General features: G+C 45.5%; 3 protein-coding genes, 1 long non-coding RNA gene and 1 other non-coding gene across 9 annotated transcripts; 3 read left to right on the forward strand and 2 right to left on the reverse strand.

Annotated features, from left to right (window-relative positions):
- Positions 1–40420: 40420 nt before the first annotated feature.
- Positions 40421–86753, reverse strand: LOC129381368 (uncharacterized). The gene is made up of 2 exons (XR_011890920.1): positions 86667–86753; positions 40421–40684 (listed from the first exon to the last, which is right to left on the reverse strand). It is a non-coding gene; the product is annotated as an uncharacterized lncRNA (long non-coding RNA).
- Positions 64648–92096, forward strand: LOC140214021 (uncharacterized). Of its 5 annotated transcripts, XM_072285257.1 has the most exons (5): positions 64648–64757; positions 71797–72001; positions 82206–82299; positions 86705–86909; positions 91301–92096. In XM_072285257.1, the coding sequence occupies exons 2-4, from the start codon at positions 71800–71802 to the stop codon at positions 86814–86816; spliced, it is 408 nt and encodes a 135-aa protein (XP_072141358.1). In that variant the 5' UTR covers positions 64648–64757; positions 71797–71799; the 3' UTR covers positions 86817–86909; positions 91301–92096. The 5 variants fall into 5 exon arrangements, 1 of the variants encoding a protein (XP_072141358.1); XR_011890918.1 differs by lacking the exon at positions 82206–82299; XR_011890919.1 differs by lacking the exon at positions 71797–72001 and having other exon boundaries at positions 64650–64757.
- A 6225-nt stretch (positions 92097–98321) lies between these two features.
- LOC140214295 (U2 spliceosomal RNA) lies at positions 98322–98505 on the reverse strand. Its single transcript, XR_011891283.1, has one exon. It is a non-coding gene; the product is annotated as a U2 spliceosomal RNA (small nuclear RNA).
- A 1952-nt stretch (positions 98506–100457) lies between these two features.
- On the forward strand, positions 100458–110044 carry LOC129381367 (uncharacterized). Its single transcript, XM_055064153.2, has 3 exons — positions 100458–100568; positions 104456–104660; positions 109843–110044. The coding sequence occupies exons 1-3, from the start codon at positions 100557–100559 to the stop codon at positions 110019–110021; spliced, it is 396 nt and encodes a 131-aa protein (XP_054920128.2). The 5' UTR covers positions 100458–100556; the 3' UTR covers positions 110022–110044.
- Positions 110045–125822: 15778 nt separating this feature from the next.
- LOC140213987 (uncharacterized) lies at positions 125823–127271 on the forward strand. The gene has a single exon (XM_072285193.1). The coding sequence runs from the start codon at positions 126030–126032 to the stop codon at positions 127269–127271; it is 1242 nt and encodes a 413-aa protein (XP_072141294.1). The 5' UTR covers positions 125823–126029.
- The last annotated feature ends 16908 nt before the right edge of the window (positions 127272–144179 follow it).

Consider the following 144179-nt stretch of genomic DNA (forward strand, 5'->3'; position numbering starts at 1 on the left):
TTTCGAGAAAATTATTCTGCGCCTATTCGTTAGGTTATGGCGTAAATAGGGTGCTGCACATGCGTGGGGAGAGATATATGCGAAGAACCAGCGCTATTGTGAAAATGTATTTATAGGGGCTGAAAGGATAATTTCATGCGCTATAGGCTTACCATTTTGTCACTTTTTCGAGAAAATTATTCTGCGCCTATTCGTTAGGTTATGGCGTAAATAGGGTGCTGCACATGCGTGGGGAGAGATATATGCGAAGAACCAGCGCTATTGTGAAAATGTATTTATAGGGGCTGAAACGATAATTTCATGCGCTATAGGCTTACCATTTTGTCACTTTTTCGAGAAAATTATTCTGCGCCTATTCGTTAGGTTATGGCGTAAACCGGGTGCTGCGCATGCGTGGGGAGAGGTATAGGTGAAGAACCAGCGCTTTTGTGAAAATGTATTTATAGGGGCTGAAACGATAATTTCATGGGCTATAGGCTTACCATTTCTTCAGATTTTCGAGAAAATTATTCTGCGCCTATTCGTTAGGTTATGGCGTAAATCGGGTGCTGCGCATGCGTGGGGAGAGATATATGCGAAGAACCAGCGCTTTTGTGAAAATGTATTTATAGGGGCTGAAACGATAATTTCATGGGCTATAGGCTTACCATTTTTTCACTTTGTCGAGAAAATTATTCTGCGCCTATTCGTTAGGTTATGGCGTAAATCGGGTGCTGCGCATGCGTGGGGAGAGATATATGCAAAGAACCAGCGCTTTTGTGAAAATGTATTTATAGGGGCTGAAACGATAATTTCATGGGCTATAGGCATACCATTTTTTCACTTTTTCGAGAAAATTATTCTACGCCTATTCGTTAGGTTATGGCGTAAATCGGGGGCTGCGCATGCGTGGGGAGAGGTATATAGGAAGAACCAGTGCTTTTGTGAAAATGTACTTATAGGGGCTGAAACGATAATTTCATGGGCTATAGGCTTACCATTTTTTCACTTTTTCGAGAAAATTATTCTGCGCCTATTCGTTAGGTTATGGCGTAAATAGGGTGCTGCACATGCGTGGGGAGAGATATATGCGAAGAACCAGCGCTATTGTGAAAATGTATTTATAGGGGCTGAAGCGATAATTTCATGCGCTATAGGCTTACCATTTTGTCACTTTTTCGAGAAAATTATTCTGCGCCTATTCGTTAGGTTATGGCGTAAATAGGGTGCTGCACATGCGTGGGGAGAGATATATGCGAAGAACCAGCGCTATTGTGAAAATGTATTTACAGGGGCCTAAACGATATTTTCATGGGCTATAGGCTTACCATTTTTTCACTTTTTCGTGAAAATTATTCTGTGCGTATTCGTTACGTTATCGCGGAAATCGGGTGCTGCACATGCGTGGGGAGAGATTATGCGAAGAACCAGCGCTATTGTGAAAATGTATTTATAGGGGCTGAAACGATAATTTCATGCGCTATAGGCTTACCATTTCTTCAGATTTTCGAGAAAATTATTCTGCGCCTATTCGTTAGGTTATGGCGTAAATAGGGTGCTGCACATGCGTGGGGAGAGATATATGCGAAGAACCAGCGCTATTGTGAAAATGTATTTATAGGGGCTGAAAGGATAATTTCATGCGCTATAGGCTTACCATTTTGTCACTTTTTCGAGAAAATTATTCTGCGCCTATTCGTTAGGTTATGGCGTAAATAGGGTGCTGCACATGCGTGGGGAGAGATATATGCGAAGAACCAGCGCTATTGTGAAAATGTATTTATAGGGGCTGAAACGATAATTTCATGCGCTATAGGCTTACCATTTTGTCACTTTTTCGAGAAAATTATTCTGCGCCTATTCGTTAGGTTATGGCGTAAACCGGGTGCTGCGCATGCGTGGGGAGAGGTATAGGTGAAGAACCAGCGCTTTTGTGAAAATGTATTTATAGGGGCTGAAACGATAATTTCATGGGCTATAGGCTTACCATTTCTTCAGATTTTCGAGAAAATTATTCTGCGCCTATTCGTTAGGTTATGGCGTAAATCGGGTGCTGCGCATGCGTGGGGAGAGATATATGCGAAGAACCAGCGCTTTTGTGAAAATGTATTTATAGGGGCTGAAACGATAATTTCATGGGCTATAGGCTTACCATTTTTTCACTTTGTCGAGAAAATTATTCTGCGCCTATTCGTTAGGTTATGGCGTAAATCGGGTGCTGCGCATGCGTGGGGAGAGATATATGCAAAGAACCAGCGCTTTTGTGAAAATGTATTTATAGGGGCTGAAACGATAATTTCAAGGGCTATAGGCTTACCATTTTTTCACTTTTTCGAGAAAATTATTCTGCGCCTATTCGTTAGGTTATGGCGTAAATAGGGTGCTGCGCATGCATGGGGAGAGATATATGCGAAGAACCAGCGCTTTTGTGAAAATGTATTTATAGGGGCTGAAACGATAATTTCATGGGCTATAGGCTAACCATTTTTTCATTTTTTCGAGAAAATTATTCTGTGCCTATTCGTTAGGTTATGGCGTAAATCGGGGGCTGCGCATGCGTGGGGAGAGATATATGCGAAAAACCGGCGCTTTTGTGAAAATGTATTTATAGGGGCTGAAACGATATTTTCATGGGCTATAGGCTAACCATTTTTTCACTTTTTCGAGAAAATTATTCTACGCCTATTCGTTAGGTTATGGCGTAAATCGGGGGCTGCGCATGCGTGGGGAGAGGTATATAGGAAGAACCAGCGCTTTTGTGAAAATGTACTTATAGGGGCTGAAACGATAATTTGATGGGCTATAGGCTAACCATTTTTTCACTTTTTCGAGAAAATTATTCTACGCCTATTCGTTAGGTTATGGCGTAAATCGGGGGCTGCGCATGCGTGGGGAGAGGTATATAGGAAGAACCAGTGCTTTTGTGAAAATGTACTTATAGGGGCTGAAACGATAATTTCATGGGCTATAGGCTAACCATTTTTTCACTTTTTCGAGAAAATTATTCTACGCCTATTCGTTAGGTTATGGCGTAAATCGGGGGCTGCGCATGCGTGGGGAGAGGTATATAGGAAGAACCAGCGCTTTTGTGAAAATGTACTTATAGGGGCTGAAACGATATTTTCATGGGCTATAGGCTAACCATTTTTTCACTTTTTCGAGAAAATTATTCTACGCCTATTCGTTAGGTTATGGCGTAAATCGGGGGCTGCGCATGCGTGGGGAGAGATATATGCGAAGAACCAGCGCTTTTGTGAAAATGTATTTATAGGGGCTGAAACGATATTTTCATGGGCTATAGGCTAAACATTTTTTCACTTTTTCGAGAAAATTATTCTACGCCTATTCGTTAGGTTATGGCGTAAATCGGGGGCTGCGCATGCGTGGGGAGAGGTATATAGGAAGAACCAGCGCTTTTGTGAAAATGTACTTATAGGGGCTGAAACGATAATTTCATGGGCTATAGGCTAACCATTTTTTCACTTTTTCGAGAAAATTATTCTACGCCTATTCGTTAGGTTATGGCGTAAATCGGGGGCTGCGCATGCGTGGGGAGAGGTATATAGGAAGAACCAGCGCTTTTGTGAAAATGTACTTATAGGGGCTGAAACGATATTTTCATTGGCTATAGGCTAACCATTTTTTCACTTTTTCGAGAAAATTATTCTGTGCCTATTCGTTAGGTTATGGCGTAAATCGGGGGCTGCGCATGCGTGGGGAGAGATATATGCGAAGAACCAGCGCTTTTGTGAAAATGTATTTATAGGGGCTGAAACGATATTTTCATGGGCTATAGGCTAACCATTTTTTCACTTTTTCGAGAAAATTATTCTACGCCTATTCGTTAGGTTATGGCGTAAATCGGGGGCTGCGCATGCGTGGGGAGAGGTATATAGTAAGAACCAGCGCTTTTGTGAAAATGTACTTATAGGGGCTGAAACGATATTTTCATGGGCTAGGCTAACCATTTTTTCACTTTTTCGAAAAAATTATTCTACGCCTATTCGTTAGGTTATGGCGTAAATCGGGGGCTGCGCATGCGTGGGGAGAGGTATATAGGAAGAACCAGCGCTTTTGTGAAAATGTACTTATAGGGGCTGAAAGGATAATTTCATGGGCTATAGGCTAACCATTTTTTCACTTTTTCGAGAAAATTATTCTGTGCCTATTCGTTAGGTTATGGCGTAAATCGGGGGCTGTGCATGCGTGGGGAGAGATATATGCGAAGAACCAGCGCTTTTGTGAAAATGTATTTGTAGGGGCTGAAACGATATTTTCATGGGCTATAGGCTTACCATTTTTTCACTTTTTCGAGAAAATTATTCTACGCCTATTCGTTAGGTTATGGCGTAAATCGGGGGCTGCGCATGCGTGGACAGAGGTATATAGGAAGAACCAGCGCTTTTGTGAAAATGTATTTATAGGGGCTGAAACGATAATTTCATGGGCTATAGGCTAACCATTTTTTCACTTTTTCGAGCAAATTATTCTGTGCCTATTCGTTAGGTTATGGCGTAAATCGGGGGCTGCGCATGCGTGGGGAGAGATATATGCGAAGAACCAGCGCTTTTGTGAAAATGTATTTATAGGGGCTGAAACGATATTTTCATGGGCTATAGGCTAACCATTTTTTCACTTTTTCGAGAAAATTATTCTACGCCTATTCGTTAGGTTATGGCGTAAATCGGGGGCTGCGCATGCGTGGGGAGAGGTATATAGGAAGAACCAGCGCTTTTGTGAAAATGTACTTATAGGGGCTGAAACGATAATTTCATGGGCTATAGGCTAACCATTTTTTCACTTTTTCGAGAAAATTATTCTGTGCCTATTCGTTAGGTTATGGCGTAAATCGGGGGCTGCGCATGCGTGGGGAGAGATATATGCGAAAAACCAGCGCTTTTGTGAAAATGTATTTATAGGGGCTGAAACGATATTTTCATGGGCTATAGGCTAACCATTTTTTCACTTTTTCGAGAAAATTATTCTACGCCTATTCGTTAGGTTATGGCGTAAATCGGGTGCTGCGCATGATTGGGGAGAGGTATATAGGAAGAACCAGCGCTTTTGTGAAAATGTATTTATAGGGGCTGAAACGATATTTTCATGGGCTATAGGCTTACCATTTTTTCACTTTTTCGAGAAAATTATTCTGCGCCTATTCGTTAGGTTATGGCGTAAATCGGGTGCGGCGCATGCGTGGGGAGAGGTATATGCGAAAAACCAGCGCTTTTGTGAAAATGTACTTATAGGGGCTGAAACGATTTTTTCATGGGCTATAGGCTTACCATTTTTTCACTTTTTCGAGAAAATTATTCTGTGCCTATTCGTTAGGTTATGGCGTAAATCGGGGGCTGCGCATGCGTGGGGAGAGATATATGCGAAAAACCAGCGCTTTTGTGAAAATGTATTTATAGGGGCTGAAACGATATTTTCATGGGCTATAGGCTAACCATTTTTTCACTTTTTCGAGAAAATTATTCTACGCCTATTCGTTAGGTTATGGCGTAAATCGGGTGCTGCGCATGATTGGGGAGAGGTATATAGGAAGAACCAGCGCTTGTGTGAAAATGCATTTATAGGGGCTGAAACGATATTTTCATGGGCTATAGGCTTACCATTTTTTCACTTTTTCGAGAAAATTATTCTACGCCTATTCGTTAGGTTATGGCGTAAATCGGGTGCGGCGCATGCGTGGGGAGAGGTATATGCGAAAATCCTGCGCTTTTGTGAAAATGTATTTATAGGGGCTGAAACGATATTTTCATGGGCTATAGGCTTACCATTTTTGCACTTTTTCGAGAAAATTATTCTACGCCTATTCGTTAGGTTATGGCGTAAATCGGTTGCGGCGCATGCGTGGGGAGAGATATATGCGAAGAACCAGCGCTTTTGTGAAAATGTATTTGTAGGGGCTGAAACGATATTTTCATGGGCTATAGGCTTACCATTTTTTCACTTTTTCGAGAAAATTATTCTACGCCTATTCGTTAGGTTATGGCGTAAATCGGGGGCTGCGCATGCGTGGACAGAGGTATATAGGAAGAACCAGCGCTTTTGTGAAAATGTATTTATAGGGGCTGAAACGATAATTTCATGGGCTATAGGCTAACCATTTTTTCACTTTTTCGAGCAAATTATTCTGTGCCTATTCGTTAGGTTATGGCGTAAATCGGGGGCTGCGCATGCGTGGGGAGAGATATATGCGAAGAACCAGCGCTTTTGTGAAAATGTATTTATAGGGGCTGAAACGATATTTTCATGGGCTATAGGCTAACCATTTTTTCACTTTTTCGAGAAAATTATTCTACGCCTATTCGTTAGGTTATGGCGTAAATCGGGGGCTGCGCATGCGTGGGGAGAGGTATATAGGAAGAACCAGCGCTTTTGTGAAAATGTACTTATAGGGGCTGAAACGATAATTTCATGGGCTATAGGCTAACCATTTTTTCACTTTTTCGAGAAAATTATTCTGTGCCTATTCGTTAGGTTATGGCGTAAATCGGGGGCTGCGCATGCGTGGGGAGAGATATATGCGAAAAACCAGCGCTTTTGTGAAAATGTATTTATAGGGGCTGAAACGATATTTTCATGGGCTATAGGCTTACCATTTTTTCACTTTTTCGAGAAAATTATTCTACGCCTATTCGTTAGGTTATGGCGTAAATCGGGTGCTGCGCATGATTGGGGAGAGGTATATAGGAAGAACCAGCGCTTTTGTGAAAATGTATTTATAGGGGCTGAAACGATATTTTCATGGGCTATAGGCTTACCATTTTTTCACCTTTTCGAGAAAATTATTCTACGCCTATTCGTTAGGTTATGGCGTAAATCGGGTGCGGCGCATGCGTGGGGAGAGGTATATGCGAAAAACCAGCGCTTTTGTGAAAATGTACTTATAGGGGCTGAAACGATTTTTTCATGGGCTATAGGCTTACCATTTTTTCACTTTTTCGAGAAAATTATTCTGTGCCTATTCGTTAGGTTATGGCGTAAATCGGGGGCTGCGCATGCGTGGGGAGAGATATATGCGAAAAACCAGCGCTTTTGTGAAAATGTATTTATAGGGGCTGAAACGATATTTTCATGGGCTATAGGCTAACCATTTTTTCACTTTTTCGAGAAAATTATTCTACGCCTATTCGTTAGGTTATGGCGTAAATCGGGTGCTGCGCATGATTGGGGAGAGGTATATAGGAAGAACCAGCGCTTGTGTGAAAATGCATTTATAGGGGCTGAAACGATATTTTCATGGGCTATAGGCTTACCATTTTTTCACTTTTTCGAGAAAATTATTCTACGCCTATTCGTTAGGTTATGGCGTAAATCGGGTGCGGCGCATGCGTGGGGAGAGGTATATGCGAAAATCCTGCGCTTTTGTGAAAATGTATTTATAGGGGCTGAAACGATATTTTCATGGGCTATAGGCTTACCATTTTTGCACTTTTTCGAGAAACTTATTCTACGCCTATTCGTTAGGTTATGGCGTAAATCGGTTGCGGCGCATGCGTGGGGAGAGATATATGCGAAGAACCAGCGCTTTTGTGAAAATGTATTTATAGGGGCTGAAACGATATTTTCATGGGCTATAGGCTTACCATTTTTTCACTTTTTCGAGAAAATTATTCTACGCCTATTCGTTAGGTTATGGCGTAAATCGGGGGCTGCGCATGCGTGGGGAGAGGTATATGCGAAAAACCAGCGCTTTTGTGAAAATGTATTTATAGGGGCTGAAACGATATTTTCATGGGCTATAGGCTTACCATTTTTTCACTTTTTCGAGAAAATTATTCTACGCCTATTCGTTAGGTTATGGCGTAAATCGGGTGCGGCGCATGCGTGGGGAGAGATATATGCGAAAAACCAGCGCTTTTGTGAAAATGTATTTATAGGGGCTGAAACGATATTTTCATGGGCTATAGGCTTACCATTTTTTCACTTTTTCGAGAAAATTATTCTACGCCTATTCGTTAGGTTATGGCGCAAATCGGGTGCGGCGCATGCGTGGGGAGAGATATATGCGAAAAACCAGCGCTTTTGTGAAAATGTATTTATAGGGGCTGAAACGATATTTTCATGGGCTATAGGCTTACCATTTTTTCACTTTTTCGAGAAAATTATTCTACGCCTATTCGTTAGGTTATGGCGTAAATCGGGTGCGGCGCATGCGTGGGGAGAGATATATGCGAAAAACCAGCGCTTTTGTGAAAATGTATTTATAGGGGCTGAAACGATATTTTCATGGGCTATAGGCTTACCATTTTTTCACTTTTTCGAGAAAATTATTCTACGCCTATTCGTTAGGTTATGGCGTAAATCGGGTGCTGCGCATGATTGGGGAGAGGTATATAGGAAGAACCAGCGCTTTTGTGAAAATGTATTTATAGGGGCTGAAACGATAATTTCATGGGCTATAGGCTAACCATTTTTTCACTTTTTCGAGAAAATTATTCTACGCCTATTCGTTAGGTTATGGCGTAAATCGGGTGCGGCGCATGCGTGGGGAGAGATATATGCGAAAAACCAGCGCTTTTGTGAAAATGTATTTATAGGGGCTGAAACGATATTTTCATGGGCTATAGGCTTACCATTTTTTCACTTTTTCGAGAAAATTATTCTACGCCTATTCGTTAGGTTATGGCGTAAATCGGGTGCGGCGCATGCGTGGGGAGAGATATATGCGAAAAACCAGCGCTTTTGTGAAAATGTATTTATAGGGGCTGAAACGATATTTTCATGGGCTATAGGCTTACCATTTTTTCACTTTTTCGAGAAAATTATTCTACGCCTATTCGTTAGGTTATGGCGTAAATCGGGTGCGGCGCATGCGTGGGGAGAGATATATGCGAAAAACCAGCGCTTTTGTGAAAATGTATTTATAGGGGCTGAAACGATATTTTCATGGGCTATAGGCTTACCATTTTTTCACTTTTTCGAGAAAATTATTCTACGCCTATTCGTTAGGTTATGGCGTAAATCGGGTGCTGCGCATGATTGGGGAGAGGTATATAGGAAGAACCAGCGCTTTTGTGAAAATGTATTTATAGGGGCTGAAACGATAATTTCATGGGCTATAGGCTAACCATTTTTTCACTTTTTCGAGAAAATTATTCTACGCCTATTCGTTAGGTTATGGCGTAAATCGGGGGCTGCGCATGCGTGGGGAGAGGTATATGCGAAGAACCAGCGCTTTTGTGAAAATGTATTTATAGGGGCTGAAACGATATTTTCATTGGCTATAGGCTAACCATTTTTTCACTTTTTCGAGAAAATTATTCTACGCCTATTCGTTAGGTTATGGCGTAAATCGGGGGCTGCGCATGCGTGGGGAGAGGTATATAGGAAGAACCAGCGCTTTTGTGAAAATGTACTTATAGGGGCTGAAACGATATTTTCATGGGCTATAGGCTAACCATTTTTTCACTTTTTCGAGAAAATTATTCTGTGCCTATTCGTTAGGTTATGGCGTAAATCGGGGGCTGCGCATGCGTGGGGAGAGATATATGCGAAGAACCAGCGCTTTTGTGAAAATGTATTTATAGGGGCTGAAACGATATTTTCATTGGCTATAGGCTAACCATTTTTTCACTTTTTCGAGAAAATTATTCTACGCCTATTCGTTAGGTTATGGCGTAAATCGGGGGCTGCGCATGCGTGGGGAGAGGTATATAGGAAGAACCAGCGCTTTTGTGAAAATGTACTTATAGGGGCTGAAACGATATTTTCATGGGCTATAGGCTAACCATTTTTTCACTTTTTCGAAAAAATTATTCTACGCCTATTCGTTAGGTTATGGCGTAAATCGGGGGCTGCGCATGCGTGGGGAGAGGTATATAGGAAGAACCAGCGCTTTTGTGAAAATGTACTTATAGGGGCGGAAACGATATTTTCATGGGCTATAGGCTAACCATTTTTTCACTTTTTCGAGAAAATTATTCTGTGCCTATTCGTTAGGTTATGGCGTAAATCGGGGGCTGCGCATGCGTGGGGAGAGATATATGCGAAGAACCAGCGCTTTTGTGAAAATGTATTTATAGGGGCTGAAACGATATTTTCATTGGCTATAGGCTAACCATTTTTTCACTTTTTCGAGAAAATTATTCTACGCCTATTCGTTAGGTTATGGCGTAAATCGGGGGCTGCGCATGCGTGGGGAGAGGTATATAGGAAGAACCAGCGCTTTTGTGAAAATGTACTTATAGGGGCGGAAACGATATTTTCATGGGCTATAGGCTAACCATTTTTTCACTTTTTCGAGAAAATTATTCTGTGCCTATTCGTTAGGTTATGGCGTAAATCGGGGGCTGCGCATGCGTGGGGAGAGGTATATAGGAAGAACCAGCGCTTTTGTGAAAATGTACTTATAGGGGCGGAAACGATATTTTCATGGGCTATAGGCTAACCATTTTTTCACTTTTTCGAGAAAATTATTCTGTGCCTATTCGTTAGGTTATGGCGTAAATCGGGGGCTGCGCATGCGTGGGGAGAGATATATGCGAAGAACCAGCGCTTTTGTGAAAATGTATTTATAGGGGCTGAAACGATATTTTCATTGGCTATAGGCTAACCATTTTTTCACTTTTTCGAGAAAATTATTCTACGCCTATTCGTTAGGTTATGGCGTAAATCGGGGGCTGCGCATGCGTGGGGAGAGGTATATAGGAAGAACCAGCGCTTTTGTGAAAATGTACTTATAGGGGCTGAAACGATATTTTCATGGGCTATAGGCTAACCATTTTTTCACTTTTTCGAAAAAATTATTCTACGCCTATTCGTTAGGTTATGGCGTAAATCGGGGGCTGCGCATGCGTGGCGAGAGGTATATAGGAAGAACCAGCGCTTTTGTGAAAATGTACTTATAGGGGCTGAAACGATAATTTCATGGGCTATAGGCTAACCATTTTTTCACTTTTTCGAGAAAATTATTCTGTGCCTATTCGTTAGGTTATGGCGTAAATCGGGGGCTGCGCAGCGTGGGGAGAGATATATGCGAAGAACCAGCGCTTTTGTGAAAATGTATTTGTAGGGGCTGAAACGATATTTTCATGGGCTATAGGCTAACCATTTTTTCACTTTTTCGAGAAAATTATTCTGTGCCTATTCGTTAGGTTATGGCGTAAATCGGGGGCTGCGCATGCGTGGGGAGAGATATATGCGAAGAACCAGCGCTTTTGTGAAAATGTATTTATAGGGGCTGAAACGATATTTTCATGGGCTATAGGCTAACCATTTTTTCACTTTTTCGAGAAAATTATTCTACGCCTATTCGTTAGGTTATGGCGTAAATCGGGGGCTGCGCATGCGTGGGGAGAGGTATATAGGAAGAACCAGCGCTTTTGTGAAAATGTACTTATAGGGGCTGAAACGATATTTTCATGGGCTATAGGCTAACCATTTTTTCACTTTTTCGAAAAAATTATTCTACGCCTATTCGTTAGGTTATGGCGTAAATCGGGGGCTGCGCATGCGTGGGGAGAGGTATATAGGAAGAACCAGCGCTTTTGTGAAAATGTACTTATAGGGGCTGAAACGATAATTTCATGGGCTATAGGCTAACCATTTTTTCACTTTTTCGAGAAAATTATTCTGTGCCTATTCGTTAGGTTATGGCGTAAATCGGGGGCTGCGCATGCGTGGGGAGAGATATATGCGAAAAACCAGCGCTTTTGTGAAAATGTATTTATAGGGGCTGAAACGATATTTTCATGGGCTATAGGCTTACCATTTTTTCACTTTTTCGAGAAAATTATTCTACGCCTATTCGTTAGGTTATGGCGTAAATCGGGTGCGGCGCATGCGTGGGGAGAGGTATATGCGAAAAACCAGCGCTTTTGTGAAAATGTACTTATAGGGGCTGAAACGATTTTTTCATGGGCTATAGGCTTACCATTTTTTCACTTTTTCGAGAAAATTATTCTGTGCCTATTCGTTAGGTTATGGCGTAAATCGGGGGCTGCGCATGCGTGGGGAGAGATATATGCGAAAAACCAGCGCTTTTGTGAAAATGTATTTATAGGGGCTGAAACGATATTTTCATGGGCTATAGGCTAACCATTTTTTCACTTTTTCGAGAAAATTATTCTACGCCTATTCGTTAGGTTATGGCGTAAATCGGGTGCTGCGCATGATTGGGGAGAGGTATATAGGAAGAACCAGCGCTTGTGTGAAAATGCATTTATAGGGGCTGAAACGATATTTTCATGGGCTATAGGCTTACCATTTTTTCACTTTTTCGAGAAAATTATTCTACGCCTATTCGTTAGGTTATGGCGTAAATCGGGTGCGGCGCATGCGTGGGGAGAGGTATATGCGAAAATCCTGCGCTTTTGTGAAAATGTATTTATAGGGGCTGAAACGATATTTTCATGGGCTATAGGCTTACCATTTTTTCACTTTTTCGAGAAAATTATTCTACGCCTATTAGTTAGGTTATGGCGTAAATCGGGTGCTGCGCATGCGTGGGGAGAGGTATATAGGAAGAACCAGCGCTTTTGTGAAAATGTACTTATAGGGGCTGAAACGATATTTTCATGGGCTATAGGCTTACCATTTTTGCACTTTTTCGAGAAACTTATTCTACGCCTATTCGTTAGGTTATGGCGTAAATCGGTTGCGGCGCATGCGTGGGGAGAGATATATGCGAAGAACCAGCGCTTTTGTGAAAATGTATTTATAGGGGCTGAAACGATATTTTCATGGGCTATAGGCTTACCATTTTTTCACTTTTTCGAGAAAATTATTCTACGCCTATTCGTTAGGTTATGGCGTAAATCGGGGGCTGCGCATGCGTGGGGAGAGGTATATGCGAAAAACCAGCGCTTTTGTGAAAATGTATTTATAGGGGCTGAAACGATATTTTCATGGGCTATAGGCTTACCATTTTTGCACTTTTTCGAGAAACTTATTCTACGCCTATTCGTTAGGTTATGGCGTAAATCGGTTGCGGCGCATGCGTGGGGAGAGATATATGCGAAGAACCAGCGCTTTTGTGAAAATGTATTTATAGGGGCTGAAACGATATTTTCATGGGCTATAGGCTTACCATTTTTTCACTTTTTCGAGAAAATTATTCTACGCCTATTCGTTAGGTTATGGCGTAAATCGGGTGCGGCGCATGCGTGGGGAGAGATATATGCGAAAAACCAGCACTTTTGTGAAAATGTATTTATAGGGGCTGAAACGATATTTTCATGGGCTATAGGCTTACCATTTTTTCACTTTTTCGAGAAAATTATTCTACGCCTATTCGTTAGGTTATGGCGCAAATCGGGTGCGGCGCATGCGTGGGGAGAGGTATATAGGAAGAACCAGCGCTTTTGTGAAAATGTATTTATAGGGGCTGAAACGATATTTTCATGGGCTATAGGCTTACCATTTTTTCACTTTTTCGAGAAAATTATTCTACGCCTATTCGTTAGGTTATGGCGTAAATCGGGTGCTGCGCATGATTGGGGAGAGGTATATAGGAAGAACCAGCGCTTTTGTGAAAATGTATTTATAGGGGCTGAAACGATATTTTCATGGGCTATAGGCTTACCATTTTTTCACTTTTTCGAGAAAATTATTCTACGCCTATTCGTTAGGTTATGGCGTAAATCGGGGCTGCGCATGCGTGGGGAGAGGTATATGCGAAAAACCAGCACTTTTGTGAAAATGTATTTATAGGGGCTGAAACGATATTTTCATGCGCTATAGGCTTACAATTTCTTCAGATTTTCGAGAAAATTATTCTGTGCCTAATCGTTAGGTTATGGCGTAAATCGGGGGCTGCGCATGCATGGGGCGCATTATATACGAAGAGCCAGCGCTTTAGCGAGAACTTACTTTAAGTGGCTGAAACTATACTTTCAGGGCTATAGGATAATTCTTTTTTTTAGAGAAAAATATTTTCCGCCTTTTTGTTCAGGTTATCGCCTCAATCGGGGGCTGCACATGCATGCGGAGTGATATATACGAAGAACCAGAATATTAGCTGTAAGAGGTAAAAGTGGCACCTTGCTTTTTGAATAATGGTACAACTTTTGCATTCTGTGGGAATCCACGAATTTTTAATAGAATTGTTTACCATGCTATGGAATGCGGGTAATCATATCCTAAATTATGTTTTGCAAATAAATTTTTGACTTTTACGTGCCAAGAGCACTTTCTGATTATGAGGCACGCCGCAGTGAAGGACTGCGGAAATTTCTACCACCTGGGGTTCTTTAACGTACACCTAAGTAAACGTGTGTTTTCGTCCAATCTAAATGCGGCCGCCGTGGCTGGGATTCCATCCCACGACCTCGTACTCAGCAGCCCAACACCGTAGCCACTGAGCAACCACGGGTGGTTGCTGCCGTGGAAATGTCATTGGGGTCTGGCGGTGAACTACCGCAGTGCAAGGATATGCGCGTGATATGAAGAAGCCGTTATGTGCTGGCGTGGGAATCGTTGAAGCCCATTACACAAAAGAAGTTCGGCAGAACCTATCTTGCGATGACTGGCAACTGCAATGCGCTACCGTTGACTCAATTATCATCACTATGGGCAGCTTATTTTGACGTCCACTGCAGGACGAAGGGCTCTCAGAGCGATGTTGAATTACCGCATGTTTTGCAGTAGGTGATTCCTGCTTGCGCTTGCAAATTTTCTGATTTGATCACCCCACCTGATTTTCTGCGTTCCTTGACCGCTCTTCCTTTCCCATTTGCTATAGCACCGGTTCGAGGCAATAATTGTACACGTTTATTTTAAACGGCACAAGTAAGCTCGGAGTAAATATTTGGTAATGCCTGCAATACGCACGTCAACCTATCTTTTTGTGTAAATTAGTTTTTTATCATCAGGCTCCCCTGTGAGTAATTAACTGATTTAAACTCACTTCTGCACAGACTGTAGAGACTGACTGCCAATCACTAATTATTGTTCAGTTGGCGGGCTGCTGAACATCATTTTTGTCTTCCGTATAATAATCTCACGCCTACTCTTACACTGTCTCGGTCAAGGTGCTGAATCATTTGTAGCAATCCATGCCCAGTGTTGGTGAACAGGGCAATGACATCTGCAAACCGAAGGTCGTTGCGATATTCGTCGTTGGTCCTCACTCTCAAGGCTTCGAAGTCTAATACCGTAAATACTCCGTCTAAGTATGCTGTGAATAGCATCGGAAAGATTGTGCTTCCTTGCAATGCCCCTTTCTTTATAGTTAATGTGAGTTGAATATGTAGAATAAATATAGGGACACAACGTATTGCAGCCGTCGAAACGAGTTACGAGGCCTGCACTGCCGCGGGGCTCCTCTTTATCTCTTCTCTAAACACACTCGGCGTCATCCGCTATCACGAAGCGCGCGCATGGCCTCCGAGATGCATGGCACACCGGTGCGCGCGAATGCTGATAAACGCGCCATGCCCGACAGCTGCCTCCTCTCTCATACTTATTTCTGGACGCGCTGCGCCATCTAGTGGCAGCGACGAGAAGTCCGCGCGTGACCTCCGAGACAAGAAGCGTGGCGCGCCGGTTCCCGCGATCATGAAGAATCACTTGCGCTCGCTTGCCACACACTCAGTGGCACATACTCAGTGAAACAAGTCAGCAAGTGGTTTCCCCAAGAGCGCGAGAAAGTGCATTAATGGCGCAGCTTGCGAATGCGTTCGTATGAAAGGCGTTCATTCATAAGGGACACATACCCAGTGCATTTGTGGTGCAGCCTGCTAAAGGGTCGGGCTTCTGTCCTTGAGGAACGCTTGCGGCTTAGGTTCCAGTCCTCTCAGCAGCGCAGAAGTCTGAGCGATTTTTTTCGTCATTGTAGAGCGGCACACACTCACTGGTTCATACTCAGTAACCTAAGTTGGCATCAAACGAGTTCGTTGAAGACCGGTACGGAACGAGTGGCGCCTATCTTGTACTCCTAGTCGGCGTCAAAGTGTTTCATTGGTCCAGCCTATGTCGGTGTGAAAGAGGCTCACTGAAGAGTGGAACGCATGCACATATTGCCAGACACTCAGCCACCCAAGTTAATCCGATGGTTGGCTTCAAAGCCTGTTTCCTCAGCACAGCAGCCGTATGCACTATCCATTCGAACATGGATTACACAGGTAGGCGCAAAAACAGTTATATACAAGCACACATAGATAGACCGACAGACCCCGGAAACTGTACGATGTATCACAAGAATGCTAACAGATAAAAAAAAATTCGATTCTTAGATTAGTTTTTTCCGTGTCTACAGCTATGTTATGCCTATCTGCGTGTGCCCTGCTTGTACTGTTATTTATTGCGCAGCCTAGGTTACTGAGCATATATGCTTAGTATTTGCCTCCTCAAATAAATTTAGTTGCGCGTTGGCGCTCTATCTCTGCCTTTCTCACTTTTCGTCGGGTTTGAATGTGCAAACATACTTTGGCGAGGAGCGCATCAAAACCTGTCTGCCGCGTGACGCCTAATATCTGCAAAAGAAATGCAGAATTGGTCAAGGTAACAGATGTGATCATTACAATAGTCTAATAGTAGATGATTGATGTAGCGTTAGAAAAAAAAAAACGCCGCAGTTTCGCCCGAAACGCAAAGTATCGATTGTTGTAGCAAAGTAGTGGACAGCTATAGAAAGTAAGGATAGTAGTTTTATCGGCCATATAAATTGGTAAACATAGGCATAATAACTAAATTAACAAGCATGGTGTTATATATAAAAGAACGAGGCGACATACAAACACGTAGTTTGTCTAAGTTTTTTTTGGGCGCTTCGAACGTTTGATGTAACAGTTCTGCGGAAACCCGCAAGGTGGAGAAGAGGAATTGATAAGGGAAAATCAGACAACCGTCCATTCGTAGCAATTGCGACAAAGGAAACCCGTACGGTTTCCTCGAAAGAAAAGCCTCACAGTTGAAGAAAATTTGTCCTGGTCCTGGATTCGAACCCGGGACCAACGCCTTTCGGGGGCAGCCACTCTACCACCTGAGCTAACCAGGCGGCTAGCAGATGGCAGTGCGAAGTGGAATTTGCCGACAACACGAAGCAAAGACAAGGGTTTGACGTAATAGTTCTGCGGAAACCCGCAAGGTGGAGAGTAGATGCAACGAACAATTTATACGTTTCGGCACTCGTGCCATGATTCTTGCAAGATCAAACATCATCGCTGAGGCAATTTGGAATAGGTCTTCTGCTCAGGTTATGCACAGAAACCGTGAATTTTCTGTCTTCCTCATGAACATTTTTCTGCCGGATGGCCACGTGAACTTTCAACTATTTTCGCGCTTCGTACCGTGAATTTTCTGTCTTTCTCATGAACATTGTTCTGCCAGATGGCCACGTGAACTTTCAACTATTTTCGCGATTCATACCGTGAATTTTCTGTCTTTCTCATGAACATTGTTCTGCTGGATGGCCACGTGAACTTTCAACTATTTTCGCGCTTCGTACCGTGAATTTTCTGTCTTTCTCATGAACTTTGTTCTGCCGGATGGCCACGTGAACTTTCAACTATTTTCGCGCTTCGTACCGTGAATTTTCTGTCTTTCTCATGAACTTTGTTCTGCCGGATGGCCACGTAAACTTTCAACTATTTTCGCGCTTCGCACGCCGCGCCTTACCCAGCAGTATTTTGTTGGCCGGGCTTAGGTGATATATTATAGATTGGAGTAGAACTTTCAAAGCCTAGGATTGATGTGCGCAGTCTTTTGTTTCTTCGTTGCATTCATACACTTATCTGTGGGGATGCGGAAGATAAACTTAGCGATGATCTTGGATTGTGCATTTTTCCTGGTTGGAAATCGGTGTACGATCTACAGATCAGATTCGTTATTGTCAACCTAAATATGATAATATGACAGCTGATCGCATAGTAACAGGGCCGAAGCGGTGATAGTTTAGTATTCGTGCTCTTTAACTAAAGCAGCGTGCGGCGCGACACCGAAAGTGCCATGTCGTTCCTCTGGAGCAAACTGTTCAGCGAAAAGTACCGTCCTAATTACCTCTTCCCAAAACAGGCTCAATCGACAGCCTTTCGAAAAAATCTATTTATTCGTTCATAGAAGCTTTCTGCATTTGTATCTTCTATCATCCACTGGTCATACTTCACTGCCGCATGCATCGTAGGTTGAGGACAACTGCGTATAGAAAATTCGCCATCTCACTTGTCGCTGCCAGGAAACGAGACAACAGACTAAAGAACATGTAAACTGAATGAAATACTTGCCAAACGGTTCTTAGTAAAATTGCTTTCAATGTTTTAGAGATTTGTTCACACAAAAATGACTAAGCTCACCAGTGCAGTATGTGGGGAGGGCGATGCTTAATGTGTCAGCGCCGAAATAGCCCGTGCGGCTACCTGGCACCCCCGTGGGTGAAGTATCTTCCATTCTGCATGCTGTTTCTGGTACCCCCGTGTTCAGAAGGGAAAGTGACCTTGGAGACCTTGTTTGATTTTATGTAAAGGAGGCCTGCTGTGAACGCGGCGAAAGAAACACAGAGAGCGTTTTGGACACATTCACGCCAGGCGTCATTTAAATCAAGCATAGGCTTGAAGTTAAGCTCCATTTCTTGATACGGGGGTTACAGAACTTGAATTATCATGAGCATTACTATTGATTGCCATTATGTCATACCCGGCGCGGTGACTTAGCGGCTGTGGTGTTGCGGTGCTGAGCATGAGGTCGCGGGATCAAACCCTGGCCGCGACGGCCGCATTTCGATGAGGGCGAAATACTAAAACGACAGTGTACCGTGTGCTGGGGGCAACTTAAGGATCCCCTGGTGGTCAAAATCAATCCGCAGTCTCCATCGAAGGCGTGCCTCATAATCAAATTGTGGTTTTGGCACGTAAAATTGCAGACTTCTTTCCTTATGTCGTAACAGCAATGCTTATCGCAATGCAAGGTGAAAACAGTGAGTAGAAATAATTAAATACCCTCACCCTAGAGTACTCTTCAAGATACGCAGATGCCATGTAATGCTGACATCTATGTCAATGAGAATTACATGCCCGCACAAGGTATGTGAAAATTCTTTATTAATCCGAAAGAATTGTAGGTCCCATGAGGCAGAGGATCCAACGTGATCAAGCGATGGTACCAAAATGATATTGATCAGTCATGTTATCAGCGTCTTGTACGACGTCAGTAGTAATACACAAGATACTAAATGGTAAAAGAACGTTAATTAGTAGTGATTATGGGTCATCATCATCATCATCAGCCTGGTTACACCCATGCAGCGCAAAGGCATCTCGCATACTTCTCCAACTACCCCGGTAATGCACTAATTGCGGCCATGTTGTCCCTGCAAACTTCTTAATCTCATCCGCCCACATAACTTTCTGCCGTCCCTGCTACGCTTCCCTTCCCTTGGAATCCAGTTCGTAACCCTTAATGAACATCGGTTATCTTCCTTCCTCATTGCATGTCCTGCCCACGCCCATTTCTTTTTCTTGATTTCAACTAAGATGTCATTAACTCGCGTTTGTTCCCTCACCCAATCTGCTCTTTTCTTATCCCTTAACGTTACAGCTATCATTATTCTTTCGATAGCTCGTTGCGTCGTCCTCAATTTAAGTAGAACCCTTTTAGTAAGCCTCCAGGTTTCTGCCCCTTACGTGAGTACTGGTGAGACAGCTGTTATACACTTTTCTCTTGATGGATAATGGCAACCTGCTGTTCATGATCTGAGAACGCCTGCCAAACGCACCCCAGTTCATTCTTATTCTTCTGATTATTTCTGTCTCATGATCCGGATCCGCGGTCACTACCTGTCCTAAGTAGATGTATTCTCTTACCACTTCCGGTGCCTCGCTACCTATCGTAAACTGATGTTCTCTTCCGAGACTGTTAAACATTACTTTAGTTTTCTGCAGATTAATTTTTAGACCCACCCTTCTGCTTTGCCTCTCCAGGTCAGTGAGCATGCATTGCAGTTGGTCCCCTGAGTTACTAAGCAAGGCAATATGATCAGCGAATCGCAAGGTACTAAGGTATTCTCCATTAACTCTTATCCCCAATTCTCCCCCACTCCAGGTCTCTGAATACCTCCTGTAAACACGCTGTGAATAGCATTGGAGAGATCGTATCTCCCTGCCTGACGCCTTTCTTTATTGGGATTTTGTTACTTTCTTTATGGAGGACTACGGTGGCTGTGGAGCTGCTATAGATATCTTTAGGTATTTTTACATACGGCTCGTCTACACCCTGGTTCTGTAAAGCCTCCATGACTGCTGCGCTTTCGACTGAATCGAATGCTTTCTCGTAATCAATGAAATCTATATATATAAGGGTTGGTTATATTCCACACATTTCTCTATCACCTGATGGATAGTGTGAATATGGCCTATTGTTGAGTAGCATTTACGGAATCCTGCCTGGTCCTTTGGTTGACGGAAGTCTAAGGTGTTCCTGATTCTCTTTGCAATTATCTTAGTAAATACTTTGTAGGCAACGGACAGTAAGCTGATCGGTCTATAATTTTTCAGGTCTTTCGCGTCCCCTTTCTTATGGATTAGGATTATGTAAGCGTTCTTCGAAGATTCCGGTACGCTCGAAGTCATGAGGCATTGCGTATACAGGGTGGCCAGTTTTTCTATAACAATCTGCCCACCATCCTTCAGCAAGTCTGCTGTTACCTGATCCTCCCCAGCTGCCTTCACCTTTTGCATAGCTCCCAAGGCTTTCTTTACTTCATCCGGCGTTACTTGTGGGATTTCAATTTCCTCTAGACTATTCTCTCTTCCATTATTGTCGTGGGTACCACTGGTACTGTATAAATCTCTATAGAACTCCTCAGCCACTTGAACGATCTCATCCATATTAGTAATGATATTGCCAGCTTTACTTCTTCCCGCGTTACTTGTGGGATGTCAAATTCCTCTAGACTATTCTCTCTTCCATTATTAAAGTGGGTGCCACTGGTACTGTATAAATCTCTATAGAGCTCCTCAGCCACTCGAATGATCTCATCCATATTAGTAATGATATTGCCGGCTTTGTCTCTCAATACATACATCTGATTCTTGCCTATTCCTAGTTTCTGCTTCACTGCTTTTAGGCTTCCTCCGTACTTGAGAGCCTGTTCAATTCTGTCCATATTATACTTTCTTATGTCAGCTGTCTTACGCTTGTTGATTAATTTAGAAAGCTCTGCCAGTTCAATTCTAGCTGTAGGGTTAGAGGCTTTCATACATTGGCGTTTCTTGATCAGATCTTTCGTCTCCTGCGATAGCTTACTGGCATCCTGTCTAACGGAGTTACTACCGACTTCTATTGCCCATTCCTTAATGATGCCCATAAGATTGTCGTTCATATCTTCAACACTAAGGTCCTCTTCCCGAGTTAAGGCCGAATACCTGTTCTGTAGCTTGATCCGGAATTCCTCTATTTTCCCTCTTACCGCTAACTCATTGATCGGCTTCTTATGTACCAGTTTCTTCCGTTCCCTCCTCAAGTCTAGGCTAATTCGAGTTCTTACCATCCTATGGTCACTGCAGCGCACCTTGCCGAGCACGTCCACATCTTGTATGATGCCAGGGTTAGCGCAGAGTATAAAGCCTATTTCATTTCTAATCTCGCCATTCGGGCTCCTCCTTGGCCACTTTCGGCTATCCCTCTTGCGGAAGAAGGTATTCATTATACGCATATTATTCCGTTCTGCAAACTCTACTAATACCTCTCCCCTGCTATTCCTAGAGCCTATGCCATATTCTCCCACTGACTTGTCTCCAGCCTGCTTCTTGCCTACCCTGGCATTGAAGTCGCCCATCAGTATACTGTATTTTGTTTTGACTTTACCCATCGCCGATTCCACGTCTTCATAGAAGCTTTTGACTTCCTGGTCATCATGACTGGATGTAGGGGCGTAGACCTGTACGACCTTCAATTTGTACCTCTTATTAAGTTTCACAACAAGACCTGCCACGCTCTCGTTAATGCTATAGAATTTCTGTATGTTACCAGCTATATCCTTATTAATCAGTAATCCGACTCCTAGTTCTCGTCTCTCCGCTAAGCTCCGGTAGCACAGGACGTGCCCGCTTTTTAGCACTGCATATGCTTCTTTTGTCCTCCTAACTTCACTGAGCCCTATTATATCCCATTTACTGCCCTCTAATCCCTCCAATAGCACTGCTAGACTCGCCTCACTTGATAACGTTCTAGGGTTAAATGTTGCCAGGTTCAGATTCCAATGGCGGCCTGTCCGGAACCAGGGATTATTAGCACCCTCTGCTGCGTCGCAGGTCTGACCGCCGCCGTGGTCAGTTGCTTCGCAGCTGCTGGGAACTGAAGGCCGGGGTTTGACTGTTGTATTCATATAAGAGGTATATAGGATTATGGGTAATTTTTCTGAATTAAAGTGAATGACAGTGAAATAGTGAACTAAGAAGCATTAGAGTGAATTAAAGTGAATGATGATGGAATAAAGTGGATTACGGTTTGCAGAAATTAGAGCAAGATGGATTAATCTAGAGTTGTGCAGGGCACGTGCCAATATATGAGGTCGCGTAACGCTGATGTAACCAAATAATGAGAAAAATCATAATGTTTTCGCATTCAAATCATGTGAGGAGACTTAAGTGACTGTCAATTTTGAATGTTTAATTTGGAGATACCTAGTAATATGAGTTTTCCATAAGATATGGGAGGACATCAAGGGTTGAGGCAGTCAACGCGCGCTTGTTTAAATGACAGCACTTCCAGTGCCAGACGTTTAGTGCATTGGGACGTCATTTATCAATGTTTTGATTTGTTTTTCTACGAGTTTGGCACCTTGATTTTAACATACACCAGTTCGTGGCACAATGCTGGGCGCCGCAGTGAGAAGGGGGGTAGAGGCGTCTAAACGTTGAAGTAAAGGTTGAATAAAGGAGATATAGTCGTGGATCTTCAAATTGTGCACTATCCTTACAATGACAGATTAATAATGACACCCCCTGTCCATTATGATTGTATTGATCCCATTGAAAGTTCCCGAAGAAATTCACCCGGTGGCTTCTACAAAAACAGTTTCGCAGAAACTCCTCCGGGAGTTGTCTATTATAATTATGTGTAATCATTTTGCCACTTCATCTCCACACAGACCGGTGCTATTATCAATGTTATGGAACTTGATGCGACCTATTATACCCTTATCAACCCTTATCGGTGGTTATCAACTTTCGCACTAGATACAGCCCTTATCAGTCCTTATCGGTTATCAACCTTACAGAACTCGATTGGAGCCTTAGCAACCCTTATCTGTCCTTATCGACCTTATTGGACATGATCCAACCCCTAACTCTTATCGGTCATTATCAATATTATCGGACTTAACCGTACTTATAAGCCTTATCAAAATTGTTCCGACCATTAAAGGCCCTTATCGCTCTTTAGCACCTTATCCATCCGCGTCGAACCATTATTAAGCGTGATGGAACTCGTATAACCCCTCAGCACTCCTTATCAACTCATTGACTGCTTATCTGTCTGTAGCTGACAAGGAAATTTATTGACCCGTAGGCACGCTTACAACTGTGGTATGAAGGAAAAGTACAATATAAAGTACATCACATGTAATACATCATACTTGATGTAAACAAAACAGATTAACAAATGAAATACTAAATGGTGTCTACTTGACACTGGCTTTGCCACACAACAACAACAACAACAACAACAACAACAACAACAACAACAACAACAACAACAACAACAACAACAACAACAACAACAGCAGCAGCAGCAACAACAACAACAACAAAAGTCATTACCGCATCCACGCAAAAGCATTATTGTCAGCCTCTAATTTATGAAAAGTACCCGGGGCACATACAGATACAGTCTGAACTCAGGCAACAGAATTGAGCATTATTCTGGCTGTAGAAAGACTGCCTCGGGAGACGGTTATGTACCGCGTAGACCAGCGGCGAAGAAACTCGGCTTCACCGAGTTTGAACAACTTCTTCAAGATGACCCCATATTATAACCCGTAGTTTCCGCATGCTGGGGTACATTGCTCTATTTGACTGCCGAGATCGTTCTGCGATGTTACGGAAGCACCACAAAATGTAGGTAGCGCTGTAGTAGACGAGACTCGCAAACCGATCTCGGCGCTGTGGTGGCCGCACGATGGATATTCCGAGCATTCTTGCAACTAGCTTCCAGAAGGTGCGTAATACAACGCAGTCCTTTACTACATGCGCGTTGGTCTCTGTTTGTGCGCAATATATGCATTTATCATTCGCTATCATATGCCAGCGTTCAAGCCTGTCTCTTGTAGGTAGAATGTCCCACTGATATTGCCAATGAAAATCCTTCACTTGAGAGGGCAAATCAGGTGAAAGCACAGCTGTCCGTGTTTGTGTAGTAGCTGTCCGTGGAGGTACAGCTGTCTCACACAACATTTCACAAAGCCTGGAAACTGGTGTCGCACGCCACTTTGTAATTCTTAGTTGTACAAGCTGGCATTGCAAGCACGCAGCCGCCGCATACTGCAGTGCTGGCGTTACCGCCGTCGGAAGCAAGTTGCCTGTACTTTGCGGCATAAGCGTTCAACGGTAATGGCCCAGCCAATAAAGGAGCAGTGGCCTACCAGGGTACTCATCATAATCAAGTAGATCACATGTACTCTTAGTGCACAACAGCCTACCGAATGTAACAATGCACGGCAAGCTCGATCCCCCGCTGGATTTTGGCAGACGCAAGAATTGCTGCGCTACGTATTGCGACTTGTTTAGCCAGAACCATGAGAAAATAACTGAGTTTACTACTCGTACTGTTGGTGACGGCGGGAGAGCTACCCTTGCAGCAAACCACAGTTTACTGCACAATACATTCTTAATGAAGAAAGCCCTTTCTGCCAGCGGCAGTGGCGACGCAGTCACTGCTTCTGACTGTTCTTTAATGGAGCTGACAATGTCTCGCCACGTGTAAGGTGGAACACCACTTGTACAAAATTGGACACCTAGTATTTGCATATGCTCGGTCTGTTTAATGTCCCCTGGTAGCGTTATTTCGCCGCGGCCTAAATTTAATGCTTCACATTTTCTCATATTTATTTTGCCCCCTGACATTGAAGCATATTGATTATAAATACGAAATACCTCTACAAGACTGTCCCCATCCCGTAAAAACAAAGTGATGTCATCCGCATACGCCGATACTTTTATGCACCCGGATCCCGGCATAGGAAGAATATGAGCGGGCTCTCGCTAAACCGCCTTAACAACGGGTCAATCGCAAGCACAAACAATATGGGTGACAAAGGACAACCCTGCCACACTCCCCTTGTCACATCAAATCTAGGTGTTAAAATGCTGTGCAGTAGCTCAGCTGTTGTTCGCGAATACAACATCCGCAGGATGTCTACAAACTCTTCAGGGAAGTTATAGCATCGTAAAACCTCAAATAAGTACCGGTGTTCTAAGCGGTCGAACGCTTTGGCTTGGTCCAAGCTTACTAATACTCCTGAAGCTTCACGCGCTGTTGTGTATTGTATGATATCACGTGTTAAGTTGAGAGACGAAAATATACTCCGACCCGGCACGGAACTTGTTTCATGTACACTGACTATTTTCGGCAATAATATCTTCATGCGATTTACAAGAAGAGTTGTCAATATTTTATAGTCTGTGTGGAGCATAAGCGCTCAGAGAGCGGTGGAGTTTCGGTCGATGAAGGAACGCACCAACGGAAGGCACATCTCGCGACCACCGACCCGCATCGGAGATGTGGCGAGGTGTTTGGTGTCAAATTTTCGCAAAATCTGAATTTTCTGATGTCTACACTGCTCCAAGCCGCCTCTACATGTTGTCTTGCAGAAGGCCTTTATTCCACTACCACTGAATTAAAAAAAAAAAAACTTTCAAGAAACTGTTCTCCTTTGACATTTCTTTTGTATCTCCACTACAACACATCTATATGTTTCAGATATATTCCCTGCCGGCAAGCGTGACTGTTTAGTAAAATGGGCAAGACTCTCGGCTTCTGAGCGTAGCGTCGTAGGTTTGAAACTCACTAGCAACATTTTTATTGTGTTAGGAACTATATGGACACTCCAGGCGCATTTCTGCCGTCGCCATCGCCCTGAGGTTCCGTATGAGTGAAAGTGTGTGAGAGTCAACCGGCGAACGCAGTTCAATATCGTGTGCGCGAGCGAGGAACGCGGCCCGGATGCGTATTTCCAACTGCTCGTAGGTACAACGGGGCGTGGAACTTGCGGAGACGACGGACGTTTGCGCGCATGCGCGAGTGAGAGCGGGTGTGAGAGAGGAAATGTGGGGAGTTTTGATTCTTGAAAATACGACTCTGCCTAGGTACTACGGAGGAGTCCCTTGGGGCGTGGTGTATGCGCTTGTCCCTAGGCGCGCCGTGCCGGCAGAAGTCGCGGGGTGCGGTTGTGCTGAACTTAGCATCGCAAGTTGGCGGCTCGACGCAATCATATTTAATCGATCATGTTTTTACTAATGAAAACAACGTGTCATTATTTCGCATTATTGGCGGCGCCTCCAGGACACCAAAGCGGCAACGGGGATATCAAAGCTAGAAGCCGGACTGGTCCGTGGGTTGGGGCTCGCAGAGGCCTGCGCGTGCCAGGGGAGTATAAGATCGGCTGTCCGCTATCGCGGACAGCCAATGTTTTATGCGAACACCCCCAGGCACGCTTCGGCCTCTGCGGCCCCAACCCACGGGCCGCCCGGCTTCCAGCTTTGATCCCCCCGCTACCGCTTGGGTGCCCCGGAGATCCTGCGCCGCCTGCTTTAATATAACCTCAGGTGCTCTCCTGAGGCCTCCGTTTGCCGGTTACATGCCCTCCTGGAGCAGTGCTTGTAAAAAATCCGATCTATCGTCGCGACGAAAAATTCGACCCGCGACTAATAAAACACCAGTCAGAACATTGTCCCTTCAGACACAGCGATCACCAAGCGGCGTCCGCGCCCACTGCCTCACCGCGCGGGCAGCCAGCGGCGGAGCGTATAAACCAACTCGACCGAACTCCGCAATGCCGGCATGTCAGGGGACCAACGAATACAACGCAATCTAAGAAACCTCCTCCGTAGTGCCTAGGCTGAGTCATATATTCAAGGAGCAAAAGCCCCCAGATTTTCTCTCTCGCGCCCGCTCTTACTCGCGCCTGCGCAGAAACGTCGAGCTCCGTCAAAAGTGGCACGCCCCGTTGTACCTACGAGCAATTCTAAATACGCGGCCCGGATGCGTGCCCTCTGCCGTGGTGCGCGAGGCAATGGGGGGTCAGGCGAGGGAGGAGGAGGGGCGTTCTTCTCCCGCGGCTGCTATGGTACAGTGTACTAGAAGTAGCAATGGTGGGTCTCGATGTCCTCCTCGCCCGCCCATCTGTACACAGTGAAGACAACTGCGCCGTCTACTAAGGCGTTGGCCATGCGAATTGCGGACGCCGGAGTAGATGCCTTTGGTGGACACCCTATAGGCACGCGTTGCCGGCGCTCGTGTGTCTTAAAAGCCACCTGCGACGTGGCCAAAGTGCGCGCCCGGGCGAGCCTTATCTTTAAAGCGATCTGCGATGTTTGCAGAGGGCGCTTAGTGCCGATAGCTTCGTATGCGCTGTGCCTTCGGCGTTTCGTTCGCGTTGAAGCGACATGCACGGATGTCATTTGGCTCGGGGCTGCTGCCGCGATTCCCAACTCCACCATTTTCACAGACAGTTTCCGCTGTCATCGAGCGAGATGCGTTCACGTATACCTATGTGCGCATGACACCGTGGTGGTTAATTTAATTGAAACACATTGACGGGCTAGTTGGTTTGAACCCATGATAGAATGGGTAAGCGCGACTGAACAAGGACGTAGAAAGATGCATACACGCAAAGACAGCGCTGTCTTTTGTGTATGCTTCTGTGTACGTCCTCATTGAGTCGCGCTTACGCATTCTATCATTGTTAATTTAGTTAGTAAGCGAGTGTTCACAAGTTTATACGGCCGGTAAAAGTACAATCCTTACTCCGTACAGCTATCTGCTAATTTGCTATTCCAATAGGTGGTGCGGCTTTCGGGCGGAACTGCGAAGTTTTTTTTCTTTCGGACTTATTTTGTTTTATAGATTAATTTTTTTGGTAGTAGTTCGCCTTACGGACGGACCGGTTTCCTCGTTGTTGATAGGCACAGAAATGCTTATGCATTAAAAAAAAGAGGACAGCTGGTTACGTCATCATCGTCACCGCGTCATGGTCGTAAAAAAAAAGGAAAATGAAGTTTACACATGTGATCGTTATAATCGTGCAATAGTAGATTGGTAGCGATGGATAGACATGCATAAGGTAGCTAAAAAATATGCGTCAAAAGGTTATAAATAGAGCAGCGATATTTGGTTTAGAAGTATACTGACTATTGGGCGTGTTGGTAATCCACAATCGAGGAAGAGTGGCGCAGACCAACAGGGAGGAGATAGAAAAACCCGGACGAGCGGAGGCTAGCAACAATGGTTTATTGTGAAAAACACGCTAAATATATAACTTGGCACAAACACGTGTAACAGCTTAAAGATTAGTGATTAAACAATGCTTTTCTAGCTAGTGCCGACTCACCGATGGCCTCTGAACGCACACGTCACCGGACTTATAATTATAAATAATGCTTCAGCAATCTCCCTCGACTACCCGATTTTTCTATTTTCACAGCAACTTGGTTTCTTTTACGAACGATTTGCACTTACATTCTTTGCAATGTTGGCACAGATTAGACGACGGCTGTCTTTTCAAAGCTGCTCTATCTTTTTTCCTTATCTCGTCCATGTTTGCGCCATTGTTTCTTGAGTGATACTCGTACGTAAACCTCACTGTGACAAAACATTATCGAAGCTTTAAAATAAGGTTCGCTGCTGCATGTGAAAGATAGTCACTGGAATATTTAAAACGCATATATATCGGCAGTTTCGAGTACTATAGTTAAAAAGATTGCTCAGAAAACCTGTGGCCTTGCCGTCGCTGAAACGACAGTCCTAGAGTGGAAAAGCATACAGAGTGGCTCCATTCGCAGTAGCGCCGCTGTGCTGCGATGTTCGACATTCTCTACGTCCTAGATATTCTCAAAGTCTACATATGCGTAGCATTCTTTGGCTGTGACGAAGCTGTGTCACCCTATTCAACATACTGCACGTCCTAGATATCCTCAAATTCTACATAGTTCCAACTCGGGTGCGAGGCTCCACGATTCAGAAAGCCAGTATTAATGCGTAGCATTCTTTGGCTATGGTTCCGGCTATGGTACATTTCCACGCTTCAAGGCAACTGAATATACCACTCCTGTCGCACATCCCACTTGGGTGTGTTCAGGTCTGGCGTTGCAACCTCGTTTGCCATCAACGCTAATCCGAGGGCAGAGACTGGAAAACTTGGAGAGCCTGGAAAGTTCGTAGCAGCGCTCGTCCGCGTCTGTCGCGTCTTCTTCATGTGTATGTGTCTATGCGCTGTATTTGGAATCTACAATGCAGCGGCGCTCGCTCGGAGCCTCGCCGCTGCGGCACCATGGCATGTGACTAGGAGAAGGTTAAATGGCTAAATGGAGACCGACGTAGCGCGAGCGCGCACCCTGTTACGTCACGTTGGCGGGAATGACAGCGTCTGCAGTTCGACCGATGGTTCGACCCACTGGCGCTCGACCAACGCGCTCGACGCGCCATGGCGTCGAGCGACGCTCGCCCACGTGCCGATAACTCGCCCGCGCTTGCGCGACGCTCGCCCGCGCGTCGGATTAGCTTTGCACTAACTCTCTCAAGACAGCACTCTGGTAAAGTACGGAGACCTCGCGTGTTTCTTCTGTCAAGTGAAAGTGACCTTAATTGTTGGAATGTTCCGTCATACATGTTAATAAGGAACGAACATTCACTCTTCCTCAGAAAAAAAAAAAAACAGTAAAAGTGCAGCAACTGGACCGATGAAAGACAAAGCAATACAGCGCAGGTTTTGCTTTGTTTCTCTTCGGTCCTGTTCCTGCAGTGTTTATGTCACACCAACGAGGCCAACTTCACGTTCTCGAACAGAACGTTCATCGGTTTTATTCAATGTCACTGGCGAGCACATTCATTCCACGTTGCACTATTTGCAAAACCAAATTTCTCTTTAACGTTGTGGTGGCCTGGACACTGTCGTTTCATTAAAACATTCCCGGCGTCGCACGCAAGTAGTAGTCCTCGCTTTACGTGACTAATACGCTAAACCAAATTGTCACAAAAGTCTGTTCGTCGCCAGCTTGCATCAAAAATACCCGGAAAAGTCAATATGGAACGAAGACTATGCTGCCTACTGGCCTCGGTAGCAGCAGGGCGCCTACATCCACGTCATTTCGAATCGAACCACCTGAGACGAATAAGGAAGCGTTCATTCATACAAAGCATCAAACATGAGATGAATGAGGCATCTCTCAATAAACGGAGTTTCAGTGGGTCCCTCCGCAGGAGCAGTAAAAAATAATCAACGAAATATAACTAAGATTGAACACACATACAACGAGCATTCACGCGGCGCGTGAGGTGACGGGAGGTGTGTACAAAGTAGGGAAAAAAGCGCTGTTCCCGCAGTCGATCATTTCGCTGCTCACAAGAAGTCCGAAGCGGCGCACTCATTCGCTGGCGCCATTGGCGATCCAGGCACGCATCCGAATGCCTCTGCGAAGCCGCGCACGTGACGGACAGCCACGTTGCAATCCTCGCCACGCAAGCTCTCTCTCGGAAGGTGTCCCCTGCAGCTGCGCACAAGACGTGGTGAGCTGTAGACACGCGGACACTCGCTGCGATTTTAGTAGCGGGAATGGAAGCAAAATAGTGGTCGAGTACACGAGACTATTAGTATAAAACTGTCTGTAATTCGCCTGCCGGAGCCGCTGAAGAGACGTTCTCCATCACAATGCCTTACCACATGGCTTATCATTAGCATCGCCATATTTTATTAAGTTGCAGGGCTGAGACAACGTGCTTTATTTGTCATCAAATCGTGGAATTCGGCGCCCCGACACTGCACAGTGACTTACAGGGAAGCTGTTTATGGCTAGGGTTCCGTTCATTTTTTTTTTCGTTTCCGTCGACAAATGTGTGTGAGCAAAAAACTATAGTCATCGGCAATGGCTCGTTCCACTGCCCGCGCCTTCGTTCTTTTCTACGGCTGGCTCCATTGCCGCTCATCGTGGCAGCGTTCCCATACTACCCCTCCCTCGGCGAAGGCGTTGACGGCACTGGCCCGCTGCTAGTCGGTTCGGTGATTTCGGTCTCAAATTCTTTGACTCAGTATATCGCGAAACGAAAACACGACATATATATCACGAATGTATCACACGAATGAATGCGGATGTATAAAAATAAATGTCTGAGCGTAGTTTTCATCACGATGACCACTGATCAAGACAATAAATGTGTTCGTATACCTTTGTTCAAAATTCGGTGTCACTTCCTTGTCGTGTGCTACACAGCTACGCTGATCATCCACCTTCACAGTGGACTGGCTCAGGTCTATTTTTTTAGCGTGAGCCTACAGCTACGCACATGGGTGTTCTTGCGTACCACTATCGTCGAAATGTGGCCGCCGTGGCTGGGAATCGAACCCGGGACCTCGTGTTTAGCAGAATGCCATAACCACTTTTCCATCGTGGCGGGTATAAATCATTAATTCATATTTATTTTAGTTCGTATCTCTTCGTAAACTGGGCTACTTGGATTATTCGGTTACGAATTGTTGCGTTTGAGCACGTTTTTTATTCCTTACAGTAATGGCCCATAGTATGATGTGTCATTCCGCCTCAAGATTCGTGTTCCATACGCCTAAGACAGTGCCTGCCATCGTTAGCGATCATCACTAGCAACGTCATCAATATCGCCTTGCCATGTCCTATTATACATAAGCAAGGAAAGCGCAATCGAGGGCTGCAGAAGATTAGATAACAAACAGGTTTGCAATTACCCTAAAGAATCGTAGCGTCCGTACGGTTTCGTGGATAAAAGGACCGCGTGGCCTGTGCATAAATTAAGGCCAGTATTCATATTAAGTTAATGACATGGCAGCACTGTGTGTCTGGATTTCATCAGGGCAGAAAAGATAGGATGCGCCCCATCTATAGCGCTAAACAAAATACGTCGGCATCATTTTGGCAGGCATGCTTCTTTTTCTTTTATTGATGCTTTATGCACATGGGTGTAGCTGTAGCTGTATCTACCTTCAAATTTCACTATACGCAATATAAAATGAAATGCAAGCTCAAACACGTTTACAATAAGCAAAGCTATGCGAGGATGTCGTGCAGGTGGCGCAAGTTGCCCATATGAGTGGAAGCGGCTTTGTTAATTCATAAAAGCTGTTTACGCGAGTAGGAAAACTGTTCGCCATATCGAGTAATCGGCACAATATCTCAGCCGAAGAGGCGATGAGCACAAAGGATGCGGAACGCAGACGGTGGGAAGAACCGGACCTCTTCGGATTCATGGTCTGTTTGCTTCATATACTGCCATTAGCCCTGAAAAGCACCACGTATCGTACGGCTGTACACTGGTTGATGGGTCAGAAAGCTGGTTTTCATCATCGTCACCATCAGCCTGGTTACGCCCACTGCAGGGCAAATCCCTCTCCCATACTTCTCCAGCTACCCCGGTCATGTACTGATTGTGGCCATGTTGTCCCTGCAAACTTCTTAATGTCATCCGCCCACCTAACTTTCTGCCGCCTCCTGCTACGCTTCCCTTCCCTTGGAATCCAGTCCGTAACCCTTAATGACGATCGGTAATCTTCCCTCCTAATTATTTGTCCTGCCCATGCCCATTTCTTTTTCTTGATTTCAACTGTCATTAACCCACGTTTGTTCCCTCACCCAATCTGCTCTTTTCTTATCCCTTAACGTTACACCCATCATTCTCCTTTCCATAGCTCGTTGCGTCGTCCTCAATTTCAGCAGAACCTTTTCGTAAGCCTCCAGGTTTCTGCCCCATACGTGAGTACTGGTAAGACACAGCTGCTATACACTTTTCTCTTGAGGGATAGTGGCAACCTGCTGTTCATGATTTGGGAATGCCTGCCAAACACACCCCAGCCCATTCTTATTCTTCTGGTTATTTCAGTCTCATGATCCGGATCCGTGGTTACTACCTGCCCTAAGTAGATGTGTTCTCTTACCACTTCCAGTGCCTCGCTACCTATCGTAAGCTGATGTTCTCTTCCGAGACTGTTAAACATTAGTTTTCTGCAGATTAATTTTTAGACCCACCCTTCTGCTTTGCCTCTCCAGGTCAGTGAGCATGCATTGCAGTTGGTCCCCTGAGTTACTAAACAAGGCAATATGATCACCGAATCGCAAGTTGCTAAGGTATTCTCCATCAACTTTTATACCCAATACTTCCCACTCCAGGTCTCTGAATACCTCCTGTAAACACGCTGTGAATAGCATTGGAGAGATCGTATCTCCCTGCCTGACGCCTTTCTTTGTTGGGATTTTGTTGCGTTCTTTATGGAGGACTACGGTGGCTGTGGAGCCGCTATAGATATCTTTCAGTATTTTTACATATGGCTCGTTTACACGCTGATTCCGTAATGCCTCCATGACTGCTGGGGTTTCGACTGAATCAAACGCATTTTCGTAATCAATGAAAGCTATATATAAGGGTTGGTTATATTCCGCACATTTCTTTATCACCTGACTGATAGTGTGAATATGGTCTATTGTTGAGTAGCCTTTACTGAATCCTGCCTGGTCCTTTGGTTGACAGAAGTCTAAGGTGTTCCTGATTCTATTTGCGATTACCTAAGTAGATACTTTGTAGGCAACGGACAGTAATCTGATCGCTCTATAATTTTTCAAGTCTTTGGCTTCCCCTTTCTTATGGATTAGGATTACGTTCGCGTTCTTCCATGATTCCGGTACGCTCGAGGTCATGAGGCATTGTGCATATAGGGTGGCCAGCCTTTCTACAACAATGTTCCCACCATCCTTCAACAAATCTGCTGTTACCTGATCCTCCCCAGCTGCCTTCCCCCTTTGCATAGCTCCCAAGGCGTTCTTTACTTCTTCCGGCGTTACTTGTGGGATTTCAAATTCCTCTAGACTATTCTCTCTTCCATTATCGTCGTGGGTGCCGCTGGTACTGTATAAATCTCTATAGAACTCCTATGCCACTTGAACTATCTCATCCATATTAGTAATGATATTGCCGGCTTCGTCTCTTAACGCATACATCTGATTCTTGCGTATTCCTAGTTTCTTCTTCACTGCTTTTAGGCTTCCTCCTTTCCTGAGAGCATGTTCAATTCTATCCATATTATACTTCCTTATGTCGGCTGTCTTAGGCTTGTTGGTCTCCTGGAACTTGGAAAGTTGTGCCAGTTCTATTCTAGTTGTAGGGTTAGAGGCTTGCGTACACTGGCGTTTCTTGATGAGATCTTTCGTCTCCTGCGATAGCTTACTTGTATCCTGTTTAACGGAGTTACCACCGACTTCTATTGCGCACTCCTTAATGATACCCATAATATTGTCGTTCATTGCTTCAAACCCGCCGTGGTTGCTCAGTGGCTATGGTGTTAGGCTGCTGAGCACGAGGTCGCGGGATCGAATCCCGGCCACGGCGGCCGCGTTTCGATGGGGGCGAAATGCGAAAACACCCGTGTACTTAGATTTAGGTGCACGTTAAAGAACCCCAGGTGGTCGAAATTTCCGGAGTCCCCCACTACGGCGTGCCTCATAATCAGAAAGTGGTTTTGGCACGTAAAACCCCATAATTTAATTTTTTTTTCATTGCTTCAACACTGCGGTCATCTTCCTGAGTTAAAGCTGATTACCTGTTGTGTAGCTTGATCCGGAATTTCTCTATTTTCCCTCTTACCGCTAACTCATTGATCGGCTTCTTATGTACCAGGTTCTTCCGTTCCCTCCTCAAGTCTATGCCAATTGGAGTTCTTACCATCCTATGGTCACTGCAGCGCACCTTGCCAAGCACGTCCACATCTTGTATGATGCCAGGGTTAGCGCAGAATATAAAGCCTATTTCATTTCTAATCTCGCCATTCGGGCTCCTCCTTGTCCACTTCCAGCTATCCCGCTTGCGGAAGAAGGTATTCATTATCCACATATTATTCTGTTCTGCAAACTCTACTAATAACCCTCCCCTGCTATTCCTAGAGCCTATGCCATATTCCATCACTGACTTGTCTCCAGCCTGCTTCTTGCCTACCCTGGCATTGAAGTCGCCGATCAGTATAGTGTATTTTGTTCTGACTTTACCCATCGCCGATTCCACGTCTTCATGGAAGCTTTAGACTTTCTGGTCATCATGACTGGATGTGGGGGCGTAGAGCTGTACGACGTTCAATTTGTACCTCTTAAGTTGAACAAGAAGACCTGCCTTCCTCTCGTTAATGCTATAGAATTCCTGTATGTTACCAGCTATTTCCTTATTAATAAGGAACCCGACTCCTAGTTCTCGTCTCTCCGCTAAGCCCCGGTAGCACAGGACGTACCCGTTTTTTAGCACTGTATACGCTTCTTTTGTCCTCCTAACTTCACTGAGCCCTATTATATGCCATTTACTGCCCTCTAATCCTCCAATAGCACTGCTAGACTCGCTTCACTAGATAACGTTCTAGCGTTGTGTCTCAAGATAAAAGTGTATAACAGCTGCGTCTTACCAGTACTCACTTACTGGACAGAAACCTAAAGGCTTACCAAAAGGGATCGACTTAAATTGAGGACGATGCAACGAGCTATGGAAAGAAGAATGATGGGTTTAACTATAAGGGAAAAGAAATGGGCATGGGCAGGGCATTTAATTAGGAGGGATGATAACCGATGGTCATTAAGGGTTACGTACTGTATTTCAAGAGAAGGGAAGCGTAGCAGTAGGCGGCAGAAAGTTAGGGGGGCGGATGACATTAAGAAGTTTGCAGGGGCAACATGGCCACAAGTAGCACATGACCGGGGAATTCGGAGAAGTATGGTAGAGGCCTTGGCTCTGCAGTGGGCATAGCCGGGCTTATGGTGATGATGATGATGATTTATTATATTTGGACTACTGCAATTATTGTAGTCCGCTGGCTATAGAAAAAGGACCACACATGTGGTTGAGAGGCAGCCTCACGCGCACCCCCGTTGGGTGAACAAAGAAACTGTGGTGACCATCTGTAGACTTGCTTACATTCTGCTGAGCTGACTGGACCGTATCGCAGTTATTCCAGCAAAAATGCTTTACACTGACTCTCAATCTTTTCTGCAGTCATTAAATAGCAGGAAAGCTGTGAGTATTCGATTCGACCAGTCCAAATTTCTTTTTAATATTCAAATTCTCATGCATTTGAAAGTCGTGGAAGTCGAACACGCTGATAATTGAGAGTGCTCGGTTGGGTCTTAGAGAATGCGGAAAATTAAACGCTAAATCTGCATGCGCTTGATAAATTATAAACTGAATTAGTGATTTAGCCCGCTATGCTGCTACGCCTGGCTTCACAATGAGTAGTTTGCGAAGGCGGTGAGCAAGAGAGCAGAAGTGAGAGACAGAACTTCTCGATGTCCTGCACCTACGCGACCACCTTCTGCATCATGAGATCACTACACAGTCGCCCTCCCGGGAAACCAAACCATACAGGCTTCACAAAAGCCCTTATATTAAATAATTTAGGGCCTCTGGGCTTTTCCATTTCTTGTATATAAGGTTAATAGGTGTAACACCTTAATTTGACGCGCACAAAAAGGAAGGGTCTTAATATGTCTGCAGTCCTTCAGGATGTCCCCACCCTCAAAGCACATTCAGCTGCCTCCCGGAATGCCTACTTCAATATCCAGAAGCGTTTCCCGAACGATGGCTTTAGCCTTGTCGCTCAGCAGGGCAGCCTTGCCAGCTATGTCCGCCATGTCGGAGATCCGTTCCCTGAGCAATGCCTCGGCACGATGACGTGTTTCAACCGAGAAGAGCTGGACGGCGCTCTCCGATGCGAAGAGCAGAGCGAACCTGGCAGCTGCCAGTTCGTAGCAGTCCAGCTTCACTGCGTGTTTTGCGGCCTGGGCAAAGAAGAACAATAAATAACGAAAAAAATCAGACAGAACGCATCCTTTGATGATTATTATATACGTCAGTGTGATCAGCACTCAATTGGGGGTGCGTGTAATTTGGCGATGGGAAGTTTATTACTGGTGGACATTTCAGTGATTACGTCTATGTTATATGTAAATATGGCGCGTGACCTGTCTGTACGGACACATTCCCAATGGCACATACAGAAGTCCAAGACCACAATCCAGCAGCAAGTCGTCTATTTCGGCACATACCCATATGACGTTAATTCTGCTCGGTAACACAGTAGCCAGAGGATATCAGTGGCCCAAGCTAGTAGACAACTCGGGTCACAAGGAAGTGAGGCACGGTGGCTTAGTGGCTATACGGAGTTGGGCCGCTTAGCACGAGCCTGCGCGCTCGAACTTCTCGCCCGCGAAATGCAAATAACACTCGCGTATTGCGAATATTGGCGCATGGTAAGGTGGTCAAACTTTACCTGCACATAACGTCGCTAGTTTTTGTTTTCCAACAATGTACGCGTAGTAAAATTCCGTTACACTTGGTATGATTTGCTTCGAAATCATGCATTTATAGACACATACAGATGAGTTTGCTCAAAGTAAACCACGGTTAAACTTCGGAGGCCTGTACGAAAAAAAAAAAAAACGCAATTTGGTTCGATTGGTCACCATTCACTTTTCACCTTCTCACGTTTGACGGGGGTGTGAGGACTCGCGAAAGGTCTTCTTGTGAGCGGCAGGTGTGTCTGCTGTGTTTTGAAACCCAGGCCCAACATCGAGCACTGAGCAGTGCAAACACAAGCGTCAGTCATCGGGCAGACACGACCTTGCGACACGGTTGGATGGGCGGACGAAACTTTTTACTTGAAACGGATCAGCGAAAGAAAGAGAAAGCTGCACCGTAACACACAAAACAGGAGCTCGCATTTGCTTTGATCCCGAGAGACATTGAACACGCAACTTTCCAGTTCTTGGCCTAGTACTATCACTTCCCGATATGCATATTTAGCTTCTGAAAGGACAATGGACGTCACTGCTCACATATTGTGGGATGCCACGTGACATACTGCAACACGAGTCGTAGCGCGGAGTTGCTATGAACATCGAAGACGGTCACGTGTCTTACCAGCAGCAGTGGAGCAATGCTACGCACAAGAGCTCCCACGTTTCGGAGAGGTCTGCTACGCACAATAATGCGCCTCCTTTAAACCCTGGATGGTTAAAAAAGAAATGTTGCGTGGCTCGACGAGCAAGCAGGACGTTTGCACGCAGAGTAACTATTTCCGCTGTTTCGTTGCCGAAATTTTTGAGAGCGAATAATATAAGTTGACCAATGGCTAGTACACCCTCTCCGCTTCGAAGAAACGCCTTGATTCAACGCCAAAAATCCAGAAATCGAGCAGAACGCCAAACTGCCGACAGCGTAATGCAACCGTGACTCCCCTGCATATTGTGGACATCTTTTGTTTACTTGAAAAGCGTTGCCAGAACGAGTAACGGATTCTGCTGTCGGCGATAGCGTCTCGTGGATCCTCTGTTCACGCCATCACTTTTTGCGCAATGATGCATTCTGTTGTATCTCCTGCACGCGCCATTTATTCTGACTATCGAACAAAAAAAATTATTTGCGCCACAGTTCTTGCATCTCCAAAATCACGAAAGGCTGAAGTATAGATTGGTATTTAGAGTTCCTCCATGAACATTGTCAAGTTTGCAAAATGTGGTCCGCAAGCGAGAACTCTCCACAAAAACGTAAAGAAACGATACCATAAATTATGTTAGGTCTAGCTACTTGGAAAACACATACTATAATCACTCGAAAGAATGTGTTTTGTGTAAAATACTGGTAATAAACAATCGCTACATGACGACTACTGCACACTACATGACAAATTACGTGAACATGTGTAGTAGCCATGTAAATCACATAGCTGCTACAAACTCTCTACATGACGACATACTAACACCGACAGCGAGAACCCGGCCGTACGCCTTACTACTTGTTTTACTAAAACGACTTACGAATAATGTTCGAACTTGCTGTAGAGATCCACACATACGTTTCACGAGTCATGCGACACGTTTTAGACATCGTTATTTTGATCAGTTGTTTTGCGTTCAGTGCATTTTCTTGGCATGCACAAATGGGCACACAGCGCCTAAATGGGATAGTTCTTTTTATTTGGTTTTCTCCCAAATTGATAGCTTACAACGTTATGCTTGCCTTCCGCTGGGACTGGCCCATCATACTATGTATGCCTTATGTGATAATTAGTGACGTTCTGGCTAAGCAGGAAAGCTGCAAAGTTTCATTATCTGTCTTATACTACACCATAAGTATACGGTTTGAATACTGGCTCCCGCAAATAACTTTCGGCCAACATTTTAGTAGCTACACTACATAATAACAAAACTTGCGCAGTGTTTTGTTTTTGAGGATATAATCAGGGCATACACGTCCGGCATCTAAGGAGCGCCAGAGCACGTCTTGAATGGGAAGCACAAAGGGACGAGCTTCACGAACCTCCAAGTAGTACGTGCGCTGTTTTTTTTGTCGTTCTTAATCGTAACGCGGAAAGACATGTGCTGTGCAGCTTGCATGTCCTCTGTGTGACTGCTGGTAGCAGTGGGCACCATTCCTCGGACATACGCGGGTGTTGCAAGTATTTGAGCACGCGATTGACAGCGAGGCTCGGTGTAATATGACAGTTGCTTAATGCTGACAACCCTGGGCGAACTTTGGATTGTCGCCACTATTTTCGAGGATAGGCAGGCAGGCGAGTGCAGGAGGCGCGTAGAAAGCTTGTGGGCCGCGCACGCCTTACTACACGTCTCACTTGGTCTGCGAACGCGAGTATAGCAACCTGCAGTGGTACGGGAAGAAAATTAGATTCGTTTGCCCCTTACCCGACTTTACACCACGAAGACACCGCTGAATACTAATTTCTCAAAACGAAAGAGGCGATGCCATGCTTCCACCTGACCACGTGTTGCGGTCATGACTTCTCGGTACATTGACCCCATAGAAAACGCTAGAAAAGCCGTCTGTATATAAAAAAAAGCTATTATAGTAAATAATTTAGGGTGCTCTGGGGCTTACCGACCCATGGTGTAAGCCCAGTGGCTATGGCGTTTCGCCGCTGATGTCGAGGTCGCGGGTTCAATCCCATCCACGACGACCACATTCCGATGGGAATGCAATGTAAAAAGAATGCTCGTGTACCGTTCATTGAGTGCACGCTAGCGAACCTCAGGTGGCTAAATTAATCAGGAGCCCCCCCCCCCCTCCCCCCTACGGCGCGTCTCATGATCAGATCGGGGTTTGAGCTTATAAAACTCCGGAATTTGTACTAAATTTCTTTAGGCTGGCCAGTATTTTTTTTCTAGGGATTGGACGTCGCGAACGTTCGTTTAACATGCAGAAAAAAAGAAAAGGGTGGCAAATACCATGTTAGTACAGCTTTCAAATCTAATGAATGTCTAATGAAATCTAATGAATCTCTGTCTATTTTGGATCTTTATTAATATTAAAGTACTGCCCTTCAACTTCCAACTCGGTGTGCGAATAAGACCAGCTTGTTCTCGCGGTTATTTATACGGCTCGGGTCAGCTCGAAGAGTCCGTGTCGTTCTCGTTCCGAGACACTCTAGTGGGCGGAATCGGAAAAGGAAGGCAGGCTCTTTGGTCCGGGTCGCAGTGCAGGGATTCTTTGCACTCGCTAGGGCCGGGACAAAGCCCTGCAGGAGTGCAAGGGTCTCCGAGACCTGGAAGAAAATCGTTTCAGCAAGTTCAATCGCGGGAAACCCCTCGGCGTTCTTTTCAATGCCTACCACGTTCTACTTGAACTGCCAAGCTCGTAACAGTGACCGTGGTTTTCATGGAGAGGCAAAAAAACCATCTAGTATCGGCAGGTTAAGGGTGAAAAAGCAGCACAAATGGAAGAGGGACGGACAGACAAAAGACACGGACGAGAGCTAGCTCGCAACGGATGCTCTTTTGAAATTACCAAAGCTCATATAGCTATGACTATCCCCGGATAAAAATGAAAGAAAACATCAGTAGCGTAACATGAACCACTACCAACACATATACGGAGCAACGACGTATCACTGGATCAAAGCTTACCATGTCGCGCCAAAAAAAAGAAGGATCGTACAAGTGTAGTAGCACCGCGGAACAAGCTATTCTGGCCTGTCTAAAAACGCCACTTTATTTTTCAGTGAGGGCGATGGACGGTCGGCCAATACACAGGTCGTCATTGTTGCTTATGTGAGATGCTTCCACAATTTCCCGTGTGACTTGATCACGGTATGTACAGAAAAACTCTGCGTCATTAAACAACAGTTGGCATAAACAGTGCTTGCAATGAAGGGCCAATTGCAATGGTGAATGGTGCGTCCCTTCTGCGCGCGTAATCATGCCACCACAGGCTCGTGTTTATGCACCGGCCTGTCTGCCCTGTGCAGGTTTCGTCACATGACAAAGGCAGCCTATACATCACATCTGTTCCGCAATTCACGAAATGGGTTACATGCTTCACAGCACAACCAATGACCTTACCGGCACTTGCATTGTTGGCGTGCGTTTGCACTTATTGGCAGATCTTTCCCGGCTTTTCAGGTGCCCAAGAAACAACTCCTAGGGCATACCCTTTGTCCACGCTTTTCAAACCTTGAAACATGCCAAGAAATAAGGCAGCGCAGCCGTTCCTATTCATCTGATCTGTTCCGTGCAGCCTTGGTCTTTCCCCGACCTTCACCCATCTTAATTACTTTTTCATACCTCCTGAGAAGGACGTCACGTTGGTAGTCGGCCCTCTGCAGCCTTTCTACCTGGGTCTGCAGGCTATGTGATACGGCCTCACTACACGTTCGAGACACTACTGCTTTCACGCGCGCATCCGGTATACTCTCCTCAGTGATCATGGAGTGGTCCGAACAGTAGTGTAGTAAAGGCTTTTTACTTCTGGGATTATATTTTATACAGACGTGCTGCTGCTTCTGAAGTGATAGCCTTAGGTCTAGAAACAGCAGCTACCCATCTTTTAGCACCTCTTTAGTGATGTTAAGCTCTCTATCTCTCTTCTTGAAGAGCTTCAGTATATTGACTAATCCACGCTTAACCCGCTCTCTTTCGATAGAAATGAGAATTGGTAACGCAACAGAAGGCTTTTGTGATCACTTATGTGAAATCTTTATCAAGCATCCGATCAAGCTTTCTCAAGAAAATATTGCTTAGCAGTGGCGCAACACCGGACCCGATGCAAATGCCAGACTTTTGTGCAAGAAATTGACCCTTCCGAATGATAAACGCGACCTTGAGGTAAACAAAGAAACGATAGCCCTAAGACTCAACACACTTTGCCCACATCGAAATGAAATCCTGTTTGTCATTGTCCTCTGTGATAAACAGCTTCACAGACCTCATCAGTTCACAATGGTGCATTATATAATACCTCCCGTCAATATCAGTACTGATCAATCAACATCCTTCAGGATTAGTATCTGAGAGGAATTGCACCCCTTTCTCGGAGTTCGCTGCCAGGAAGGCTTCAAGAACAATGAGAAAAGTCCATTTTTTTTTCTACAGAAAGCCATAAACGGCACATTGCCAGGTGTCCTTTTGTAATACGATGGCTCGCAAGCAAACGTACCGTTTATCTGTTTCTGCACACACACAAAAAAAAAACTCAAGCTCAAGTCATTTTGCCTTTCTAGTCGCCGAGGCTACAGCGTTCAAGTTCACAGTAGGCAGACGGACTAGCGCTTGTTGTTTCACTTCTTTTGGCATAAGGGACACGTTTGCTAAGTTTTTTTAGAGGTGAGCAGGCTTTCTGCTAGAAAGAGGTCTTCCGGCATCACAACAAAAGAGCCCTTCTTTACCAGTTATTCGTGGAAGCTTATCACATAAGCAAAAATCCCTACCGGTCCCTAACTAAGCCATCCATAGCCTTCACTGAGGAAGGAGGGACGTTTTTAGACGGACCACGCTAATTTGATTTATGGTGCTTTTACGCTTGTTTTTTTTTTTTTTTTGGTGCGACGTGGTAAGCTTTGAGTCGGTGATACGTTATTACTCTGCACGTGTGCTGGTGGTGGTTCATCGTGGGGATGATGTTTGTTTTCTTGCTTTTCTAAACGTTTTTTCTAATCAAATAAGTTTATAAGTTTGCGTTATTTCAATAAGGTCTTAGTTGCGAGTCAGCGCTCGTACACTTGTTTCCTCTGGCCGTCCGCGTTTAATTTGCGCCGCTTTTCACAATCAACGTCAACCAACGTGCTCAACTGAAACGAAATCAAGTTCTGGGGGACTTACGTGCCAAAAGTTACGATTTCATTGTGAGACACGACGTAGTGGGGGGGGGGGGGGGGTATGGTATGAATAACTTTATTTAGGTCCTGAGGGATCAGTCTGGGACTGATGCGGGCCGCTCCCACGTCGGTACAGAGAGGGCTCGGAATAATTTCGACCACCAGGGCATCTTTAACGTGCCCCCGATGCACGGGACCCGGACATTCTCGCATTTTACCCCCATCGAATCGTGGCCGCCGCGGCCGGGGATTCGATCCCGTGACCTCGTGCTTAGCCGCGCAACGCCCAGGCCACTACTCCAGCAAGGCGCGCAACTTTCCGAACTTTCATATTTGTTAGATTACCGACCCGGACGTCGCTGCAACAAATCATTGTGGTGGCCCAATAGCGCGAAATTAGGCGCCAAATTTTTTTCCAACAAATTAATTTCCATAGAGCACGCCAGCTGTGTCACTTTTCCTTTCTTCGAAGATACAATTCCTTGAGATATGATTGAATACGAGACACATTTGGCAAGGCGCCGGTAGTCTGTGGCGCAGCTTTTTCACGTGTTTCTATGCTCTTTTAAGTAGGAACAATACTGGCCACGTCTAGTACCTCTCTTCGGTTTTCACATGCGACTTTGCGAGCAGCTACATCAATACTGTTGAAAGCAAATTGCCGCCTTAACCGCGCGCGAGAGTTTTAACGGACACGTGGGAAAGCGGCGCCTTCTGACCTGCGCCCCCATATTCTCAAATGATCCGCGACTCGAACTTCTTCCTCCACTCCACTGAGTTGCGCATCGCGCAGTTCCTCGGCTGAAGAAAAGGACACGGTGCACAAGAATTGCCGCGAGATGTCGATGAAGCGCGGTGACCACTTCTGCCGAGGAATGACACGGCCATCTACGTTATTGAATTCATTATAAGTGTTCAGTGAAGCAACGTTCTAGAATACAGATGCAACTGTCTCCTCTGGCTTTAGCTCGATCGAGAAGACATTAAGGAATCGAGAAGATGAAACTACGGGGTACACGCGCAACGTCCGCAATACACACTGAACAGTTAACAGCTTCAAAGTCACAATGCAAAGTGACCATCCGTCCGAGAGCTAGGCCTTTGGCCGTGGCAATAACCTAATATACATAGAATACAGAATAACATAGAATACAGAATATACATAGAATAAGCAGCAGTATCAGCAGCCAGACACGAAAATGTCAGACACAAGGAGGACGGTTCACCAGCTGGCGCAAGATCCTTGACTTCGTCGTCTTCAATCACCGTTTTTGCTGGGCACGCAACGCTGGCTCAAAACACCAGGTGGCATTATTCCCCCTCCCAATGGAGCATCGACTCGATGCTCAAACACAAAACGTACATGGAAACTAGACAAATTAGGTAAAACATAAAAAAAAGGGGGGGGGGTGGACGCGCTAGCACACATACGGAAATGCACACGGAAAAATGTGTTCTGTGGTCGGGGAAAAAAAAAAAAGAACGCTTCAAAGTTCTTTGGAGGAAGACGCGACGACAGCAAAAAAAAAAAAAAAAAAAAGAGAAGAAGGTTGTTTCACTAGTACACTTCACCGTGTAAAATACGGCTTGAGGCGGACCACATGTACAGTCTCTGCGCGTGGTAAACAGCGCTTGGGCGATGGCAGGTCTCCGTCTGGAATCACTTCATAGTTCACGTCGCTTACACGCCTTAGTACTGTGTATGGGCCGAAGTACTTGCTGAGGAGTTTCTCGCTGAGGCCTCGCCCTCTAATGGGTGTCCAAACCCAAACTTGGTCACCAGGCTCATAGGTCACTTGTCGATGGTGGAGATTGTACCTTATTGCATCGGTACACTGCTGCTGTCTTATGTGCACGCGGGCCAGTTGACGCGCTTCCTCGGCGCGCTGAATGTACTCCTCGACGTCAGGAGCTAACTGGTCGAGCTGGTCGGTATCTTCATATGGCATCATGGCGTGTAGCATAGTTTGGACATCTCGACCATAAACGAGGCGGAATGGCGGGAAGCGTGTAGTTTCCTGCGTGGCAGTGTTGTACGCAAACGTTACGTACGGCAGGATTTCGTCCCACGTTTTGTGCTGTACATCCACGTACATAGCGAGCATGTCTGCCAGTGTTTTGTTTAATCTTTCTGTCAAGCCGTTAGTCTGAGGGTGGTATGCAGTGGCCTTTCGATGACTCGTGTAGCTCAGCTTGAAGATGTCATTCAGAAGTTTTGCCGTAAATGCCGTCCCTCGGTCAGTGATGATGAATGACGGTGCGCCATGCCGAAGGACAATGTGATGCATAAAAAACTGGGCAACTTCAGATGCTGTCCCGCGTGGTAGTGCCTTCATCTCAGCGTAACGCGTCAAGTAGTCAGTTGCGACAATGATCCACTTATTGCCGGAGGAAGACAAGGGAAATGGTCCAAGAAGGTCCATTCCAACTTGATCAAACGGCGTACGCGGAGGGTCGATGGGTTGTAGAAGGCCTGCAGGCTTGAAGGGTGGTGACTTGCGGCGCTGGCATTCACGGCATCCTTTCACGTAGCGTTTGACGCAAGCAGTCAGTCTAGGCCAGTAGTACAGTTGCCGTACCCTGTCCAGAGTCCTTGAGTAGCCCAAGTGACCAGATGTTGGCTCGTCGTGGCAGGCTAATAGGATGTCGTCGCGAAGGGCTTGAGGTACTACTAGCAGATGTGGTTTGTCGCCGGAACCTGTGTTTCTTTTGTATAAGATGCCCCCTCGTAGGCAAAATGACGACAACTGTCGCGAAAGTGGGCGAGGAATGGACGCGATGCCGCCTTCTAAGTGATCGATGACGGGTCTTAACTCAGCGTCCGATCGCTGTTTAGCGAGCAGATCCGGCCCGCTGAGTGCTCCCAAAAAGGCGCTGTCGTCTTCCTCATCAGGATTCTGAGATTTAACAGGTGCCCGTGATAACGTGTCAGCATCTTCATGTTTCCTGCCTGACTTGTACACGATGGTGATGTTAAATTCCTGGAGTCGCAGACTCCAACGTGCCAATCGTCCAGAAGGGTCGCGGAGGTTGGTCAACCAGCAGAAAGCGTGATGGTCGGTCACAACTTTAAATGGCCGCCCGTAGAGATACGGCCTAAACTTTGTGGTAGCCCAAATAACCGCGAGGCACTCCTCTGTGGTGGAATAATTGGACTCTGCGCGTGACAGAGTGCGGCTCGCGTAGGCGATAACTCGTTCAGTCCCGTCTTGTCGTTGCACCAGGATAGCTCCGAGACCGATATTGCTGGCGTCAGTGCGTACTTCTGTGTCGGCATCCTCATCAAAATGACCGAGCACGGGAGGAGAAGACAAGCGACGTTGTAGCTCCGTAAAGGCGGTCTGTTGTGCATCAGTCCAGAGGAATGGCGTGTCGTCACGCGTAAGGCGAAATAGCGGATCTGCAATCTTTGAAAAATTTTCAATGAAGCGTCGATAATATGCACACAAGCCCAAAAATCGTCTCACACTTTTCTTATCGGTTGGAGCGGGAAAAGCTGCTACGGCAGCAGTCTTCTCAGGATCAGGCCGAACACCTGCCGCGCTTACGACGTGACCAAGGAACTTCAGTTCCTCGTAACCGAAATGGCATTTCTCTGGCTTGAGTGTAAGGTCAGCCGATCGAATGGCTTCGAGTACATTCCGAAGGCGTCGAAGGTGCTCGTCAAAAGTTTCCGAAAAGACAACGACATCATCGAGATAGACGAGGCAGCTTTTCCATTTGAGGTCAGCGAGAACGGTATCCATCATTCGCTGGAATGTGGCTGGAGCGGAACAGAGGCCGAAAGGGAGTACTCTAAATTCGTAAAGGCCGTCCGGAGTCACGAAAGCAGTTTTCTCGCGGTCACGCTCATCTACTTCAATTTGCCAGTAGCCACTTTTCAGATCGATAGAGGAGAAATACTTCGCGTGCCTCAGCCTGTCCAGAGAATCGTCGACACGAGGCAACGGGTACACGTCTTTCTTTGTGACGTTGTTTAGCTTCCGGTAGTCTACACAAAATCGAAGCGTGCCATCTTTCTTTTTAACAAGAACGACTGGCGATGACCAGGGACTGCATGAGGGCTGGATTACGCAGTCTTGAAGCATTTCCTTCACCTGCGTTTGAATGGCATGTCGTTCGGTCGGGGAAACACGGTAAGGCTGTTGCCGTATGGGGGGCACGTCGTCATAGGTGATGATACGGTGTTTCGTAATCGATGTTTGACGTACCTTCGACGACCGTGCAAAGCAAGAGTGGAACTCAAGCAACAGCTCGCGCAGGGGTTGTCTGTTCTCTTCAGGAAGCGTTGGACTAATGTCGACGTTGCGTAGAGGTGCTTCAGCAGTGCCGATTGCCTCGGAAACAAAACACTCAGTGACATCGGCGATCGGGTCGGCGTAGGCGATGACAGTACCGGGGAAAAGGTGCCGGTGTTCGTAGCTGAAGTTGGTGACAAGAACCTCACAGTGGCCATCGTGGAGATCGACAAGGCTTCTTGCTACGCAAACACCATGAGAAAGCAGGAGAGAGCGATTGCTTTCTACGACTGCTTCACCGTGTATGAGCTTGTCACATGCCACTTGAACCACGACACTTGCACGCGGTGGTAACGTGACAGCGTCGTCGATAACACGAAGAGGTGCTCGAGGGTGGATGGTGTTGGTCGTCGCTGTGGCGCTTTTTGTCGAGAAAGTGACGAGGCGTTGTCGAATGTTGATGATAGCGCCGTGCTCCCTGAGAAAGTCCATGCCGATGATTAGGTCTCGAGAACACTGGGGGAGAATGCTCAAACTGGCAACAAACGTAGAGCCGCGAATCTGTATTCGTGCCGTGCACATGCCGAGTGGTGTGACGATGTGCCCGCCAGCTGTACGAACTGGCGTTTGATTCCAAGGCGTGGTCACTTTCTTCAGAAGGGTGGCCAGTTTTTCACTGATTATACAATAATCCGCTCCAGTGTCCACTAAAGCAGCCAATTCACGACCGTCAAGCAGTACAGGAATGTCCAAGGAAATTCTTTTTCTGTAATCAGCAGGTACTGTCGTCGTCGATGTATCGTCGGTCCGCGTACGCGTCAGTAGGGGTCCTTGAGCACGTCCAGACTGAGCGGCCTCGCCCCCAAAGGTCGCTGTGGTTAGTTTTCCCGTCGTGGGCTGGGCGACCGACCCTGCACCACGCTTGAATACGTACGGCGAGTCGGAGAAAACCGCCGCGGCGAAGGGGAGCGTGACTGGTGTCGAGCTGATGGAGATCCGCGCTGCTGGGCAACGTATTCTTCAATTTCAGGAGGACGCTGGCCGAACCTAGGTCGCGGCGAGTTCGCTGAGAATCCGCGTAGTCCGAGCTCTCGATAGGAGCACTGTCGGTAGACATGCCCAGCTTCGCCGCAGTGAAAGCAAAGGGGACGGCGATCAGGTGCCCGCCACACGTCTGATTTCCTCGGAGCCTGTCGGTGGTCCTGGTAATACGAGGCAGCTTGGACGGGCTCTAGCATGGCCGGGCGCGCGGCGCGAAGCGGGGAGGGAGGTGAGGCAGGTTGCCTCAAGGCTTGCGAATATGACATATGTGGGCTGTCATTTCTTAGCGGTCGAGCTTCTGTATTGAAGGGTGGTTCTTTTAGCGCATGCTGGACTTCGTCACGGAGAACGCTGGACAAGGAGCTGAGCGTCGGCTGTGAAGGTACCGAGAGTTTCTGGAGTTCTTCGCGGATCACGGAACGAATGAGCTCTCGAAAGAAATCGACGTGACCCCCGAGAGCTCCGAAGAAGTCCGTAGGTGAGGCAGTGTTCACTTGACGTTCGTATGATGGTGTCCGCTGGCGAAGAGTCTGCTCCATGGTGATGGCCTCGGAAAGAAATTCTGACACAGTCTTGGGAGGACTGCGCACGAGACCGCCGAACAGCTGCTCTTTTACTCCGCGCATCAGGTACCGCACCTTCTTTTCTTCCGACATGCTGGGGTCGGCTCGTCGAAAGAGACGCGTCATGTCCTCGACGTACATTGCGACACCCTCGTTAGGCATTTGTATGCGGGACTGGAGATCACGCTCAGCTCGCTCTCGGCGATCAGGGCTCGCATACGTCTCAAGAATCCGCCGTTTGAATTCTGCCCATGAAGTTAAGGCATCTGCACGGTTCTCGTACCAAACACGTGCGCCATCGTTAAGGCTGAAATAAACATTTTTCAGCTTGTCTGCGTCATCCCACTTGTTGAACGCGGCGACACGTTCATAGTGCACCAGCCAATATTCAACGTCCTCATGTATGGCGCCGTGGAAGGGATTCGGCGTTCGCGGATTGAATAGCGTACAATGAATCGGCGTTGTGCCTTCCATACCGGTTGGGGTGGTCGGAGCTGCCATTTTCTCTGGGAGGAGTCCAAACTCAGGGGCTTGTCCACGGATCCTTCTGCTGGCGCGGTGTACAGGCGTAACCACCGGTACGGGGCTGGAGCTCCTGCTGCCCGGAGGGGTTTGGTGCATAGATTAGATTACCCCGCACCTCCACCAGTTTGTCACGCGCTAAGGCAAGAATAAGCAGCAGTATCAGCAGCCAGACACGAAAATGTCAGACACAAGGAGGACGGTTCACCAGCTGGCGCAAGATCCTTGACTTCGTCGTCTTCAATCACCGTTTTTGCTGGGCACGCAACGCTGGCTCAAAACACCAGGTGGCAATATGCACTGAAGCCTGTATACTGATATTTACATTTGCTGCAACCGTTGATTACTGCCCATTTCGGGCCCGTCTACGTCTAGCTTGCGATGGAGCTGACTGGTTTCAAGCTATGTAGAAACCATTCATCGTGCACCCCATGCAGCACTTTCGCCGTAATAAAAAAGCCTAATTGGAAGTACATAACTGCGGCAACGTTCTCCGAAGTAGTCGCTGTGAAATATTCAGAGTACCGTTCCTTGAGCACACCGCCGACTCGCCGACAAACCGGTGCGAGTGTCCGACTGACTGATACCACTAACGTGCCTTTACTTCTCGGAAAACCCTTCGAAGCAAAGAGTTGGTAAGTTGTTTGTTTCGATTGGCGCGTGGTGCTTGTTAAGAAACAGTGACGAAACATTAACTTGGAGCGTTTTGGTCATCATTATTTTTTTAATGCGAGGGTAAGTGCCTCAGGGCATACAGGCGTATGGGATGGGGGTGAATAAGGATGATTTAATGAATTAAAAAAATTTTAGGATCTAATGAAGTCCAAGAGGGGTCGATAATGTCCCTGCGTCCACGCTTCACTCTTGTGTGGACTAGAGGGAACGGTGTGCCGGGTGAGTCAAGAGATTAAACATCAGAATATAAAGGTTGGTTTCATCAAAGCAAATTTTGAATAAAAGCTTGAGAAAAGCGATTTCCAGTTAAAAATAACTGTGTCATTGGTATTAAATTGATACTGATAAATTAAAACTTGGAACTGCTTGCCACATAAAAATAGCCCTGTTGGGGAATGCTGTCATCGGTCATATTGCAATGCTGTGAATATTCGACACCAATTTTCCAGTCTCGAGAAGCGAAACTCGCTAAAACAGTTTTGCTCAGCATGTACTACCCACGCTGACATCAACGGCTACGCTAATGATAAATCGGTATCAATAAATACATCTCCTTAATGCGTTATGGAAAATTATGAAAAATACAAACGGCTATTCAGCTGCCCACCTAAGACCTTGAAGTTCAGAGAAGAGCAGTTAACGAGCTCGCTTTATTACATGAGTGATTGTCTCTCAGCACTGCTACCGTGAATACACCGTGGCTTGGATGAAATATAACGATTGCGGTATTCTAAAATATTTCCCTGACTCGATTCGTTTACAAGCGTCGAGTGACCGAGTGTCGACGTCGAGCAGCAGCGAGTGCGCGGCTTCACACTTTGGCAGCAACAGCATAATTGTACGCACATACCCTGAACATTTTCTTGACATGTTTAGATTATTTTTTCGCGCTGTTTCTTCCAAAAAGTTTTTGTTTTCGTTGCTGTGTCTCCTGGTGGCGTATCTTTCTTTTCGTTAGCGCGCGCAGCCAAGACGGTTGTTGTGCCATAGTTTATGAAAGACATATGAAAGAATATAGGACATCTGCGAAGCCCTTGAAAGGGAACTACGCAAAGAACGGAGACACTTCAACGAGTCTCGATCTAACCAGAAACAGTGAATAAATAGGCACGCACTGAAAGAAGCTTTAAAATGTCCAAGTAAGTGTTACAACTGTGGCACTAAAGTTGGCCGAAAAATGGGAGATGCAATACATTGGATTATCACAGCAGTCGATGTTGACGAGGGCCATCGAGTCCTCTCCAGGGATAACGCCTCTCTGCCACTCTCGCACCACACGGCAATCATTTTTAGAAGATCAATTTGCCAATTTTTTTACTTCTGGCTTCAAACAATGTTGTAACATTGAAAAGCGGTCATTTTCAATAAAACATTACGTTGTAGATGCATCAACTCAGAAAGAGGAATTTGCGTGGATGAAAACTTATCGCTTTCGCGCATTCACAGTGTTGGAACAGAAGGCCCCCATAGAATTGCCATTTATTAAACAGATGACTGCATTGATGTCTAGGCTAGCATCGTCGAGCCTATATGCCCGATGGCGCTAGTTCAGTCTCTTCTTCTACCACCGCGGGACTCTATGTCCACTACAACAGAAACACGCTTCCTTGCAAATTTACAAACCGAAAGTGCAATGAACAACACAGGAGGAACCTCTGGTGCCACAGGTCCGATGATTACAGAAATCACGTATTCCTCATTCTCATGATAGCTTGACGATGACAGCACCAGAGTTATGCCTAATAATGTTTATTGGAGTGACTATGATTTCCCCTAGCCCAACTTCCCATCGTCTAGCGTACTCACTGATCTGCCTGACGCATTGACGGCAGCAGCCGCAGAAACCAGCGCCGAGCGCAATCCGGCCTTCGCATGGATCTGGCAGTGGCATACAGTGGTATCGGAACAGCTTGCATTGGTACTGCGGACACGGACAGCTCATGGCAAATGGCGCCACAGCGAATACGACGGCTAGATGCCATTGCATCACCGCCGCCATAGCACTTACAGCGAACGCACACGTTGTTGTTGCGGCCTCAATAGCTAGTACATACCCACTAGAGTGATTGTCCACACTGGAGGTGATGCTCACAAAAAAAAAAAAAAAAGAAGAGAGAGAAAGAGAGCTAGAGAGAAGGAGAGAGAGAGGAAGCTTAACAGCAGTAATCGGCTCCAGGACAAGTGTGACAACGCATTCTTCTTGCTACGATGAGGGTGATGATGATTGAGATTTGTTGCGAAAAGTGTAAACGATATTTGAAGAAAGAACGCCTAATAAAATGAAAACACATACATCGCAAGAACGGTTCGACGGTAACCCTCTAAATAGTGCTATTTTCAAGCTTGACCTTCTCACTGGTAGACAAGGCCGTTCGATCATGGTCACTGTTGATTTCAATCTTCCTGAGTAACGGGACGTCTCGCTCATCCAACAGCATGGTGTTGCCTTCTTTCCTCAGCAACACAACATTGGGTGAGTCAATAGTGTCCGTTCCCACGATAACTTCAGGTCCTATAAAGGCATCATCAGAAACTACGTGCCTCTCACGCCCTTGAGCAGGTTAGCGTCAACTTCTAAATCAGCCTCGATTTGGCCCATTGTTTCACAAGTTCCATCAACACTGCGTGACTGCTCCCAGTTATTTGGGGTGGCTATTCCTTTGCGTATCTGCATCGTACATTTTGACTTGATCAAGATGATGTGCGCACAAATGTGCAGTGGAGTGACTGCAGGTTCGCCGTTGACGTTTACGAGAAGGGCTTGCTTTATTGCGCCATTGCCGCAAGAAGTGCATTTATTTTCACGTCGTGGACTCGGGCAAACTCGTTTGGGATGACCACACCCTTGGCAATTTTAGCACTTGGGTTCCTGCCGCAGTGTCAGCTTCGCACCGTTCTCGCTTTGTCGGGAAGGCAGTTCGCTTGTCCTGAATCTTGCGGAAGCTTCTTGTCTCTATGACGTGGACCTGCCTTCAACATTGCTTCTTGAATCATTCATAACTGTTAATGTCGCGCAGGAGGTAATTAATGCAGTTGCGGACATGGTTCCTCAAAGCGCAAGTCAATTCTCTCGACACGATTCTGTTGGCCACCAACAAGATGGTAGCCATCACACGATAATTGGCCGTTATGCCTTGATCTTGGCCATGGTCTTCGCCTTGGTCTTGCATTAGGGGCTTGTGCGCTTGACCTTTAGATCAACAACTTGTTAGTGGCGTTTGCAGAGGATACTACCAAAGATTCCGACCTAATAATGTCACGATGTAGTGGTGGTGAAGTCGCCGTGAGTCATCACAAATGCACCGAAAGAAAACAAAAAGAGCTTGTTCAATGGCAGCCTTAGCTGCAAAAATGAAACTTCCAAAGCCTTCCTTTTCCTTGAAGGAGGTGAAAGGACGACAGCGTAGTTGAGAAAATCCAGTTGATTAAGTTTCGTTGCGTAAAAGATAGAACAGAGAGGGAGTCAGATCACATCTATGCATCTAAAAATTTTGGGTTGGCAACGCATAATACTGCAATGCAGTCTCACCAAGGTTACTTTGGACTGACACGTTTCGCAATATGTAGTGCTCTGTGATAACAGCAGTGCTGGTACTCAGTAGACAATGCAGAAGGTTGTCATCAAAAAAAGGCTTCTTATGACACCTGATTGAAGTGGTATGGAAGCCGAAGCTCCAATTTTCATTGATAACATCATTTTGCCCAGCGTTGTGTTTGTTTTCGTGTAAACTGCTTTGTACATACTGCGAGCAACAAACAAAAAGGAGGCTCTTATTCGTTAGTTGTCTTGTGCTCATCCAAATTTGCGTTCATGAAGCCCAGCGTTCAAGAACATGACCAATCAGTCAGACTTGACGTCGTCCCGAGCCATCCTTCTACAAACTCATAAGGCCCATAAGCACGGCACATGGCCCGTAACCAGTCAAGATATACTGCCTTATCACAATGCGAGTGGTCATCTATTGCTACGTGTTCAATGAAAGTTTACTCTATCCCTACATAGCACAAATGACATACAGTTCGTGTTATAACAAGATTTTATACGTTGATGCCTAAAAAAAGGCAATTAATTAAAGAGTACTAAGGAAACAATGCATGCTCACCGACTTGGACAGGCAAAGCATAAGGGTGGGTATAAAATTAATCTGCAGAAAACTGAAGTAATGTTTCAATGAATGTTTGATGTTTAATGGTGCAAGGGCCAGGTATGGCCAAAGAGCGCCATGCTAGTGTTAATGGGTACGCAGTGGACTGATGAGTTCTGTAAAGTTAATGTAACGTGGCTGTAAAGGGCCTAAACGTGTTGATGAAAAAACATAAAATCTACCTAATGAGATTATGACAGTCACTAATGACGTGTACTATGAGCACTAAAATGCATTGCGAAAAATACGATATTTTATACAAAATATGTGAAATGTTAAAATTGGCTAGAGCACTACTGCCTCCCCCGAGCCCTTGAAACACAAGGGCCTAGAGGCATGTGCTATACGAAGCAACAATCACAGCGGCATCATCTGAAGAGAGGAAGCACTACGAATGTATGGGGCTAATCACATGTAACACATATTTTAGGAAACCTAGGACTGCGTTAGTGTCATAGAGTGGTTCTGGGCCGAGTAACGTTACAGGATGAAGGGGGATGTGCTGCCGGTATGCTAGGGGAAAATGTTTCTTTCTCTCAAATTCGGCTTCTCGAAATGCCACGAGGGCGTGGAGGACAGTCAGCCTCTCCCCGCATCTACCACAGGTAGGAGGTTCATTTCCAGTAAGTAAAAGGTTATGGGTGCCAAATGTGTGTCCTATCCTAAGACGACAAAATAGGACATCTGTTCGGCCTGATTTTGTTGCAGAAGGCCAAAAACCTAACTGCGGCTTTATTACGTGCAGCTTATTATTTGTTTCCACATCCCACAAGTTTTGCAAGAATTTGCGCAGTTTCCTGCGCAAGAAGGGCCACAGATCTGTGACAGGGACTGCAGCGGTAGGATTAACAGAATGCGATGCAATTGACGTGGCCATCTGGCCCGCCAGAGCGTTATCTTCGATGCCCCTATGACCCGGCACCCAGCATATGATGACATGCTGGTTAGGTGTATACACTTTACACAGTACAGAACAGAGTTCATTAATTACTGGATTTTTGTGCTTACAGAATGACATCAAGGCCTTCAAAACACTTAGGGAGTCCGTATAAATAACTGTTTTTTTTAGTTTTGTTTTCCTTATATGCTTCACAGCCGACAAAAGTGCGTAGGCCTCAACCGTAAAGATATTTGTTTCCGGATGCAGTTTATCGAATTCCAAGAAGGATGGACCGACGGCTGCATAGGACACCCCGTCGCGGTCGCGGGACTACGATACGTCTGTGTAGAACTCCGTACAGGAGTGCTTGTACTGGAGTTCCAGGAAATGCATTTGGATTTCGATCTCTGGAGCATGCTTTGTAACTTGCAGGAAAGATATATCACATTGTATCGGCTGCCACTCCCAATGGGGTAGCAGCTTAGCTGGAGGCATTAAGCGGTGTTTGAGGAGTGGGACATCCATTCCAACGCTAAGTTACCTCACACGCAGTGAAAAGGGCTTCTTACAGAGAGACGATTATGAAAGATTGTAGCATGTGTAATATCGTTAACGGTATTAAAGCACGGACGTTGAGGAGTAGTGCGAACTTTATGAAAATATGTTTGGTTGATGTATGTTTTCTGCAGACGGAGTGACCACTCATTTGATTCTACATATAAACTTTCAATGGGACTTGTTCTGAAAGCGCCATTGGCCAGTCGGATTCCTAGATGGTGGACCGGATGTAGTATCGTTAGCGCGCTTGGGGCGGCGAAATGATAGATCACGGCCCCATAGTCCAATCGTGATCGAATAAGGCTCTTGTAAAGATTCATCAAACATTTCCTGTCGCTTCCCCATGTTGTATGCGGTAATATTTTCAGTGTGTTCATTGTGTTTAAGTATTTAACCTTGAGATACTTTATGTGTAGAATAAATATTAGTTTAGAGTGAAGTACAATGCCTAAGGACTTGTGCTCTTTGTTCACCGGGATTTGCTGACCATACATTTCGATAGTGGGATCTGAAATGAGCCCTTTGTTTCTTGTGAAAAGCACACAAGAACTTTTGTTCGGATTCACTTGAAATCCGTTTTCGTCTGCCCGTTTGGACACTTTGTTCAAGCCCTCTTGTACTTGCCTCTCACACTGCAAGGTTGCAGGATTTGAAACCTATTTGTATGTCATCTACGTAAACAGAATAAAAGATAGCTGGCGTTAATGAAGCCCGAAGCGTGCTCTTCTTCACTATGAAGAGCGTGCAGCTAAGCACACCTCCTTGGGGTACACCAGTTTTTTGTATAAATGGTCGCGACAATACATTGCCGATTTTCACGCGGAAGGTACGTTTGGACAGATAGCTTTCTAGTATGTTTAGCATATTTCCACGAATGCGCATTCCCGACAAGTCTCGCGAGATCCCGTATCACTACGTTGTGTCATACGCCTTCTCCATATCGAGGAATATCGATAAGAACAACTGTTTATGTACAAATGCATCGCAGATATTCCCTTCAACGCGTACAATATGATCAGTTGTGGACCGCCCTTCTCTGAAGCCACGCTGATAGGGATCAAGCATATTGTTCAGTTCAAGGAAATGTATTAGTCTACGATTAATCATTTCTTCAAGTAGCTTACACAGCCAACTTGTATGAGCTATCGGGCGATAACTTGCCGCCAAGGAAGGGTCTTCACCCAGCTTCAAGACGGGAATAACAATAACAATAACAATAACAACAACAATAACAATGGGAGGTATCCGGCAGCCCGGATAGAGTTGAAAAGTGCCAGAAGTGTCATTTGTGTGTCTTTGTGTCAGTTCTTAATCATGGCATACCTGATTCTATCAGCTACCGGTGCAGTGCTTCTACATGCGCTCAACGCAGCTTTAAGCTCGGCCATATTAAAAGGATGGCTGTATGGTTCATCCGGACGGCATTTACGATCAAGTGCCTTAAGTTCAGCTAATTGTTTATATTTGAGGAATGATTTGGTATAATGTGTGGAGCTTGATACATATTCGAAGTGTTCGCCCAGAGCGTTGACCTGGTCTTCCAAGGTAGTCCCTTGGTCATCCATTAAGGGCAAAGGGTGGATTTGCTGCTCCTTTATCTTTCTTACACCATTCCATGCTTTGAACTCTTGGGTGTAGGAAGTGATGCCCGAGAGAAACTTCTCCCAGCTAGCCCTCCTCGCCTGTCTCCGCGTGCGCCTTCCTTGCGATTTTGCCAGTTTAAATTCTATGAGGTTTTCTGCAGTCGCGGAGAGACGCAGCAAACTCGAAGCTTTGTTTTGTTTCCTTCGCGGCAGTCTGCACTGCTTATTCTAGCAGGCTACACGTCTTTTACAAGAGAACCTGTGTTTGTGGAATATACTTTTCAGCTGCGTCGAGTATAAAACAAATAAAATATGCTACTGCTTTATTTATGCTAAAATCAGTGATAAGTTGTCGTGATAAGTACGTGGATGCCTTAAAATTATTCCATTCGGTGGAGGTTAGTTTCCACGGGGGAGCGTGTGTAGGGCATTCATGTTGACGTACTAAATTTAACATTATAGAAACGTGGTCACTTCTATAGGGATTTTTGGTTACATGCCATTGCAAATCGGGGAAAATTGAAGCAGAGCCAATCGACAGGTCTATTGATGAATATGAATTGGGATGAATATTCAAATATATTCGCTCCTTCTTGTTGAAGAGGCATGCATCAGAGTTCACAAGAAAATTATCAATAAAACGACCCTCTGGCGTCCCATCGCTTGTCTCCCCACATGGTGTTGCCGGCATTAAAATCGCCTACAAGTAGGTAGGGGTCCGGCAGCTGATCAATTAGCTTAGAAAACTAGCTTTTTCTGAGATGATAATTTGGGGGTATGTGTATGCAACATATTGTGATTAATTTATTAAAAGGAATTGCCCGAACTGACACTGCCTCAAGGGGCGCCTAAAGGGCGACATGATGACAAGCTACTGACCTGTCAACAACTATTGCTGCACCACAAGACGAGGTTCACCTCCTTGCGGTCTTTACGATAGATTGTGTAGTGACGAAGAAAACTTGCATTTGTAGGTTTCAGATGTGTCTCTTGAACACACAGCAACCTTGGATTATGTTTGTGTAGGAGTTCTCGAATATCCTCAAGGTTCTGAAGAAGACATCTAATATCTCATTGTATTATTTGTGTCTCCATTATGGTAAATGTGTCGGCTGTTGTGTATTTAAGAGATAAGGATTAGCTCACGGGCTTTTTGGGGGCGCCGTCACGCGAGTTTTGTCTTTTTTGGAGCAGTCCAAGGATGCTCGCCGCTCTTTAGGCGCTGGTGGCGCCGTCTTGCTAGTGGTTGTGTCCATTGCTTCTTGCGAGGCGCTGGACACTCGCTCTTCCGAGCGTTTTGTTTGACGTGAAGGTCTCGGCACATTGGACGAGAACTTTGAGGCCACCTGCCAGGAAGTGGATCGCCCCTTCTGCTGGAGTGGCGGCGCAGCGCTAGCTGCAACCGCCGGGGAGGATGACGTCACTGCCGGCTCGCTGTGTGGGCCGGGCAGCCACCTGAGGCCGTTGTGGCGCTGCCCCCTGACGCGCCACATCGGCAAAGCTGCTCTTAGGCAGGTATTACACATGCCTACGGGCCTCCTTGAAAGATATATTTTCTTTGACTTTGATTGTCACAATTTCTTTTTCTTTTTTCCAAGACGGGCAAGACCGCGAGTATGCGGCATGCTCGCCATCACAGTTGACAAAATGTGGAGTGTTCTGGATCGTTTCAGAGGAATGCTCATTGTCACTGCACTTGGCACATGTCAGCCGGCATCGACAGTTCTGTGAACTGTGGCCGAACCTTTGGCACCTAAAACATCTGAGAGGATTGGGCACGTATGTCCTAACACGAAGTTTGATATAACCGGCCTCGATGGACTCGGGAAGGACACTTGAGCCGAAGGTGAGTATCAGGTGTTTCGTCTAGATCTCCTTACCACCGCGCCTCATCTTAATTCGTTTAACATTTATGACATTCTGTTCACTGAAGCCCTCCAAGAGTTCAGTCTCAGTGAGCTCCAGCAAGTCATCGTCCGAGACAACGCCGCGGGTCGTGTTCATGGTACGGTGCAGGGTTACTGTTGCTTGGGTTTCCCCAAATGATACAAGTTTCGCCAGTTTCTCATATTGCTTCTTATCGCGCAGCTCCAAGAGGATATCACCGCTTGCCATCCTCGACGCCTTATATCCCGTACCAAAAACTTCAGTCAAAGACTTGGAAACAAGAAACGGTGAAATGGTTCGCACTGGTTTTTCCGAGTGAACAACATGGAAACGAGGGAAGATGTGGACTTGGCGTCGGAAGAACTGAAAGACATCTTCGGTGCGCCCTCGTTTCTGGGGGTGATCCGAGAGTTTAGGAAAAGCATTTTCCATAAGTATAGTTGGGTTTTCGGCCCGCGATGCCAACCACCCACCATGGAGCCCAACAAGGGGATGCGATAGAAGTTCCTGCAAGAGAAGTCCTGCCAACGCCAGCCGCACATCACTGCTATAACCAAATACAACATAACCAAGACTGGCCGGCACACAAGGTTAACGCTTGCCACCGGGAAACTTGGAAGTGAGAAGAAGTGAAGAGCAGACAGGAAAGATGAAAAAGGGAAGAGAGAAAGACGATGAATAGAGAGGAGGAGAGGAAAAGGCGATTGCTGATTTCCCCAAGATGGGTCAGCCTGGAGGTGCCGTCTATGGGAAGCAGAGGCCAAAGAGGTGTGTTGTCTCCGCCGGGGGGCCTTATAGTTCTAAACACCCAGCATCAGCTCAACCCCCAGGATCCCCCTTTCCCCAGACATGGCTAAGCCGCGCACGGCTACACGCGGGAGGGTTCAACCCTCATGTGCTCTGGTGCGTGGCATCTCAACACACCAGACGCCTGCTTACGCAGACGCCCCTGCGGGTTTGAAGTAATGTTTAACAGTCTCGGAAAAGAACAGCAGTTTGCGATAGATAGCGAGACACTGGAAGTGGTAAGGGAAGGCATCTACTTAAGGCAGGTAGTGACCGCGGATCCGGATCATGAGACTGAAATAATCAGAAAAAAAAGAATAGGCTGGGGTGCGTTTGGCAAGCATTCCCAGATCATGAACAGCAGGTTGCCATTATCCCTCAAGAGAAAAGTGTATGACGGCTGTGTCTTACCAGTACTCACCTACGGGGCATAAACCTGGAGGCTTACGAAAAGGGTTCTACTTAAATTGAGTACGACGCAACGAGCTATGGAAAGAAGAATGATGCGTGTAACGTTAAGGGATAAGAAGAGAGCAGATTGGGTGAGGGAACAAACGCGAGTTAATGAGATCTTAGTTGAAATCAAGAAAAAAATGGGCATGGGCAGGGGATCGGCAGTGCTGTAACGAGGAGTGCAGATAAGCGATGGTCATTAAGGGTTACGGACTGGATTCCAAGAGAAGGGAACCGTAGCAGGCGGCGGCAGAAAGTTAGGTAGGCGGATGAGATTAAGAAGTTTGCAAGGATAACATGGCGAGAATTAGCACATGACCGGGATAGTTGGAAAAGTATGGGAGAGGTCTTTGCCCTGCACTGGGCGTAGCCAGACTGGTGCTGCTGCTGCTGTTGATGATGATGAGGAAGAAGGAAACAATGAATCCGTCTGTTGAGCCGAATCGCTGCGTTCATTTCAAGTCCTTTCCTAAGGGGACGTGAGCAGCCATGCTTAGCATCTAAATTGACGAGCTGCTTGGAGGCGAGATTGAAACATGCTTCATTCGCTTGCGAGCTTCACTGCCAGTGGTTTCCGCGATCGACCTGGGAGCCCGGCCTTGCGAGTTACGGCTTGATCGTCGCCTGGAAGACCACAAAGCCCCCGGCTGTCAATCGATGTGCTTCCATGGTGTCATCCTCAAAGCAACGAACCTCTTCGCCACCGTCTTCTTTCTGGCACTCTAGGATGGTTTCCAAATCATCAACGTCGTAGGCAGCCCAAGCAGCAGCAGGCTGGATCGCTGGCTGGCAAATGAAGGTAGCCGTCCTAGGTACGCGTAGGTGGAATGTCAAGGCAGGCAGACGTGTCACCGTTTGTTCCAGGAATTCTAGCTGCTTGAAGCATTTGGAGGATCGGGAGCTCCCTGCGCCATCATTTCTCCGGGAGAAGGTTGAGCTATCGTTCCGAAGAATTGTACGAAACCTGCGCCAGTTAGATTTACTGCCAGGACAGATATTATCATACCTCCGAAGGGGCATGTGAACTCTGTAGATTCGGCAGTAGCCGTGGTTCCGAGCCGGTGTCAGCGGGATGCCAAGAAGGACCACTGCAGTTCGACGACGCCCTTGATATCGCTTCGTCTTACGCTTGACCTTGTGGCCTTACATATCCGTGAACAATGGCCTCTTTGTGGTAGCGACCAGTGTTCTAAGGACCGTGGCCTTCTTGTACTGGCAGCGCTTTCACCTAATGCCGTTCGGAAAGGGGAGGTGGCCGCCGGCTTGCTTACGTCGCTCCCTGTCGCCACTACGGAGCGTAGGCCATGCAGCGCATGTGCGAAAAAAATGATGTGTCACTTCGGCGGTGCGGAATTGCTGACGAATCGGGTGGTTATATGATGATGATAATCACGGCCACCTTTTGAGGCGTGTACCTACTCAGGCGATAGGCCAATGGCTGCGGTGCCTCATTCTTTCTTTTTTGATTCTTGTAGCATTGCTTTAATCCACTAAGGGTTACAGGAATGTTTTAATCAGGAGAAAGAATAAAACTTAGAAGCGAAAAAAGGCACGATAATGCAGCAGTTCTATAAATTAGGATATAATCATTTTAGAGAACCTATTATTATAACGCGTAATTTTCATACGGATAGGAAATTTGGAGCTTCAAAATGAAATCATTTTCAATTGGCGATTCTTTTAAAAAATCCAATTAATAAATGGTTCCTGTATTCTACATCAGTGGTTCGGTTGTAGAAATGAAAGTTAAATACTTCCTTCCATACATTTCCTCCACTACACATCGGGGAAAGGGATCTACTTTAAGCGACAACAGCCACGACAAGGCGACGCCGGTGGTCTTCACTCGAGACATGAGGGTACTAAGAAAAACCGGAGCACCACTGCTTAGTGGCCTTTACATAAAATGTTTTCAGTGCGCGCCTTGTCATTTGTACGCCTAGCCAGTCACCACGGTCTACGAAGACAACTGATGGTGTGGTTACGAGTGTCAGAAAGAGGGATGGACACGTTCAACGCTCCTCATTACGTCCAGTGTATTTCGACTCACCCGTCGGCTCTCACCATCCTGCCAAGTGAATAACTCGAACAGCAAGTTGAGACCCAAGAATACACGAAGCATGCGTTCGTTCGATGCACCATCAACTCGTAACATGACATCCGTGCAACCGTGCGAAATTGTGCTATTGGTGAACTCACATCGTTACGAACATTGACATCTCTGGCGATGTGTAACCTGAAAAAACTGTGCTGCGAGTGGTGATGGTTAGGTGCAGTGCAAAAGACCAACGTACACGTGCGTTGCATCTAATAAGTTCAAATGTGATTTTGTGTCTCATTTGCAGACATTTGCGGGACATTTGCATGATTACGTCACACCTATATGAACATTAAATCGCATTGGGGTCATCGGTTTTACATTTGTGTAAACGATTTATCACAGCTGCCTTAAAGGGACCCTGAAGAGAAAAATGATTTCTTCTGCATCAGCAAATTACATTTCTACAGCACCAAAACCACCACTCCTACTGCGATAAGACTCTTGGCAAGCCAGAAAAAGGGCTAGAACGAAATACTTGTGGCGACGCCTTTTTGAAGTTCACGCACGTAGTCGCTGTGACGTCATGGATTTTGATGGCACCTTCTAGGGCCTAGTTAATTATATAGCGGTACAGACTGACTAAATTGTGCTCCAAAGGAAGCGAATATTAAACATGGCAAGCTTTGGGACCTTTACTCAGCCGACGCAGCCCAAATGCGAAAACGTGCTTTGGAATTACTGACGTCAAATCGACGTACCGGCGTTGGGGCTTCGAGGCAAATTTCAAATGCTGATACTTCAACTTTCATTTTCTCACCTATAATCAAACTATTATTTGGAAATGACTGCCGGCAGGGTTCTCAAACAATGCTTTATTAGTCTAAACTGATTTATTGTTTCGCTTTAGTGTCCCTCTATTATGTGTAAATATTTAAGCCAGAAACGTTTCCCCTGCTTAACCTCACGCAAATAATTAACGAAAGCTGCGTGGAATGCGTGAAATAACTTTTGGCCAATCATCGGCGCGCCAGGTCACAACGCGCTTTGTAGCCAGAAGGACCAAGCTTAGTCGAATCCATGTATTACAACACATCATTCCCATTGCTGACTGAATCAGGCTTCATACGTGCAGCTGCCATAGACACTAGCACCAGAGTTTCCTTAGTAATTTTTGCGGGAAAACCTTTGAGTTGCAAAACTCGCCGCACACTCTCGGCTGTTGGCGCCATCTAGTGTTGTGCCAGAACAACGATCACGCATGCGATACCGTCAAGTGCAGCTTCCTGTCGTAGAGAAAATTTGCAGTGGTACAAAGCTGTGATTTTAAGTAAGCGTCTGCGTTTTTGTCTCTTTTGCTGTGGTCGGCGTTTTAGGGCCATATTTTTTCGACACGGTTTCACGCCACATCGCGCAGTATTTCTTGTTTGTACAACGTTAACAGTCTGAATCCCTCAGTGCCAGCACACGGGCGATATCTACAGATGTGTCGGACAAGTGCAGCTGAGAACAGCACTGCGCTTCCAAGTGGATGCGTATGTGGGACCATGGTCCCGTAATTTTCGGCGCGTAACAAAACACTGAAAGAATCGTACAATGGTTTCGTGGGGACTGAACATTATACCCTGAGTGGCCAGGACATTTGCGCATGTCTGTAATGCAAGAGATGGTTAGGAATCAATTGTAATTTCTTGACAATTCTTTGTACTTGCCCAGAAAGCGAGATAGACGCTTACTATTTTCGTGCATTGTGTCGTCTGTTCTGTACGTTTACGTACCTCCTCCCAGCCTCCCAAATTCACTTTTTTGGATTCAGCGTCTTCTTGCAAGTACGTTTTCTTCATTCGAGTAAAATTAAATGAAGAAAAATTTACAAAATCATGACGAGAAATTTTGTTGCGAGAATTCTCCAAGCGGAAATAAAATACATGGCGGATGCTTTTCCTAGAGACCGCGCGTTCTCTTCAAGACAAAAATAACACAAATTGGTCATGAATGCGATCGTAAACTTTCAAGAGCTCGTATTCAGTTGTGGCGTGTGGAGAAATCTAGCTTCGCAGCTGCCGGTGCTTTCAGCTGTTGCATTGTTCCTATAACTCTTCGGCAGTGGGCAAGGATTCAAGGCATTTTAACGTCGTTGTACACACGGTGCATCAAGTAGGTGCCTATTCCCAGAGTTCCGCTCATTATGCTTTTAGATATTTTTCGCAAGACAGGGTTCTACAGTTTCAAGCACCTTGCCACTTTTCTACCTCATGACAATGAATCTCTCAAAAGTTTAGCTTAGCCAATTCTCTGTTCCACATGCAGTCGCTTACTCGGGCAATACTTTGTTCCTATTTCCAGTAATTTGTTTTTGCGAGGCTCTTCTTAAGCTCATTAGAACATATTAAGAATCGTAGGTTTGAGTCATGGGCATCGCCAATTTAGACGTCATCATCCTTAATACGTGACGCACTGATATCAGTTAAACTGTTCATCACACCGATTGCAATACACCTTATTTTCACGTAAATAACACGACGGTGCATATAACGCGAAAGGGAATTATCGGTATGAGAAAAAAAAAAACTGTATTAGTATTATAACGCGAAGCGCATCCGAAGATAAACAGGAGACGGCGCATAAAATTGGAGTGCGACCGCGCTGTAATCAATGTTACAGCGAAACGCCATCACAAAATAAAGTACAAGGAGAAGTGCTGAAGTTTCCGTCACTGGTCGGCGTAAACGACACCAACCAATGCATCCTACGCACCAATATTGCTACGCAACAGTATTTGCGATGACGAAGAGGCAGGCGAGCAGTGTGAAGACTACGACGACGATTAGAGGCTAGCGCGGGCTGTCGCCTCTTGGCCAAGTGCGGCGTATTTCTTTGTAAATATACTTGTATATAGCTTTTCGTCTGCGTCTTTCTACGTAACAATATTATTGGACAGGTAGCACTCCGAAAATGCCTGCGACATAATCGAGGACGGCAGCGCCTTTCAGGGATGGCGCTGTGTTCACTGTGTGACTTCGAATACTGCTCGCTTGACACGCCTGCACAACAGCGCCCATCCTACTTCTTAAGTTTACTATTAAGCCGCCATAATTAACCCCACTGATGCGGCACAAAAAGCGGTCCAATTCAGGAGAGGAATAACGGCGCAAAATTCACCGTGACAGCCCCTAGCTCGTAGCTCTGGCGTGAGGCGATGTGGCAGCGGGCACGGATAGCGCGGCGACCAGGCCAGCCGAGCCAGACACAGCGTACGAAAGGACGTAGTTAAAGAGCCGTGTTTGGTTCGAGTCACGCACCCGAATATAATGCGAGGCACGTTCTCAAACCAAAAAATTCGAAGAAAAGAAGAATTCGTGTGAATACGGTATACGTACAATTTACCACCTTTAAATCACAGTGCTTGGCGCTGCCAAAATCATTTCTTATACAAGTCACGTCGTTGCAAAGTCGTGCGCTTTGCTGCTCACCATAAAACCGGGGCAGAAGTATTTATTCGTGTACTGGTACTTCCGCTGTATGAGCGTTTGCTGTACAGAGGCGCTTGATTGTACCTATATACAAAATTTGGAGGACGTTTAAGCTTTGCCTTTAAGAGTAGGATATTTAGCATTAAAAGATTCTTGACTGCTTCTCATGCTTCCCGGCTACTGGAGCGCATGTACCCGTAATATTTACCGGGAAATGCTGGCCTCGAACGCAATGCACGAAGGCGGGCTTTGTGGTAGAAACGCGGCCTCTTGCGTGGGCCTTGACGTGACGGAGGCGAGCGCCAGCTGGAGGTATTGCAAGGAACCTAGTGCGTAGCTTGGTGGCCCCAAGACACCTGCACGCCGCCGCGCGCAAATGGCGGAAGCCGCGGCTGGTCTGTGAATGGTAGACACGCTGGAAAAGGGGCTTCTTTGAATTTTCGCGTAACAGAATTATGTTTTCCCGTATAGTCAAATTATAATCCGAGAGCTATCATGGCCGGGCCACTGTATCTTGAAAGCCATTAGCGACGAGTACAGAGTCCGCACTGCGCTGTGTTTTCGCGGCTTAGTTCGCGTTGATGCGAGCGACGGCTGCTAGCGCTGTGAGACGCTGTGTTAGACTGCACAGCCTTCGAGATCAGCCCGAGTCGCATCGAAACAGCTTATAAAGTTTCTTCACCCTTCTTATTATTATTATTTGGTTTGCACACATTAAAACAGTCACAGTGAAGAGGAAGAGAGCTAGCTGGAAATCGCCACAAGGAGGAGCACAACGCATGAAAGCTCTCGAAGAGAAAAGCTGCGGAGTCTAAAAAAAAAAAAAGAAAACCGTTAATGATGCGATCACCGCCATTGTTACCTCGTCGCCATTGTCGGCGCCTTGGTGCGGTCGTGACACAAACACTCGCGTCAGACGTCGCCTGACATGTACAAGAGTTCTGCTGATGCAACGTATATATTGGAATTTATAGAAAGCGAAGCTATCCTGAAGAGGATCAATAAATGCTATACACCTGTTCACCTTCTGTACCTTGTTTCGCAGCAAAGTGATTGCTCAACTGCCCAGCAAGGTGCCGAGCCGATTACGGGTCCGTTACGTCCATTACGGGTCCACCGAATACACTGTCTCTCAGGTCGGCCAACTTTGCTATGACACCTATGATGACACACTCTTCAGGCTGGGTTCACTTCACTATTGTATTGTCTCTAGAATCGACCCGTTCTATTAGGCAAGAAACCAACCACAGAAAAGAACATCGCCAAACGCAGGGAAATTACGCACAGAAAGCTTCGCTATAACAGAATAGTTGTGTGCTTGAATGGGTCTAGTTATTGCGGTGAAGGTATTCATGCTGCAGGTACCACTATTTGTCTCACTACGTAATAACGCAAAGAACGGAGCCGCCCGTGAGCAGAAACTTAGGGTCAGCACTTAAGGGGCTATACATAAGCCGGTTTCATAAACGAGGTCTGTCATGCTTGAGGAAATCGGCAAGGCAGCAACCGCCACCACAAACAAAGTCATTAAGAATTTGCAAAGAAATCTTTGCCTAAGAAACGCTGTTACATCTGGTAAGGCTTTACGTAACATTAAGCGGCGTTCAGTGACTAGCTGGCCGCAAAACGTTTCGTGTAACAATTTGTCTCTTCGATCTGGCTGCGTTTTCCGCACTATTTTGTGCATTTTCTGGACAAATGTTAGGTAGCCTAATGTGCGTACGTTAGTCGGCTTCTTACGCAGATTCCCCTGTAAATAGCAAGAGGACCGGGAAGCGTTGCCGCTGGTATTGTTGATATGTGTCATCCAGGGGAGGTTTGGTGCCCGGGTTGCGCGTACATATTTTAAAGAGGTAACTTCAGACATAGGGTTGCTATTACTATAGTGTGAAAAGTTTCCACTGAACTGCTAATGAATGAAAGTGATTTATTATGAATGAGTGATTTATTTGGATTAAGCGGCATTAGCCACGTGCTCAACCAATCGATAATAAGGTGACTATGATATCGAATTTTTCGTGGTCATGAGTACTAGTAATCACCCCGTAAATTGTACAATCATCAGCAAAAATCCTCACAAAAGAAGATATATCATGTGTACAACGCATCTAATATTCTTATTCGGTAAATCATTATTATATATGTCAGAACACGTAGGCGGCCGAGGATACTGCCCTGCGGCACACCAGAGGAAACGTGAGAGAGGGAGGAGGAAACTTATTAACAACGGTGAACAGCAGCCGATTGATAAGAAAGTTCCGCATCCAAGATAGCGTTAGTGAATCTAAGCATGAAGAAGATAGTTAAAAAATTAGTCGGAAAAGAGCTACGTGATCAAAGCTCTTCGAATAAAGAAATACAGTCAGTTTGCAACTTTTTTCTCCAGGTTAAAATGTAATTCAAGCGTGAACTGAAATAGTGGGGCTTCGCACGGTAAACTCATCTTAAATGCACGTTGGCTGGCAAAAAAAAGTTATTATGCTCTAAACGATCGTAAATATGGGAGTCGATATGCTCTAGCATCTTGCAGCAGATGGAAGTTAGTGAAATGGGTCTGTAATTGAGGGGTGAATTTTCTATGCCACATTTAAAAATGGGAACGACGTTCGTGATTTTCCATTTACGGGGAAGCTTTCCTGTCAATAGCTATTTGCGGAATGTATCATATAATACTTTATTTAGGACTGAGATCGTGTTTTTAGTATCTTTGAGTTAATCCTGTCAACGCGTGCTGATGTGGACACTATCAGTTTATTTATATCGAAGCGGCCGTTGATAGTGATGTCGATGGGCTACAAAAAGGCGTAGTGAAGACCAGCCATCCCAGACACGTTTGAATGGTCCTCTATGGCGTATATTGATAAAAAAATGCATCGAACGTGTTAGGCCAATCATGATCTGGAATAGAAATGTGGTCGTCATCATGCAAGATGACGTTGCTGTCGTGTCGATCCAGACACATTGATTCCCAAATATTTTTTTGTTGTGTGCAGTGATAGAAAATTGTGAAAAAAATATTTATCTCTGGCAGTGGGTACTGCCGAGCAGTGGCTTTTCAAGAAGTCACTGTAGTTTTGCAAGATGTTGAAGTGCACGCGCGTTTTGGGACTGCACACAATCGCTTCTTGTTTCGCAGTCCGCTAAGTGATTTAGCAAACAGCGGGTTGTTTTCATCAATTGGTATCTTAATTAACGAAAAGTGTTCACTAACCAGCGACATTAACTTGTTTGTCAAGAAAGCCCAGTAATCATGAACTGATAAATTAAGGAAAGAAGGAAGTAATACACCGGCAGGTAGATTTGCAAGTTCAGCATTAATAATGTTGTAGTTTTCTCTGTTATAATCTCGAATTATATTTTTTGCTGGCACTAGCAAAACGGGACGGGACTTCAAGGCTTACTTGCAGCCACTTGCGGTCACTCAAGCCATCTAAATATGTAGTAATTTCAACAGTATTATGGACAGTTAGTACTGAATCTGGTATATTAAAATCACAAGTGGGCTGGCTGATGATTTGTGGCAGGTTGAAGTACAATGTTAAAGCAATGAAATCAGAAGAAAGGCAGCACGTCGACCCTCACTGCGTCCAGTTTATGGAGGGATGGTTGAAGTCGCACAATAGACAAAAGCGTTCGGCCGAACAAGTCTTAAAGGCGTGAGTTATGCTGTTTCACAGGTCGCTAACAAACAACAGATTTGAGTCTGGAGTACCATAACAACCAACCTCTTCATAATTTCTCAAAACCGGTCACGCACGCAACCCAGACAATTTCTAGGTAGGAAAGTGCATTGTCTTCTTAACACCTATGAGTACGCCTCCGCCTCGTTCATTAGTGTGATCACATCGGCAAATATTATACATGGTGTGCATGGGGCTGATTTCAATGTCTGAAATGTCAGGATGGGGCCATGCTTCCGTGAAGATGATACTGTCAAAACCTGTATCGTCAAGGAAAGAAGGGACTTGATCGAGCATTCGCAGTGGGCTTACAATGTTCTTAAATGACGATGGTAGTGACTGTACGATCCGAGGTTCTGGAGACTGCTGGCAATCGCGGTTGCCCTGTAAGGATTGGTGTCGGGCATGAAATAGATGGTAGCTGACCCATGCCGTCGTCCAACTCATCCACGCTAAGGACGTTGTTGAAGGGAAAGACTTGTTCTCATCGAGAACGAGGAATATGGGATTTATTTACAGAATCAACATGAGAACGTTACAGTTCATCAGTCTAGCATGACTGAAAGAGAATGCACCCCCAGCAGTCACGCAACAGCTGCTTAAGAACACTGTCCTCCCTATATTCCTAGGTTGGGAAGGCTGCCGTTCAACCTTCTACCAATGGGAGTGTCCAAAGTCGTCGTCGTCGACCCGCCTTTGAGGGGGAGGGTTTACACACTCTCTTCCGCACAGGTTGCACTGAACACATCGAAGTGAGCGGGTTCTGGCCGACAGGGGCCTTGCCCTGAGCAGGCGCCTCTTAATCTCAGAGTTGACCCCGCACTCAGTGGCCGCCGCGTCTGTCCACTGACCGACAATTTCTGGGGTCCGTGAGAACGCACCGCAAAATATCCCCTTTCAGGAATTTTCTCGCCCCAAGCAACCGTAAAGGCGACCGCGAATCAACCAACAATACTCGGCCCGCCAACCACGTCTAGACATGCCGGCGCCGACGGGTTGTTAACGAGGCGCATTGTTGTTTTTACAAAGTGAGTCGTCGCAGTGGGTCGGGAAGGGTTCCAAGGTTGCTTCTCCGAAGCTCACCACCCCCGCAGCTGCAGCGGGCTTGGGAAAATTTTGCAGGTCGGCACCCCTGCAGGCCGATCGTAACAGCCCGCTCTCTACTTCAGCTATCTGCTCTGTTGCACTACTGTACTTGTGACGTGGTCCTACATGTAGGTTGTGCCTTCTACGCGCATTCTGTCGACGCTGAGTTCGGAAAAAGTTTTTTGTTTCTTGACTTCGCGAGTTCTATCAGCTTCCTTCTTGCTTCCCCTGTAGCTGAGAAACCTTGTAGCATCGAAGACCCAAACCTTTCAAGCTTTCGCGAAGCTGACCAGATGGGTTCTTTACCGTTATAGCAGGTAAACTTCGCTGCCATGGGCCTCTTTTTTGTTATCGGCATGCTTTCTTAATCTGTGCGCCTTTTCAAAGTGCGCGTATGATAGGATTACGTCAAGTTTTTGAGAACAGGATTCCACAATATTCTGCTCGGACGCTGCCCAGTCCTTTCCTTCATCGTCCTCTATGTTAAAGAAGACAAGTTTTGAGCATCGCATTCTATTGTCAGTGGTCAGTGTCATTGCACCGTGAGGAAATGATGGCCAATCACTCAGATACACCGCACAGGATATCAGCACCGACTGTGGTGTCAGCCGAGCTTCCGCAAGCCGGAGTGCTGACCAGCGTGGTGTTTTTTGCGTTCAGCAGGCTTTATTTCGCCTTCAGCGGCCTCCTGCATTTATTTCGAAGCTTTTAGTTGTGCGAGTATTGGTAGCTGTTCCTCTTCTTGGAAGCTTGTTTATAATTATCGCATGACCGACACTGACACTAGTTACTTCAGAAATGAAGTGTGAGCGCGCTTCTTGTAATTGCTTCATGCGCAGACGCATATCTTCTCCTTCAGTCTACGTTAGCGGATAAATTCAAATAATTATCAATATCGCAGAGCCTTCAGCCGCCTTATTTTTGTTCCTGATGCCCTGGGCATGACGCACGTTGCAGATCATGGGCTTGTCCAACCTGCTCGTCGTTTTTGTACACGCCGCCTGTGTGCTCGTTGCGCTTCCTAGAGCGGCAGGGAAGCTGTGCTCTCCGGGCTTCTGTTCGAAGGTGACGTGCAAGCCGATCAAGGCCAGCGAGTGCGACGGGAAGGTGGAGCCCAACGCCAGCGACTGCGGCTGCTGCGAGCAATGCGTCAAGCAGCTCGGTGAGCGGAGGCTCGAGGTTCCAGTGCTACGTTACAGACTGCCGAATACATAAAACAAAACAGGGAGCTTACTATCAAGTAACGTATATTGTTCGATTATTCGATATAATTATGCCTTAACCAAATGTCCTTTCGTGCGTCCGTCTTTCCCCTTGTGAACATGCCTTAGATGTTCTGGCTCATGAAACAATAGCTAAATTATGGGGTTTCACGTGCCAAAACCATTTTCTGATTATGAGGCACGCCGTAGTGGAGGACTCCCGAAATTTCGACCACCTGGGGTTCTTTAACGTGCACCCAAATCTAAGTACACGTTGTTTTCGCATTTCAGCCCCATCGAAATGCGGCCGCCGTGGCCGGCATTCGATCCCGCGCCCTCGTGCTCAGCAGCCCAACACCAGAGCCATTGAGCAACCACGGTGGGTTTGAAACAATAGCTAACAATAACTGTAACTAAGAATAACTAACTCTAATGTCACGCATTGAGGTTGTAAACGTAAAGTGATAGCCAGAATTTTTTCTCTGTTTTGTCAATTTCGTTGTCCCGCTCAAAATTGTCACTATCTGTATCGAACCACCAAGCGCAGCAGTACGCGCTGGCAGACCCAAAATTTTAATACTCAGTAAGAAGTACTGACATAAGGTCACGGATGCGGTACTGTCTAATTTAGAGCTCCCGTAAAACTCTTGCTTGGGCTAGTTGGTTCATGCTTGAATTAGTAAAGGCAAGGCGCAGAAGACCAGGACTCAAGATGAAACACAAACAAATCAATCGTGGTAAGCAAATCGTGGTACTGCTAGCTTTCTTTAACGTGTCCGATACTCAACAATATATAGGCCTCGGTGATGTCAGCGCACACCCAATACAGAGTTATACAAATCGCGTATCCAAGAGACTAATATAACTTTAAAACCGAAATGCAGCTTTCCCGTACAAAAAAATTATTGAGAAGGCACTGAATTATTATTAATCAACGTTGAGTTTTTCATTGAGGAATTGTGGAAATTTTGTTGGAGAATTGTTGGGCTGATTGTTGAGTGGTCTTGAATATTGGCCACTGAAATTTAATTGGAACACCATTGGGTGTCTCAATGTTGAATGATTGTTAAGTTACCATTGAAATTCCATTGCGCTTAGACGGCTCGTGTTCATTTTGTTGAACGGTCGTTGGGTTACCATTGATAACGCATTGAACTGACGTTATGATAGTTCTGTTGACCTGTTGTTGAGTTATTGTTGTCACAGCACTGAAAAGTACGTTGTGGCCCAGTTGAGATGGCATTGAGATTTCAGAAGTGGCCATTGAAATATGATTGACATTTCGTTGGGCTAGTGGATTTTCATTCATATATTGAAATTGCTTTGCTATTCACACTTGCATGCCCCGGTGCCTGCTCATAACTTTCACAAACAAAAGCAAAGGAGAGACTGATCAATTTGAAGTACCTTTATTTACACTAAAGATGCGCGCCGATGAAACATAATTAAAATACAAAAGGCACCACTACATTAAACATGGAGACATAGGCTAGTACCTACAGCACTCTCAACAGTGTAAATACATCTGAAAAAACCATATGAATTAAATCAAAACGATCATTGTGGTCTTCCCTTGCGACTTAAGTTTATGACTAGAAGGCAAAGCGACTGAAAAGGCAGGGCTTAAGCATACCCTTTTAACAACCATCTTTGAACACTTGAAGCTGCTTGCGTGTGAACACACACATCTGAATACGTTACATTAAAATGTTTCGCACACTAACCCATCACAGGGACAGTTACGGCTGATTGTGAGAAGGCAAAATAACAGACTTGAAACAAATGACTTCACGTAAATATATACAAGCTTTAGCACACGTCTTTCACCGCGATTAAAATTTAATGAAGTACCAAAGTAGACTTGTGTGAGCTTTTTGTCTTCGAGATGTATATATCTTCAGGTTGCCCAATAATTTTATAAAGTAACATCACTCAACTTAGGTCTTAATTGATGAGACATCATTTAGAAAGTTGTCTGGCATGGTGAACACCTGAATCATGTTTCTGTCGAGCCAGGTTTGCAAGAACAGTACACCATTTGTATATTTCAAATTGAGGTACAGAAGAGTTTGTTGGTGGTATTTCCTCAATTTAGTGAGCTCATATTCAGTTAATTTTTCTGGACTTGCACAAAGCTAATTAGAGCACTTTTTGGGGCCTTTTTCACTATACCCAGCAACTAAGTGGTACCTCAGTCAATAAAGAGATAAGGCAAGGCTAATACCTTGAACGATAAGAGAAACCATAATTATTTAGCACAGAAAATTGGTAGTAACACACGGCTAACGATTCCAAAGAGCCAAATGCATGGTCGCCTGCACTTGCAATATCAAGTACCCCAGCAATCGTCATAAAGGATGGGAAAAGGTTTCAATGACTGGACAGCCAGATTGGTGAGACCGTGAAAAACGCAAATAAATGCGTATACGAAAAACCAACGACCTCAATTGTGCAGGTAAAATGTTATTAAAATGATACAAGAATTTTATTGCATAAAATACATAAAAGTTGCAAAAAATTGGGACAAAGCAGTAACAAAGACGGAGGGAGATACGGCACCCGTGTTGAAAAGAAATTACAAGTGATATACATGCATATTTAAACTCAAGACAATTTTTTCTCCAATATTTACAAAAAGAGCCCATGCACTGACGGCATAAAAGAAGGTTCCTGCGCCTGGAGAATGCAGCACAGTACAAAGCAGCGTCATGAGAACCGAAAACTAGACCTTAGTATGTTTGAAACGTACGAATACTTGCATGCCTACAGGCTTTTGACATGTCATGCCTTGAATAGATGAAATTCATAAATCTCACACGAATGAAGTTACCATCACTCTTAGTGGCTTCCTCGGGGGACTCCTTGAAGTTGAACTAGAAAAATGTACATCAGTGTTAAAAACAGAGAAGACCCTATAGCGTTCTTCCTGAAATAAACAGCGCAAATATTTCATGTATCAATTCTATGGACACCTCGCCAATTCGGTGTACATTTATATTTGAGAACCACCCAAACAGAGACGAGAAGGATGAATTAAGGTAGGAACACACATGAACGCTGACTCAACTAGAAGTTTATTCGTGAAGACAAAGATTTTAAACAAATTGGCCAACTTCACAAAGAAAAAGCCATGGATGTGCAGCAGAAACGGCCCGGCACAAGAAAGAAGGACAGAGAGACATGTCCTGTATAACAAACATGTGCGTCAAAAAAAAAAAAACATGAAAACTGAAAGGTTTGTCCTGCAAGTGATATTAACGTGAAATACCGCAGCAACTCTTTCCCACTAAGGGTCGCAGAAATCTTGCTTATGAATTTTTCTTCGTGATCAATAAATAATTCTTCCATAAGTGCTCTTGTGTTCTGGTCTTTGTGATGAAACAACCGTTCTTTCTGCTCTATACCTCAACACCAGAGGAGTTCCAAAAGCAATATTTATTGATCACCAACGAAAAAAATGCATAACCAAGTTATCTGTTGCCCTTAGTGGGAAAGACTTGCAGTTCTCAAGAGTATTTCTCGTTGGGTAGTATCACTCATCGGACAAATATTTCGCTTTTTCGAAAGATTTGTCCGATAGTTCTCGTTTTCACGCACGTTTATTCTGCATGACATGGCTTTTTCATATTTTTTTCTTGTCGCTCGTGGCTGTTTCTGCCACGCATGCACGGCTCTTTACTTTTGTCAAGTTGACCAGCGTCTTTAATACCCCTGTCTTCAAAAGTAACCATAGCTGAACTTGCGCTCGTGCGTGCTCCTACCTATTTCGTCGTCCGTCGTCCGCCTCTGTTCACGTTGCTGTTTCCAGTACGCACGTATCTCTTAGTTAGGCTGCTAAACATTCTCGCAAGCAAAAGGAAATACCTCCCTCAAAAGGTAGCCCGTCCTTCACTACTAAAAGCCAGAGCAAATCGAAAGTAAGCCTTCACAGCGTCCATGCGGCAGCTAGTACACCACAGAGCAGCACAAAAAAATAGTTAAACATCCCACTTTATGGAGAGTGGCAACAGAGATGCGAGTTTGCTAGTGAATCAGCCACATATCAACGGGTGTCTATTGCACGACGCCAAGCTGCTCTTGACGTAGAACACTTTAGCATCTGGGCATTTGCTGCATGCGTAACCTGCGAGAAGGGGATGCGGACAGAAAATGAGATTGCGCGGATTCAGAATCTGCCACACACTGCACATAACTACGCACAAATAGAAGTACACACTATACTGGCAAGTACAAATTTGCGGCTCTTTACGAGTGCTGTCTAGAAAAGGAAGAAGTAGGTCACTGCGGTAAATGTTAGCTAAGACGTGCACAGCGATGTTTCACAGCGGGGAGAAATATTCCTGGCTCTCTCGCAGAACCAAAGACCACGCGACAGTGCATAGCCAACACCAAGCAGATATCGAATCTTTGGGTAGAAGTCCAGCAGCAGGAATGAGCTAAAGATACGCCGACAGCGATGCGAGCGTGAGCGTGCCTGTACGAGTGAGAACATGCACTGCTTCTTTGGAGCTAGCCGCTCCGGCGTGTCTCCGATCATCCCACGCGATTTGTATGCAGAACGTCGCGTTACATGCCCTTGCGCGTTTTGCGCGGTAGCGCCTGCGCAGTGAGCTAGCTTCATGCAAGCGTCATTGTTCACCGCGCAAACGGCGCTCGAGGCGACAACGCGCCGAGCCGGCCGAGCGGCGCTCCTTTCGCTTCTGCAAGCAACGCACATTCGGATCGGCCCAGCTCAAAGAGGCAGCAGAGAACGGTGGCATGTTTCGGTTATCGCAAATTAAAATTGTACAGTACGCCTTCAACAGAAACGCACCGCGCTAGATAAAGATGGTTACTGCGGTAGTTTTGGCGGTGATAGGCGATAAGGCGAGCCCGTCGGCGGCTGTGTTCTTTGCCGACGTCGTCACCACACCTCTGTTCATTTGCGCTGTGTATACGTGTACAGTCGCCGCACGGAAGCTGCGGCTTATCGGTTGGCCGTTCTCCGCAAATCCCAAAGAGGCGAAATATATTTTGCGGTGCGCCGCACCATTAGGCGCAACCTAAATTGAGGCACGCTTAACCGCTACGGCACAAAAGGTGATCACACTAACCGTATGGTATACGATGAGCCACTACGGATTAAAAAAACATCTTTATGATGTCTTACGTGCGAAACCAACGCTTTGATTATGAGGCAGGTCGCAATTGGGGACTCCGTATTAATTTTGACTTCCTGGAAATTTTTACGTGCATACAATGCACAATGCACGAGCGTTTTTGCATTCCGCACCTTTGGAATTCGGCCGCTGCAGGGATCGTATCTACGACCTCGAGCCCCAAATTGCCACGGCGGCCGCCATAGTTGCGAAATGCGTAAGCGTGACGTCGTGACGTGCAACACCGCCTTCCGGTACGAGTGTGGTACAAACGTAGCACGGCTGCACACCTGCTGTCACACCAGCTGCACACCTGTCGTGGTTCTCCTAAGCTTCTAGTGTCTGCCTAAATACCTAGAAAGGCAGCGCGCCTCTCACGTATCGGAACGCGATAACAAGCGCTTAGAGGGCCCACGTGAGCCCCTATGAAAGATGGCGTGGCCACTGTACAAAATTATGACTGCTCAGAGAAGCCGATCCTTATGTTCCAATTGTGTTCTCTCTTACAAATTAAGGAAAGGTCATTAGGCAGGAACAAATGAAGCAATGCAATTTTAAGCACGTGCGGCGCCGCTGCCTCTTCGCCTACCATTGTTTCAAACGAAGTGACGGCGGCAGCGACCGTTAGTATCGCGCGTTTTCACTCCGGGGCATACGGTTTGCTTGAAGAAAGCGAACGGTGTGCTTAAAATCTCACGCTTGTCAATGCCAAAATAGAAAAAAGGCTACGTGCCCAAAAAAACGAGATTACTTACCTATCTGCAGAAGCTCGGCTGCGACTCTTTCGGGGTGCCTTCTCTCCAACAGGCATCATGACCTCTGCCGCGCGCAACTCATCAAAACAGCCAGGCTCGCACATCAGTCGAAGACTAGCAGCTGAGTCAGCCAACTTCAACGGATAAACGTCCCACTTATCGTCGTTAAAGCATTTCACTAAAATGTGCGTCATGATGTCCGAAAAGAAAAAAATACTTTCGTCGAAAAGCACAAAACGCGAACCACCACACAAGGCAACCAACTGAGTCCGAAAGCCGTTTACAGCTTCACTATCGTATGGAGTTATAAAAACATTTCAAACACAATATAACCGCACGGAAAAACGACTAATTAATTATTAATAATTTTTCATCCACTAACCTTCAGAAAGTTTCAAGAACAACCTTATTTGTAGCGCAAACAACAAATACTACGACCAAAATATGCGGCTACGAAACTAGTGGTAACAATGAGTACTGTTGCAAAAGTGTGCTCAAAACGAAGCTACAACGGTTGCAACTGCCTGCGCAGACGCACACACCCGAACGCTGCCTTGACGTTGGTAGCGCCACCTAGAAATAAAAATTACTACTAATTTTATTATTTTTACAAAAGTAACGCTACTGGAACAGTTTGTAGCACCTTTGCAGATTACAAAGTGACAAGTAAGGTGTGATAAGAGTCCGTTACCTGTATTTCTTTCATTTCCCTTTGGTGTTCTTCTATTCAACTGAACATACGGGACCTGTCCTGCAGGCTTGGGAGAGGACGACAGTTCGGCGAAGCTCAAATAAATCGCATACTTCTTGCAAGGCGAGAGTCGGGAGCAGCCGCAGATACAGCGATTAGCGGCGATACTGTTGCGGCTGTTTCTGAATCAGAAGCTCTTTGAAGTCAATGGTTACAGCGGCCGCGCGCTGCGATCTCAAAGCGTGTTCGTTGTTTCATCTCTAGTACCACGACCGTTGGATAAAAATAGCTCTATTTACTTTCCGGACAGAGGGTGCGTCGCAGGAAATTCGAAGATCTCTCACGGGTATGTTTGCAGCGTGTGCGCCGCTTGCATCCTACGGTTCCCTCAGCGCGTCGGATGCTCGAAGGCAGCGTCGTCGCGTGTCGGCGCCTGTGTCGCGTGTCTACTTTTGGGGAACTCCACATGCGCGTAGTCACCGTGTTTGCGAGTGAACTTCGCATTCTTCTGCTCCCCGAAACGTGCTCATTTTGGATCGTACCAATTGCTATGTCATCTAGTGTATGTTAAAACGACGATGGCATTTGTACTCCGGCGAAGAAATAAATCGTTATGAATTTTGGCGGTTATGAAGCTAGTCTAACGCTGCAGTTTTTAGAGAGAGAAAATGGCTACGAAAGTGGGGCGGTCCCGGAGATAGGCGCTTGAAAGCGCGAGCTTTAGCGACAGCACGAGGAAGTGGCACGCTGCGCACGCGCCAAGCCTTTCAGAACTTACTGGCTGTCAAACGAGAGAAGCATGCGCGCGTTCATGGCCTAATGGTTAGAGCACCAGGCTCAATGGCCGACGTTCAATGCCACCCCATCGGTCACACATTATTTTCTTTTTATGAAAACGAGGTGAAAGAAGAACCTACCTGCCGCAAAGCGACAGCAATGAGGTTGGAAGGCTTCGCATTAAATTTTTGGAATGTCTTCATATGCGAGTCCTAATTATTGATACTGGACTCAACTGCTACACAATAAAAAAACAGCTACAAAAATCAACACAAGAAACCCAATAAATTGTTTATTGAGAACACTCAACGGTAATATTTTTGTGCAAGTGTTGAGCGAACTCAATTCCTTTTGAAAATTTGTTGAAGTCCGTTGTTTCAACAATTCCCCACAATATATCAATGGTTAATCAACAGTCATTTTTGTACAGGTTGGTTTTCTGGCACGTGTCGCCGATTGCGTGCCTTGCCTTCGGTTTCTCTATAAAGCTGCCTATTGAGAACATTGATCTGGCAGGCGAGTGACCGATTCTAGTATGCCAATTCGGGCACGCCGTGAGCGCCTTGTATTTGTTATATTTAATTGTGATCGCATGTTTCAATGGTTTTCGTACTGCTGGCCTCAGGCACTCTTTTTCCTGAAAACGGAATGAGTGCGTAATTGGTCACAAAGCATTAAGGCATTCGGTAATCGCTAAGAGGAATCTCAATTTGAGCGAACCCTTTTCACATCATCTCGAAATTAGCGCTTTATTGTATTGCAGGCTTGGTGACCTGCACAGTGATCTACTAAATTAAACCAAAAATTATAGAATGCCCTAGCACAGCAGAAGTTCACGTTTGTCATTAAGCTCCCGTACCGTAATATTTGCTGCCGATTGAACGTCTGTTTTTCGGTTTAGTTATTGGGTGCCGGTAGCGGAAAGCAACTTCAGTAATCAGGCGTCGAGGCCGGTAAGCGTCTCTTGCGATATCACTAGCGGTATCTCTCCACACATCCAGTCACGCTTCTTGGGAATTGAAGCAGAAGACGTGAAGATCATTTGCGGCCTATAATGGATGCTTAAGGAAGCACAAAATATTGCAGAAGCCCACGCTGGAGGTATTATACAGTGGAATGTGAACAGCGTCTCATTGAACACGGTCGTGTTGCATGAGGAACCGAGCAGAGATAGAGCATTTCAGGCCGCAAATATCCGCGCAGGAGTATAAGGAGATCATGTATTTATTCATTGCACGAGAGGGGAATAGCTGCGCATAGCGAAAAACAGCTAGGTGAATAAGAAACCATTTGCCACAATTTGCTGTTTGTAATCACGCAGTCGCAATACGTTGTACCTCCTCAATTATTGTTCCTGCTGACATAGAAACACACCTGAATAGGTTTACAATGGGCCCCTTCCGACGGCTAATCGTTTATGGAGGCTGTCCAGGACCCATCAGAAGCAGCTTTGGATATGACACAGCTGACAGTCACTGTGCCCTCCCGACGACTATTTTGCGCCATTTTTTTTCACCAATGCGCTGAAAAGTTTCAGCAACCGAGGTGAAATGGTAGCTTTTTGCGACAGCCCGCTGATTTTCACCGGACCGACCAGCAACAACTTGTCAATAGCTTAAGTAACGGAGCATAAATCTCTGAGATGTCGTGCGCAAATCCGAAATATCTATTTTCTGAAGTCTGCCTCGTTTTAAGGCTGTCTTGATAACTATATTGTGTCGTGGATATTTCGGCTCATGGGGAGAATCAAATTTTAAAATTGAAGTTTATCATCTTGTTCAGGCAACACATGGTCTTGCCTGCGAACCAGAGCGAAATGAGAAGGTAGTCTCCTGAATGGGCCTTGGTCTTGCAGGACTAAACAGCAACAGTCATCCTCAAGGCAGAAAGAAATAACCAGAATTTCCTATAAATATGTCAGATGTATAAGTCACATATGCAATATGATGGCAAGTAACACACATACGGGCTCTTATGAGACAGTGACTAGGCCACAGGTCTCCCTTTTATTTCATCGAGCAAGCCACACCCTATTACAGTTCCGAGTCTTGATGATATACAGATGAGGAATAGGAAGTAGACATGCAGCACCCACAGGACTGATAACCAGAGTCAACGGTGTACGAAGTAGAACTTAACTCTTCGTGTGAAGTAAAGAAATGCGAAAAACAGGAAAAGAAAGAAACCCAAGGAAATGAGCAGGAGCAGAAGAGGTGGAACAAGCCATAAGCCTAGCAATTATGAGAGCTTCAACTGTTTAAACTGCATGAATAAGCTGAAAAAAGAACGTCGCACATTGTTTAAATACATTTAGACAGAAAGTAAAGAGACCTATTCCACTCTAAGACGCTGTGTGTCCAGATAACGAAAACAGAGCATACTTGAAATCACCATTAGTTCCAGAAGTTCCGGTAATGATAATAATATCGCGACAGATATTGCACAGTGACATAATCTGTTGTTACGTTCGCTGATTAGCATAAAAAGTCCGCCATCTTTCCCCTACTAGAGAGCTCTGATATGAAGCACACCCGGACTTTAAATAATGATTTGTAAACTCATGCTTCCTTTTCATTAACTCTTAAAAAAATTAAGTGCCTAATTTTAACTCTGTAGAAACTTTCAAACGTATAAGAAGAACAAATGTACTTCAGATAAGAAGAGCAAATTTCGATGGTCCTTTCGAGTTCGGCGAGGAAAGTCTTCTGTACTGCACCATCTTCGCACTGAAACAGTGACTTGTCTTCAGGACAATGAAGCGCCTGCTTCACTTTTTCTCCATATTATTTTTTTTTTCTTTCAGACGAAAATGACGTGTGCTTTTCTTTCACCAAATACGGTCTGCGAAAGTGGGCAGTGTGCAAGAAGGGCTTCAAGTGCAGCGAAAGCACCTTCAGGTGCGTGAAGAACCGCACCCACCATTTTTTCGGCGACGACAACGGGGCAGCTGCAGAAATGGATACGTTCATCGCCTTCCATTAATACAGCTCGTTTGCATTTATTAACAGCGTCTCGTTGGACACAGTTGCTCAAGCTCGCGCACAAACGTAACAAAACTGCTGCTCTTGCACGTGATGAATACAGACACACAAGCGCACGCAGATGCGGTCCAGACCAAGGTTCTCAAGGTTTCTGGTTAACTGAGACGTGCAGGGAGAGCACAGATTTATGACGTGGTGATCAGGATGTCAGGCTACTGCCCAGAATCAGTCGCACTACTAAGCCCATATGTGTTAGAAGGACCGAGGTGCTTTTTGTGATTGCATAATGTAACCGCGCAAACGACAACGGACGAAGAAACACACTGCTCCATTGCATTTTTCGCTTGCGTACGGAGGTATTGCATAAAGTTTTGCATAAAATAAATAAAGTTTTTTCACACCATCCTATACGGGGTATGAGCCATTGCATCTGCTTGCTCATGGGGCGGGGGGGAGGGGGTCATGAGCGATTGCTGATGATGATATTTGTTGTACCACTCGACTAGACGCCACGTTTTTTTCAGGTATGAGTCATTGCAAGGAGCCACCTAAGGCTTTCGCCTTAAGAAATGGGTCGTTGGGTTCACCGCCCTCCACATCAGCCGTTCGGCTGCGGAAACGAGAGTTCAAGGCTTCGTACCCCTCTGTGCCCAGTGCGCACAGGGGAAAGGGATCTATTGCCACGACGACAGTAGCGACAAGGCGGCGTCGTCGGTCTTCACCAGAGACATTGGGGTCAATTTACAAAAAACTGGAAAACTGCTCATTTCTAACCTTCGCATGAAAAATTTTCTCTGCACCTTGTCATTTGTCACTTAAGCGAGTCATCACGGTCCACGAAGACAACGAAGACAACGGTTACAACACGTGTCAGAGGGATGAACACGTTTAACGTTCCCCGTTGCGCCCAGTATTTCTCGACGCACGCGTCGCTTCTCACCATCGTACCAAGTGAAAAACAACACGAACAACAAGAAGAGATCCAAGAATATACAAAGCACGCGCTCATTCGATGCATCGCCAAGTCGTAACACGACGTCCGTGCAAAGGTGTGAAATCGTGCAATTGGTGAACTCAGGTCACTACGGACGTTGGCAATCCTGGCGATGTGTAACGTGAAGAAACTGTGTTGCGAGTGATGATTGTTACGTGCAGTACAAAAGACCAACAGACACGTGCGTTGCATCTAATAAGTTCGACATGCATCTGTGTCTCGTTGAAACAGACACCGCACTTGCGTCGGGACATTTGCGTGATTACGTTACACTTGTACAAACGTTACGTCCCGTTGATGTCATTGGTTTCACATCTGTGTAAACGACGTACCACAGCTGCTTCAATTTGTATAAATATTCGCACCATTAACGTTTGTTTCGCTTAGCTTAATGCATAAACTAACGAGAGCTTCGTTTCGTCCCGTTCCCCACAAACGCGTGACATGCGTCCAGTAATTTTGTTGCAGTTCATCAGTGAGCCAAGTCACGTAGCCGATCGTAGCAAGGACCAAGCATAGCCGAATCAGTGTTCTGGAACACATCATTCTCAAAGTTGACTGAACCATGCCCCATACGTGCAGTTGTCTCAGACACGAGCGCCGGAGTTCTCTTAGTAATTTTTGCAGGGAACTCTATCTAGGTCTGTGCCAGAACAACGATCGCGTATGCGACATTGTCGAGTGTAACTCCCTATCGTAGAGGAAATTTGCAGTGGTATGAAACTGAAATTTTAGTAAGCGTCTGTATCTGCCTCTCTTTTGTTGTAGCCCGCGTTCTAGGGCTAGATTTTTGAACACGCTTTCCCGCCAACCTGACCAGCATTTCTTGATTTTGCAACGCTGACCAACTGGCGTGCTCATTGGCAGAAGACTACAGATGTGTCGGACACGGGCAACTGAAGAAAGCACCGCGCTTGGGAGAGAACGCGTAGGTGAGACCAAGGTCCCGTAATGTTCAGCGAAGAATCGCTGAACAGAAACGGTTGAATTGTTTCGCGCGGCATGCGCAGAACATTTACGCAGGTTTCTAATGCAAGAGATGGTTAGGAATGACTTGCAGTTTTTTAAAATTTTCGCGCATGCAGTCGAAGCGATATAGACGCTTGCTATTTACGTGCATGTTGTAGCCTGTTCTTCGCATAGAGAACAGGTGTCAAGCATACCTCCACCCCACTCCCCAACCACACTTTTTTCCGCTTCAGCATGGATCTACGAGTATTTTAGCTCAAATTCAGCAAAATTAAACGATGAACTATATTTTACAAAATAATGACAGGAAATTTAGTCGCGAAAACTGTCCATGCAAAAAAAAAAAAAAGAACAATGCGCCGCCGAAGCTTTTCGTGAGAGACCACGTGTTCTTTTCGAGGCGACAATCGCGCAAGCTGGACATAAATACGTGTGTAAAATTTCCGTAGATCATATTCAGTTGTGGCGTGTGCAGAAATATAGCTTCGCAGCTGCGTTCAGCTGTGGCATTGTTCCTATAACTCCTCGCCAGTGATCATGTATTCAACCCACTTTTAACGTCGTTGTATACACGGTGCATCAAGTAGGTGCCAATCCCCAGAGTTCCGCTCAATATGACTTTATATATTTTTCTTAAGACAATGGTGTACATTTTCAAGCAGCTCGCCACTTTCTGACCTCATTAGAATGATTTCTACAAAAATTTAGCTTGGTGAACTCTCTGTTCCACACGCATTCTCTTATTCGGTCAATACTTTGTTCCTATTTCCAGCAATTTGCTTTACCGAGGCTCTCCTTAAGCTCATCAGAACATATGAGGAAAGGTAGGTTTGGATCATAGGCACCACCTATTCAGACGTGATCGTCCTTAAGACGTGACCCACTGCTATCAGCTGAACTGTCGATTGCACCGATTGCAACATAGCGCATTTTGACATAAATAACGCGACCATAAATATAACGCGAAGAGGGGTTATAGGTATCAGAAAAAACAACAAAATATATTCAAACAAAGAAACTGGAAACGACGCATAAAATTGGATGCCAGCAGGGTGGCCAGCCGATTGAGGGTCAGCCTGCCAAAGGTCATAGTTAAAAAGCTTGCTTGATTCGCGTCGCGAACGCGAATGTAACACGAGGCACGTTCTCAAGCCGAAAATTACGACAAAAAGAATTCCCGCGGCATACAGTCAAACCCCTTTATTACTAACTGCTTGGGGCCGCTAAAATCATTCGTTATAAAGGTCACTTCGTGTAAAAGTCGCACACATTGCCGCTCCCAATAAAACCAAGGCAGAATTACTAATTCATCATGCAGGTACTTCCGTTTCATAAATACTCATTGTAGATGCGCTTGGCTGTATCTCATACAAATAGACGACGAAATGAAGAAGCAGGGTGGACTTCGGTACGGTTTATTAAAGTTCATACTAAAATACAGTTCACTGTGGAAATAAGAAAAAGATTGTCCTCAAGTAGCAGTTTGCCTTATCGCAAGATTTCTGAGAAATCAAGCTTTTATTTTTAAATCCTCTGCACACCTAAACTTTGCTGGCATTTAAGGGTGTCGAAAGATTCGATAACTGTGGACATCAGTTTTTGATTGCAGGCTATCTGTGCGCAGGCGTACTTTGCAAGTGATGCTGCGGCGTATATAAGGCTACCGTCTACATGTAATAAGTTCAGTGGATAGTCAGCGCTTGTCACGTGCTGTTTAGCCTGCCTGTGTTTCGAAGTTGCATTGTTAAAAGGTGATGGGTACCAACTCACCCAATTTACAATCTTACTACAGGCCCTTTTGCTACATGAAAAAAACTGTCGAAAAGGTTCACGACAGGCTCGCTCTAAGTTAATGGGAGGGCTGCCAGATTGCAGTAGCTTGATCACACAGGATGCAAACTTTGGTAACGGCGTATGTGAAAGCGAAACGTACATCGAACCACGAGGAGCCGCACGAACTCAAAAGCTGCCGCTCAAACGATTTGGTGACAACAGGAGATGCTAGGGCACATCGCACAGCACCATGTGGCCCGCGACAACAGCAGACGTGATGAAACAATGGGCAAAGCACAAAATACGCCGAGCAGACGACAAGGCCTGCATTGCACTATTCACTGTTTAAATCGACGTCAAACGCAGGTGCAGACACTGTACTTGAGCTTTTTCACCTCGCACGGCACTCTGCTGCACTCGTACCGCATCTCAACAGGACTAGTGCCGAAAGTGCAGCCTAATCGAATGGACCCATTGGTTCCCCCAGAGCGAGGGATCAGCATAATTCGACTATTTATCAAAATTGTAGAATCTTCAGTGAGCTTACTTTTCTTACTCATGCGCTGGGTGTGTTGCACTTTGCAGATCATGGGCTGGTCCAACCTGCTCGTCATTTTTGTGCACGCCGCCTCGCTGCTCGTGGCGCCTCCTCGTGCTGCAGGTAGTCTGTGCACTCCGAACTTCTGCTCGAACGTGACGTGCAAGCCGATCGAGGCCAGCCAATGCGACGGGCAGGTGGTACCCAATGCCAGCGACTGTGGCTGCTGCGAACAATGCGTCATGCCTCTCGGTGAGCGGGGACTCGAGATCCTAGTGCTGTTTTCTGTTGATTTCGCGACAACCTTCTATTTCTTGGGACAACCGATTACATAAAATAAGGAAGGGACCTTAGTATCAAAGAGTGTTTATTTTTTAAAACTTGGAATAATTAGGCCTTAATCAGGTGTGCTATCGAGCCTGATTCTTTCCCCTCGTGAATATGCCTTAGATGTTAAAGATAATAAACAATAAGTAACTATAATGTCACGCAATGACATTACAAATATCGACTGATAGCGATAACTTTTTTTCTGCTTTATCAATTCTGCGGTCACGCCCGAAAATGGCACTGCGTATGTGGAACCACCAAGCCCAAGAGCACGTACTTGCGGACTCAAAAGTCTAACACCTAACAAGGAGGACAGATGTGGAGTCACCGATGCCGTATTGTCAAATCTACAGCCTCAACGGTGCGGCTGAAGATAAGCAAATCGGGATAATGCTATCTTTTTTTTAAAGTGTTGGCTAGTCAACAACGTATTGTCCTTGGCGACATTAGTGCACACTACATATAGGGTTCTACAAATGGGCTATCCAAGAGACTTATCGAGCTTTAAAACCCAAACTCAGCGTTCATTTTTCTTGTACGTACGGCCAATTGCGTGCCCTAGCTTTGCGCTCATTATTGATAAAGCTACCTATTGCGAGCTGCGATCCGGCATGTGAGTGATCGATTTGGCTGAGCAATTTTTGGCACGTCGCGGAAGCCTTGGGTTCGTTACATTTATTTGTAATCGCTTGTTTCAATGATTTTGGTTTTGCTAGCATTAAGCCTCTCTTTTTCCAGGAGATACTGAATGCAAATTTGGTTGCAAGATTTTGAGGGAACCGGGAATCGCTCAAAAAATCTCAATTCCTTAGAAGCCTTTTCACATCATCACGAAATCAGCGCTTTGTTGGGATGCAGCCTTGGCGACCTGCACAGTGATCTACTAAATTTGAACAAAAGTTATAGAATGTCTTAGCACAGTAGAAATCCACGTTTATCTTGAAGTTCCCGTACCGTAATATTTGCTGCCGACAGAACATGTGTTTTTTGGTTTAGTTGTTGGGTCGCGGTGGTGGATTGCAAGTTGTGTATTCTAATGTCGTGGCCCGCAATTGCGCCACTTGAGCGTCTCTTCCGATATCAGTAGCGGTATCTCCCCACACATAATGTCATGTCGCTTAAGAATTGAAATAGAAAATGTGAAGACAGTTGACGGGCTATAATGGATGCTTAAGGAAGCACAAAGTATTGCAGAAGCCTACTCTGGAGGCATTCTACAGTCGAATGTGAACAGCGTCCTATTGAACACGGTCGCTTTGCATGAGGAACACAGCAGAGATTGAGCATTTTATGCCTCACATAACCCGGGGCTGGAGTAGAAGCAGATCGTGCATTCATTCAGCGCAGTAGAAGGGAATCGCTGCGCGTAGGCAAAAACAGCGAGGCAAATAAGAAATTATTTGCCGCAATTTGCTCTTTCTAACAATGCAATCGCAAGACGCCGTACCTGCTCAATTATTGTTCCTGCTGACATAAAAACATACCTGAAGAGGCTAACAATATGCGCCTTCTGACAGCTAATCGTTTAAGGACGCGGCGCAGGGCCCAGCAGACTTATACATGTCGCGGCAGAAAATAGCCCCCCCCCCCCCTCCCCTTTTACCCCGCTAGTGGCAAATACTTTGCATAATTTTTTCAGCAACGTGAGGGCTCCGAAAAGTTTCAGCTACCTTGGGGAAATGGCTGCGTTTTACGACAGCGCACTGGCTTTTACCGCACGGACCAGCAACAACTAGTCACTAGCTCAAGTAAAGGGACCTGAAACTCTACGCTGTGGGGCGCAAATCCGAAATACGCCTTCTTTGAAGTTTCTCTTGTTTAAAGACTGATTTATTAATTGTTTTGTGCCGCCAATACTTGGACTCTCGGGAACGATTACGTTTTCGAATTTGAAATTTTACAGCGAAGCTGTATATGGCTAGGGCGTTTTCATCGTCTGTTGTCCGCGAACAAGCCCTCGTCGCTACCATGCGAACGCGCTCGTGCCACTGGTCACGCGTTCGTCGTCGTCGTATCCTTCCACAGCTGTCTCCGTTGCCGCTGATCATTCCAGCGTATAATGGAACGGCCTCGAGTGCCTCGTACGCGCGAAGAACAGCGACATTGCGAGGAATGACGCCGAGAGAAGCGGCGGGCATGCGACTGTCAGCACCGCGCGGTCGACTGGACTACCCGAGAAGAAGCTGGTACACGTCGCCATCAGTAGGTGCAAGGGGACGTCAAACGGCTATACGTCACCGCCGCCAAGGGACATCACATCTTCTGCCACGCCCGAGAGAACCTGGACCGCGACCTGGTGGACGATGTTTTCGGCGTCTAGATAATCACCACATTCCGACCGGCACCATAGCCTGTGTGCCAAGACTCGCCGACCCGCAACATACCTTCTCCTCGCTGGCGGCTCTCAACGTCAAGTCGCTGCGTCTGCATGCGGAGGACATGATTCACGACGTCCTATACTCTGACGGGTATCCCTCTTGTGTCTTTTCGAGACGTGGTCCGCTTTCATCGTTCAAGTGGACGGATACACCACCGTCGCGGGCTGCCATCGAGTCGACTCCCGTGATGGCGGAGCTGCCATATACGCGAGAAACGACGTTAGCGCCGCCGTCGGGCCGTATGACGTTTCGGCCACCACCCGAGAACAAGAAAGAGCGGCGTGCTGTTCCGACGTGTGTGCCATAGGGACCGCCAACGGGACGGTAATTGCCATCGTGTACGTTCGGCCTCACTCTTCCAAGCGCGACGTCGAGCACTTTGTGAACAACCACTCTGGATGGCTGCTCGATCGGGCCAATGTCGAACAAACTTCATTCCTCGTCGTAGGCGACTTCGACGTGTATGTGACGAGGCCAGATGGCGACCGGCTAGCCTCGTTTATGCTCGACCGGTTCGGGCTACATTGCTACACCGATCCCAAGGTGCCAACGACCACGAGGCCCTCATGGTTTGGACTTAAGCTTCGCCAAGAACCTGTCCATCGTCATCACCGAGCCCTTGGTCGTCTACCACAGCAACCACAAAGCTATAGTAATTTGCGTGAAATAATAAAGAACCCCAAAATATTTATGTATATCTGTGTTGTATATTATACCATCTATACAGCTTAGCTGGTCGTCCACATTTACAGAGTGGAATGAATTCTCAATATTAACTTCTTGCCTAATATATTAACTGTGTTGCCTACAAGCCAAATCTAAAGGAGAAAGTAAGATCCTGGCTAGGTTTTGGTCTCGTGCGGTGAAATAGCAACAGTCATTTTCAGGGCACACAAGAATAACCACAATTTCGTACACTGTAAAAATGCTGACACTTTTAAGTGTGGTTTCTTGCCATACTGGAAACGCCCTTACCATTAGGGCCTTATAGATATTGATACAGGACGACAGCTGAGCTCTAACTAGTGGTGCGATGACATCTTTACATATAAGGTATCAGCCCCCTATTGCAAGCGATTGCAAGTACGTATGTACTTATGAAATAGCGCTTAGGCCTAGGTCTTTGTTTTATTTCATCGGGCAGGCCACTTTTCATTATGGCCTCTAGTCAAGATGATGATTATGTACAGATGAGGAAGAGGAAATGCACAGGCAACGCCCACAGGACTGTTAACCATAGCAAGCGGTGTACCAAGTAGAACGTAACCCATTTGGTTGAAGTAAACTAAGGCAAAAAAAGAACGAAAAAGAAAGCGAAATAAAAAATGAACGAGCACAGAACAAGTGGAATAAGTGACAGGTCTAACCATTAGAACAACTTCTCCTACGCAAACTGCATAGATAGCTGTGAAAGGAAACATCGCCCATTATTTAGATACATTTAAGGAGAAACTAACGGCACCATTTCCACTCTAAGACGCTGTGGGTCACGATAAAGAACACAGAGCACGCTTGAAATCGCCATAAGTTCCAGAAGTTTCATCAGTGTTAATGATATCAGGGCCAATTTGCACAGTGACATAACCCGACCTTCCATTCACTGATGGTCATCGGCCTTTCCCCTACTACAGAACACTGACATTGCAGTACCAGGACTTCTATTTAAATAATGATTTGCGAACTCATGCTTGTTTTTCATCAGCTCCTAAAATACATGAGTATATAGTTTTAATTTTATAGAAATTTCGAAACTGATAAGAACAAATAAACTTCTGATGACATGAGCAAAGTTTCACGGTCCTTTCGTGTTTGTCGTGGAAAGTCTACTGCGCTGCACCGCCTTCGCACGTCACAGTTAAACGGTGACGTGGCTTCAGAGCAACGAAGCGTCTGCATCGCCTTCTCTAAAAATTATTCTCGTTTTATTTCTTTCAGATGAAGGCGACGGGTGCTTTCCTTCGAGAAAATTCCATCCAAAAAATTATGCCAACTGCAGGAAGGGCTTGAAGTGCAACGAAACTACCTTCAAGTGCGACAAGGACCACGCGCGCCACTTTTTGGGCACCTATCCCAAAGCAGCTGCAGAAATGGATGGAGTCATCGCCTTCCGTTAATACACCTCGTTTAAGTGCAGTAACGGCGTCACCTGGAACATGCGCGCTCGCCCACAAACGTAACAGCTCTGCTACTCTTGCACGTTATACATACAGAGGTACAGGTGCATGCAGATGCAGTGGTGACACATTTGCAAGCTTTTACAGCACTTTGATTACTTGGGACGGGCGAGAAACGTTGCAGATTTATGATGGGCCTATGGCGGTCAGATTACTCGCCAGAAATTGTTGCCCATATGTGTTAGAAGAACCGAGGTGCTTCTTCTGGCAGCCTAAAAGAAATAAATGATACATGGCACAGTTTGATTACTAAACGCCACGATATAGGTCAGCATCGATTAGCCATTGTTAATCTATACTGTGGGAGGCGGAGAGGGGAGACAAAGAGTAATGTTAACTAGGGCAAAGTAGATTAAAATGAAGCGACAAAACCCATTTCGCAATACACGCGTATCGTTCCATCACTGTGTGTGTGCATGAGGAAACCATCTTGAGCAGAGTTCATGGGCATTGAGCGCTTTCTAAATAGAGCCCACTCCATCGGTGTTCACACACAAATAAAGAAAGTGTAATGCATTTTACTGGCAATAATAAAAAGCTACCTTGCGTCGAGTGTATCTACGGCCTTCTGGCATAAATTGTTTCCTTGTCGGTGTGCTCTGTTGTTGAACATAATGTTCGATCACTTCAGCCGGCAGTTGTAATCACAGGAGGGACATATGGCTTGGCAAACCAGCAACAGTAACCGTTTCCGTCGTCGTCGTCGTCGTCGTCGTCGTCGTCGTCGTCATCATCATCATCGTCATCATCATCATCATCATCATCGCAGTTTTAATCAACGTCGATCGCGTTGAGCCGAGGGTAGGCCTATCACAAGCGCCGAATTCGTGCGTCGATCTATACACCCTGGCGAACTCGAGGGCCTGACCTGAAGCTGATTAAGCCAGTCAGATGAAGAAAACTGCTTTTGTAAGACAGCTTTGACCACACGGATATAATATAAAATGCTCTTCGTTTCGTAGCGTGCCCACACAAGAAGCGAGAAGCGACGACAGAGTGCACTACGAACATCAGTACGTTGGCGTTCTCGAAAGCTACCAGTCGCGCTCGCCAGCACTTCATTATATGAAATGTGACTATGCGCATGAGCGAATGTTTTACATATTGTTATGCTTACTCATTATTTAGCTTACGAGCTGTACTGTTTGACTCTTCTAAATAGGCAACAAGGTGAGGCCCCTTGTATAGCAACTTAAACTACCGCCTCGTTCGTCTGCTTTACATTGTTTGCGCACGTAAAACCGAAGAATTTATTTCGCTACAAACGGTGTCAGTGCTGGGATCGGAGTTCGCGACAGGAAACCGCCCGTTCTCTAAATGAGCGATCATACACACAAAGTCTTAATCTATGCCTACTTTATAGAACACATAAATTGTGTGCATGGAACGAGTATGAAGAAGGATAAGTTGGCAGCATAACAACACTCCCCTACCACGGTTTCCCGCTCGCTGTTTTCTAAGGTATTCGGTCGCTCATGTCAGTGGCACAAATACTGATGAAGTAAGATGAACGGCCATTATAACTCTTGAATTCGTCTGAAACGTAGCTGCTTCCGTTTGACAGCGGACGTCACGAGAAGACATTGTGACACCTTATTTATTTATTTATTTATATGCTTACTTATTATACCCTTACGGCCATTCAAGTCGTTGCAGAGTGGAGTGAGCTATAGGGCAAAGCACATGTATTACACGAGAAAGAAAAAGAAAAAAAAGTAGTAAGAGTAGTACAAGCGGACGTGCTTAATAATTTGACAGGAATACGATCAAATTCTCTGGATAGGAATGTACAGGACTTGATAGGAACACTCTTTCTGATATTAGTTCTCTTGGTTCATAGCCAAACTAGACAACATGAAATGTAAATAGTCACGGTTGCTACGCTGTACATATCGTATGTCAGAAATACTGTACATAGGAGGTCTCGTCAGGACAGAACGTTTTGTGCCACCCACTTTTGCTGCATTTACTTATCCCTACTTTCTGTCCTATTTTATTTCCCTGTTGCTCATGCATGTTTGCCTTCCCTCGCTCGTGCTAGGTAGGGAAGTCACGTGGGAGCCCCCTGACATAAGAACAAAAATCACGCGATGCATGGAGGGAGAAAATGAAACCAGCCCCGGTACGGTTCAGCCGCAACCACGCACAGCCTCGTTTTTTTGTCTTCGGGCACCATGTCCTACTTCGGAAACCCTCAATAAATCATATACTATCTAAAGCATCTCGCCCCTCCACAGAATAAATGTATCTAAAGATTAAGTTTTCAGACGGGTCTAATATACGCCTAATGTTACTGAATAGAGCATCACAAAATTAAATTAACGTAAACAACAGTTAAAAAAAATCTAGTCAAGCAAAGGTCAGCAATCAATTAAAGAATAAGATTTGTCACAACTGAATGTATTTCTTTCCTTCCTCGCTGACTTATTGCTAGTCCCATGGAGCGGATATGTGACATCATTACAGGGTAACCAAACCAAGCGGGTAAATTTAACCCGATTCTTGACTAATCCTATATTATGGACATGCGCCATGGGCTTTGAGGTTAATAATTTGCGGATAGTATCCACCGAGAATGACCTTTGTGGTAATGCATATAATAAAGTGGGGGTGCGAGGCTGCACGCATGGCCAGAAAAGAAAAGGAAAATAGTAGCGTTCAAGGGTAGGCCAAGCTGCAGATTTGGCAATTACAAGGAATCTTGCCTCAGGGAGGAAAAAGAGCGACTGTAGAATTAGAACTATTGCGCCGATTTTGAAGCAAATGTAGACACAGCCGGCCCATATCTGTGAATCCAAAAGTTGCATTTATGACTGGATAATAGGATAGTACAATAGGACGGTATTATTTCACAGTGACAAGCTTTGCAAGATATCACACTCCGTAACAATAGCAAATGCTTGCATTCCGTAAATATCAGACAGCAGTTGGTCGTTGAAAAAGTGTATCCCCTAAACTTGACCAAAGTGATCAAACAACGAGATATGCACACAAGAAACAACGAGGTATGCACACAACGAGATACGAATCAAATAGGAACGCTTACTAGTTTCTTGTGTTCTGTTCATCCAAAGTAGCATTCGACAAGCTCATCGTAAAGGAAAAAGAAGAACCGACCCAAACTAACGTCCTCCGGAGCCATTCTAGAACACTCACACAGCACATGCCCGCGAACTTGCACTAATGATGATCTCATTTACATCTTGACAGAACATCTTTACAATGCCTGTGGAGGTTAGTTGTGATGCCTGTAACGGCAGTTTGTTATATAGGTATCCAGCCCTAAAGAGATATGGCCGCCCTTTCAGTAGTTTCAGTAGTTGCATTCTCCGTCAGCGCGAAGTGCAGTGGAAGCACGGAATGCTTTTAATCCAGTGCTTGCAACTCTCGAGTAAGCCCCATAGCTCACCCACAGCTTCCTATTCGCGCAACGGCGACTGGCCATTTGGTCGTCCCAGATGTGATCAACGCAGATCACCAGCTATGGAACTCCATTTTGGTGTCAAGGTGCTTCACTGCACACAGTCATCAATTCCGTCTTCTTGTCGTCTTTCTATTGCCCCTTTCCCTCATCCCCAGTGTAGTGTAGAAAACCGGACGCTAGTCTGGTTGACCTTCCTACCTTCCCTTTCCTTGCTATCTCTCTCTCTTTCTCTTTTCAGTAGTTTACTCATTTTGAGCTTAAATATAGTGACCGGCCACTCGTGCCGAAGTTGCAGCCATGCCATCTGTAATTCGGATCATGGGAGGCATTTGAAATCCTGCCTTAAGGAGAAAGGTGGAACCCCGCATCAACAGTGATCAGCTGCTCGGATGTGATACTGAAACGAGCTTCTTTCGCTCGTGAGCTTAACTGGCCGTACTTAGCGCGATCAACCTGGGTGCTGGTCTTGCAGGGTACGGCTCGATCGTCGATTGGAAGACCATAAAACCAGCGATTGTCGAGCGATGTACTTCTATGCGGACATCCTCACAGTGACGAATTCCTTAATGGGCGTGTTCATCCTGGCATTCCAGGATGGTTTCGAAACGACCAAGATCGTGAGGAGCCCAATAAGCAACATGCTGGATGGCAAATGAAGGTAGCCGCACTGGGTACACTTGGGCGGAGTGTCAAAAGAGGCCACTGGCGCCCGTTGCCTCACGTCACCGTTCGGTCCAGAAATTCTAGATGCTTCCAGCATTTAGAAGTTCAGGCCAGCGTTTCTCCAAGCCAGCGTTTCTCCTGCATTTCTCCAGCGTTCCTCGAGCTTTCCTCCGTGCCAGCGTTTCTCCGGGAACAGCTTGAGCTGTCGTTGCCAAGAATGGTAAGAAACCTGCGCCGTTTAGGTTTTCAGCCACACCAGATCTTATCATGCCACAGAAGGAGCATTTAAACGCTGTAGATTTGGTAGCGGCCGCGGTTCCAAGCTTGTGTCAGCAGGATGAAAAGAAGGACCACTGTACTGTGACGACGCTCCTGATATCGCTTCATCTTATGCCTAGCCTTGTGCCTTTGCATATTCGAGAAGAATAGCCTCCTTGTGGTGGCGGCCAGTGTTCCAAGGACCAGGATCTTCTCCTACTGGCAGTGCTTCCGCCTGATTCCGTGCAGAGTGTAGGCTACCTGCTTGCCGACGTCGCTCTCTGTAGGCACGCCAAGGCGTTGGCGTCGCAGGGATTCTGTGAAGAATCGACTTGTCACTTTGTTGGTGGTGAACTCGCTGTGAGGGATAGGCCACGAATCGGGTGGTTATATGATGATGATGTTCTTTTCTGGCACGTGCGTACTCAGGAGGATAGACCAATGTCTGCAGCGTTGCTTTCTTTCTTTCTTGCTTCTGATATCGTTTCCCTAACCCACTATGGGAGATTGGCCAAGGAACCAATGCTTTAAATAAGAGAGAAAATTAAACTCAGGAGTGAAAAAAGGCTAAAAAATGCGGCAGTTCTACCAATTATATTACAATAATTTTAGAGAGCCTTTGTTTTATAATGTATTGTTTTCAAATGGATAGCGAATCAGGAGTTATAGAACGAAATTGTATGCCATTGGGGATCATGTATCCAGTAAAGAAATGGGTTCTTGGGTTGCGTGTTTCCTATATCAGTAGCTCGTGTGCGAAAATGAGAGTCAAATGCTCCCCTTTGTTTAGTTGAGTAGGCACCGGCGAAAGTAATCTTTTGCTACGACAGCCACGACGATGCGACGCCGTCCGTCTACGCAGGAGACATTGGGGTCAACCTACAGAAACCGGAAAACTACTGGTTACTGACTTTCACATAAAACATTTTCGGTGTGCACCTCACGTGCGCAGTGCAAAAGACCAAGGTACACGTGCGTTGCGTCTAATAAGTTTAACTTGCATTTGTGCCTCATTGAAACAGACGCCGCACTTACCCCGGGACATTTGTGTGATTACGTCACACTTGCATGAACATTAAATAGCATTGACGTCATCGATTTTGCATTTGTGTAAACACACCATCACAGTTGCTGTAATTTGTATAAATATTCGCACCATGAACGTTTGTTTTGCTTAACCTAACGCAAATATTGAAGAAGCCTTCGTTTAACATCGGTTCTATCCAATTCGTGAGGTGCGTCTAATATTTTTGTGGCAAATGATCAACGCGCCAAGTAACAAAGCGAGCTGTAAAGAGAAGGACCAAGTTTCGGTTAATCCGTGTACTAGAGTGCATCATTCCCAATCGCTTACTGAACTACGCACCATACGTGCAGCTGCCTTAGACTCGGGCGCCAGAGTTCCCATAGTTATTTTTGTAGGAAACCCTCTGGGTTCTAAAATTCGCCACATGCTCTCGACTGTTGGCGCCATCTAGCGCTGGGCCAGAACAACGATCACGTATGTGATACTATCGAGTGCAGCTCCCTGTCACAGAGAAGAGACGCAGTAGAATAAAATTGTAACATTTGTGAAACGTCTGTGTCGGCGTCACTTTTGCCGCGGCCCTCGTTTTAGGGCCCGATTTTTCAACATGCTTCATGCCAACTCAACATTTGTTGATTCTGCAACCTTAACAGCCTGGCTTGCTCAGTGAAATACGGCCGATATCTACAGATGTGTCGGACAAGTGCAGCTGAGGAAAGCACTGGGTTTAGAAGTGGAAGCGCAGGTGCGAACAAGGCCCCGGAATGTTTGGCGCGTAACAGAACGTTCGGAGAATCGTGCAATTGTTTCGCCGGACTGAACATTAAACCTGCCTGCACAGAACATTTACGATGCGCTGTAAAAATGTTTACGCCCTCAAGGGAGTCTTCTTGTCGCACTGGGGACGACCCTTACCGTTAGAGCCTTACAAAAGTTTATAGAGGATGACAATGGAGCTCTAATAAGACTTGCGATTACAAAAGACGTAGTTGAGAACTATGTGATCATTCTGACAGCCTTGGTCGCACAGAAACATCCGACAGGAGAGTTCCCTATCTCTGCCTGTGAAATTTTCTCGCCGGATATTTCTGTAAGCCCAAGGTTGTCAGAATGAATACAGACTTTTGAACTGCGTTTCTTGTCATCGCGCGTCTAGTTAGAATTCCGTTGAAGGCCTGTATAAATTTTGTAAAGCCATAAGCAATGCGACAAGAAAACACCATTAAGAGCATAACCATTTTTACAGTGTGATGTCTCAAAGGCAAGAGATGGTTAGAAAGCAATTGTGATTTTTACAGCAAAGCTGTATATGGCTAATTTCTGATGAAAAATGTCCTATAGATATATAATATCCTGATGAAAAATGTCGTGTAGATGAAAAAAACGCAGCGTAGATCAAGAATTTATCCGCATACGTTGGCCGATCCCGAAGATAGCGGAATACCGGGCCGACCCGCTGCGGAGGTGAAGCAGGCTCTAAGCACTCCGCGAACTTGCAAAAGTAAGTTTAATATCTTACATCCAAATGCAACCTGTATAAGAATATCAGCTGATAAGGACAAATACTACGCTTTGGGCTACCTCGGCCACGTCTACGTTTGCACCGCTCTCTCATTGCCGGCGTTCCAAGCGCTCGCGTGTCTCCTTTCCTCTCCTTCCACTTTCCCGTGATGGCGGTCACGTAAGCGTGCTGCCCGCGGAAAGAAATGGAAACCGCTCATGTGGCTCCGATCCCGCAAACTTGGGACGTTTCACCGGAGCAACGGCCAGGTTTCAGAGGGAGTTTGTGGAGGGGGGGATAAACTTTTATTATCGAACCAGCACTTTGTGATGGCCGGGCCTAAGCCGCCCATGAGGGGACGTCGAGGGGTTGCCTCGCCGCCGCCTCACGGACGTGCTGGGTCGCCCAGGTTTGGTCGCCGAAGGCGGAGCTCCCCAGAGCCTCACGCAACCTCGACGAGAGGGTCGTGGTGTTAATCTGTGTGCACTAAGCTGGGCACTCCCACAGCATATGCGGAAGTGTAGCCGGGTGAGTGCCACAGCACCGGCAGTTTAGGGAAGTGTAAACGTCATTGAATATGAGGTGGAGGCAGGAGGGTAAAGGGTACATGTTTGTTTGTCGCAGAAGCATGGTGGTAGCCTGCGCCCGGCTGAATTTGGGGTGAGGTGGGGGGAAGGTTCGGCGACTGAGGCAAAAGGCCTAAAAGTGGTCAGATTGTCCCTGGTGTCCAACTCGTCTCCAGTCACTCCGGCATGGTTGACTAGGCCTCGCGCAATGGATTAGGTGACCTCGTTGAGGTTGGGAATCTGTGGGTGGACAGGGCCCGCACGGACCGAGATCCATGTCAGGGAGATCATGTTGTCTTTAGAGTGTGGTGCCTGGCAGAGGATGCGAAGAGCTTGAGCAGAAATACATCCTTTGATGAAGTTAGGAATGGCTGAGCGAGAGTCACACACGATGGTGTGACAAGTGGGATGGAGGCCAGGGCGATGGCCACTTCTTCACCGGTCTCCGCAGTACAGGTAGTGACGCTGAAGGCGTGCTGTATTACTCCATCGCGTGTGGCAAGGGTCACAAATCACGTGCCATCGGAATATTGGGCTGCATCAACAAATGTGACGCCAGGTCCGTCAACAAGGGTTTGTATGATAGCTCCGGCCCGAGCTTGGCGCTGGGCCCTGTTATGTTCAGGGTACATGTTTCTAGGGATAAGGTCTTTGTAGATCAAGCTATGGATGTCGGGATCGTTTGTTTGGGGGCCTGTTGCTGAAGGTAAGTGAAGGCAAGCGTGGGTGGAATAAAGCGTCCCGTTTCAGTAAGTTTGTGGAGAACCAAATTTTTGTTGCCTGTGCTGTGTGTGACCGCTTGCTGTTTTCGAGTGACCTCACAACCATTACTGCACTGCGCGACGTCGAACAACGCACGATCGCCTTGCTTGCGGTGAAGCAGTGCGAGCCCCTGAGTGCGGTGAGGTGCGTGTCTGTTCTAAGTGCCGGGGATTCGCTAGTAAAAGGTGTCGTGCCACGCTTTGCAACAATACATGGCTTTGCATATCCCCCGGTGCCTCATCATCTTCCGAGGCTCAACATTGTGGAGAAGGGAACCGTCGCGCCTCGCTTTCCTTTGACGTACACACGGCGTTTGACGCACGGCAATGGACACTTCGACATTAAGGGGCCTACATACACAGAATCGCTGGTCTTCCTTCACATTCTTCGAGCATGCAGACAAAGCGAAATACGCGCTATTTTCGTGTATTGTGTCATTGGTTCTGCACATTTATATAGTTCCTTCCCGCCTCCCAAACAGACTACAGCAAGTACGTTCGCTCAAATCGAGCAAAATAAACGATGAAGAAAAGCTTACAAAAACTTGACACTAAATTTAGTCGCAGAAATCCTCCAAGCGAAAAAAAAAATACAATACAATGCCGAAGGTTTTCGTGAAAGAGCACATGTTATTCTAAAGACGAAAATCTTGCAAGCTGGTCATCAGTGCAGTCGTAAAATTGCCGGAGATTGTATTAAGAAATGACGTGTGCAGAAATATAGCTTGGCAGCTGCAGGTACTTTCAGCTTTTCAATTGTTCCTTTAACTCTTCGACAGTGAGCAAGAAGTCAAGCAATTTTAACGTCGTTGTACGCATGGTGCATCAAGTAGGTGCTCATCCCAAGAGTTCCGTTCATTATAATTTTACATATTTTTCGCAGTGATGTCCAGTGATGTACCTCATAACAATGAATCGTCCGAAATTTAGCTTAGACAACTCCCTGTTGCATGTGCAGCAGCATATTCGTGGAATACTTCATTCATATTTCCAGAAATGCGCTTTACGGAGGCTCTTCTTAACTTCATTAGAACATATTAAGAAACCTTGGTTTCAGTCAAAGGCACAGCCACTTCATAACGCCAGCATCCTTAATACGTGACACACTAGTATCGGCTAAACTGTGCATTACACCGATTGCGATATGCCATTTTTGCACGTAGTTATCCCACCACGAAAATAACGCGAGGGGGGGGGGGGACTTTCGGTATCAGAAAAAAAGAACAAACTGTATTATTATTATTATAACGCGAAGTGTTGCCGCAAGGAAACAGAAAACGACGAATAAAATGGGACGCCCGCAGAGATTTATTTCATTTGACAGCGACATGCCATCGCGACATAGAGTAAAAGGACAAGTGCCGAAGTTTTAGTCACTGCCCGGGATACCCGTCAGAGGTATTGGACAGGCAGCACTTCTGAAATGCCCTCTGCATAATCGAACGCGGCTAAGCACTTACGTATGGCGCTGTATCTACTGCGCGACTCCGAATACTGCTTGCTTGACACGCCAGCGCAATAGTGCCGATCGAGTTGCGGAAGATTACGATTTATAGGCCGCAAGCACACGTTGAAAAGCGTTTTAAATAAGGTGCAGAAACATGGCGCAAATTCCCTAGTGGCAGCCCCAGCTCGCCGCCTGGCGTGAGGCGATGTGGTAGGGGACGAGGATAGCACATGGGAGATCTGGCCAGCCTAGCCAGGTTCAACGTGCGAAAGGTAATAGATAAAAATCCACGTAAGATTCGTGTCACGAACACGAATATAACGCGAGGCAAGTTCTGAAGCGAAAAATTACGGCAAACAACAACAACAGCTTTAGGTATACAGTCCAACGCCTTTATAACGAACGCCTTTATAATCCTGCTTGGACTTCTTGTCCGAAGTATTGTATAAATAAATATAAATAAAAAATAAGTGTTTGGGGCCGCCCAAATGATTCGTTATAAAGGTCAGTTCGTTGTAAAGGTCGCCAGATGTTGTGACCACATCAGAACCGGGACAGTGTTAATTCGTTATACACTAAATTTCGTTGTATAAGCGCTCGTTGAAGAAGGGCTGGGTTGTATCTATATTGTATCTATCGGCTAAGCAGCAACCGCCACCGCCAGCTAGGTCAGGAAATGTTCGCAAATATACGTTTGCTTCAGAAACGCTGTTCCTTCTGGTAGAGGCTTTGCAGAACTCTTAGCGCTGCTGAGTGGCTAGCTGGGCGCAAAATGTTTCGCGTAACAAATAGTCTCTTCGATTTGACTGCATTATTCTGCATTATTTCATGGACTGCAGCACTTCTGTCCATAATTCTAGGCTACAACTGGTGCCGTCTTCACTGCGCTCTTCGATTTGACTATTTTGCAACGCACCTCTTGCACGAGTTCTCAATCAGCTCACACTCGCGGCACTTTGCAGAACAAACATCGTGAAAGCTCTCGGTAGCAGAGGACACGACGCAGCGCCAGTTTACAATAATGGCCCGCGGGCGCACATATCTCTCACATTTGTTATAACAGTTAACATTGTTGGCATAGAAATTTGAGGTACAAGTTGGATGCCTGAATGGCAGTGAGGCCAGTTTCGATCGGTAAATTGCTAGGAACGCTGTTTCTGACGGAGAAAATGCAGCAAATCTGACCTGTCTTGTTATAGTCTATATACAGCGAAGTATACCAGGCATGGTTCGCGCGCACCTACTCATCTGACTCGTGGATGCCGCGAATGAGGAGCACTGCAATGCAAGGCACCTTTGCAAACAACCAGCGTTGTAGAGATTCAAAGAGACAAGCTGGCTTTTTTTGGCAATGGTTTTTGGGGTACCCGATCTACCCTTTGAGGCGCAAATGCGACCGTCTGCTCAGCTGCCGGGCGGCGCAACGCATGCAAGAAGCAAGGCCATCTCCTCCGTTACCCACTTTCCCGTTTCATCGCGGTTCTACGCGTCGCGGCCCCTTCTCCCTCTCTACCAGTGGCCAATTATCTGCATACCCGCAGGCTCGCTTACCCATATCTACCTTTCACAGCTGTGGGCAAACTAGTGTGAGCCATCGCTCCTCGATGGCACCGCCCTCCCGCAGCCTAATGTGAGCTATTCGGCGATAACGCGTGAGTAGTAGCAGCAGTACGTGGCAGCCACGGCCGCTAAGACAGACGCATGGGGGTTCGCCAAGAAAGCTTTGCACTAAAAACAGCATTCACGCACATAATTACGCTCTTACAACGTAGCACTATACCGATGGCGATTATTGTGATAACTAAAAGAAAATATCCTCCCTTCTGCATCTTTTACAGCACCATTTGAAACATGTACAGGCGACTGCTTTATGTGATTGCGAAGCGACATTTTTACAAGGTTGATATGCCACGTAGTTTAGCACCTAAGAGGGCAGCTTTGGGTGCCCGTTCTTGTGGCGAGCGCCGGCGTTGGCGCTGTTCCTGGTAGCCAAGCGAACAAGCGCAGTGCAGGATGAAGGCGAATGCGGAGAGCAGTGGGAGATGAAAGATGGCGTTAACGAAGAGAGCTCGAGGAGGAAAGCAGAGGAGGAGGGTGCAGCGGAAGCATCAGACGGAAAGCAGAGGAGCAGGATATGGCGAAAGCGTGAAAAGAAATGCGTAGCGTAGAGCCGCGCAAGACGAACTGTGCGGCGATGATGACTACGAGATGGCGCCGGAGTAGCGCGCGTCGTCTGTTGACCAAAGCGCTTCATGAGTGGAGGTCCGTCTGCGGCTGCTGCTGCGAATTCGCGTCCACGTGTCACCGTACGCGCTGCCTCTCACGGTCTCTCGGTTAGCGAAGCAGTCGTACCGCACTTCGCTTCGTTGGGAAGGTGCCGCACGATACCGATTGTCAGCGTGAGCCAATACATCGCGAAATGAAAACACCTATAGAGCTGCACTGGAATTTCGCGTTAGTGAGTATTGTAACTGTCGGTGAATTTTTCGGTTGTGTAGTTGTGGGAGCTGGAGGGAACTCTGGGCATGAGATTTTGATTGCACTCTATGTGTGAGCAGGCGCGAGTTCAAGGAGTGACGTTGTGATGTGTATAAGGCTACCGTTACGTGCAAAAAGTTCAGTTGACAGTCAGCTCTCTTCCTGTGATTTCGCCTGTCCATGTATATACAGAAGGGGTATTGTAAAAAGATGAATCGGTAACAACTCGCCCAATTTTTAATCTCACTGCAGACCATTTTGTTAGATGAAAAGTCGAAGTGGTTCCCGAATAGGATTGCTTTACGTTGATGGGAGGGCTGCCAGATTGCAGAAGCTTGTGCGCACAGGATTCAAGTTTTGAGAACAGCGTAGTGGAAACGAAAACATATCTCGAAACGGGAGGAGCCGCACCAACTGATAAAATGCCCGTCGATATGACGGGTGAAAACAGGGGCCCTATTGCGCACCACAGGAGCCGACGTTGTGAAACAATGAGGTAGACGCGCGAAATACGCTTAGTAGAAGACGAGGCTTGCATCGCTATATTCATTGTTGTAATAAACGCGAAGCGCAGGTGTAGGCACTGCACTTGAACTTTCTGAGGTCACAGGGCACTCTGCTGCACTTACACTGTATGCTAACAGAACTAGTGCCGAAAGTGCAGCCACATCGAAGAGTCGTATTCATTCCCACAGAGCTTGGGATTCGCATAATTCAAATATTTATCAAAATTGTAGCACCTTCAGTGACCCTTTTTTTTCCTGATGCACAGGACGTGTTGCACATTGCAGATCATGGGCTCCTCCAACCTGCTCGTCGTTTTTGCACACGCCACCTCGGTGCTCGTGGCGCCTCCGCGTGCTGCAGGTAGTCTGTGCACTCCGAACTTCTGCTCTAACGTGACGTGCAAGCCAATCGAGGCCAGCGAGTGCAACGGGAAGGTGGAGCCCAACGCCAGTGACTGCGGCTGCTGCGAGCAATGCATCGTGCCGCTCGGTGAGCGGGGACTCGAGATCCTCGTGCTTTTTCTCAGTTGTTGCGGTGGGAGAGCCCAATACATAAGACAAAGCAAATACCTTACTATCAAGAAATGTTTATGATTAGATTCTTCGGAATTTTGCCTTAATCAGGTGTCCTTTTGTGCGTGAGTCTTTCGCACTATGAATACGTTTTTGGTGTTTTGTACAATGTAGCAATGACTAACGATAACGCCTTAGAGGTTTTTGGACAATGAATCAACAACTAAGGATAATTATGCCTAACGATAACTCTAATGGCAAGCATTGACATTATAAACGTGAACTGAGGAGGAGGAGGAATAAACTTTTATTGTAGAACCAGCACTTTATGATGGCCGGGCCTAAGCCTCCCAGGAAGGGACGTCGAGGGCTTGCCTCGCCGCCGCCTCGCTTGGCTTCACCTACCATCAGTAACAGGGCCCCAAACAACCGATCCCGACCGACATCCGTAGCTGGATCTATATAGACCCTATCCCTAGAAACATGCACCCTGAATATAACAGGGCCCGGCGCCAAGCTCGGGCCGGAGCTATCATAAAAGCCCTTGCCCACGTACCCCGCGTCACATTTGTTGATGCAGCCCAATACTCCCATGGCACACGATTTGTGGCCGTCGCAACACGCGATGGAGTCTTACACCACGCCTGCAGCGTCACTACCCCCACTGCCGAGACGACTGAAGAAGTGGCCATCGCCCTGGCCACTTTAGATCCCACCTGTCACACCATAGTGTGTGACTATCGCTCAGCCGTCACTAACTTCAGCAAAGGCCGTATTTCTCCCCAAGCTCTTCGCATCCTGTGCCAGGCACCACACTCTAAAGACAGCATAATCTCCCTAACATGGACCCCGGCCCATACGGGCCCTGTCCACCCACACCTCCCCAATCTCAACGAGGTCACCCACTCCATTGCGCGAGGCTTAGTCAACCGCGCCGGAGTCACTGGAGATGAGTTGGACACCAGGGACAATCTGACAACTTATAACGATCTCGTTAAGGCCTTTTACCTCAGCCGCCGAACCTTCCCCCCGCCTCACCCAAAGTTCAGCCGGGCGCAGGCTACCACCCTGCGTCTACTACAAACAAACACGTACCCTTCACCCACCCGCCTCCACCTTATATTTCCAGACGTCTACACTACCCCCAACTGCCGGTGCTGTGGAATTCACCCGGCTACGCTTCCGCATATGCTATGGGAGTGCCCAGCACAGTACACACAGACTAACACCACGATTCTCTCGTCGAGGTTGCATGAGGCTCTGCGGAGCTCCACCCTCGACGACCAAACCTGGGCGACGTGATCTGATGGCCAGAACCTTTTTCTGTTTTATCATTTCTGCGATCCCCCTCAAAACTGGCACTATGCATATCAAACCACCTCGCTGAGCATTACGTACTTGCGGACCCAAAATTCTAACCCATAACAAGGAGTATGGACGTGAAGTCAGATATGTATTGTTGTCCAATTTACAGCTTCAACTGCATTGCTGCAGATAAGCAGATGGTGATAAAGGTACATTTTTAACGTGTTGGGTACTCAACAGTAAATCGGCATTGATGACGTCAGTGCAAACCCAGTACAGAGTTCCACAAATGGCGTATCCAAGAGATTTAGAGATTTGTCGAATTCTTAAAACTAGACTTGGCTTTGGTCTTCTTGCACGCACTGCCGACTGCGTGCTCTAACGTTGCATTTCCTATTTATAAAGCTGCCGCTTATAAGCAGCTAGCTCGCATGTGAGCGACCGCTTCTGATAAGCGAGAAAGAGAGATCACATTTAATGTCAGAGAGGTGGAGAGGTCAGCCTGAGTGAAGTGCCTCGAGCCTGCTACTCCACGCTCCGGGAGGGGTTTGAGCGAATAACAGAGGTAGGATGCGAAGAGAAAGGAGGATGGTCGTATGGTGTATATGATGAGGGCTGCACATTACACGGTTTCTGGGCAATGCGTACGTGTACACTTCACTGCAAAGCACAGTCATCTTCGTGGACATAGAAGTATACTGCAGTGTAGCTAGGAGACTGTCTATAGCTTTCAAGATTTGTGCCACTGCTTGCGCCACTGGCCTATTTAAACCAGACAGTAGCAGCTGCAGGGCGTCGATTATTTGTCGCGGCATTGCTCTGACGACAGAGTCCGATCGTGACATCTGAGTGCACTGTCCTTGCTCAACCTGACAGTCTAAGGCCTGTGTGCGCGGCGGCAAGCATGGTCATACGTTACATTCCATACGTGCGCGGCTGGCATGAAGCAATGACTTGGAGATATCTATCGATGCGTATTCAACTACCGTCTGCTTGACCTGCGGAATTGGAGCCCGGGAACTCTCGTTTGGACCTACAGCTTGTCCACGCCGACGACGCGTTCGTCTCCTCCATTACTGCGTTGACGTTGCCGCCTCCCTGTGGGGCATACGTGTCTTGCTCATTTGGTTCAGCATTTTTATCTGCTTTTTCTGTTTAGGACAATCCTTGGAATTGGCCTTGTGGGGTCCATCGCAATTCGAGCACTCATTTCTTTTGCTATGTATGAAGAAGCATTATGGCTGCCGGGCCACAGCGGAAGCATGCCGTCTGTCCTGTGCATAGAGTGCTCACGTGACCTAGCTTTAGGCACTTGTGACACTGCAGTGGTAGGGGCACATAAGGACGCACCGGGTGTCTCACGTATCCCGCTTTGACATAATCAGGTAGCGTGTCTCCCTCAAAAAGAAGCTTTACGCTCGTCGACCGAAGCAGTGAAAAATCTATGACCTTCACTCTTGAAGACAGACGCCTTTGTAGCTCTACGTCGCATATGTCACGCACGACATCGGAAATAACACCTGCCGTAGCGCGGCAACCGTGCACGATGAACGACCGGACTTCTATTTGTCCTGGTATGCGCACGGTTTTCATTTTTTTTAGGATGGCCTGCGTCGTTACTTGCCGTGTGACTACGCGTTTATTTGTGTTGAAGCGCACTTCGTAAATTCCTTGCGGAGCCACATTACCAATGTAGGTATTAAGAATCTGTGTACAGAATTTAGATGCTTAGAGACGTCGAAAGGCACAAAGGCAATCTTGTAAGTCGGAGTAGGCGGTCCGTTGGGGCCTTGCTCACTCACGTCTTTGGTTGTCTTCCAGTATTTTCTCTTCAGTCGTTTGCCCTTCGCGATGGTGTAGTCGTTGTCGGAGTCCATTGGCTCGCTATTGGAGAAACAGGAACCGGACATCTCCATGGCTACGTGGCAAGCCTTACACTACATCACTGCTTGACGCTGTGCGAAGAGGCGTGCTCGACGCAAGTGACGCCTGTCTTATCCTCGGACGGCTTCTCATCCAAGAAGCACAATTACTCCTCCACTATGACAAAACTATCGCACAAGGCAAGAAGCTACGCTTGCTCACATGATTACGTTTTCGTACTTCTCCCTGATAAGCAAATTTTCGCACCTCGTGGGCGCCTTGTGTTCCTTACATTTATGTTCAATCGCTTGTCTCAATGATTTTCGTCTTGCTTGCTTTCATCTTCTGTTTTTCCAGAAAAAGAAATGAGTGCATAGTTGGTCACAATAGCTTAAGGGAAACGGGAGTCACTTCAGAAAGTCTGAATTCCTGCTAAGCCTTTTCACACAACCTCGAAATCTGCGCTTTACTATGACGCAGTCCCGAGGACCTTCACATTGATATACTACTAAATTACAATAAAAATTTTACAATGTTTTGAGACAGCAGAAAAAATTCACGTTTGTCGTTAAGCCCTGCTCCCACAACCTTTGCTGCCGACTGAACATGTACTTTTCGGTGAAGTTGTTGGGTGGCGATGGTGTATTGCAACTTGAGTAATCAGATATCGAGGTCCACAATTGCTACGCCTGAGCGCCTCTTGCGGTATCAGTAGTGGTATCTCATCAGACATCCAGTCCTCTCTGTTCGGAATTGAAATAGAAGACGAAGAAACTTTGCGGGCTATAATGGACGCTCCAGGAAACACAAAGTATTGCAGAAACCCACGCTGAAGGCATTCTACAGTAGATTATCAGGAGCGTTTTATTCAACTCGGTTGCTAGGGTACAAAAGAAACGGTTCTGTGTTTCCTGTCACATTCCAAGAGTAACAGAGCAGAGAATGAGCATTTTATGCAACAAGTAGCCGTTCTGGAGGATACGCAGATCATGTGTTTATTGAGCGCACTAGAAGGAAATTATTGCGCACAGTGAAAAACAGCTAGGCGAATAATGCCACAATTTGCTTTTTATAATCATGCACTCGCAATACATTGTACCTCCTCAAGTATTGTTCTTGCTGATATAGATATATACCTGAGGAGGCTCACAATGCGGCCCTGTCGAGAGGTAATTCGCGTAAGGATGCAGCCCAGGAGGCACTAGGGGCATCTTTGCATATGACACAGTCGAGTTTTCATGGTCCTTTCGAGTTCGTCGCGGAGAGTCTACTGTACTGTACCGCATTCGCAGTGCAACAGTGACTCTGCTTCACCCGTCATCAAAGCAGCGACCCCCCCCACTCCCCCGCCGATGACCCTTAGCCCAGCAGACGGAAGACGAGGCAGTCGTCCCCTGGCGCGGCCACCCCGAAGACAGAATGGTTACCTATGGTAAAATCATCATGCGTTACAGTAAGGCAAGAATGAAGTACTCACCTCCTCACAAGTTACTCGATAAGCACGAGTAGACTACATTACAGACGCTAGTACATTACGCTGATTATTACCGACGCGCACATTCCCCACACCCTCGCTGCACAGTCACATCTACCCAGATGTTTACACAACACAATGCAAAGCGTGCGAGGCGGCTTGCGTCGACCTCGGCCACATAACCTGCACATGTCCCGCAGCGACACATACCATTAAACACAGCGCCAACCCTACATTTAAGATCACCACGTCCTAGCAGTGGGAGGCTGTGCTGCTCGGCGCATGCCTGGAGAACCAACTCTGGACAGTCCGGCTAGCCGAAGACGCAGCCTAGACTCAAAGTCTGGCCGCCGCAAGAGGAAGGGGAGCTCCGGTGGATCTACTCTGCCGTACCCCGCCATCCTTGAACCCAGCAAGGGCATTTAAGTTTTTGTTCTCTCTATCTCTGTCTTTTTACTTCGGAATAACTATGAGTCTGCGTCGCCTTCTCTGAAAATTATTTCCTTGTTTCTTTCAGACGAAGGTGACGTGTGCTTGTCCTTCGTGAAATTCGGTTCGCGAAAGTGGCCCGACTGCAAGCAGGGCTTGAAGTGCAACGAAACCACCATGAGGTGCGACAAGAACAGCACCCGCCTTATTTCGGGCAACGACAACGAGCACGCTGCCACAACGGATGTGTTCACCATGTTCCTATAATATAGCTTGCTTGTGTCTATTAATACTGTCTTTTGGTACACGCCCGCTTGTGCTCAATCCTAACAACGCTGCCACTCTTGCACCACGTGGTACGTGCAGACGTACAGGTGCATGCAGATACAGTCGTGACAGATTTGCAAGCTTTTCCAACTTTTTTTTGGTTAGCTGGGACGTGCGAGAAACGGTACAGTTTTATGATGGGCTGATATCTGTCAGCACTACTGGGCAGAATCGGTTGCACTAATAAGCGCATGGATGTTAGAAGGACGGAGGTGCTTCTTCTGGCAGCCTAAGAGAAGTAAGAAATACAGGCCACAGTTTTCTCAGTAAACGCAGTCATATGGGTCGGCATTAATTAGCTTTCATTCATCTCTACAGTGGCAGGCGGAAAGGGAAGATAAACGGTTCCGTAAACTACGACAAAACAGGCGAAAATGAAACCACAACACCGTGTTCGCCGTATGCACCTATGTGCATGAGGACACCATTTTAAGCAGGGCTGACGGGCATTCAGACATCTTTAAATTAAGCTCACTCCATCAATGTTCAGGAACAAGCAAAAAAAAGTGTAATGCTTTCTACCGGAAATATAAAAAAAAAAATGCTTCCTTGCGTCGAGTGTATCTATGGTCTTCTGGCATCAATTTTTTTCTTCTCGGTGTGCTCTGTTGTTGAAGATAAGGTTACATCGCTTCCGCCGGCACGCGCAGTCGTAGGAAAAAAAATATTAAATTATGGGGTTTAACGTGCCAAAACCACTTTCTGATTATGAGGCACGCCGTAGTGGAGGACTCCGGAAATTTCGACCACCTGGGGATCTTTAACGTGCACCTAAATCTAAGTACACGGGCGTTTTCGCATTTCGCCCCCATCGAAATGCGGCCGCTGTGGCCGGGATTCGATCCCGCGACCTCGTGCTCAGCAGCCCAACACCATAGCCACTGAGCAACCACGGCGGGTTCAGTCGTAGGAGGGACTAATGGCTCGAACATATTACGCAGATCCTACGCACTGTGACAACAGATAGAAGCGAAGCATTCCATGCTGGATGCTTTGGTTGACGATAATTAGCGGTAATGTTGACGGGTAAAGCCTAATTTCTTCAAGGTTTAGTCTAACAGGAGAGCGGTGAGTTGATGTTAAACGTTACCTTGCGGGCACCACTGCTGTCTGCGTAGTACACAGAACACACAGGGAGAGGTGTTTGCTTGAGGTGGTGGTGTGCGCCATGTTTCATAACCTATGAGATGAGAGGGTTGAGCATAGTCATTGCCTCACGTGGCACATAGCATTATGGCAGAAGTATTAAACTTGAATTGGATTATGGGAGCGTACGTGCCAAAACCACAATCGGATTATGAGGCACGCCGTAGTGGCGGACTCCGGATTCATTTTGACAGCGTGATGTTCTTTAACTTGTCCCAAAATCTAAGTGCATGTCCGTTTTCTATTTCGCCCCCGTGGAAATGCGGCTGCCGTGATTGGGATCAAATCCACGACCTCTAGCAATGCCAACGTCCGCTTGAGATACTTGCATGGTGTTTATTTTTCAGAAATAGCAGCAGCGTACTCTGTCCTACTTTGAAGTTAAGCTAATCCAGTTTACCCGCAACCGCCGTCGTATAGTAGTGGGGTTTGCTCGCCTTCTCACGTTTTCTTGATTGATTAAAGTTTTTTTTTAAATTCATGTTGTTAAGGACTAGGTAACTGAACGTTTATTTGCTTTGGCTTCATTCGCGTGCAAAATATCCATTAAAGCCAAACCAACTTGGAATGGTTTAAAGCTGCGGGGCAACGCAGCGTTCGAATTTTTGCTTCTGGAGAACTTCTGCTATAAAGGGGCGCACCAAGCTTGGGCAAAACACGGCAGCGCGTGGCAAGAACTGTCTTCGCCGTATCGTATGCTGTGAAGCGTCAAACGTGGCCCGACTTTCTACTAACGCGAATTCGCTCATTGTAAGTGAAAACTATTCGGCTTTTTAGTTTAACTCATAATCGGGAACATCGCGCATTGGCAAATTGGCAAACACGGAGTTTCTTGGCGCACGCGGAGCAAATTTCGCTGCGTCACGTCAGAGGGCAGCCGGCGCCGCTAAGATAGCGCTCGCCGTGCTCATGACAATTTCGCCGTGCCCTGTTATGTGATTACTGTACGAAAATAGTGAACTAAGGAAGGACAGCTTCGCAACCACTAATAACGGGTTTTCATTACCTTCATCGATCAGGGACCGCCCCTCCACTCCAACATATCGCACAGCCGACCACAACAAGGTCGGTACAGTAACTTCCTCTGAAGTGGTCCGAGCAGAGGCTGCAGCCATTGTACGTCTGCTCCCATGTCAGACCCGCCAGGACTCCCCATTTAGCCTAATTTGGCCATATGTCCCATTTTAAGAATGGGCCAAATACCGCGTGTTCGTGGTTAAAGAACAGCTGAAAGGGAAGCTAAAGTTGACAGTACGAAGAAGTGACGAAAAGTTTTGTCCTGCTAGGCACATGATAAAAAACGAAGCCAACCTATGTCGTCCTATAGGTAAGTTGAATTCCTTGATGTAATTAAAAAGGCACAAATGTGGGTGTTACGAAAGTGATTTTTTTTGGTGCGGGGGGGGGGGGGGGGCTTTTGCCACGTTCATAAACCTTCAAAGGTGTTAACGTCACAACGCAAAGCTGGTCACCGGAATTCTCTGCAGCGTAACCGGTTTGCGCAGCAAGCATTGAAATACCTTCGTAAGACATAAATTGCAAGTTTTCAACTCGTGGAAAATATAAACAGCAACCGCTACCATATACCGAAGCGAAAAATCCGTTTGCGCGTCTGAGCATCAATCGGCACATGCGCAACTTTCAACAAGTCGCTTCATTTCCTTACAATACCGCAGAAAAATGCGCCGCGCCAAACAAAAGAACATATTCCACTTGAAAACAACCACGGAAGATCTTCCGTTTCATCCTGTAGCTGTGTTGATAAGCATAGCGCTTGTTTCTTAATAACGACTGCCGAAAAAGTGCGCTTACCTCCAGTTCGCTGGGAAACGGAACGGTTTCGCCTTGTGTTCTTCCCCGAGTTGCGACACCACGCAGCAGTGCAGCAAGCCTTGTATCCTTTCTTCAGTTTTCCTGACATTGGCGTAACAATCGGAGGCACAGACATTTTGTAACTGCTGAGCATACGAAAAAAACTTGCACCCGCATAGAAAGCGGCTGGAGCAGACGAAGGCAGTCGAAGCGACAAGAGAGAATGCGCCGCCCGTTGGCACTATAAATGAAGCGAAAAAGAAAATAGCCGAAAACCCATTTTATTTCCACACATAGTTCCATCACTTCGATTGAATGATACACAGGTTGAAAAGAAAAGCCACATATGCAAAAGCTATTGAATTTTCCTTTGGCTACCACAGTCATGGCGACCATTTATTGCCAATGCGAAAACTGTAGCCCCACTATCTCTGCCCAGCAGTCTACGTGTGCGCCACGGATGTGCCTTGATACGGCGACGTCACGACAATGACAGCGTCGACAAAGAAATACGCCTCCAATGCTTGCACTGACCCTTTTCGCGAAGCAGTTTGCTCTAGAGAAATCAGATGGCGCTTTCGGCGGCATGCCGCACGTTGCCACAGTGAAGGCGCACGAATACAAAACCATTAGCCCTTCTGCCCCGCTTCTGTGCGATCAGCTGTCGGAAATGCGACTGGGTTTTGGCTAATAAACTGTGCTCCATTCATGCTGCAAAATATTGACACGTGTACTTATCTGGCGACCACGTTTCGCCACCTAACAAATGTAATCGCACAGCGCGGGACGCGCTTGCATGTATCCGAAGTTTCTGGAAAGTTATCGATGCTTCTACCCGGCTGTCTGTTGTCGCCGAACGTTGTGTTATCTGATTTCATCGTGTGACGCGAATGGTGTAGAACATTGTGGAAGGCGCGCGGGTCCGAACGATTAGTCTGGAACATTCGACGCCTGCTGTATAAAAGCCGACGCACTTGCCTCGCTGATCAGATTTCCGACGATCGCCGACTGTGTTCGCTGCTTTCGTTGTGCTATAAGTGTAGCCTGTTTTGTGGGCACAGGTTCGCCCAATAAAATCTAGTTTTGTCTTTCACAGTATTGCTACTGTGTTCTTATCGTCACCACCACGTGACAATATTTAGCGGGGTAGTTAAGACGCGTGCAGTGGTTGGATGAAAAAGATTGTGGCTGAAATATTAAGGACTGGAATGAATCTGTGCGTCCAAGTTGACGGACCACTGCTACGTAAGGACTGCCTGTGCTGTCGACTGTTCGTGGTCAACGGCGTCCCTCAAAGATAAAAAAAAAATCACTCGTCAGCCAACATTGCAGCACTGACCAAGAAAAGACTTCAAACACGGAACACCTCCGCGAGTACCTCTAGTTGGGCAATGACAAAGAAAGTAGCGCCTCTTCTTGGCATATAGTAAGTTTCACACACCCGCCCCAGCTCACACGCAAATTCACGCCCACTCAATCGCCAACGCTTGAACAATAAGTTAACGGGCGCACACTTGAATCAATGCGCCGAAGCATGGGTGACGACGACAACACCGACAGCGCACGCTAATGTTGGTCCCCACAGTGAGCGAGTTACTAGCGATAATACGTATTTGCCACAAGCTATGGCAGCATACAGAATATCTACTTTACAAGCCTTGTGCATAGGAAGAGCAAGTTTATCTCAACTGAGCCCACCCAAGAGATAAGCAGACAATAAACGATCAGATAGTGGCCCCACTGTGAACTTTACTGAGTCAGAAACGTGACAAATCTCCGATGAAATGTATTTGCTAAATAAAAACGAAGAGCTAAACACACTGACCGTGATTCGATAAAACATATTAAATTAGGGTGTTTTACAGGCCAAAACAACTTTTTGATTATGAGGCACGCCGTAGAACACTCCGGAAATTTCGTGCACCTGGGGTTCTTTAACGTGCACCTAAATCTAAGTACACGGGTGTTTTTTCGCATTTCGCCCCATCTAAATGTAGCCGCCGTGGCCGGGATTCGATCCCGCGACCTCGTGCTCAGCAGCCGAACACCATAGCCACTGAGCAACAACGGCGAATGTGATTCGATTCGCAAGCGGAAAGATGGGATAGCTTGGAATACATATTTAGCCCCGCTTTGATTACAAGCACCTATACGCTGCTCGCGCTTTTAGACAAAGCGTAATGAGCTCAGAAAGGGCTTACATGTTTATGCAGCAGGTTGTGAGAAACAGAAAGCTGCATCGGCAGTTTTTTATGTTGCTTTACAATTTTATGATTGAAGCTAACTATAATTAAGACAATTTATCTAGTTAGGCATGGTTAAAAAAATTCTTAGCATCTCCAAGCGACGGCAAATAACATCACCTTGGTTCTGTCCAGCTACGTGGCATTTGCATATATTTAATGCTTGGCTCAAGATACGTGGGACACCCTGCATATGACCGATAAAGCGAAAAATCCGGTGTTAACACCCGATGGTACCAAAGCGATGTGACCAGGTGGAGATGTCACGTTTGAAATGATGGTGAAACGTGATTACCTCATCAGCTATAATGGTGCGTGATGACGTCGTCACATCAAAGGTCGCGTGATGACATAATCTCGCCAAGCGTTACGTCAGGTGATAACGGCATCGCAACGTCCCATTATTGCCTGATGAGTTCAAGTGATGACATCAACACATCAAACACGACGTCACGCGATGACATCATATTGAAGTGTCGGTGTAACCTGATGACGTCATGTGATGGCTCTTGGAGAAGGTGCGCACTGCATCCTTCTCGTTTCTTTGTACTGGCTCCGGGATCGGCCCACGGTGAAGTAACGTGATTACGTAATCACTTCAAATGTCGCGCGATGACGTCATCATACCAAAGGTCACGCGATGAGATCATCAAGTCAAACGTTACGCTGTGTGATAACGACATCGTCAAGTGACAATATCGCCTCATGACGTCATCACGTCAAGCATGACGTCACGCGAAGACGTTATCTTCAAGTGACAATATCGGCAGATTACGCAATCTGCTGCATCTTGGAGAACCAGCACATGCGCTTCTCGCTTCTTTGCATCATCTTCGGGATTTGCCAACATTTTTGCGTGAGCATAGGTCGCACACGCAAACACGAAAAATCCCGACCAAATGGAGGCTAACAACTTCGCTGTAAAACGAAAGTCTGTGACCAGTGGTGGAACTGAACATGTGCCGTTGGGCCGTGCAGCCCGATGCTCTAACCATTAAGTCACGATCGCACGCATACCTTCCTTTGTTCTAAACATATCGCGCATACTTGCCTCAGCAGTTTCCCGCCTTCACTCCTCGTTGCAGCTCGCGATTTGGGGCGCTCCGTTAGAGTGCAAAGTGTTCGAGATCGGCTAACCTTCCATAGTACTTTACTCGTAGTAGTTTATACTGCGTAAAAAGTAAGTCACGTTTTACTGCCTTCAGGATATACTTAGGTTGATTCTGTTTATACATTTCTTCACCGTAGTAGAAATGCCACCATCGCTTACAATACACCGCATGGCAGAGACATGGTATGTACCCCCTTGTTACCCGCCGTGGTTGCTCAGTGGCTATGGTGTTAGGCTGCTGAGCACGAGGTCGCGGGATCGAATCCCGGCCGCGGCGGCCGCATTTCGATGGGGGCGAAATGCGAAAACACCCGTGTACTTAGATTTAGGTGCACGTTAAAGAACCCCAGGTGGTCAAAAATTTCCGGAGTCCCCCACTACGGCGTGCCTCATAATCCGAAAGTGGTTTTGGCACGTAAAACCCCGCAATTTAATTTTTTTTACCCCCTTGTACATCACTTACTCACAGATAAGTTCGTGAAGCGTGCGCGCCTCTCTTACGCTCGTTACATAGTCGTGCTGAATAAAACAATTACATACATATGCGGTAAACGGCTGCAGTATAAATTATTCAATCGCTGTCATATGGTTGTCGTCAACATGTCATCGTCTTGCTGCTGTCGTCACACAGGCAGGTGCGCTAGCGTCGCACATAATAAATCGATATCCACAAATACGTTGGTCCACTTTGTAATGCTTTGAGGGACAACCCAAACTATGCTGCGTAGCTAGCTACTTGCAAAGTTCTTCGTATAACAGCGATTCCCACAGTGTGCGGGATCTACACAATCGTTGCAACATCAATTACATGGGCGCTTCCAGCAAACCTCCTTCGTCACTGTCGGCATCGGTGTTGCCGTGGGGCTTCGCATATGTTTAGCTACACGTATGCCTTCATTTCCTTATTGACGTTTTAGCAACAATGCGTACGCACGTACAATGCAGGTCACTTGGTGGTAAATAATGTCAATGAGTCATTTGGCTGGACTTTACTAATCTAAAAGCCTTAAAATAGGTCATTACAGACACCAAACCGCCAAGCTCCTGAAACCACTTAAGTGGTTCAAATATGTACTTTAGGGCATCGCGTGTGTACGTACGACTTTTAATTCTGTGTTGCCTCACAGACCTTGCATCTACGCAGACATTTCGGACATCCATGCACGTTTTTCACACTCTACTCATATGCAAAGAGCATTAGCGGGTCAGCCGGCACTCCCCATGCGTCTGCGCATGGTGAGAAACTAATACCGAAAGGATTATCAGCAGTACTTATTTCAGAGATCGTTTGAGGAAGTCCAAGAAAAACACGGTTTGGGGTAATCTAAGAAGATGTGCTGATTAGGTTAAGCTTTGTTACATATGGTGCAGTTAACCCACCACGCAACAAGGAAACTCTTGCTTTGTTGCTAGGAATTCAGGCCTTAAGTTATAAGTCGTGCGAGATACAGATAGCGGCAGAAAACATCAACATCGCGATATAGTTTCCTTCTCATCGAAGAAGACAATCCAAACGAAAAATATGGTTTCAGTAAACAAAAGGAGATAGCTTGGCATAATAAATCAGTTGGTGTGGGTGTTCGTTCAGTTCATGAAAAGACCACCCACTCTAGGAAGGAAGAACTTCATCTCACTAGAATAACAGTACGCAGAAATACATCACTTTGATCCCGTAAAAAAAAAAAAAGATCCTACTAACAGTCAGTCTCAACAAGTAATGTATCAGTCCGTGGACCCCATTGTTCACCGAATAAAACAAGTTAAACAGGTTAGTTCTTTCCCAAGTTGATATCCGCATATGTATCACAAACAATGTATGAAATCTGTGCACCGAAATGTATGCCATGCATAACACTTCTAGTAAACCACTTCATGAGAAGCCTCCCCCCCCCCAAAAAAAAAAGAAGACACCAAGGACAACATAGGGGAAATTACTTGTACTATCCCCTGTGTTTTCCTTGGCCTCCTTGTTTGTTGACTTCTTATGATATAATTAATAAAATCGGACCCCTAGGTTAAGCCCTTTTCTTCTCGTCAGTAGTATACCACTTGTAGTATATGATACACTTTCGTCACTAAAAGCAAATAGTTAACACAAACTTTTAAAAACGTCGAAAAATTATGTCCGCCCAACTTTTCTGTCTGATCTCTAATTCTTTTTGTTTCTTTGATTCAATAATCTGCACCATCACTACAACGTTGTACTGGCACCACAAGATATTTACTAGGGATTGCGCTCCAGCTCAAGCTTGCCAAAATCCTAGGCAGTTACTAAAGCTGGCAGCACTTCTAGTTGCGGCAAGAAAAGAAACATTCGCTTTCATAGTTTTATGCCCAGTCTCTGAATCTCTGAAAAAAAAGAACACCATGTTATGCGCCTAAGCCAGGACACTAGTCTCGATTACTAAATAGATAAATCCACGAAATGATTGACTTTTGACTGCTTTCGAACAAACTGGCTGAAAATACAGTGCAAACAAAGGATATCGCAGGGACCATCTTAGTTTTGCTGCTGACTCCACTTCTTTACTCACGCTTAATTTCCTAATAATTATAAAGTCTGCAGTGTAATCTTTGTACAACATTCTTACTTCATCTGTTATCACTCTACTAGTTTCAACATGTTCTGGTAGCAACATTATGACATCATGGACAACTCTATCAACAGCTTTTTCAGGATGAATTTGCATCATGGCAACTTGCCTCCTCGTTTCGTGACAATGCTTTGTGCGCCCTACCGCATTTTCTGTCTTAAACAAATTAGAAATCAGGCTGGTTTCATTGCTAGGAGACAGCCGTAGCATAGTATTTCACGTTCCGTTCATGAAGCGATAGCTTTGCGGCCACCCACTCTGTAATTTAATGATGTGCTTTTATAAGTGGTGCAAGTCGAATACTTTAAGCATAAGCATCCGGCTTACCGTACTGGGGACGTATTCTGGCACGATCACTCCTGGTGCAACCATCACGTTTGTTTGAAGCAGTGCTAAACGAGCCAATCAGTTCATTTGGTTGCTTCTCGTCCGGGGCATATATTGACGGACAATCACTTACCACGATACTATATCGTTTCGGCAGGCAGTACTAACCCAGCCAGGCAGTTCATTCGGTTTTGCTGAGTCAATAAGCGCGCACTGAAAGTCATATTGCATGAAGTGATTACGTCCCTGGTTCACCCAACTTTTTCTGCAAGTTTTCACGTCCGATAAATATGGTATTTCACCGCATCAGCCAAGGCAGACTCACTATCGCGTTTGCGTGAAGCATTGCTAACCCAACCAGACAGTTCAGTCCATTTTGCTCAGTCAATAAACGCACACGCGAAGTCATATTGCATTAAGTCAATACGATCCTGTTTACCCAAATTTTTGTACAAGTTTTCACGTCAGATAAACTTCACATCGGGCGCGGCACCGCTGTTTGTGGAGCCAGGATTCCAAGGAAAATGCGCACTCTTGCTACATTACAGAAACTCCATGGGCGCCCTGAGATGTTTACAACAGTTTTCCTGCAGTTCCCGAAGGGTACTCACCAAACGGTAACGAGATCCAATAATATTTATGTAAAACACCCAGAACGTATGTCTTTATATAGACTTTTTGTTTTCTGCTATTACGAAAATGAGAGTCCTCTCTTTTTTTTTTGCAAAGTATACTTCCCTATTCACTAAGTAGCTTGATAGAACACTAAGGTACAATGTAATGATTTTACCGCTAAACGAGTCGCAGTAAATCTGTGCGAAAAAGAGTCGCAACCGCAAAGTTGCCGCCAAGTTGCAACTTCTAATTTCTGTCAGGCTAAAAATATTCAAAAAGCGATGCGAAAACTAGCATTTACAAGTAGCAGGTACGTATGAAAAATGTGCAAAGGTCGTTCCGTATCTTTTGAAGAATGATCGTATGGTCATTTATAAAAGCTTTAGCTAATTTTTAGCTAATCTCCAAGCGCATCCTTAAAGGATGCGTTTGGAGCCACCTCAACTAAATCGCACCGCCAACTGGAGGAGACTCCCTATGGCGTTGACTGCGCGTCTCGTCTGAATTGCATTTGCTTGTTGGCACCTGCTCGCTGGCGCAAAGAAGGAACATGGCGGCGTCCTTGCAGTGGCCGATTTCACTACAAGGGCGCGATGGGGAGATTTATTTCCAATAGAATTGGTTATATTCCCTGAATGGCTATACCTCGGAAACTTTCTAGTGTGATACCCGCCGAGGTAGCTTAGTGCCTCAGGCGTGCCGTTGCTGAGCTCAAGGTCGTCCATTCAATCGCTGCCTCGTCGGCCGAATTTCGGTGGAAGCAAAATGGCAAAAAAAAAAAAAAATCGCTCGTGTACTAGGATTTATGAGCAGACTAAAAGACTCCAAATTGATAATGTTACTCCAGAATCCCCCATTGTATCGCACCTAATTATCAAAGTGGTCTTTCGGCACCTAAATCCCCTTCATTAAATTTATAGCGTGGTGGGCGAGTGAATTTTCAGAAGCATCAGTTTCAATCACTAAAAAAGTTGCTTGAGCAAGTGCTCGAAATCGTTACACGGCATTTCTCAGCCACGTTTCCCTGTGTCCAGGGAAAGTGCTACGTCACTCCGAGTTTGCATGTAAGCCAAATGGGGCTCATAATAATTTTAATGCATTGCGAAAATTATAACCTCTATAGCTATCATTATATTTGCAAATAAAACTGGGCCCAGGCATTTCCCCTATTTTTATGATGCGCAGTCTGTGGCATCACCCATAATAATTGCTTAACTAAACAAGACACCTTGACTTGATTGCCCAAAACTAAGGGGAATATTGTGGGTAATGCGTAGACGAAGTAAAAAGCGTCTGAGCTAAACGCAGTCTTTATAATAATTTATTTATTTGAGTAGCGCGAGGGCATTTAAGGTGTGCTTCACGAACGGGGCAAACAGGAATTTAGTACGCTTTCCTGGGAGAACTGTTACTGCTGCAGACACAAATTTTACTTAAAAACCGGGGGTAGCCTTTATATACGCTAACTTAAGTAGCCTTCCTAAATGGCAGTGTTTCTTAAAAAAAACAACGTCGCGTTTTCGCTGAAAAGGCGAACAATTTCACTGTGATAGCAAAGTATTAGACAACTACACATAGTGCCGTTCGTGGTTATATAGGCAGCATAATTCCAAGTGAACACTCCCTTTACTAAAGCTATCAAGCACGATGTCACGCCCACGATGGCAAACATGGACAACGCCCGCATGATGAAAAATGCTGGCATCAGGAATTAAACGCTTCGGGCTGCCTCTCGCTATAACGCCTGTCGGACACGTGACGTTACGCGATATCCTGCACAAGGCACGCGGGATAACAGTGCTAGTGAAGTGACAAGCGATCGCGGCTCGCCTATACATGTAGATGTAGGAATATACCTCCAAGATACAAAACACGGCGAGCGTCTGCACTCAAGCACGCAAAGAACCACGCGCAGCCACTGCCGCCCGCCTCCACATTCATCTCCTATCTCATACATACATACATACATACATACATACATACATACATGCTTCCATGCATACATACATGCACACATACATACATACATACATACATACATACATACATACATGCATGCATACATACATGCATACATGCATACGTGCATACATACATACATGCATACATACATACATGCATGCATGCATGCATGCATACATACATACATGCATACATAACACATACATACATGCATACATAACACATACATAATACATACATACATACATACATGCTTACATGCATGCATACATGCTTACATGCATACATACATGCATACATACATACATACGTACATACATACCTACATACATACATACATACGTACATACATACCTACATACATACATACATATATGCATGCATGCATACATACATGCATACATGCATACGTGCATACATACATACATACATACATACATACATACATACATACATACATACATACATACATACATACATACATACATACATACATACATACATACATACATACATACATACATACATACATACATACATACATACATACATACATGCATGCATGCATGCATACATACATACATAGTTGAGCAGCTCACAAGCTTTTACACCATTGGTGACCGCATAGGCACAAGGCGACAGTGGGCGGACGACATGAGGTCTAGTTCGTTACTTACAAGGCAGGAGTACAATATATATTATGTGTATAGCAACAGCTTCAAATGAATCTTACGCAAAAATATTTACTGCATTAGTGACGGAAAAAGAAAAATATTGTTTTGTCTTTTCGCGTGAACGCTGCCTCGTTATTTCTACGAGGAATTCATAAAACTATAAAAATAAAGAAATATATAAAAACCAACTACATTTGTTCTTTAGGGGACAAGAGTGAAAAAATAATCGCACCAACAGTTAGAAAACAACGCTATTCATAAGAAATATGGTAATGAGAACTCACCCATCCTATAATGTGGTTTTGGCTTCATTTTGGGAATGTTGTCCAATTAGTGATTTTGGCGATTGCTTAAAAAAAGAACCATATTATTCTCAGCCGCTTTTACCCTAGTTCGTACACCCTGTGCCGCAGCGAACGTTCAGCCGAGTTTTAAATCAAATAAAGAACATTTAAAAAAGGCGGTTCCAGATATAATTATATAACGTGCGAAATACGCGAGCCAGAGTTCATAAGACGCTGCACCATACGTCTTGAAATCGTAACTTACACAGTACATTCTAACCTATTTTTTCCCACTAAACAACATGACTAATGTTGGCTGGGCTGCGCTATATATATATATATATATATATATATATATATATATATATATATATAGTTAGCTTATACAGTGATATCTTTCTTAACGTTTTCAGTTAGCTCTGCGTTGTGCTGTGGCGATTCGAGAACAACTTGCGAAGTGTCACTCGCATAAAAATATTTAAAAAAATCAAAAACTGCAATAATAGTTATTGCATAATTATCTGAGCAATCATAAGCAGTAGTTTACAGTAAGCTCACAGATTTATTTTATAGATTATCCACTAGATCTGCTTTCGTTTGTGCTCCAAGAGCTGCAAACTGAAATGTCTTATCCAAGCACATACTGGCGTAGAGCCTTAAGAATTAACCTACGCAACTTCAGCAGCGCAAAAAGTTGAAGCCTCCATAACTGGGCTCCTACGGTTTGTAAGGGTTTCATTTACGTACTCAGTGTGCACATTCAGCATGATATGGTTGCCAAAATGATGTCCAAGTTACATAACAGAAGGCATTAACGGTAGAGATATGCAAGACCACACTATGCACCGACAACCATATAATTTAATTGTCACTTCTAGAATAATAGTCTTATGTGGATTTCTGAAACACAGCAAGGGAATTATTTTTCTTTATTTGAATATTTTGGTTAGCATTTTACCAAGCAACCACTCGTTTCGCTTCTTCTTCAAATGGTATTTCGGCTCTGGAATATGATTCGTGAAATATAAGTGGTGCAGTGTTAACAGCATATTCAAACATTGCAGCATTCAATTGAATGTTGCCATTGCCATTGACGTAAATGGGAAATAAAGAGGTCCCAGAAACGATCTTTGAAGTACATATTATCTAAATGACTTAAAAGCACTGTATCGATTCTCTATGTAGACTACTTGAAAATGGCGTGAAAAATATTTGTATTAAAAGTTCGATTAAGGACCTCGCAAAGCGATACTTTTTAGTTTCGGTAAGATTATGTGTTCCACAGTATATAAAGCTATAATCCAATCTCATAAAGGCTGAAGTACAATTTTATAGTTGTCAGTTTTTCTGCATACGTGATAGTGAGATTCTTCATGTAGATCTATTGTACTTTACGTTGAAAACCTTATTGGGAAGGTCTTACGATATGAAATTTTCCGCAGAAGAATATCATGCAAGTGTAAAAAGGTTTCTCCACGATTTGCACTAGCATGTTCGTTATGCAATTGGTTTCTTACGATATGAAATTTTCCGCAGAAGAATATCATGCAAGTGTAAAAAGGTTTCTCCACGATTTGCACTAGCATGTTCGTCATGCAATTGGTTTATCCCTATTTTTTTCTAGTTTCCTAATTTAATCAAGACTGATTGACCTAATTACTGAGATCATTCAACCCTTTGCGTTTATAGTTGTTTGGGAACATCGATTCATAAAAAAACGACACTTCGCGGGATAAAGAAATAGTGACTTTTGTCTTGCGATCTTATTATGTCATAACGCGCGTGTAAGGTGGAATTGCGCTATTCAACTCCCACAGCTAACTTGCAATACCAGATGGTAAAGTAGAGAAGTTTTGAATCGTGCAGACTATGTAACGTGAAGTCAGCGTCCCAGAAAGCGGCTGTTTTATATTTATCGGTGTTTGTTCAAAGACATATATAAAGAAGTTACCAATGTGTAATGCCTTTATAGGCGCAAATGTCTTCGGCAAGCTATCATGTACGCTTCTATGTGGAGGTTTTTCAGCAATATTAATGTTTACGCCTGCCGTGGTAATCATGCTATGACGAGCATGACTTATGTGGAATAGAGACAATTCAAACAAAAGCAACTTAAATATGAATTAGGAACACCGAACATTGCAAATACCCGCAAAGTAGGTTTAGGCTTGAATAATATAAACGCAATGGTTTCCGCTTAACCTTCATTCTACCCATTCAACAAATGGGTTCAGCACAGTGAGCTAGCCTAAGCTAATCCTAAAATATCAACCTGGCTAACAATATTCTTCACGCCTCACAAAAAGCATTACAATATTGCTCCAAGAAACTTGAATGCTTTAGTCTTCCTAAGTTCAGTTTCTTATCACAGTAACCTCCTCGTTTCAGTCATAAAATTCTCAACGACAAAAATCTTTCCTTGTCAAGACTCTACGCATGCAGAAGCATGTGTGGAATGGTGTTTAGGAACTAAATTTTATGATTACAGGCGGTGTCTTTCCTTCCTTAGCTGGAAGCGTACGAGCTGCTTCAAAACAGTCAGTAGTCAGCGATGTGATATCGAGTTTTCCTGCTAGTGATCTCAAAATGATGTTATTGTCTACATTGGCACTTGCTTTCACGCCATGAATAATGATATTATTCCTTCTCGAAGCCCAGTAAACCGTAGTCCACCAGACTAAGCCACCAAGTCAACTGATCAGGAGATGTGAATGGGGTGAAATGCGGTAACAGGTTTAGATTCTCTTTGCCTTGAATGCCAGCTAATATTACATGTGGTATTTGTGTCGCGACGTTGAATATGCGTGGACTAGGCGCGCGTGCAAGGCATTCTCAGGTCCATCGTGTTCTTCTTTAAAATAAAAATTGGAGGACGCTTAAGCTTCGTCTTCAAGAGTGGAACGCGATAGCGTTCCCGTCGATCCGCCAAGGGGTGTAAGACAATGGGCTACGGTGCAGCGACTACGTGCCCCGCATCGGACGCGGGGAGCGTCGAGCAACGCAGCGTTCCGCGCGACAACGAAATGTGCGCCTGAGCAAGCGACGCACGCCTGAGCCTTAGAAACAGCTCGTTTCTAAGGGAATACCGCGTTCACTAGAGGCGCTTTTGTACCGCTTTGAAGCATCGAACTCGTGGCTCAGTGGACTTCCTCTTCAGCCACCGAGGTGAGCGGACGCGGAATGTCGGGCTCTTCGCGAGCGGCTTCAGCGACCCTTTTGGGCCGCGGTATCAGGTCAACTGAAAAACCAGGTCAGGACTACCAAATGATTTTACCAACGCTGCCAACAGGTGCGTCCGTTCTGCATACGGTGTTTTTACATGGTGACGTTAAGGCGAGGTCTTACAGAGTGGAACATTTTCGAGACGCTCTTACATGGCTGTCTCTCATGCCGGAAGTGGTTGCACTGGGTGCTTATCAAATGAACCATCTGTGGGCGGTGACTTTCAAGGACGAAGAAGGGAAAAAGAAGATTATCGCTGCAGACGCGTTTGATGTCAAGGACCACCGCTGTGTGGTCGTCGACCCATGTGACAGAGGCGTCCGTATCAAGCTCTACTGGCTCCTTCATGGTGTACCTGACGACGACGTTCGCACTGCCTTGTCGCCTTTTGGCAAGGTGACTGAGATCACCAGGGACAGGTGGCGGGTACAAGGATGCGTTGACAAAGGGTCAACCACCCGTACTGTCACTATTAAGCTGAAAGCAGGCGTCACCGCTGAAGACTTGTCCCACCAGCTGCGAGTGGCGGTAGATGTTGCGCTCGTGCACGTCCCTGGCAGAGCTCCCCTCTGCCTCCGATGCCGTGGCATCGGGCACATACGACGCGAGTGCCGTGTACCACGCTGTGGGCTTTGTCGTCGTTTCGGCCACGACGAGACCCAGTGCGTCCGAACCTATGCCACAGTGACAGGCCCGGCATTGAAGGAAGATGTCACAGATCACTTGATGGACGTGGTCGACGCAGTGGAAGCCGCAGGCGAAGGGAAAGAGACCCAGCCCTCGGCGTTAACGCCCCTGAAGAAGGCAACGACTGTTAATGAAGACGAGTCATCGGACGGCTGGAAAGACCCATGGTATGACACGGTGGAATCAACTAACTCAACAGTGGTCGAGGTAAAAGAGGCCGAAGATACGTGCACATCAACAGAAGCGACGACGACCGGCGAACAGCAAGACACTGATGACACCGTGATGGCAACGTCAAGTAGTGCACCTGCTAAAAGGCTTCACGAAGAGGCGGATGAGCAAGAGGAAAAGGATCAAGAGACTGGGAATGATGAGCCTCCTCCGAAAGCTACCCCGGGACGCCGACCGGCGTTCAAGCCCAAGCCCGGCGTTCCAGCCAAACGCCGTTCTACAACCCAGACGCCTCCGCTAACGCGGAGGCGTTCCTGGGTTAGAAAAAAAAATTGTTGTTAGGGTCTGGGGACTGGGGTTTGTGGGCAGGATGTGCGTCGGCCGTCGTCATTCGTCTATGGAGTCCAGAAAACCATGGTCCGCCTCCGTAGACCGTCGAGTCATCGCAGCAGATGTGAGACGGACGATGTGTGGTAATTGGTTTAGTTTCTCCTCCCGTTAAATGGTAGCTAATTTTTCGACTGGTCTTTGTGTCGCGACGTTGAACGTGCGTGGACTTAGCGGGCGTAGAAGGCAATGACAAGTTAACCGTATTCTTATTGAAAATAATATTGACTTATTGGCCATTCAAGAAACAAAATTTGCAACTGATGAATGCACGGAGCAAATGGTTAACGTTTTCCGCCCTAGATATACCGTAAGTGTATGTCATGCGGCGGGTAGGTCTGGGGGCTGCCTTATTCTTTTGCGTAGCAGTACTGCTGTAGTTGAAGCCGTCACCTCATCCCAGGATGGTAGAATGGTCCTCTGCGATTTTACTTTTTCAGAGATGCCTTGGAGGGCTATATGTGTTTATGCTCCGAACGTAGCGCGGGAGCTGGAAGTATTTTTTGGTGATATTCAGCAGTACCTGAATTGTGAAAGACATGTCTTATTACTGGGTGATTTTAATTGTGTTTGCTTTCCAGAAGATAAATCTAAGTTGACTAGTGTTTGTGATAAAAGTGCGTTGCTTTTAAGTTCGATTGTAAGGCAACAAGAGCTTGAAGACATTGGTTATGTGTTGTCAAGCGGAAATCATACCATGTATACGCACTATCAAGGTCAGTGTCATGGCAGGCTAGACAGAATTTATGCTCCGTTAACCTTTGTACCGTTATTTTCAAGTTATCAAGTGCTACATGTTAGTTTTAGCGATCATTGCCTCGTTATGTCAACCATAGGAAAGAAACAAAAACCATCGAAATTCAGCTGGGACTTATGGAAGTTAAATGATAAGCTTTTGCAAGACGACGTTTTTCAAAAAGCAGTTCAAGAAAAGCTCGAAAATTTGCTCAGCATAACTACGTCAGCGTTCTTCATTGCAGAATGCGAACTCTTCAAAAGAGACGTTAAATTAACCGCGATTGAAAGAGCATGCGTAGTCTATCACAAAGAAAAAGAGCGTGAGAAGGAATTACACCTTAGGCTAAAATACATGCTCACCGCAGAAAGCTCTTCGCCTGGATTATTTTCGAAAGAAATCAAGGAAGTTAAGTCGGAACTTGAAGTCATGGATGAAGAAAAGTACAGGGGTGCGATATTAAGGGCAAGGGCGGAGAGTTTATGGATGGGGGAGACGCCTACCAAGCGAGCAATAAGTGACGAGAAGAAACACGCTGTTTCCAAAGAAATAACAGAAATAACTTATCAAGGGGAAGTCACTAGTGATGTTGGAATGATTGAACACGCTTTTGAGTCTTATTATGAAAGTTTGATGGGAAAAAAGACATGTGATATCGAAAGGTATAGAACTGACTTCTTGCCATTAATGCCAACATTATCAGACGAGGTCTGTGAAGCGCTTGACAGACCAATAAGCCTTTCAGAAGTTGAGGATGCGATTGATGAACTTAGTCCCGACAAGTCACCGGGGCCTGATGGTCTGGGAGGGGCTTTCTATAAGTGCTTTAAAAGTAAAATAGCTGTAGCATTACATCGCGTGATAAGGGAGATGTACGAGAATAAGGAAGCACCTCCTTCTTTTCGGACATCGCACGTTATTTTAATTCCTAAAGCAAAAGATCCTGCGCGACTTGTGGCGGTTGAAGCCTACAGACCAATAAGCTTGACGAATACGGACTACAAAGTTTACACTAAAGTACTGGTGCGACGATTGCAGACCGTTATAAAAACTTGTGGGCCCCCATCAGACATGCGGTATCAAAGGCAGATCGATCTTTTCGAATATACATACTGCAAGGACCATACTGGAATGCTGCGATGAAAGAGAGGACAGAGTCGCTATGATACAAATTGACCTTGAAAAGGCTTTTGACAGAGTCGTCCATGATGTCATATTTTTGCTCTTAGAACATGTTAAAGCCGCTGCAGTGATAACAGATGGAGTAAGAATGGTGTACAAAGATTGCACTGCAAAGTTAGTAATTAATAGGAAATTAGGCGCCAGTATAAAAGTGGAGTCACCAGTAAAACAAGGATGCTGTTTGTCACCTCTTTTATTTGCCTTGTATTTGGAGCCTTTCTGTTTGAAAATAATTAAAAGCCAATCTATTCGTGGGTTTATCTACGCAGGAATTGAGACTAGAGTTCTGGCTTATGCAGATGACGTGGCAATTTTTTGCCGTGAAACAGAAAGCGTGAATAACACTATGAAAGAGGTTGTTTCTTTTTGCGCCGCAATTGGAAGTGTTGTCAGCTGGACTAAGTGCCTAGGTTTATGGCACGGCAGCTGGACACAGGTACCCGAGTATTTTTGCAATATGAACTGGAGCGTTACCCCTGGAAAATATCTTGGGGTGCCATTACAACATTATCGTGACAGTTCCGCGTATTGGATCGAAGAAGTTAAAAGAGTTAAAGATCAGACAGAAAAGTGGGGCGGGCATAATTTTTCGATGTTTTCAAGAGCTAGTGTTTGCAATTTGTTTTTAGTTACAAAGGTGTATTATGTACTACAAGTGTTATGCATGGCAAGGATTTCGGTGCAGAAACTTCACAGAGTGTTTGCAGTATATATGTGGGGATCCACTTGGGAGAGAACTAGCCGATGTAACTTGTTTCATTCGGTGAAGAATGGAGGTCTAGGATTAACACATTTGTTTTTGAAACAGATTCTTAGTAGGTTCTTTTTCTTAAGGGACCAAAGTGATATATTTCTGCGTACTGTTATTCAAGTGAGATTGAGTTCTTCTTTGCCTGAGTGGGTTGTCTCATCAACAAATGAACGTACTCGAACACCAACTGGCTTTCTGAGGGAAGTTGTTATGTCCTTTTCTTTATGGAAAGCGCATTTTTCGAATGAATTTTTGACTTCAGTGACGCGTAAGAAACTTTATAGTGATCTGGTTGATGTTTTCTTGCCGCATCCTGTTTACCGTATGATGTATAACTTAGGACCTGAACGCAATGTGCTGAAACGCGTTAGAAAAATGCCGGTTAGATCTTCAGCGAAAACCTTCTTTTTTCAATTGCATTCGGGCACTCTCCTTGTGAAGCCATGGCTGCAAAGCAAGCGCTTCTTTGTTCCATGGTCTGTTAACTGCATCATATGTAAGAAACCTGAAACTATTGAGCACATCTTCTTGGATTGCCATGACTCAGTTTTCTTGTGGGATGTTCTCAAACGAACTCTGAAGAAAGACCTGCCGTTAAGTCCTTTCGGTATTCGTTTCTCACCGTGTGCAGACACGGGGGGAGTGCCGGCTGACTTGATAATGCTTTTGTGTATGAGCAGCGTGTGGAAAACGCGTATGGATGTCAGGAATGCCCGCGTAGATGAAAGGTCTGCGAGGGAACACCTAAATGAAAGTCTTAGGTACACGCGTGATGTCCTCAAGCACATGATTGAACCGCCAGAGTGGTTTCTGGAGCTTGACACTTTGGTGTCTGTGATATCCTCTTTGAGTGCCTTTTAAATATGTACAGTCTGTCGAAGTGATGTAATATTATTTTTCTGCACCAAGTGACCTACTTTGTACGCGTTTGAGTGGAGTTGAAATCAAGGTAATAAAGAAAAAAAAAACTCGTGGCTCAGTGGTAACGTCTCCGTCTCACACTCCGGAGACCCTGGTTCGATTCCCACCCACCCCATCTTGCAAGTTGTTTTTTATTCATGGAGTGCCTGCTGGGATGTATCGCTCACGGCCAACGCCGCCGACGCCGACACCGACGACACCGGCTTTACTGCGAGACGAGAGGGAGAGAGAATAAACATTTATTTCATAAAGCGAGTAGAAAATTTCCTCGATGAGTGGGGCCCTCAGTCCAGGGCTCCATTACCATGCGCGAACGCTGTCGCGTTAATATTGGCGTATTGACCCTTTATGGAGCCAGGAATATACAGCTATGAGTAAACAGAGGAAATTGTTAAAGGTTAACTGCAAGAAAATTCGCTTCCGGTAAATTGCACATCAATTCTTAGCACATGTTATCAATGTAATCTTTGCAAAGCTTTGGGGTTGATAATCGTCTATTTTTCTTAATAAAAGCCTTTAAATAGAGACTGCTCGGACTGCGTGTGCACCTGGTGGTAAGCGGTAGCGTGGCGCATGTGACAAGTGTTAAATAAAACTAAATTCTGGGATTTCGCCTGCCAAGTTCCTTTCTTTTTCCAATGTGAGCAGTGTGCGTAATAAACGTGATGATCTGTCTTCAGTCATTGACTCGTGTTCTGCGGACATTGTTATCTTGACTGAAACTTGGCTCTCGAGTGACATTGCAGACTATGAAATCTTTGAGTGTGAAAGAGCTTTAAAATTTTTTCGCTGTGACCGTATCTCGCGTACTGGTGGCGGAGTGTTGACCGCCGTACGTGATGGCTTGGGTTGTTGTGCTATAGATATTGCTACTCATTTGGAAATCGTGTGTACCCGTGTCACTGTCGGATATCGTGATTTTATTTTTTGTGTGTGCTTTCGGCCACCCAGTTCGCCCGTGACATTTACTTCAGATTTACATGACGTAATAAATGAGTTAATTGTCCGATTCCCTTCATGTCCACTTTTCTTTCTTGGTGTCTTTAATTTTTCAGCGATTAACTGGCATGGCTCTCCTTACTCATCTCACTGCTCATCTGAGTGCCATCTCTTTATCAACCTCTGTCTGGATTTTAATCTTAAGCAGCTTGTCCTTCAGCCCACACGATCTATTCAGCAATCTGCTAACATTCTTTACAGCCTTCTCATTACTACACCCCAGCTTGTTTCCCGTTTAAGATATTTACCCGCTTTGAGTAGTCACTCCTTCGTTTAGGCTGAACTGCGCACGTCTGATCCCGCTACTAAAATGCCAAAAGTTATACGAGAATATAAAAGCGCTGACTTTGAGTCTATAAACCGCGAACTAATGGATTTTGTCACTCACTTCATTCCAAGTGTCCACACGGGTAACGTTGATGAAAATTGGACCTTATTCAAAGAAAAAGTCATTCTTTAATTAGCCAATTCATCCCGTAGGAACGCTTTATATCTAATTCTCATGCTATAGTGAAATTTGTCTAGATCTAGCTATTTTAGGGCCTGTTTAGGTAAATAAAGGAATTTGTTGAAATCTCGGGAACTTTCGCGCTAAGGTTAAGGTATTGAAACAACCAAAATACTGAAGTGAGGACCCGTGTTTTTATTTCGGTCCTCTCAAACTAACTTGGACTAGCTTGTGTAGTAGGATTTGATCACGCAGCAGCGCAGTGAGCGCCTCTCCCCAAGCAAAGGACAGGGTGGTGATTGCCTGGGTCCAGTAACTTAGTCATGCTCTTATGATTTTGGAAATATGCATAAACAACTCCTCTGCAGACAACTTTGCTTTAAGTGCGCTATCACTTCTTCAGCCGGTAAAGGCACTCAGAGAAACCATTTTGCAAACAGTGACTGTGCTCGTAAAATGGAGCTTGTGCTTCTTCGTCAAGTGCAGTTTTCACAGTTTGTGCGCGCTGACTGGTCCACGCCGCACTTGCCTGTTGCAGCGTGTTTCACCCTTGCGCTCTGAGAGCTGGTACAGGAAATATGTGTTCGCCCTTCATCTACGCAGTGTTGTCTAATGCACAGCCATCGCTCGCGTTAAAGCGCGCGTTCGAGAAAACGACGGCCACCGAAAGCGTCGGCATTCTTGCAACAGCTCAAATCACGTGCGCAACGGGAAAGCACGCCAAGAGAGACACCCATCAAGTTGCTCAGCTTGAGCGAACGACCCGATTGGTCACCTAGGCACAACTGGGAGATCAGAACCCGTCTCATCATCATCAGCAGCCTGGTTACGCCCACTGCAGGGCAAAGGCCTCTCCCATACTCCTCCAATTGCCCCGGTCATGTACTAATTGTGGCCATGTTGACCCTCCAAACTTCCTGATCTCATCTGCCCACCTAACTTTCGGTCGCCCCCTGCTACGCTTCCCTTCCCTCGGAATCCAGTCCGTAACCCTTAATGACCATCGGTTATCTTCCGTCCTCATTACATGTCCTGCCCATGCCCATTTCTTTTTCTTGATTTCAACTAAGATGTCATTAACGTGCGTTTGTTCCCTCACCCAATCTGCTCTTTTCTTATCCCTTAACGTTACACCTATCATTCTTCTTTCCATAGCTCGTTGCGTCGTCCTCAATTTAAGTCGAACCCTTTTCGTAAGCCTCCAGGTTTCTGCCCCGTACGTGAGCACTGGTAAGACACAGCTGTTATACACTTTTCTCTTGAGGGATAATGGCAACCTGCTGTTCATGATCTGCGAATGCCTGTCAAACGCACCCCAGCCCATTCTTATTCTGCTGATTATTTCACTCTCATGATCCGGATCAGCATTCACTACATGTCCTAAGTAGATGTATTCCCTTACCCTTACCAGAACCCGTCTACGGTTCTCAAACTTTCGCCATATCCGCATTGCTACTGCTTACCGCCACATGCAGACGTCGTCGGCTCAGGCGGTGCATAAACGCTACTAATAAGAAAATTAGAAAATTACCAGCCCAACAGCTTTGAAAAGATGTCATTGATAGCATATGCTAAGCGTTTGTGGGCAGTTCAGCCCAAGTGAATTTTCGTTGCCGTAGGCCCTTAACCATTTGATCTGTGTCCTTGAACGGCCAACACCTCAATGTCGTTTTTAACGAGACTTTTAACTTGGCAAGGCCTTATACGCGCGACAAGTAAGCGCACACACGTTCAACGTCGAGATACAAATACCACTTGTAAAATTATCTGGCATTTAAATAAAAGAGACTCGAAACTAGTTACGCCATATCGCCCCATTCACTTCTCCTGCATAGTTGAATGGGGGGCTTAGTCAGGAAGACCATGGTTTTCTGGACTGCGAGAAGGAACAATATCGCTATTCATGGAGGAAAAGCAAATGCGAATGGAGACGCTCACGTTAGTTCTGAGATCAATGGCAGGAAAACTCGATACCCCATAACTGACTGCTGATTGCATTGATGCAACTCATAGGCTTCCAGCTAGGGAAGGAAAGATACCGCCCATCGTCATCAAATTTACTCCCAGAGCCCAATGAGGCACATGGTTTAGCAATTTGAGAACCTTGATAATGGAAATATTTTCGTCGCTAAAACTTTCAAGAGCGAAATGAGGAGACTACATTGGCAAGTAAAGGAAGTAGCTGAAGCAAAAGCCTGGAAGTTTTTATGGAGCTATAATGGAATGGTCTTCGTGAGGATCAACGAGGCATCTCGGGTGAAGAAAATTGCTAGCAAAGCTGATCTGTTAAGAATAACCTTGGCGTGTCCACTGTGCTGAATTCATTCACGAAATGGGATGGGTAGCAAGTGGGTTAGGCTTAAATGACACCTGCGACGCACGATTTATACATCTGGAACACTTCAACATCAGAAGTATCAGAAAGCACTGGGTACTTTAGCGATGTATTAAAATAATTAGCCATGCTCATAATCCCAGAGATAAGTATACCGCAGTCTGAATCTATAGCTTATGCTCTCGAAGGTGTTCCCTGACATTTTAGTGCCGTGACCTGGGTAAGGGCAGTGGCATTTATAATTTTGCTGGAACGTATGCAAACTAGAAGTAATACATACTGAGTTTACTGCAGCTGAAGTAGTTACCGGAAGGTGCCTTATTCAAGCCTAAAGCAACTCTCCTGTTATTCGCAGGGTAGAGGGCTCCTAGTTCATATCGAAAGGTGTTTTTAACCTAATGGTCTATTTGACTCACCAAGCATGTTCGTCATAGCATAATTATAGCCGGAGGTATAAATACTAATATTTTGAAACGAAGAAAAAGGAAAGTCGCTGAATATCTATATTTAATTTGCGCTCATAGTTTAGTACAACTACAACAGCATTAGCTCTTGAACAACATGTAATTTCGCTGATAACGTCATCGTGCATTGATCATATAGCGCTGTGGTGCTCGCACTTTGAGACAGGAAGAAAAACAGCTGCGGATCATTATTTTACGCCCTTGTGTATAACAGATGGTATTCCTTCTGAATACGACGTGAATTATACTGGACACTTCGTAGAAATGTAGATAGGGTAATTAGAAACTATGACCGGACAACACAAGATACTACTAAACATTTCACCGCATGAAATCAATTAGTAAATCAGTTTAAAAAGTGAAATTGAAACGTAAATATCCGACGCAGAAAATGATTATTGCATCTGTTTTAGAGCTATCAAAAGTCTTGTTATGAAGGCTTCCTAAAATCAACCCGACAACTCTAGACCTGCATGAAAAATATCAAACCGAACGTAACAAAGTTACGGCCCAGTTTCGAATGTGTAAACGGCTATACTACGGTGTAAAATTTTCACAGTGTGGCCGTTACATACGAAAGACCTGGGGCTTGCCGAATGATCTGGCTACAAAGGTTGCACATAAAAGTCTGCGTGATAGATTGCTAAGGACCTTTGCGTCGGCAGAGTCATTTGAAAGTACAAACTTCTTTAATTTGCCTTTCGACAAACCCTAACATGACCAAACAGCAGTCTTTTGAGGAAGCTGCGTTTGCATTAAATATGGTATGTGATTCAAAATTCCTCTATTCTACCTTTTATAATTCCAACCGAGCAGTATATTTGAATAAGGCAATTCCAGTCAGCAAACCGGCAGGTTATCACGTAATGAGGGGGCGAGACGTGAAACACAACTTCTTTATTCCGCAAAATCTGCTCTTGTTTAAGTTGAACGTATTTTTCCAAACTGTCACACTGCCGAAGGGTTCAATATCTGCTTATTTAGCCAATTCTTTTGAAAAAGATAGTCAACAAGAACACAATAAGGGGAGGCCAATTTAAATAGTGAAAGCTTTGCCGCAAATACTGGAGAAATTTCTTTACGCATGCGTGATATAGTTCTGCGAGAAATTTGATAATACAAGTGCTCCCAAATATTTAGCTGCGTTTTCAAATGGGTAGGTTTGGTTCATCATTGGAATAAAACAGATACAGCGCGACACAGAACAAGCGAGTCAAAAGCACAGAATAGAGCGCTGACTAGCAATCAAATGCTTTATTTGCAGAAGCAGCACACAAAGACATCACGGATGGTGACATAAAAAAAAATAAAAAGAAGGATAAGCCTCAGCCGCGAAGATAATCCAATTCTTTTGGTCACAGCGTGAGGGACCAAGAACTGACGAAAGGGCCGCCAGTAGTGAATATGCAAAAGGCCTCAAAGACTTCAAGCGCTTGCTCTTGAGTATATCCTCCAATTATATAGCACGTCTAAAAGATCGGGAGGCAACTGCACGCAGGTTTCCGTTTACTGAAGCGCCATGTTCTCGCAGCCTATCATTAACACACCTCCTCATCTCCCCGATTAGCAAACTTTACAACCGAGCGGGATTTTATAGATGACTCACGTTGTGCAGTCAAGGAGCCCACGTACGATGAATGAAATGGCGAAAAAACTGCTATAAGGAATAATGTTCTTACAGCAGTTTATGTTCATGGCATAGCTGTGTTCATGTTCCTGAAGCACACGTAAAATGCTCCCACGCTTCTAGAATACGCAATTTTCTGCAAAGGCTGTGGTTAAATAAGACGATTTTGACTGCGCCTGCGCACTACGCACAAGATTTTATTTCCAAGCAAAGTAATCAAAGTGCCATGTTGAGTTCACAAATTACCACGGGTGATGGTCAAACCCCGCATACAAATTATATGCAGGGAGAATGCGGGGCCCACTTCTTTTGCCAGTTTAATCAGACCTAGAAATGTCAAATTTTGGCCTTGCATTAAAAATATCATGCGCCCCATTTTCACCGCATAGAAACTCGGAGGGACGTAGACATTCCTCAAGATACGGGGAAAGGTGGCTGATAATCGCCGCATAAGGAATTAGAACACTTGCTCACGCAATTTTTATAGTGACTGAAGCTGACGCTTTTGAAACGTCGCTCCCTCACGACGCTGGAAATTGAATTTGGGATTTTGTACGCAGAAAACAACCTTTGCGTATGAGGCACGCTATAATGGAGGTCTCTGAAGTAATTCTAAAAATTTCGGATTGTTAGTGAGCACCTGAATCTATGTAGACGAGTGTTCATTTTGTACTTCGCTCCTATTAAAAATTCCACCGCGTTGGCCACGGTGGGATGGGTGACCTTGAGCTCAGCAAAGGAACGCCTTAGGTACTAAGCTACCGCGGCGGATATCACGCTAGAAACATTGCGACATTTATCCATATATTTAATATGACCAACCCTAAAGGAAAAGGCTTCTCATAGCACCCATGCACTGAAATTGGCAGCTCGAAGGGCGGTGCTATGTTGCTACGTTACACCGACGCGCAGGGCCCGCAGGCGAAATACAATTCAGACGAGACGCGCAATCAACGTAATACGAAGCCTCCTTATGTGCGGTGGCGAGATCTAATACAGGCGCGTGCAATAGCATCCTTTACCGCACTATAAAAATTACCTAGAAGTTCTATATAAGGGCCATGCGACGTTCCTAAAAAAAAAAAATAGAAATTGGAGGACGCTTAAGAGGAAGATTTAGCTCGGGCCCAACTCCCGACGCGGCCTATTCAAACACTTGTAAAACGCAAAAACGGTTTTCTGAGATAACCTCTGGACTGATTTTAGTGAAATGTGTTGCATTTGAGAGAGAAAGTTAAATTCTAGTGACTGCTCGAAGCGGAATTTCAATTTATAGCTTGAATTTTGTTTAAAAATTTTTCAGAATTTGGAAGTTCGAAAAAAATAGAAGCACGAAGTTTGCAAATACATAGCTTTGCGTCAAGAACAGATATCGCGGTTCCGTAACGGCATCCATTAGATCATTGAAAGCGGACAAATTCGATATATGATTTTATATCTTAAGTGAATTTGTGACGTTTTTTACAAGGGTTCTGCAAAAGCAGTATTTACGTATTACTATATTTCTTGAGATCCATGGTTGACATAATAATTTGGTCCACTTTAGATGTACTACTAGATGCAATTCACAGTATAATATTACCATTCTTTGTTGCTGAGTTACAAAGTTGTAAACTTCGTAGTTTCGCTTTTGAAAATTTTAGATATTAGAATTTTAGTCACTAGGTTATCATTTTTTTTAAATGCAACAAACTTCGTCAAGTTGGGTGCAGTGCTTGTCGAGAAAAACGAATTCTGCGTTTACGTGTTTTTAGATAGGAGCACCCGAGCTAAAGCTTCCTCATAAACTTTGTCTTTAAAAGTGGAACGACATAGCATTAATAGACCCCCGACTGTTTCTCACACGTCCCGTCAGCTGCAGCTTATTTAACCCTAATGTTTTCGGGCATACGCCGACAGCGAATGCTATGAACGAAGGCGAGTTTTCTGTAGAAACGCGGCCTCTTGCGTGGGCCGCGATTAGGTGGAGCAGAGCACCATCTCGAGGTGCTGCAAGGAAACAGACGCGCGACTCCGTGGCCTCCAAGATTTGCACCTTCGGCGCGCGGAAATTTTGGATGCCGTGGCCGGTCTATGTATGGTAGAAAGGCTGGAGGAGCGGTGTGTGCTGGAGTTTTTGCGTAGCGAAACAATGTTTTCTCGTACATTCAAATTACAATTAGACGCTATCATGTACGTAGGTTGTGTGTAAGTCAAACCTTTGAATTTTTCTGGCGTATTTTACTTTGAGAAATTCAATTACTTCTGTACCTCCTTTGCTCTAGACGGAGGGTGTGCGTGGTTGGGTATGCGTGATTGAGTTTGCGTGGTTCGGAATGACTTTTGCCGGAAAGTTCGCGGACGAGGAACGCGGGACAGTGACGCCGGATTTTCTACGACATGGGGCCCCACCGATATCTCGTTGATAACCCTACCTAGCTTTGCACATTGTCCAAACGTACGTGCTACTCGTAACTCATTGTTTTTGAATTATATCTTTAAGGCGAAAGCCTCAGACCTGTTTCAACGTCGCGTGGTCACGTACAGAAAGTACCGCGTGACCCAAGGAAGGCCAGATGTGAACCAAAGTATGTCCAGCAGTGTACAAAGTGACGATTAGTAGAGTTAATCAAAGATTGATTAGTGTTATGTATTAAGGTGGATTACGATGGATTAAAGAACATTATTGTGTAATAACTGGGGTCAAGGTGAATTAGGGTGGATTGAGGTCTAATATTGGGTATTAATGTGGATGAAGGAAGATTAACGTGCATTTTGGTGGATTAGGATGAATGAAGGCAAATTAGGGTGTATTAATGTGGAATAACGTGGATTGAGGTCGATTACGGTTGAAGAAAGAGGACTAACGTAAATTAAGGCTTATGACAGTAGGCTTTACAAGGCTTTTGTCTTCGCTTTTCTTAGAGGATAGCTAAGGACACCTGGGGAACATTTAGTGTTCCAAAATTGAGTGAAATATGGCGGTGCCATAAGAGTTGCCGTTTTGTAGCCCAGATTTACTCCAATGCATTTAGCTGTAAAATTTTTATGATGGCATACCTTAGTGCTTTATAAGGCTAGAAATAGAAGATAGGGAATGATACCTTGCAAAAAAAAAAAAAGACGACCAACATTTTTCTATTGCAGTAAAGAAAATTTTCAATATAAAGATACACGTTGTAGCTATTTCAATTAAGTATTATTTGATCATCCTTTGCATTTGCCTACTACATCTCTGGATTTGTAGAGAAACTAGTGTAAAGTTCCCAGGGCACCCATAGAGTTTGTGAGCCATAGCGAGAGTGCACTTTTCATTAGGCTTTCGGCTCCATTCGCGCTGCGATTCTGTTAGCGCCGGCGCATCTAGCGTATGAGAATTTCGAAACAGGGGACGTAGTCGCTTTCGCCTAATGACATTCAGTGCGCGCCAATATTGTTGCATGAGCAAAAGCGGATGAACTGATTGGCTCGTTAAGCATTAAGCGCAAACGTAATAGTATCGGCGAAGGTGGTCGTCCGCAAATACGTCCCCAGGATGAAAGGCTGATGCTTCTGCTTGTACTCTTTCACTTTCACTGCTTACAAAAGGAAATCATTCAATTATAGAGTGGGAGCCGCAAAGCTATTCGTAAATTCAAAGTACGTGAAGTATCTGTGCTCTGGTCGTCTCCTAGACCTAATCCGCCCTGATCTGCAGTCTACTTTATAAGCAAAAGCATTAGGTCGCACAGCGCATCATTTTCTTCTCACACTTAGTGGACGAAAAGGAAAACTTCCCCAAAAATATGCATGTGTGTACACCCACTGAAATCGACCTACACGGATACATTCTTGAGTTTTCTAGTAACGATATTTCGCAATGCATATCGCAACAAGACCAATGTAATGAGGTCCGTTGTTTCACTCTCGCAAAGAACCACGGTTGCTGAAATTTGTAAAATAATCAAAATATGGTTTCTTCCATAAGTTAATAATAGCTTTTTTTTCCCGGAAATGTACTATTAGTAATTGGCTATGAGCTAGAGAAAAAAGAAATTTGCAGTAATTGGTTCTTGCTTGCTTGCTTTTCGGCTCGTCTCTGAATTGCAGAAGATCATACGGTCAGCGCCAATGCATGTCCCCTAAGCAGAAATTGTGACACTAAAGCTACTTATGGTGTATTCGTCCTCAAAATCTGTCACAAACTACAAGGGTGTTCCGCTTCGTTCTGTATTGTTCGACGCAGCCTTCTTCGAGCATTGTTAAGTGCAACTATTTCCCAGACAATTTTGGTGTGGGACACTGTGTAAGTGCGGGTAGTCACTGGTTGAACTTTACAGTCTCGACAAGTGCCCTAATTGTTTGATCAAAACGCTATATGAGTGACATATCTAATAAAGTATTCAGTGTTTACCACATATTGGTTCATATTTCCTACACGAGTCACATGCATGTCTTTACGTACACTGTCAAAGCTTTGGCACCCATGAGAGAGTTTTATATTCCCACGGGTAACACCCAAACTTTAGGGCCTTAAAAAATTCACAGGACGACAACGGTGCCCTAACTATACGCGCAGTGACAAAAGGCATAATTGAAAGCTATGTAATCTTTCTGCCAGCCTTTGCTCACATAAATATTCTAAAAAACAGTTTCATATCTATCCCCTTGAAATTCTATCGGGGGATGTTTCTGTGCGCGCTAGACTGTCAGAATGATTACATTGTTTTCAACTATGTCTTTTGTTCTCGTATGTCCAGCTAGATATCTGTTGTCGTTCTCTGAAACTTTTTGTAAGACACTAACGGTAGGGGTTTTGTGACCGGCGAGCATTGCTAACATTAAGTATCATATTGCTAACATTGTGTATCATATACACAAAAGTGTATATGATACACTTTCGTAACTAAAAGCAAATAGTTCTTTCCCAAGTGAGTTCTTTCCCAAGTGGATGCCCGCATGTGTACCGCAAACAATGCATGAAAAAATTTGTGCACCGAAATGCATGCCATGCATAGCACTTCTAGTATACCACTTCACAAGAAGCCAGCAAACAAAGATACCAAAGTCAACATAGGGGAAATTACTTGTACTTTCCTCTATGTTGTCCTTGGTGTCTTTGTTTGATGACTTCTTATGATATGGTTAATAAAAATCGGGCCCCTCGGTTAAGCCCCTTTCTTCTCGTCAGTACTATACCACTTGTAGTATATGATACACTTTCGTAACTAAAAGCAAATAGTTAACACAAACTTTTAAGACCGTCGAAAAATTATGTGCGCCCCACTTTTCTGTCTGATCTCTAACTCCTTCTTGTTTTTTTGATTCAGTACTCTACACTAACACGACAATGTTGTACTAGCACCACAAGATATTTTCTAAATATAGGGCTCCAGTTCATGCTACAGAAATACTCGGGTTTCCGTGGCCAGCTCCCTTGCCAAAATCCTAGGCAGTTACTAAAGCTGGCAGCACTTCTAGTTGCGGCAAGAAAACATACAACCCCTTTCATAGTTTTATGCGCAGTTATCGCATCTCTGAAAAAAAATTACCACGTCATGTGCTTAAGCCAGGACACGAGTCTCGATTCTTGAATAGATAAATCCACGAAATGATTTACTTTTGACTGCTTTCGAACAAACTGGCTGAAAATATACTGCAAACAAAAGAGGTGACAGGGACCGTCTTAGTTTTACTGCTGACTTCATTTTTATACTCGCGCTTAATTTCCTTATCATTATAAAGTCCGCAGTGTAATCTTTGTACAACATTCCTATTCCATCTGTTGTCACTCCACCGGCGCCAACATGTTCTAGTAGCAACAATATGTCATCATGGACAACTCTATCAAAAGCTTTTTCAAGATCAATTTCTATCATGACAATTTGGCTCCTTGTTTCGTCACAATGTTTTGTGCGCCCTACCGTATTTCCCGTCTTAAGAGAAAAGAAGGATAGGAAAGGCGAGAAGGGAGGTCAACCAGAAGAGCATCCGGTTGTCTTAAACAAATTAGAAATCAGGCTTAGTTCATTGCTAGGAGACAGCCGCAGCATAGGTAGTTCACGTTCCGTTGAAGAAGCGATAGCTTTGCGGCCACCCACTCTGTAATTTAATGATGAGCTTTTGTAAGTAGCGCTGCACTGCTTCACACGTTGATGTCAAGCAGTGCTGAACCAGCTAATGAGTTCATCTGGTTGCTTACCGTCCCGGGCATACATTCACGGACAATCACTTAACACGGTACTATCACGTTTGCCTCAGCAGCCAGACAGTAACTACTAGCTCAGCCAGACAGTAAATTCGGTTGTGCTCCGTCGATAAGCGCGCACTGAAAGTCATATTGCATGAAGTGATGACGTCCCTGGTTTACCCAATTTTTCGTACAAGTGTTCACATCAAATAAATGTGGTATTTCACTGCATCAGGAAAGGTATATTGAATATCATGTTTGCGTCAAGCAGTGCTAAACCCAGCCAGACAGTTCATTTGATTTTGCTCAGTCAATGCGCGCACTCAAAGTCATTTTGCTTCAAGTGATTGCGACCCTGTTCACCGAAATTTTCGTAGAAGTTTCCAGTTGAGCTAGAGAAGTTCACTGTCCCATGGAGCCAGAATGCTAAGGGAAAGCGCACTCTTGCTATATTGCAGGAACTCCATTGGCGCCCTGCGATGTTTACATCAGTTTCACTGCAGTGCCATCAAGGTACTCAGCAAATGCAAATGGGGATAAAAAATATTTACATAATATAACCAGAACGTATGTCTCTATATAGACATATTGTTTTCTGCTATTAAAAAAAATAATAATCCTCTCCTTTTTGCAAAGTATACTTCCTTCTTCACTAAGTAGCTTGATAGAAGACAAAGCTACCACATCGTAATGATTTTGCCGCTAAACGAATCACAGTAAATCTGTACGAAAAAAAGTGGCAACCGCTAGGGCGCCGCGAAGTTGCTACTTCTAATTTCTGTCAGGCTAAAAATATTCAAAAAAACTATGCGAAAAGCAGCATTTACAAGTAGCAGGTACGTATGAAAACTGTGTAAAGGGCGTTCCGTATCTTTTTAAGAATGACCAGATTTCCCTATTTATAAAAGCTTTAGCTAATTTTCAGCTAATCTCCAAACGGATCCTTTAAGGATGCGTTTGGAGGCACCTCAACTAAATCACACCCCCATACTGGAGAAGGCTCCGTGTGGCATTGATCGCTCGTCTCGTCTGAGTTGTATTTCGTCTTGTACGCCTGCTCGTCGGCGCAAAGAAGGAACATGGCGGCGTCCTTGCAGCTGCCGAATTCACTACACGGGCGCGGTGGGGAGTTTTTTGCCAATTGTATTGGATATATTCCCTGAGTGGCTAATCCTTAGAAACTTTCTAGTGTGATAACCGCCGAGGTAGCTTAGTGCCGTTGCTGAGCTCGAAAGGTCGTCCATTCAATTTC

This window comes from Dermacentor andersoni, chromosome 11, assembly GCF_023375885.2.
Source record: "Dermacentor andersoni chromosome 11, qqDerAnde1_hic_scaffold, whole genome shotgun sequence".
Taxonomy (NCBI): Eukaryota; Metazoa; Arthropoda; class Arachnida; order Ixodida; family Ixodidae; genus Dermacentor; species Dermacentor andersoni.

Bases quoted from the DNA above. Each gene is read 5' to 3' on its own strand.
- LOC129381367 (XM_055064153.2), top strand. The intron at 104,661-109,842 runs GTGAGCGGGGAC...TGTTTCTTTCAG, and splicing joins GCAATGCATCGTGCCGCTCG to ACGAAGGTGACGTGTGCTTG.
- LOC140213987 (XM_072285193.1), top strand. From the start codon at position 126,030: ATGTCGGGCTCTTCGCGAGCGGCTTCAGCGACCCTTTTGGGCCGCGGT.
- LOC140214021 (XM_072285257.1), top strand. From the start codon at position 71,800: ATGGGCTTGTCCAACCTGCTCGTCGTTTTTGTACACGCCGCCTGTGTG. The intron at 72,002-82,205 runs GTGAGCGGAGGC...TTTTTCTTTCAG, and splicing joins GCAATGCGTCAAGCAGCTCG to ACGAAAATGACGTGTGCTTT. The intron at 82,300-86,704 runs GTGCGTGAAGAA...TGCACTTTGCAG, and splicing joins TGCAGCGAAAGCACCTTCAG to ATCATGGGCTGGTCCAACCT.